The following is a 144,179-nucleotide window of genomic DNA, read 5'->3' as shown; positions in this document are numbered from 1 at the left end:
AATATTCATGCAGTTAAGCAACTATCAGTATCATGACTTTTGTAACACTTTCATCACCCCATAAAGAAATTTTGTGTCCATTAGCAGGTACTCTCCATTCCTTCCCACTCCTCCTAGCCAAGGCAACCTATAATCTACTATCTATCTCTATAGATTTCCCATCCTGGACATTTCATATAAATGGAATCACATGCTATTTGCTTTTTAATGTGTGGATTATTTCACTAAGCATGTTTTTGAGGTTCCTCTACACTTGATCTTAACCAAAAGGCCAAGAAGCAATACACTGAAGCATTTACCAATACTTCATTCATTTTTATGACTGCATTGTATTCTATTACAGAGATATACCACAATCTTTGTATCTATTTGTCAATTATCATTTAGATGTATATGGTTTTGGTTATGAATAATACTACAATGAATATGTGCAAATTTTATATAGGTGTATATTTTTATGTCTCTTTTTTAAGATTTATTTTATTTATTTGAAAGACCGAGTTACAGAGAGAGGCAGAGACAGAGAGAAAGGTCTTCCATCTACTGGTTCACTCCCCAGATGGCCGCAATGGCCAGAGGTGCGCTGATCTGAAGCCAGGAGACAGGAGCTTCCTCCAGGTCTCCCATGTGGATGCAGGGGCCCAAGGACTTGGGCCATCTCCTACTGCTATCCCAGGCCACAGAAGAGAGCTGGATTGGAAGAGGATCGGAAGTAGTATATGTGGATTCCAGTTTTCTACCTCTTTCCCAATACTTATTTTTATATTTTATTATTATTATTATTATTATTAGCATGCTACTGGATATAAAATAGTATCTCATTGTAGCTTTGATTTGCATTTCTCAAAATAAAAATGATGAGCAATTTTTCAGGTATTTGTTGCCCATTTGTATATTTTTTTGAGAAATGCCTATTCAAATCCTTTGCCCATGTTAAAAATGTTTTTTATCTTATGGGAGAGGGAGAATTTTACTTCTTTCTTTCTTGTTTGGATGGCCTGTATTTACTTTTCTTGTATAATTGCTTTGGCCAAAATCTCCAGCACCATGTTAACAGAATTGGTAAGAGCAGACATCCCTACCTTGTTTTTGATCTTAGGGGGAAAGCTTTCAGTCTTTCCTCATTAAGTATGAAGTTAGCTGTGGAATAATATACATAAATGTGTATATATACATTTTTATATTGAGAAAGTTATCTTCTATTCCTTGTTTGTTCATTGCTTTTTTAAAAAAATCATGGCAGGTTGGATTTTGTGAGACTGCTGCTATCAATTCTATTGTATCTCAAAAATTTTAAATAATATTTTAATTGGCATAAACATTTGTACATTTTCTAAGAAAAGGTATAATGTGATGCTTGTTTTGATTCATGCAAACACAATGATAATGATGTTTTGATTCATGTATACCTTGAGTAATTATTAGCATATCCATCACCTCAGATTTTCACCATTTATTTCTTTATGATGTGCATATTCAAAATTCTCTCTATCTGGAAATATATAATGCATTATGATTAACCACATTCATCCCACTGTGCCATGGAACAGCAGAATCTGTTCTTCCTTCCAACGGGAACATTATACCCAAAAAACCAACCTCTTCCTATCCCCATTTCCCATTATTCTCCCTAGTCTCTGGTAAATAGTGTTCTACTCTCAACTTCTATGAGATCAATTTTTTAGATTTCACATTTGAGTGAGATCATATGGTATTTGTCTTTCTATACCTTACCTACTTAACATAATATCCTCCAAGTGCATTCACTTTATGGCAAATGACAGGATTTCATGCTTTTTTTATGGGCAAATAATATTCCATTGTATATATGTAACACATTCCTCATTTGCCCACTGTTGGACATTTAGGTTGACTCGATAGCCTGGTTATTGTGAATAGTGCTGAATAGTGCTACAATAAACATAGGAGCACAGGTGTTGAATTTTCAACACGTTGATGTCATCTCCTTTGGGTATATACATAGTAGTGGGATTATTGAACTGTACAGTAGTTCTACTTTTATTTTTTTGAGAAACATTAATACATTTTGAAAATGGCTATACTAATTTACATTCCCACCAACAGTGAATAAGAGTTCCTCTTTCTCCACAGCCCCACTAGCATTTTTTCTTTGTTGTTGTTTTGATAATAGCCATTCTAATTGTGGTGCAGTGATATCTCATTGTAGTTTTGATCTGTATTTCCCTAGTTAGTGATGTTCATTTTCCCATATATTTGTTTGCCATGTGTATGTCTTGATAAATGTCTATTCATATTTTTAGCCCATTTTTTTGAAAAAATATTTGATTTAATTAGTTGAAAGGTAGAGTTACAGACGGAAGGATAGAGAGAGTAAAAGGTCTTCCATATGTTGGTTTACTCCTCAAATGGCTGCAATGGCCATAGCTGAGCATATCTGAAGCCAGGAGCCAGGAGCTTCTTCCAGGTCTTCCACATGGGTAAAGGAGCCTAAGCATTTGGGCCATCTTCTACTGCTTTCCCAGGTCATAGACAGCGAGTTGGATTGGAAAAGGAGCAACTGGGACACGAACCAGTGCCCTTATGGGATGCCAGCACTGCAGGTGGAGGCTAAACCCACTATGCCACAATGCCAGCCCCTAATTATTTATTTTCATTTTATTTAAAAGGCTGACAGAGATCTAGAGACAGATGGAGAGAGATCTTCCATCTGCTGGTTTACTCCCTAAATTCCTGCAATGGCCAGGGCTGGGCCAGGCCAAATCCAGGAACCCAGAACTTCATCCAGGTCTCCTATGTGGGTGGCAGGTCCCAAGTATATGGGCTGTCATTGGTTGCCTCCTATTACCAGGAAGCTAGAATGGAAGAAGTGTAATTGGAACTTGAACAAGGCACTCCTATATGGGATGCAGGCATTCCAAGTAACAACTTAACCACTATGCCAAATTAATAATATTAAACAAAGGATATCTTTCCATTTATTTGTATCCTTTTCCATTTCTTCCATTAATGCTTGGTAGTTTCATTGTAGAGATCTTTCGCCTCTTTAGTTAAATTTATTCCTAGGTGTTTTATTTATTTATTTTGTCACCTATTATAAATGGAATTGCTCTTTTGATTTCTTTTTCAGATAGTTTGCTATTGATGTATAGATATACTACTGACTTTTCTATTTTGATTTTGTATCCAGGAACTTCACTGAATTTGTTTCATTAGTTACAAGAGGTGTTTTTGGCAGCACACTTAGGGTTTTCTATGTACTAGATCATATTGTCTGCAAACAAGGAGAGTTTGACTTCCTCCTTTCCAATTTTGATGTCCTTAATTTCTTTCTCTTCCCAACAGATTGGATTTATGTCAAATACTTTTAGTATGTCTATTGAGACTTTCATGTGGCTTTTGTCCTTCATGCTGTTGATATGGTATGTTACATTAACTGATTTTGGGATATTGAATCAACATTCTAATCTTGGGATGAATCCCACTTGGGCATAGTGTATAGTCATTATATTGCTGGATCCATTTACTAGTATTTTTTTAAATATTTATTTATTTGGAAGTCAGAGTTACAGAGAGAGAGGGAGAGAGAGAGAAAAAGAGAAAGATATTCTCCCATCCTCTGGCACACTACCCAGATGGCCACAATGGCCAGTGATGGGCTAGGCCAAAGCCAGAAGCCAGGAGATTCTTCTGGGTCTCCCATGTTGGTGGCAGGGGCCCAAACACTTGTGCCATCTTCTGCAGCTTTTCTCAGGCCATTAGCAGGGAGCTGGATCAGAAGTGGAGCAGCTGGAACATGAAATGGTGCCCATATGGGATGCCTGGTATTGCTGCTACACCAAAATGACAGCCCCCATGAACTACTATTTTTAAAAGATGTTTACATCTATGTTCAAAGGAGAAAATGATCTGAGTTTTCTTGTGGAGTCTTTGTCAGGTTTAGGTATCAGGATAATGCTGTTCTCATAAATGATTTGGGAAGTTTCTTTCCTCTCTTATTTTGGAGGGACTTGAGAAGGATTTGGTATCAATTCTTTAATTAAAAAACTTTAAGAGGCAGAAAGATAAATAGAGATCAAGATCAAGCCGATCTATGGGTTCATTCCCCAAAAGCCTACAACAGCTGGTGGGCCAATACAAATATCTCAAGTGGGTATCAGGAACCCAATTTTTGTGCCATCACTGCTGCTTTCAAGGGTCTGGATAAGTAGGAAGCTAGAATCAAGAGCCAGAGCCAGTAATCAAGCCTAGGTATTCCGGTATGGGACATATACATCTTAACCACTAGGCTAAACATTTGCTTCTTAATTCTTCTTTAAATATATGGCAGGATTTACCAGTGAAGTCATCTGATCCTGAATTTTTCTTAGGAAGTTTTCTTTTTATTAATTGATGCTATCTCATTACTTATTAAAGGTCTATCAAAGATTCTTCTTCTTGAGTCAGTTTTGGTAGTGTATTTCTAAGCATTTGTCCATTTTGTCTATGTAGCCTAACTTATTGGTATATAATTGCTTCTAGTATTTTCTTATAATCCTTTTTATTTCTGTTAAATCTGTAGTAATGTCCCCTTTTTGATTTGCAATTTTAGTAATTTGAACCTTCTCTTTTTTTCTTGGTCAGTCTAACTAAAGACTTTCCAATTTTATTGTTCTTTTCAAAAAATCAGTTTTTTATTTCATTATTTTTCTCTATGGTTTTTCTATTCTGTATTTCACTTGTTTCCATTTAAATCTTTACTTCTTTCCTTATGTATGCTTTGTGTTTGTTTTGCCTTCTTGTTCTTGTTCCTTATGGTGGTAGTTTAGATCATTGATTGGAATTACTTATTCTTTTTAAATATAGGTGTTACAGCTGTAAATTTCCCTCTAACCATTGACTTAGCTGCATCCTATTAAGTTCTGGTATGTTGTAGCTTTGTTTTCATTCAATTCAAAGTGTTGATATTGTCAAAGATATTTTTGACCCATTGGTTATTTAGGACTGTGTTGTTCAATTTTCACAAATTGATAAATAGCCCAAATTTCCTTCTGTTATTTGTAATTCCATTCTATTGTGGTAGATAATTTTTAATCATTTAAATTCCTTTAAATGTTTTGAGGCTTGTTTTATAGTCCAGTATGTGGTCTGTCTTGGATATGTTCCATGTGCACTTGAAAAGATTTTGTATTCTGCAGTTATTCAGTGGAAGCTCTATAGATATATGTTAGGTCTAGTTGATGTATAATGTCTAGAATCTTCTGTTTCTTTATTGAGGTGCAAAAGTGGGTCATGCATAGACATGATAAAGAATTTAGATTTTATTCAAAGAGCAATGAGAAGACACTGAGAGGTTTAATAAGTTCAGTTTGGCAGCTATGCAGAGAATTAATGAAGAGTAAGGCAGAGGTAGGGAGAACAGTCAGAATAGACCTGGATAAAGGGGGTAAAAGTTAAGAATAAAAAGAAGGGAGAGGAGGCCGGCGCTGTGGCATAGCGGGTTAATCCACTGCCTGCATTCCATATGGGCACCAGTTCGAGACCCGTCTGCTCCACTTCTGATTCAGCTCTCTGCTATGGCCTTGGAAAGCAGTAGAAGATGGCTCAAGTCCTTGGCCCCTGCACCTGCATGAGAGACCTGGAGGAAGATCCTGGCTCCTGACTTCAGATCGGCACAGCTCCGGCTACTGCGGTCAACTGGGGAGTGAACCAGTGGATGGAAGACCTCTCTCTCTGCCTCTCCTCCTCTCTTGGTGTAACTCTGATTTTCAAATAAATAAATAAATCTTTAAAAAAAAAAGAAGAGAGAGATTCTTTGTGGTTTTTGGAGATAGATGCAACAAAATTTACTAGTAGATTCAGGAGGTCTTCAAAAAGTTCACAGAATTGTGTATTAAGAAAAAACTATGCATGGATTACAAAACATTTTTGTATGCAAATTAACTTATATTTTAACTCAATTTTCCATGAATTTTTTGAAGTATACTCATGTTGAGATGAGGAAAAAGGAGGAATTAATTATCATACTTAGATCTCTGGTTTAAGTAACTGAATAAGTGGTGATGACATTAAGAAGATAAGGACAGGAGTAGGTAGGGAGAATATCTAGAGTTCTTTTTTTTTTTTTTTAAGATTTTATTTATTTGTTTGAGAGGTAAAGTTACAGACAGTGTGGGGTAGAGACAGAGAGAAAGGTCTTCCGTCCGCTGGTTCACTCCCCAAATGGCTGCAGCGGCCGGAGCTGTGCCGATCCGAAGCCAGAGCCAGGAACTTCTTCCGGGTCTCCCAAGGGGGAGTGCAGGGGCCCAAGGACTTGGGCCATCTTCCACTGCTTTCCCTGGCCATAACAGAGGGCTGGACTGGAAGAGGAGCAGCCAGACTAGAACCGGCGCCCATATGGGATGCTGGTGCCGCAGGCAGAGGATTAACCTACTGTGCCACAGCGCTGGCTCCAAGAGTTCTTTTTTTTTTTAATATTTATTTATTTACTTGAAAGGCAGAGTTACAGAGAGGCAGAGGCAGAGAGAAGTCTTCCACCCACTGGTTCACTTCCCAGATGGCCACAACAGCTGGAGCTTTGCTGATATGAAGCCAGGAGCCAGGAGTCTTTTCCCAGTCTCCCACACAGGTGCTGGGGCCCAAGCACTTGGTCCATCTTCTACTGCTTTCCCAGGCCATAGCAGAGAGCTGGATCGGAATTGGAGCAGCCGGTGCCCATGTGGGATGCGGAACTGGAGAGAGTTCTTGACATAATAAGTTTAAAGTATCTGTTAGATATGCAAATAGAATAGTAGGTGGATAGATATGCATATTATGGGCTCAGATGAAAGGTATTGACTAGAGTTATCAGTATATAGATGGTATTAGAAATCATGGTCTTGATCCAGATAGATGAAGGATTTAAAGAAAAAAGAGAAGACTAGGAGTAAGTTCAAAGTTACCAGAATATTAGTATAAATCTACTCAGGAGACTAAGCAATAGTCAGTGAGGGAACCAGAGTAGCCAGAAGGAATACTAGCAGAGTATAATGTCACAACATCCAAAGCGGGGAAAAGTGTTTTAAGAGGGAGGGAATGATTAATGATATCAAATACTGCTGGGAGTTCAAATAAGATGAGGGTAGAGATGTGTCTATTAGATTTGACAATAAGGAGGTTGCTTGTTGAAAAAACACGAGTAGTTGTATTGGAATGGTGGGGACAGAATCCAGACTGTAGCGGGTTGAAAAGCAAATGAGAAAGAAAGGAACTCCTGATAGTTTCTAACGACAATTCTATCGAAACATTTGGCTCAAAGAGGAACAGGGAAATGAAAGGAACTTGTCCAAACTGGGGCTGTTATTTAATTAGGGATGGTTTCTAGAGCTATTATAAGTAGTTGTTATTATTTTGGTATTATTTCTTTGATAGTCACCATTATAGTCTTCAGTGAAGTATATCTACAAGCAATTTTTGGACAGGAACACTTCTATTCTGAAAGCACAAATGCTGAGATCTCTCAAAGCACTATTTTTCTCCTCTAGTCTACTAAATAGGGAGACCGACAGGCTAGGAACATCCAGAGAAGGAGGAGGACTGAGCTGGAAGGAAACAATACATACAGGAAGAATACAGGCGGCAAGATGCCTGGGTTTTGATGCTGTTTGCAGAATGATGGGGTGAGATCAGTAAATAAAGTTAAGAGAGCAAATAGGAAGGTTGTGAGTTTTATAAACCAGCCTTTGTGTTCCAGTGAAAATTTTGATGTCATGATGTTTTTACTGCTTCAGCAAACTTTTGCTCTCCGGAGTCAAAATAGGGTCTCATGACTGCTTCTGGCATGGCTTGGCTGGGGCTGTAGCAAATTTCTATTCTTAGGCGTTGAGCACATCACCTGTTCATTCATTGCACAATTTTGAGCAAGTTACTTAACCTCACTTTCCTTACCTCTTTAATTGCATATAAGTACATACCTCATGAAATGGTTGTAAGGCTTAGATAAAAGAATGTGTCCAAAGTGCTTAGCATAGTGCCTGTGTTAGTGAAGTAGACTAAGTGCTCTAGCAAATAGACGTAAAAATATAATGGTGCAAGAAAACAGAAGTCTATTTCTTACTCACCTAACAGTTCTAAGTGGATGTTCCACTCAGTCAGGTAGTTCTCTATGGGGTCACTCAAAGAGCCAGGCTAATTCCCTTTGACGACTGTCAGCCCATGAGCCTTGTTACCATCTAGCTGGCAAAAGGGAATGCTGAATATAGAGGCCTCGTTACTCTTTTAAAAGGCCTAACTGGAGTGGTACACATAACTTTTAAAAAAATATTTAATTTATTCATTTGAAAGGCAGAGTTACACAAAGAAGTAAAGACACAGATAGAGAGGTCTTCCATCTGCGGGTTCTCTCCCCAAATGGCCACAATGACCAGGGCTGGGCCAGGCCAAAGCCAGGAGCCAGAAGCTTCCTGTGGATCTCCCACATGGGTGCAGGGGTCCAAGCACTTGGGCTATCCTCTGCTGCTTTCCCAGGTGCACTAGCAGGTAGCTGGATCAGAAGTGAAGTAGCTGGGACTCGAACTGGCCCTTTTATTCACCTACATTTGTTAAAAGTTAGTTCTTTGGCTACCCTCAGCTAAAAAGAAGTCTAGGAAATTTTACCTAGCTATTTGTCTAGTCACAGACAGAGAAATTAAAATGTGGAGTAGGGAAGGGGAGATGTAGCAGTCTTGCAATATTCCTCAGGTTCCTTACCTATTAAATGGAAATAATGTTATTTTACTCACAGGGAAATAAGATAACGTGGACTAAATGACATACATATATCATCTTTGTCATAGTGTTTGACACAAAGTCATGTTAGCCATTACTATTATTACTGAAACCTTTCAGTGTGGACAACTTCCATGAGCAATGGAAGGTTTCCTAGGTGGCTTTTTCACAATTCAAAGGTAACTTTTACCAAGTGCTTACTATATACCAAGTTCTGTGCTGAGGATTTTTTGTGTAGAATATTATTTCATCCTTATAGTAGCTTCCTGAGATGGGTAAAGGTTGAGCATCTCTAATCTGAAACCCAAAATCTGAAGTGTTACAAAATCAAACTTTTTGAGCACTGATATGACCAGTGGAAAATTCCATACTTGACCTCATGTGACAAGTCTCAGTCAAAGTGCAGGCATACTGAAATATTGCATAAATTCGCCTGCAGGCTATGTGTATAAAGTAAAGATGTAACACAAACAAATTTTGCATTTAGACTTGGGTCACATTCCCAAGATATCTCATTATGTATATGTGCAAATATTCCCCCAAAACTCTTCTGGTCCCAAGCATTTCAGATAAGGGATACTCAACCTGCATCATTATCATCACCCCAGTTTTACAGATGAGTCAACCAAGACTGAGCAATTTAGCCAAGATCATACAGATAGTAAGTGGCAGAGCCACTAAGAAGACCTGTTCAGCCTGTTCTACAAAAGCTGTTCCTATCTTCCTCCTCTACTATCTTCTTGAAAACTGGTTCTCCCTTGACAACCCTGCTTCTCTCATGACCCTTCTACATGGAGGCTTCTTATAATCCCATTATCCCTATATCTTAGAGTGAGGTGACAGGGGCCATATTCTCCTGTCATCTCTGGACATCATCACAACTTGCTTTTGGAAATCTCTCCTGACCTGTAGACCCCTCTTTTCCTATTCACTAGATATCCATTCACCCAGCTTAGTCTTTAGCTCCTCTTACAAGCTTGAAGAACTCGATATCCATGTGGGTGATTCTTCTACATCCTGACTCCAGACTTCCTTGACTTACTCTTGCATCTTTAGGTTATGCAATTCAACAAGTATTTTCTTCATTTACAACTGTTTCATATCTAAAATATGTATTTTAAAAAAATGTATTTATTTATTTGAAAGTCAGAGTTACACAGAGAGAAGAGAGGCAGAGAGAGAGAGAGGTCTTCCATCTGCTGGTTCACTCCCCAGTTGGCTGCAATGGCCATAGCTGAGCATATCTGAAACCAGGAGCCAGGAGCATCTTCCAGGTCTCCCACATGGACTTGGGCCATCATGTACCGCCTTCCCAGGCCATAGTAGCAGAGAGTTGAATTGGAAGTGGAGCAGCCGGGTCTCGAACCAGTGCCCGTATGGGATGCCAGTGCTTCAGGCCAGGGTGTTAACCTGCTGCACCACAGCGCCAGCCCCTATAAACTCTTTTATTTAAAAATTTCATGCTTATCAAAAACTCCTATCCACCACTCACTACCTCACTTCCATTAAACAGCTATGTGATCTCATGTCTTTTTGAAGTCATACCCCTAGACCTATCCTTATTCCCCAGTTTCCTGATAGCTCCTCCTTATCTCCCCTGCCACTTCAATCCACTTTCCTGCTCGACCTGGTCCCCAGTTTCAATTATTTTGATCACACTTTCACTAGCTTCCTCAATTACCTCATACTTGTTATCAATCATCACATCTGCCCTGCCAATTCCTAAACCAAACCTGGATCAAATTCACCATATATTTTCTTTGTGTTTATTCTGTTGTTCTTTTTTTGTAGTGCCTTAATCTGCATGCCTACCTCTTTAATTTCCAACCTTTCTGTCTTTTCAAATATAAGCATTTCAGGCTATGGTTTTCCCTATAAGAACTGCTTTAGTTGCATCCCATAAATTTTGGTATGTAGCATTTTCATTTGAGTTCATTTCAAAAGCGCTTTTTTGAAAAAAAATTTCAATATGATTTCTTCTTTGACCCATGATTTATTTAGAAATACGTTTTACATTTAAAAAACTATGGTTTTCCAGTTTTCATATTGTTGATTTCTGGCTGAATTGCATTGTGATCATAGATTGTCATTTGTACTTTTCAGTCCTTTGCTTTATCACTCAGTGTGTGTTCAGTTTTGGTGAATGTTCTCTCCAGGTTTGAAAATAAGTATTCTGGAGTTGTTCTACTAGATCAATTTTGTTAATTGTGTTATTCAAATCTTGTATATACTTATTGACTTTTTGGGGTCATGTTGCTTTATCAATTTACTGAGATGCATTAAAGACTCTAATTATGATTATGGACTTGTCTATTTCTCTTTGTAGTTTGCTGATTTTGGCCGTATTTTGAGGTTATTAGGTTCATGAAAGTTAAACATCATTGTATCATCCTATTGGGTTGCATTTTTAAAAATGTTTATTTCTTTTAATCTACCTGAAAGGCAGAGAGAGAGAGAGAGAGAGAGGGAGAGAGAGAGAGAGAGAAATCTTCCATTCACTGCTTTACTCCCCAAATGCTGGCAACAGCCAGGGCTGGGCCAGGACAAAGCCAGAAGTCTGAAACACCATTTGGATCTCCCATGTGAGTGGCAGAGGCTCAAGAACTTGAGCCATCATCTGTTGCCTCCCAGGATGTATTAGCAGGAAGCTGTATTGGAACCAGAGTAGCCAGGACTTGAACCTGCACTCTGATGTGAGATCCAGGTGTCCCAAATGGTGGCTTAATCCACTGTGCCACAATGCCCATTCCTACATTGCATTTTTATAGAAAAAAAAATGAGACTTCATATCTTTAGTACTGCTCTTTTGCCTCAAAAATCTATTTTGCCTAATATTAAAATAGCAGTTGAAGCATTTTTGCATTAGTATTTGTGATGTTTTCTTCCATCCTCTTGCTGTCAATCGTTTTGTATCTTATGTTTCAAATGTAACTATTGTAAATAGCATATGGTTAGGTTTTTATAAATTAGTCTATCTTCTAACATTAGCATTTCAATCCATTTGCACTTGAATAAATATAATTACCTATATATTTGGAGTCAAAATGAACTTATTTGACTCACCTATGTCTTACATACAATGCCTTTTGTCACTGTCTGCTTAGTGATTCTTATTTAAGACTACTTCATTTTTTTAAAGATTTGTTTATTTATTTGCAAGTCAGAGTTACACAGAAAGAGGAGAGGCAGAAAGAGAGAGAGAGAGAGACAGAGAGACAGAGACAGAGACAGAGGGAGAGAGAGAGGTCTTCCTTTGGCTGGTTCACTCCCCAATTGGCCACAACATCCGGAGCTGTGCCGATCTGAAGCCAGGAGCCAGGAGCTTCTTCTGGTCTCCCATGAGGGTGCAGGGGCCCAAGGACTTGGGCCATCTTGTATTGCTTTCCCAGGCCATAGCAGAGAGCTGGATTGGAAGTGGAGCAGCCAGGTCTTGAACCGGCGCCCATATAGGATGCCGGTGCTTCAGGCTAGGGCGTTAACCCGCTGTGCCACGGTGCCGGCCCCAAGGCTATTTCATTTCTTTCTTTCCTTTTGTCCCCAGAAACATTTTCTTTTTCTTAAAACTTTTATTTAATAAATATAAACTTCAAAAGTACAACTTTTGGATTATAGAGACTTTCCCCCCAATAACTTCCCTCCCAACACACATCCATCCCATCTCCCACACCCTCTCCCATCCCATTCGTCATCAAGATTCATTTTCAATTATCTTTATATACAGAAGATCAACTTGGTATATACTAAGTAAAGATTTCAACAGTTTGCACCCACACAGACACACAAAGTATAGAGTACTGTTTGAGTAGGAGTTTTACTGTTAATTCACATAGTACAACACATTAAGGACAGAGATCCTACATGGGGAGCAAGGGTATAATGACGCCCATTGTTGATTTAACAATTGACACTCTTATTTATGATGTCAGTAATCACCCAAGGCTCTTGTCATGAGCTGCCAAGGCTATGGAAGCCTCTTGAGTTCACAAACTCTGACCTTGTTTAGACAAGGCCATATTCAAAGTGGAAGTTCTCTCCTCCCTTCAGAGAAAGGTACCTCCTTCTTCGATGGCCCGTTCTTTCCACTGGGATCTCACTCACAGAGATCTTTCATTTAGGTGATTTTTTTTGCCACAGTGTCTTGGCTTTCCATGCTTGAGAAACTCTAATGGGCTTTTTAGCCGGATCCAAATGCCTTAAGGGCTGATTCTGAGGCCAGACTGCTGTTTAGGGCATCTGCCATTCTATGAGTCTGCTGTGTATCCCACTTCCATGTTGGATCGTTCTCTCCTTTTTAATTCTATCAGTTAGTATTAGCAGACACTAGTCTTGTTTATGTGATCCCTTTGACACTTAATCCTATCATTATGATCTATTATGAACTGAAACTGATCACTTTGACTAGTAAGATGGCATTGGTACCTGCCACCTTGATGGGACTGAATTGGAATCCCCTGGCACATTTCTAGCTCTACCGTTAGGAATAAGTCTGAGTGAGCATGTGCCAAATTGTACATCTCCTCCCTCTCTTTTTCCCACTCTTATATTTAACAGGGATCACTTTTCAGTTAAATTTAAACACCTAAGAATAATTGTGTGTTAATTAAAGATTTCAATCAATAGTACTAAGTAGAACCAAAAAATACTAAAAGGAATAAAATAGTAAGTTGTTCCTCGACAGTCAGGACGAGGGCTGATCAAGTCGTTGTTTCTCATAGTGTCCATTTCACTTCAACAGGTTTCCTTTTAGGTGCTCAGTTAGTTGTCACAGATCAGGGAGAACATATGATATTTGTCCCTTTGGCTTATTTCACTCAGCATGATATTTTCTAGATTCCTCCATTTTGTTGCAAATGAGAGGATTTCATTTTTTTTCTACTGCTGTGTAGTATTCTATAGAGTACATATCCCATAATTTCTTTATCCAGTCTACTGTTGATGGGCATTTAGGTTGATTCCAGGTCTTAGCTGTTGTGAATTGAGCTGCAATAAACATTGAGGTGCAGACAGCTCTTTTATTTGCCAGTTTAATTTCCTTTGGGTAAATTCCAAGGAGTGGGATGGCTGGGTTGTGTGGTAAGGCTATATTCAGGTTTCTGAGGAATCTCCAAACTGTCTTCCATAGTGGCTTTACCAGTTTGCATTCCCACCAACAGTGGGATAGTGTCCCTTTTTCCCCACATCCTCTCCAGCATCTATTGTTGGTAGATTTCTATATGTGAGCCATTCTCACCAGGGTGAGGTGAAACCTCATTGTGGTTTTGATTTGCATTTCCCTGATGGCTAGTGATCCTGAACATTTTGTCATGTGTCTGTTGGCCATTTGGATTTCTTCTTTTGAAAAATATCTGTTGAGGTCCTTGGCCCATCTCTTAAGTGGGTTGTTTGTTTTGTTGTTGTGGAGTTTCTTGATCTCTTTGTAGATTCTGGTTATCAATCTTTTATCATTTGCATAATTTGCAAATATTTTTCCCATTCTGTCGGTTGCCTCTTCACTTTCCTGACTGCCAGAAACCTTTTCTTTAAGGTATATAAACTTCATGCATTTCATAAATACAACTTTAGGAACATAGTGATAGTGATTCTTCTACCAAGCCCCCTACTCCCACTTCTACCCTTCTTCCTCCCCCCTCTCCTATTCTCATTCTTATCTTTTACTACGATCTATTTTCATGACTCTATACTAAATAAAGATTTCAACAAATATTATTAAAAAAACTGTTCCTCAAAAGGTTTTTTATTTCTCCTTTGATATCTTCTATGACCCACTGTTCATTCAGGAGCATGTTGTTCAGTCTCCACATGTTTGCATATGTTCTAGAGATTCTTGAGTTGTTGATTTCCATCTTCATTACATCATAGTCAGAGAGGATGCATGGTATGATTTCAATTTTTTTTTTATTTTGCTGAGACTTGCTTAATGGCTTGGCCTGTGGTCTATCCTATAGAAAGTTCCATGGACTGATGAGAAGAATGTGTATTATGCAACTGTAGGATGAAAAGATCTGTAGATATCCAATAGGTTCATTTGACCTATTGAGTCAGTTAACTGTTGTTTCCTTGCTGATTTTCTGTCTGGTTGATCTGTCCATTGCTGAAAGTGGAGTATTGAAACCCCACATTACTATTTTATGGGAGTCTATGTCTTACTTTAGACCCATAACATTTTTTTTTAAGACTTATGAAAGACAGAGTTACAGAGAGAGGGAGAAACAGAGAAAGAGGTGTTCCATCCACTGGTTCATTCCCCAAATGGCTGCAACAGCCAGAGCTGAGCACATCTGAAGCCAGGAACCAGGAATTTCCTCCAGGTCTCAAACATGAGGTGCAGGGGCCCAAGGTCTTGGGCCTTCCTCTGCTGCTTTCCAAGGCACATAAGCAGGGAACTGGATTGGAAGTCAAGAAGCCGGGAATAGAACCAGCACCCATATGGTATGCTGGCACTACTGGCAGGGCTTTAACACACTGCACCACAGCACCAGCCCCAACATTTCTTTTAAATAGCCAGGTTCCCTATAATTAGGTGCATACACATTTATTATAGTTACATGTTCCTGTTGAATTGATCCCTTAATCATTAAATAGTGCCCTTCTTTGTCTCTTTTAACAGGTTTTTTTTTTGTTAAATCTATTTTGTCTGATATTAGAATGGCTATACCAACTCTTTTTTGGTTTCTGTTAGCATGGAATATCTTTTTCCACCTTTCCACTTTCACTCTGCGTGTATCTTTGATGGTGAGATGCGTTTCTTGTAGGCAGCAAATAGATGGGTTTGTTTTGATTTTTTTCCATTCAGCCAGTCTGTATTTTTTTTTTTGACAGGCAGAGTGGACAGTGAGAAAGAGAGAGAGAGACAGAGAGAAAGGTCTTTCTTCCGTTGGTTCACCCCCCAATGGCTGGTGCGGCCCGTGTGCTGATCCAAAGCCAAGAGCCAGGCGCTTCTCCTGGTCTCCCATGCGGGTGCAGAGCCCAAGGACTTGGGCCATCTTCCACTGCACTTCCGGGCCACAGCAGAGAGCTGGACTGGAAGAAGAGCAACCAGGACAGAATCCAGCTCCCCAACCGGGACTAGAACCCAGGGTGCCGGCACCGCAGGCGGAGGATTAGCCTATTGAGCTGTGGCGCCGGCCCCCAGTCTGTATCTTTTAACTGGAGAGCTGAGGCCATTTACATTCAAGGAGACTATTGATAAGTAACAACTTGTCCCTGCTGTTTTTCCATAAATATTCCTATTGTTTACTTTGAATTTCCTTTGGATTTTTACTGGAAGATTTTCTGCCTTCACTTTCTTTTATAGTGATGACTATATTTTTGTGTTTCTGTGTTGTAGCACATTCTTAAGCAGCTTTTGTAAGGCTGGACAAGTATAGACAAATTCTTTCAATTTCTGTTTGTTATGGAAGGTCTTTATTTCACCTTCATTCATAAATGAGAGCTTTGCATGGCACAGTATTCTGGGTTGACAGTTTTTTTTTTTTCTCTTAAGATCTCATCATTCTCTCCTAGTCTGTAGGGCTTTTGATGAGAAGTCAGCTGTGAGTCTAATTGGAGTTCCTCTGAAAGTAATCTGGCATTTCTCTCATGCACATTTTAGAATCTTTCTGTTTTACTGTGGAGTGTTTGACTACATGTGTCATGGTGAAGACTTTCTGGTTATGTCTATTAGGAGTTCTATGCGCTTCCTGTGCTTGGACATCTCTTTCTGCAAATTAGGGAAGTTTTCTGTAATTATTCCACTAAAAGAGCCTTCTAATCCATTCTCTCTTTCCATGCCTTCAGGAACCCTTAAGACCCATATGGTGAGTCATTTGATAGTATCCCATAGATCTCCAACACTTTTTTTTTTAGTTTTCTAATTCTTCTTCTTTTTTTGATCTGACTGTAAAGTTTCCAGAGGTTTGTCTTCTAACTTGTGTATCCTTTCTTCTGCCTCATCAATTCTGTTGTTAAGGCTTTCCACCACATCTTTTGCTTGTTCTATTGAATTTTTCATTTCCAATATTTGTTTTGATTTCTCTTTAAAATCTCAATTTCATGAGAAATATTTTCTTTCACGTCATGTATGGTTTTTTTTAGTTCATAGATTTGCTTCTGATTACTTCTAAGTAATCCTATGAACAATTTTTTGAATTCAATTTCTGGCATTTCTTCAATTTCTTCATTTTCACATTCTAGTATTGAAGTATTGTATTCCTTTGGGGATATCCTGTTGTCTTCTTTATTCTTCTTTCTTGAATTGCTGGTTTATTTTTAGGTATTTGTGGAGATACTTGTTGGGTTTTTCTTTTCCCTGTGATGGCTTTTATCTTTGCCCTATGCCTCTGCATTAATGGAGTGACTGCTCTTATGGTGAATGTCCTGAGGCATGTGCTGGGTGTGGCTAGGGAGCTCTGTTCAGTGCTTCAAGGTGAGGAGAGTGGCCAAGGTGACACCCAAATTGGGTGTGGTAAATCTCCTCTTTTTTTTTTTTTTAGCAGAGGGAAAGTTTGTTCCACTCTGTTGGCATAGTCTCACTCTCACCTCTTCTCCTCAAAGGAGACCAATGCCTGGGCGCTAGCCTTAGTGGGTACAATATTCGTCCATACTGCCACAAGAACCACACAAAGGATCCATGCAGTTCTTGGTGTGAGCACTGATCCTGCAGCAATGACCCTCACCAGAGAATCAGACTGCCCAAAGACCGAGCCACACCTTGCACCTTCCCACACATCCACAGTGTTTTCACAGTCCCAGCACACAAGGCTCCCACAGTCACGAGCACCCAGCACCCTGTCAATTCTCCCAGTCAGGCTCAGGCATCTCCACTTGGCTAGTTGCTGCACACACATACACAAGCTGGTGCAGCTGTAATGTAAGTCTAAAGTGGTGCCCACCTGCTCTCAGCTAGTTGCAGGACACCACTGCTGGGTGGTTAGGGAGAGAGAAAATTCCCCCCTTTCTCTCCTCTAGGTTGGCAGGTGTACTGTGCCCCACAGAGCTCCAAGCCAGACTCATGCTAGGCTCTTCCTGTAGCTTTATTGCCAGTGGCATAGGCTGCTGCAATCTGGTCTCACATCACTCTCCAAAGCTTCTGTTGAGGATCTTGGCTGCTGGGGTCCTGAGTTGTGTGCATTCACACCCTCCACGTAGATCCACAGTGTCTCTCTAATTTGCATGGAGTTTCCTCTGCCATTTTCTCCTTAACTCTTCCCTGAGACTGCAGTCTCTCTGCATTTTTTAAACTATCTTCCCCTAGACCAGAGCAGTAAGCTCCCTCCCTCCCTATTCCACCATCTTGGTGCCTCTTCCTGTGGTTCTCAAGACCTCTTCATCTCTTTGGAAAATTATTTGTGTGAATATTTTGAGGTCTTGAATAAGGATAGGTTTTAGGTTGTGGATTTGCATTTTTCCAGATGCCTGGTGACCCTACCAATCTGAGTTTACTTTAAAGTTCAGAGTTTGGGGTATTTGGGAGCACCTAGGTAATAAGCACCAAGTAATGTAAATTTAGGCTCCAATTATTTATTAAGTGAAATTGTGTTTATAATCTCTCAGGGCAGGTGCCTTCTCCCATCCACTCAGTACCAAGGCTGCTTTACTTTATGACTTGTTGTGGTGTGTGTGTGTGTGTGTGTGTGTGTGTATGGGGGTTATTTCACTAGTATGCTGATGTTTTAGCTTCTCATTGTTCCAGCCTTATCTGGGGAGGAACCTTATCAGACTCACTACTTTGAGCCCCTTGCTTTGACTTTTTTTTTTAAAGATTTTATTTATTTATTTGAGAGGTAGAGTTACAGACAGTGAGAGGAAGAGACAGAGAGAAAAGTCTTCCATCCACTGGTTCACTCCCCAAATGGCTGCAATGGCCGGAGCTGCGCCCATCCGAAGCCAGGAGCCAGGAGCTTCTTCTGGGTCTCTCATGTGGGTGCAGGGACCCAAGGACTTGGGCCATCTTCTACTGCTATCCCAGGCCATAGCAGAGAGCTGGACTGGAAGAAGACCAGTCAGGACTAGAACTGGCACCCAAATGGGATTCTGGCATAGCAGGCAGAGGATTAACCTGCACCATGGCGCCGGCCCCTTGCTTTGACTTTTGACATCCCTATGGTTTATTTCCTGAGGCTTAACTAGGGTCTGTGAATATTCTCAGATAAGAATTAACTTTATCTCTCAGCCTTCCCTTATATCTGGGCTTACGATTCCTTATGAATTCTCCAGATCTTTGCTACCTTTAAGAAGACACTTGTTGCATTTTACCTAGCACTTTTTGTTGTTTTCTGTGGAAGCTTCAATTTGCATACCCAAGCCTCTCTTTTACCAGAACCCCATCACAAGTTTGCTCCACCCTTGTTCCAAGGCTGCAAAAACTGCTAGGAAAGCAATCTCCAAAATTGAATCGATGGGCTCCATAACAAAGTTATGATTTCAAGCCTCAGCTGGGCCTTCTTGATTGTTTTTACAAGTCTTTTATTCATCTTTATTTAGTTCCATTTATCATTTCCCACAGGCACTGTTTCAACCCATTACTGCACTCTTCCAATCCTCCCACTACAGTCCCTTCATCCTTTACTTGTTTCAGAAAATCAAGCCTGCTACTTCACTAGAGGAAAATGACTTTCAGGTGGGAATTCCCTCAACTGTCCTTCATTCCACTCCAACATTCTGTCTCTAGTCTCTCATCCTTTTCTGCTTGCCTTCTCTTGAAAGGAAAGGTGTTCTTTCTTTCCACTTTTCTTGGTCCCTCTCCCTATAGGGTCTAGAATACTGTTATTCAAAGTATGCTCATGGACCCCTGCCAGTCCTCAAACTATGTGATACTTATCCACAATAACATAAGCACTACAGTTGAGAAAAAGAATGTAGAATCTTTTACAACAATTTAAATAAGTAATTTTATGTGCATTGGATCTCATCATGAGAACTTGGGCCTTATATTTTTAATGACTTTGTTTTTGCACTGCATTTTCTCTAGTAATTCATTTTATTATATTTTACCAAAGCACCAATCTGCAACAGATTGAAAATTTAAAAAGCCGATTCTTCAGTACAGAATAATGAAGGGCTGGATGAAAATCCATCCTCTGCTAATTTGCCTGAAACTTGAGTCCATGAATTTGCCCTCTCCTCTCCTTTTCTCCATTCTCACTCTAGACATTCTCCCATATTCAACAATCTTTCTTTTAACTTTGGCTACTGTACTGCTATCTCTCTCTCTCTCTCTTTTTTTTTTTTTTTGACAGGCAGAGTGGACAGTGAGGAAGAGAGAGAGACAGAGAGAGAAAGGTCTTCCTTTGCCATTGGTTCACCCTCCAATAGCCGCCGCGGCCGGCGCACTGCGGCCAGCGTACCGAGCTGATCCGAAGGCAGAAGCCAGGTGCTTCTCCTGGTCTCCCATGAGGTGCAAGGCCCAAGGACTTGGGCCATCCTCCACTGCACTCCCGGGCCACAGCAGAGAGCTCCCTGGAAGAAGGGCAACCGGGACAGAATCTGGCGCCCCGACCGGGACTAGAACCTGGTGTGCCGGCGCCGCAAGGCGGAGGGTTAGCCTAGTGAGCCGCGGCGCCAGCCTGTATGCTATCTTATTTCTCACCTTCTGTTTGGTGCCAGTATTACTGAAAGTATATTTTTCATAAACTATTCCCCTTCTGTAGCTCCTCTTGATTCCTCCAACCTCAGCATTTTGATATATGCCACCACTACTGCTCCCATAAAAGTCACCAGTGATATCCAAATTGCCCAATTCATAGTGACCTTTCCAGTCCTTTTTGTGTCTGACCTCTTTTCTGTATGTGATGCTCATGATCACTCCCTCCTTTTAGGATCTCCCTTCTCCTGTGTGCTTATTGCTTTCCCTTGTGCTGTCTTTTAGAGTCTTCAGTTACTGCATTCACCTGCTCACACTTCCATCCTCAGCCTTTTCTTTTTGCTCTGAATTTATTGCAATTGGTTTATTCAACACCTGTATACTAATAACTCCAAATCATTTAACTACAATACCAACTTCTCCACCACATGGCTGGCTGATTTTTTTTTCAGTTGGCAAAGACACCTGAAATTCAGCATACCCAAAACAGAAACTCATTTTACATAACCTTGGCCCTCTTGAGTATTGCTTATTTTGGATAATGCCATTACCATTTTCTGATCATTTAGGAGTCTTCTTTAACTTTTTTCTGTTACTTCTTGTACTTGTTTCATTAATGTGTATATTACCTCAAATCCATTCCATGTCCATTGCCTTCCTTCATCAACTCCTACCAGTAGCCACCTGACTACTCTATATCCAGTAGCACTTCTCCTTCAGTATGTCCTTGGCAGTTCTGTCAGGAGGAACGTTCAACAACACTGTTCTGATCTTGTCTTTTCCCTGCTTAAGAGCTTTGGCTAATGTCTCATGGACTATAATAAGAATCCCAAACTCTTTAGCACTGTAATGGGAGCATTTACAATCATACCCCCAGACTAGTTCTGTAGCCTTGATTTCCACATGTATCCCCCATGGACTTTGTACTCCTCAATTTATTGACAGTTCCTTAAGCATGCTATGGACTTTCACTTCCTTATTTTTATTTTTAGGGAATTTATTTCATTCACTTCTTTGCTCTTGCTGGTTCCACTTTCTGGAATGTTCCTCCTTCTTTTCTAGTAAAATCCAAGTCATCCTGTAAGTCCTAGATTAAATCTGGTTTCATCTATCAGAACACTCTGATACTATAGATCTATTCTCTTCCTCCACCTTCTTGCTACTTCTTGAGGGCAAGGCCAGTGACCTCGATCTTAATATCCCTGACCCCATGATTAGTCATAATATTTCTTGAGTGAATCCAAGAAACAGAAAGGGAAAAAAGGAAGATATGCTCCATAAAGGGAATTCTCTAAAGAAAACAATTTTATGAAAGAATTTCTTTCATATTCTAAAAGAAAGACCCTTAGGTTGTAGGATCTGAAAGTTAGCAGTAAAGATTATCAAAGAGAACATTGTGGATACATTTTTGTACATCTCAAAGACAAAAATCATACTTTTTCTTCTTATATATGCCATATAATGTGTAGTAAAGTAGTAGAAACATTGTGTCTGTTCAATAAGGACCTGCAGAATTGAAATCAAACTACAAAAATGTAGATCCATGGTTACTACTGATCTACAAGTAACATGTCTGAATTAAATAAGTGCCAATAAAATTGTAACAAAATTTGTAGTGGGATTATATAATGATATATTAACTTAATAATTTGTTCTTTTTGTTGTAGATCTTTTTCCTTCTCCCCAAATCAAAACGTAACCAAGACTTTGTGTCACCTTTCCTTAGGAGCTTTTGTTTTATGAGGTTAAAAGCAGATACCTAGAAGGTCACCTGAACACAGAGCTTTTGGTTCCAAAAGTGTAGGCTCATGGAGGGAAATTTTGCTGATTTGTTCCAGCAGACTAACAGGTGAGCATGTTCGAGTAGAGATGATAGAAGTTATATGACCTAGAAGTTGAGGTTCTCTAGGCCCAGAGAGGAGATGAGAGCAGTGACACATTCCCTTAGCATCAGGACTACCCTGCTCCCTTTTTGTTTCCCAAAGAAAAGGCAAGATCTCAAAAGAGAATGGAAGCATTGTATGCTTAAGGGAGGCTGGATACTAGAGACTGAGGCTTCCAACCTCAGCAAAAACATCCTACCATTACCACCAATATGCAAGGAGACCCAGAAACAGATAACCCATCTTCCTTCAAGGGGATTTGCATAACCAACATATCAGTAGTGATGTTTATGAACCAAAGGACAGTGGGCTTACCCTAAATTTCTAGTCCATGTAAGATTTGCTAAGGCCATCATACTACCTTGGAAGAAGGGCCTCTAAAAACCATGAGATAAAATTCTTAGTCAACTGGGAAGGCAAAAGGCTCAGAGCAGATTGAATTTGTTGTATGGATATAAAGAAATGTGACATTTTTGCACCCTGGTGGTGTGGACCACATTTTACTGCTACAATTACAATTTAGTGTTCTTGGTAGCTTACTTGCCCACTTTGTACCTTAAAGTTATGCTTCTATAAAACAAAAATACTACCTTCACTCCTCTACCTTACAAGATTTTTTATGAAGCTAAAATGAAATAAGGTAAGAAAAAGTGCTCTGGAAAGGCACAAAAATATTTCAGTAAAATGTGGAATCAGTGGTGTGAGAACAAAACATATTTTATATCTTTTAGATCTATATTGAACTTAAAGGATATATTATGGTAAACATGATAGCACAAATATATTTATTACCTTAATCTAGGTAGCTTGAATTGAGGTATGTTTTTAATATTTTCTCTACAAATGCACTAGCTGTTTTCCTCAGCTTTTCTTTAATTGTTTCTGTTTAATCATTTCCAAATGAAAGAAGTACAAATATATACCATTTTCCTCTTGAACTATATCTTCAATACAGTAGTCCCCCACCTGCCCCCATTCAAGGTTTCACTTTCCACAATCGACCATGTTCTGAAACGATTAATGGAAAATTCCAAAAATAATTCATACATTTTATTTTTGTGCATAGTTCTGAATAGTGTGATGAAATCTTGCACCATTCTACTCCAGTTCAGGATGTGAATCATCTCTTTGTTCAGCATATCCACACTGTATACATTACTTACCTAGTAGTCACCTAGTAGCCATCTCAGTTATCTGATCAACTGTCAGTTATTGTGGTACTTGTGTTCAAATAATCCTATTTTCCTTAATAGAGTAATTGTTCTATTTTCATAATAGTTGTTCTTGCTAATCTGTTACTTTGCCTAATTTATAAATTAAGCTTTATTGTAGGTATACACGTATAGGAAAAACAGTATATGTATGGTTTGGAACCATCTATGATTTCAAATAACCACTGGGATGTCCTGAAAGTATTTCCCACAGATAAGGGTGGAAATACTATAATTTGATTTTTACAGAGGACAGTGTTATTTCTAGAGCATAATGAACTGTACCACTGTACCAACTGCTCATTAACTTGTATATATGCACTGGTGCCTCATGTTTTGAACCACACAGGGTCAGATCTTGAAACAGTTCTGCCTACTTCATTACCAGTCAATGGGAAAATCCTATAATCTAAGAATGGGTTTCCAGAGTCTACAGAGTTATATTTCCCAAGTGAAGGAAGGCTATATGTTACATGTAAGAAATACCATTGCACAGTTATCATTAAGGACATGAATCTGGATGTTGACTGTATTATACAACTCTAGGGGATACCTGGCTCAGCTTTTAATCCATTCTACTACATACCATTAGACAAATAGTTAACTTGGCTACACTGGAAAATGAGAGTAATGATAGCACCTTCTTTGTGGGGTTATTGGGATGATTCAATCATATAATGCAGGTAAATCCTTCAGTAAAGTACCTGACATACAAGACCTACTGCATAAATGGGATCTGTTATCAATGCAAGAGCGTTGGGATGGAAGCAAAAACCTGGAAAGGCAAAGAACCATTAGCTAACATCATCTGAAAAAAAATAGCACATAAAGTTGGTTTGACCCTCACTAGACAGCAGCCAGGGATTTTGTTTTGCTTACTGCTGTATCCCAACATAGAACAGTGCTTGACATATGGCAATCATTCAAGAAACACGAGTTAAATGAATTGAAGTGGGAGTTACCAATGGCTTAGACCACAGAGCTCAGTAGCAGCCAGTCTACAATGCACAGCTTAGTACAATGCCCTGAACACAGTAAGTGCTCAAGAAGGAATGTGTGGTGGAACTACCTTTTACACCTTCCCAGATCAGTGCTCATTCTACCTGAGTTGAATAAGCTACATCAGACAAAGTTCAGCTTTCCTTGTGTTGCCTCTGATTCAACAGCTCCATAGCCCTGTCTCTACTCTGGAATCCCAGGTTCATCATGTGTATTCATTTGACAAATACACTTTGAGCACTTACTACATATCAGATATTATACTAGATTTAAGGAACTTCTTGGAGCTTATTATTTACTATAGAACCTGGCAGTATACAAAGCAACAAACAGATGAGATGATTCCAAATAGTGATAACTAAGTGCTATGAGCAAAACAACAGGATAACATTAGGGGGCATGATTTTAAATTGGGTGGTTGGAGAGAGCTTGCCTAGGGATGTAACACCCAAGGTGGAGGTTGAAGATCAGAAATTGTGAAAATAAAAACAGCTTGCTGTCTTCAAAATACCCAGTTTCTTCTGAAAAGCTGTGAAAAAAAAAGTCTTAAAAATTGAGAATAGTTAAGCAGTGACTGGAGACTGTAGAAAGGGAAAATGAGCAAGGATTGGCAAATTGCAATCCTAGTGAAACCAGTCAATCTTTTTTTAAACTATATTTATAGATTAAGTGTTTCATTGGATGTCAAGGTTAGAAACTTACAGGTCATTCAGATCAGAGCTTTCCTGTATATGGTCTATGTACTCCTAGTGCAATGTGGGATGCTTGTAGGTACTCAAAGATGAATATTATTTATTTGGATATTCATTTTAAAATACTTAGCATATCCAACTCGTGGTTTGATAATTATCATTGCTTAAGATGAAGTTAAACTAAGCAGAGCCTTGGGAGTTCACTTTCCAGAGAGCAACTTGACTTGCCAAGAACAGATCTTAGATAGGTTTATAGGATGAGCCTTAGTTGGGGAAGATTGTCATTCCCAGGGAATGAGCCAAGGTATGTTTCCAAATACTGTGCCTGTAATTTACATGGCTCTTGGGTATGACAAAAATTTCACTAGTCATACCCAGATTGAAATATAGATGTGGTCCCTACCAATGAATTACTCCCACAAAGAAATTATTTGGAGCCTTATAAACAACTATGGGAATGGCAGGCCCCTTGGTGGCTAATAAGACTTTCAGATTTAGTCAGAGTTGGATTTCAATCCCAGCTCTGCTATTTAATTGCTATGTGACCTTGGGCAAACAGTGTAGACTTTTTTTTTTTTTGACAGGCAGAGTTAGACAGTGAGAGAGAGAGACAGAGAGAAAGGTCTTCCTTCCATTGGTTCACCCCCAAATGGCCGCTATGGCCAGTGCGCTGTGCCAATCCAAAGCCAGGAGCCAGGTGCTTCTCCTGGTCTCCCATGCGGGTGCAGGGCCCAAGGACCCGGGACATCCTCCACTGCCCTCCTGGGCCACAGCAGAGAGCTGGACTGGAAGAGGAGCAGAATCCGGCACACCAACCGGGACTAGAACCCGGGGTGCCAGCGCTGCAGGCGGAGGATTAGCTAAGTGAGCCACGGCGCCTGCCAACAGTGTAAACTTTACTATACCTTCATTTCCTCATCAGTGGAGATGGGGATTCTAAGACCTGCTTGTTAGGGTTGTTGAAAGGATTAAATGAGATGATATACATGGGAAATACCTTTCCCAGTGCCTGTAACATAGAAAGTGCTCAAAATACATTATAGCTATAATTATCCAAGTTTTCTGGGGCAGTCTTGATTTCAAATATTCTGTTCCATTTTCATACATTTGTTCTCATTTGAAATTCCAAAATCATTGTGCATTTCTCTTCAGTGTTTGGAGGAGGCTTTGTTTTTCAGTTATCAAGACACAAAACTGCTTTCAGTCCCTCATTTGAATTGAAACCCTGAATCCTACTCATAGGCATCTTATTAAGACCCAAAGGATAGGATGGCTATTATCAATGAAGAGAAAATAACAAGTGTTGGCGAGGATGTGGAGAAATTGGAACCATTGTGCACTGCTGATGGAAAATTAAAATGGTACAGCTGCTGTGGGAAAGAGTATAGTGGTTTAAAATAGAATTGCCATATGATCTAGCAATTCCAACTCTGGGCATATACCAAAAAGAATTAGAATCAGGATTTTGAAGAGATATCTGCACTCTAATGTTCATAAAGGATTACTCACAATAGTTAAAATGTGAAAGCAATGGAAGTGTTTATCAACAAATGAAAGGATAAAGACAACGTACTGTATACCTACAATAGAATACCACTCAGATATTAAAAGAAGGTAATCCTGCAATACTCTACAACATAGAACCTTGAGGACATTATGCCAAGTGAAATACAAATACAGTAGGGCTCCACTGATGTGAGGTACTTGGAGTAGTCAAAATCACAGAACAGAAAGTAGAATGGTGGCTTCCAGGGCTAAGGGGAATGAAGAACGTCAAAGCTTTGTTTGGAGATTCTTAGTTTGACAAGTTGGAAAGAGTTATGGGCTTACATAAATGGGTGGTGGTGATGGTTGTACAACATTATAAATGTACTTAATATCGACAGAACTATATGCCTTAAGATGGTGAACATGAGACATGTTATGTTATGTGTGTTTTGATTCAGTTTTAAAATTGAGGACAAAAAGACCTAGAGAAGACTTGAACTCATGAAGAATGGGAAGAGGAAGAGGCATGATCTTGTACCCAGAAGTACTCAGCAGTAAAGTTTTGAGCTTTCCGCAGAAGTACACACAATGAGTGGACAGACTTGAAGCTGTAGGGGGAAATTTTTTCACTGGTGAGACCCTTCATTTCATTTCCAGATGTGCTTTGCTTTTAAGGTCTTGCTTTGACACGAAGGTGAAGCTCAGATCGTAGATGGCCTACCATTGCTCATATTTTTTCTAAATTATTCAAGCTTCATTATCATTATACACATTAAATGTCCTGTAATAAAATTGCATTGTAATTACACAGCAGTCCACATCAGTATTCAACCTGCAGGCTATTACTGCCCTCTGACATCAATTACAATCAGGCTTTACCTGCTTACACATGGCAGGATGGGGATTCTGATTCAATGAGCTTTGTTCTGGAATCTGTGTGCCCATCAGGGCCATATTGTTTTCAGATTTGAACCAATATGCAAACACTGAAACCACACTCTCCTTCTTGATCAACTTTTGAGTTCTGTGAACCGTTGTGAAAATGGGATTAGACCCAAGAATTCCTCCACAGACTCCTTTAGACAGAGATGAACATTCAGCAATGAGCCAGCTAAGGAATTGCCAGTGGTGCAAATTAAAATGGGTGTTTAAAAATCTCGGGAGTTGGGGCAGGCGTTTGGCACAGCGATCAAGAAGCTTCTTGGGCAACACCTACATCCTATATTGGAGCGCCCAGATTCAAATCCTGATTCTGCTCCTGATTCCACCTTCTGCAAATGTGTGCTGGGGAGGTAACAGGTGATGCTTCAAGTAGTTGGACCCCTGTCATTCACAATGGAGATGGAGTCCTAGGCTTCTGGCTTCGGCCTGCCCAGCCCTGGATTTTACAGGCATTTGGGGAATGAATCAGTGGATGGAAAATCTCTCTCTCTCTCTCTCTCTCTCTCTCTCTCTCTCTCTCTGTGTGTGTGTGTGATATGTCTGCCTTTCAAATAAGATGAAAATAAATAAATAAAAATTTCAAAATCTTGGAGATAAATCCTAAATATGGTGCCAGCTACTTTGAGTTTCTGCCAGTGCTTCCCAAAGTAATTGGTGAAGTGATAATTGGCCACTTTTCTGGCAAAGAAGGCTGCGGCCCTTCAGCCAAAACTCAAAAGCACAAGCAAGCCAGTTCTCCCTGGTGCCAACCACACCATTTTTGTGACAAACACGTGCAAGTGAAAGGGTGTGCCAGCAGCAGTGAGATTAGGAAACTGGGAGTTGTTTAAAGGAGGCAACTCTCCACTATCAGCTGAGATTGGGGGGGGTGGGAAACACTGCATGCTACAGTTCTGGTTATCCAGAATGAGGGGTTTGCTTTCTTATCTAAACTTGATATACTCTAGCATACCTCCCCAAAAGTTGCCTGGGTTGGAAAATTACAAAAAGAAACTAAAGACAAAACAAGAACTATAGAAAAGTAGAAAATAGTTTGCTGTCAAGAAAACAAAAATAAATAAATAAATGGGGAGGAGGGAATTCTACAATTTTTAAATGGGACTTTATAACTATATCCCTGTAAGTTACCTGATCTTATAATTATATTCCTGTAAGTCATTGCCATCATACTTAGTTTTAAGTAACAAAACAAAACAAACAGGAGTGATAAATCAGTAGGGTAAAATGCCAACTTGAGATTTTTGCTATAGTTGAGGGCAATAAAAACATGGTTAAACTCAGAAGCTTAAGCATCAGCCTACCTGAGCTTCAATGCTGGCTACTATATGTGACCTTGGCTAAGTCACTTAATATTTTGTGACTCACATATTAAATGGGAATGATTATGATGATGTTGCCAATCTCCTAGCATCAAATGAGATTATGCATGTAAAGGGGTTTGCATAGTTCCTGACATTTCTAAGCACTCAATAAATGGTAGCTGTTTTGGCAGTGTGTAATGAATTTTCTAATTGGAACATAAGGAAAGTTACACTTTCATTAATAGAAACTCAGTCTCTCCCTACTCCCATTAAATAAATGTGGAGCAAGTATTTTAAATATATTCACTTGAAGAGGCACCCAAACATTAGCCTACTTGAGGCATCCACATGTCTCATCCATCTTGCTGAGGGAAGTTATGACATAATCAAAAGAACATTAGAATTTTAGAGTTGGAAAATCTTTCTTCAAGTCTCATCTCTGCCATTTAGCAGCTACTAGTATGTCCAAGAACAAATCATATGTCTCTGAATTACAATTTCCTCAAATGGAAATGGGGAGTCCTATGTCAAAGACCAGTTGTGAAGACTGGAAGAAAGATATGTGATGGCGTCTGGACCATATTAGACACTTGGCAAATGTTTACTGACTCTGAATCACAGAGAGAAAACAATCCTATGGAGATTTTAATATTTATCCATCATTGAGATGGCTCAAGTTGTTGAGCAGCACTGAAAGTGCCTCAAATTAGCTCCTGCTATTTCTTGTGAAAAGGTCAATATGGTTGTCATAGCCACAAAGCTCTGGGACCTAATTGTGCATGCTTGCTCAGAATTGTTTTTTAAAGCATAGTGATAGAGTTTGGTTTACATGTCAGCACAGACCTTTCAAAATATATACACTATGGAAAAAGTGCTGACATATTGCAGAGATGGTACTGCTAATACTAACTTCAAGAATAATAAGGAAATTGAGTGTGGCAAGTATAGTCACACATTTTAGTGTTTTTTACATTTTTATTTGTTTTAAGTCACTGTCAAGATGATAGTACAGTTTGTTCTCTATTGGCTAGTAAATAATGTTGCTTGTTGAACACAACTAGAATCTTTTTAACCACAGCATAACCTGGTTTTGTGCATATAGTATTGATTTAATGCAGAAACGCTAGAGGTGAACAGCATCAAAATAATCCCAGGATACTCAGAGATCTTATAAAAATATTTGAGAACAGTAGCTCTCTTCTATGAAATTCACAGAGTAAATTTAGCTGTCTCTAGAAGCTCCTATTCAAATATAATAATGTCAGGTAGTTGGCACAACGATATATAAAGAACCTCTACAAATCAATAATGCACCAATAAAAGAATGGGCAAAGGATATGAGCAGATTATTTTAAAAATTACAAATGATTGTATAGTCAATAAACATACAAAAGTGTCCAATCTCACTAGTATTTAAAAAAATTATAAATCACAGTGTACCATTTTCCCTAATAAGATATTGTTGATGATATTTTCAAATATGCTATTAAAAGGTCTCAGGAAAACTTGCATTCTTATATGTTGCTTATACAAACTTTCTAGCATGTAATAAGTATATCAGTATCTAGCATATAGAATGTTCCAATAAATATTTGTTCCATGAATTAATAATTTTATTGCTGGAATTGGAATACATTTTAGTCATTCAGGAAGTTCTTAACACAAAAATTATCCAAAACTTGGAGACAAAATTCACATGGATTGCTATTTTTTTTTTTTGAGTGCCAACATTTGAAACACATGGAAACTCATGCATTTGATTATAACTGTTTTGATGACATGCCTTGGTACAATGCTCCGAATTCATAAAAACTGCCACTGAATCAGTATAGTGTACCAGTCTTATCATCATTAGCTCCCAACCTTGTGGGAGTTTATAATACCCTGCTATTATTAGTTCTTTCTATGGCATCTCTCCCTTTTCTTCAAAATGCTGTATGACATATTTTTTAAAAATTAAAGTGCCTCATATTTAATTTTGTTTTGAAAAGTTTTCCAAAAGCTCATGATGATCCACGGGATAATTGTAACCACCCTAAAAGGTACAAATTTAGGGCTGGGAATCACTGTTTTGCAGCCAACTGTAGGATGCTTTTCAATAGCTCTTCCCTAGTTCTGTAATATATTCCTCTCACAATGTGAACAGATCTTTTCTGTCAATAAGGAAAGCATAATTTTGTTAATGATAGGTAAGCACCTTATTATCTGTATTTGGCAGGCTTAGACACATTGCTGTCTTTTGGAGAAAAACAGCTGTTTCCAGATGTCATTAAAGCAAGCATTACCACTGACAAAGCTTCCTCACAGTATCTTACAACAGTGCTGTGTGTTGTCAGAGCTGCTTCTACCAAAAATTCTGTAGGAGTTAAGGTCCTGTGCTTTCTAATTGCTAACTACTTTGATTACAACCTTCTGCTCAGATATTACAGTGAGTGACATTTCCATCCATAGATTCCGTCGATACACAGTTTCTTCTCTTATAACCACATTGCTTCAGTGTTATGACACTTTTGAACTTGGTAAATACTTGCCTAGAATTCTGACACCGCTATCAGTAACACATAGACAGTTGGGGCCTGTTGGAAACTGGCACAATGTATGTTGCTATTTTGGAAGCAGTAATTTAAATTTTTCTTTGTGCACTTATTTGCATAAATTTGATCATTTTGAGGCCATGGTTATAATTTTTTGACATTTATCAATTATTTGGGCCAGTTTCATGTCCAAAAGAGTAATTACTATAGTAATCTCTCAGCATAAAGGATTATTATAGTAACATCTCACTATGAAAGATTAATCATTGTAGCAACTTCAGTATTTTTCTCCAAAAGATCAAAAATTACTTCTGTATTTAGTCAACTTCCCCAGGTCTAAATTGAACTTACTGATTTCCACTGCAGTATTCTTTTTCCTTTAGTCTTTCACATTAGAAACCATCAGGAAAACAAAATTCAAAAGCTGGTAATAATTTAGGTGACTTGTTTTTCCTTTCTGCTTGAGTACTTAGCTTTTCATTCCACCCCTACAGCCAAGATCTTAACAAAACACTCATGATCCATGCAAACTTTGACTTTGTTTTAAACTGTACATTTACATACTACATTTTTAAGCACAGGTGTTGAGAAAAAGTGACACTGCAACTGGAGATTCATGATACTATCCTAAGTGCAATAATTCATGATCTTTAGAAATCAAACTGCTGGTCTATCTAGCCTATGGATTACTGAATAGCCATTAAGAAGAAGAACTAGATCTCTGCATTCAAATGGAGAGATGTCAAAGACCTACTGTTTAGTAAAATCAGAAAATTATGGAATGATATATTTTGTAAGGTATAATTTATATAGAAATACATGTATATGTTCTTTTTTTAAAGACAGAATTACAAAAAGAGGTAGAGACAGAGAGAGAGGTCTTCCATACTCTGGTTCACTCCCCAGATGCCCGCAATGGCCAGAGCTGTGCTGATCCGAAGCCAGGAACCAGGAGCTTCTTCTGAGTCTCCCACGTGGGTGCAGGGGCCCAAGGACTTGGGCCATCCTCCACTGCCTTCCCAGGCCATAGCAGAGAGCTGAATCAGAAGAGGAGCAGCCGGGACTAGAACCAGCGCCCATAGGGGATGCCTGCGCTTCAGGCCAGGGCTTTAACCCGCTATACTATAGCGCTGGCCCCATGTATATCTTCTCTCCCCCCCCAGCTAATCTGCTTCTTTTTTATTTAATAAATATAAATTTACAAAGTATTCACATGTATGTATATTTATAAAAAAGGATCTGGATGGATGTAAACCAAATTGTTTCTTTTCAAAATATTTTATTTATTTGGAAGGCAGAGAGAGCAAGAGAGAGACAGGAGAGAGGGAGAGAGGGAGAGAGGGAGAGCGAGAGAGGGAGAGCGAGAGCGAGAGAGAGAGAGAATCTCCTACCTGCTGGTTCACTCCCCAAATGCCTGCACCAGCCGGGGCTAGGCCAGGCAGAAACTAAAAGCCTGGATCCCAATCTGGGTCTCCCATGTGGGTGATAGAGACCCAACCACTTGAGTCATCACCAGCTGCATCTCATTAGTAGGAAGCCAGAATCAGGAGTGGAGCCAGTACCTGAACCCAAATGCCTCCATATGGGGTGTGGGGATCCCAAGTGACATCTTGACTGCAGTGCCAAATACCAACCCCAAAACTGTTATTGTTGTTACTGTTATCCCTAGAAAGGAAAATAAAATGGGTGGGAGAATAGTCATGAAGATATACTTTCAGTTTTCAATTCAGAATCATAATTTTGTAAAATTTGAATATTGTTACAAGTTATGTCATTTTTATAATTTTAGAAATGATGATTTTAAACTAAAAAGCCTCTATGAAATTTGCTCTTACCAACTGCAGACCTAACCTTTTAAATGAGCATGAGAAGTTCACTGGTATGACCTTATTGCTCTCAAACAAAGAAAAAATAAGTGAATTACCACTTGTTTAACAATTATTTGTGTTGGGTTTTTCATAGAAGTTTTATATATATATAAATTATATATATATTTTTATATATATATATAAATTACTCCCTCAATAGCATTGTAATTCAAGTTCTATTTGCTATTTGGAATGGAAAAAACTCAAAGTCAAAATAAGTGAATTTGTCACAGGTTACATAGCTAGTCTCTTAGTTCATTCAGGCAACTCTAGCAAGTTTCCATAGACTCAGTGGCTTAATCAACAATCATATATTTCTCACAGAACTGGGAGCTGAGATCAAGGTGCTAGCATGTCAAGTTGAGGATTCCTCACGTGGCAAATGCCAAGTACTTCCCAAAGGCACCAACTCCACACACCACCGCATGGCATATTACAACCTCACTGTTTTAATACGGCAGTGGTGGTGGCATACGGGGACACACACATTCAGTATCTAACAGCTGGTGAAAGCAGTTGAGCAGCTGGCCTAGTGTGGTGGTGCAGCAGGTTAAGCCACCACCTGCTGTGCCAATTCTCTGGTTGCAGCTGCTCTGTTTCTGATCTAGCGCCCTGCTAATGTTAAATTTAAAAAAAGAAACAAACAAACAGAAGCTTGTAGTGTGGTAAAGGAGATTGTCATGTACATAAAAGACTATAAGAGGAATGTAGTAAGTACCACATTAGATGGAGAAGCAATGCAAAAACCCATTTGCAGACACATAAATAGAGTTTACTATGGTGCCAGGGAATGTTTTAAGCATTTTTAATACATTATGTATATATGTATATATATATATACACACACACATATATATATCTCACAACAGCCCTGTGAGTTAGACATCATTGTCATTTTTTTTTATTTTATTAACTTTTATTTCACAAAAATAAAGTTCTAAAGTACAGCTTATGTACTTCCCTCCCACTCGCACCCCTCCCATCTCCCACTCCCTCTCCCAACCCATTCACATCAAGATTCATTTTCAATTCTCTTTATATAAGATCAGTTATATATTAAGTAAAGATTTCATCAGTTTGCACCCACACAGAAACACAAAGTGTACAGTACTGTTTGAGTACTAGTTATAGCATTAATTCACATTAGACAACACATTAAGGACAGAGATCCTACATAAGGAGTAAGTGCACAGTGACTCCTGTTGTTGACTTAACAAATTGACACTCTTGTTTATGGTGTCAGTAACCACCCGAGGCTCTTGTCATGGGTTGCCAAGGCTATGGAAGCCTTTTGAGTTCGCCGACTTCGATCTTATTTAGACAAGGTCATAGTCAAAGTGGAAGTTCTCTCCTCCCTTCAGAGAAAGGTACCTCCTTCTTTGATGGCCCGTTCTTTCTACTGGGATCTCACTCGCAGAGATCTTTCATTTTCATTTAGGTGTTTTTTGGTTTTGTTTTGTTTTGTTTTTGTTTTTTTTTTTTTTGGCCAGAGCGTCTTGGCTTTCCATGCCTGAAATACTCTCATGGGCTCTTCAGCCAGTTCTGAATGCCTTAAGGGCTGATTCTCAGGCCAGAGTGCTGTTTAGGACATCTGCTATTCTATGAGTCAGCTGTATATCCCGCTTCCCATGTTAGATCGTTCTCTCCTTTTGAATTCTATCAGTTAGTATTAGCAGACACTAGTCTTGTTTATGAGATCCCTTTGACCCTTAATCCTTTCACTATGATCAATTGTGAACTGAAATTGATCACTTTGACTAGTGAGATGGCATTGGCACATGCCACCTTGATGGGATTTAATTGGATTCCCCTGACACGTTTCTAACTCTACCATTTGGGGCAAGTCTGATTGAGCATGTCCCAATTTGTACATCTCCTCCCTCTCTTATTCCCACTCTTATATTTAACAGGGATCACCTTTCAGTTAAATTTAAACACGTAAGAATAACTGTGTGTTAATTAAAGAGTTCAATCAATAGTATTAAGTAGAAAAAAATACTAAAAGGGATGAAATATTAAGTTGTTCATCAACAGTCAGGACAAGGGCTGATCAAGTCACTGTTTTTCATAGTGTCCATTTCACTTCAACAGGTTTCCTTTTTTGTGCTCAGTTAGTTGTCACAAATCAGGGAGAACATATGATATTTGTCCCTTTGGCTTATTTCACTCAGCAAGATGTTTTCTAGATTCCTCCATTTTGCTGCAATTGACCAGATTTCATTGTTGTTTTTTTTTTTACTGCTGTGTAGTATTCTATAGAGTACATATCCCATAATTTCTTTATCCAGTCTACTGTTGATGGGCATTTAGGTTGATTCCAGGTCTTAGCTGTTGTGAATTGAGCTGCAATAAACATTGAGGTGCAGACCACTTTTTTGTTTGCCAATTTAATTTCCTTTGGGTAAATTCCCAGGAGTGGGATGGCTGGGTTGTGTGGTAGGGTTATATTCAGGTTTCTGAGGAATGTCCAGACTGACTTCCATAGTGGCTTTACCAGTTTGCATTCCCACAGACAGTGGGTTAGTGGCCCTTTTCCCCCACATCCTCGCCAGCATCTATTGTTGGTAGATTTATGAATGTGAGCCATTCTAACCAGGGTGAGGTGAAACCTCATTGTGGTTTTGATTTGCATGTCCCTGACTGCTAGTGATCCTGAACATTTTTTCATGTGCTGTTGGCCATTTGGATTTCCTCTTTTGAAAAATATCTGTTGAGGTCCTTGGCCCATCTCTTTAAGTGGGTTGTTTGTTTTGTTGTTGTGGAGTTTCTTGATCTCTTTGTGGATTCTGGTTATTAATCCTTTATCTGTTGCATAGTTTGCAAATATTTTTTCCCATTCTGTTGGTTGTCTCTTCACTCTCCTGACTGTTTCTTTTGCAGTACAGAAACTTCTCAATTTGATGCAATCCCAGTTGTTAATTTTGGCTTTGACTGCCTATGCCTCCAGGGTCTTTTCCATGAAATCTTTGCCTGTGCATATATCTTGTAGGGTTTTTCTGATGTTCTCTAATAATTTGATAGTGTCGGGTCGTAGATTTAGATCTTTTTTCCACTTTGAGTTGATTTTTGTGTAAGGTGTAAGGTAGGGGTCTTGCTTCATGCTTCTGCATGTGAAATCTAGTTTTCCCAGCAACATTTATTGAATAGACTGTCCTTACTCCAGGGATTGGTTTTGGATCCTTGATCAAATCTGAGTTGGCTGTAGATGTTTGGATTGATTTCTGGTGTTTCTATTCTGTTCCGTTGGTCTATCCATCTGTTTTGATTACAACTGCCCTGTAGTGTGTCCTGAAATCTGGTATTGTGATGCCTCCGGCTTTGCTTTTGTTGTACAAGATTGCTTTAGCTATTCGAGGTCTCCTGTGTCTCCATATGAATTTCAGCATCATTTTTTCCAGATCTGAGAAGAAGGTCTTTGGTATTTTGATTGGTATCGCATTGAATCTATAAATTGCTTTTGGGAGAATGGACATTTTGATGATATTGATTCTTCCAATCCATGAGCATGGAAGATTTTTCCATTTTTTGGTATCCTCTTCTATTTCTTTAAGGTTTTGTAATTCTCATCGTAGAGATCTTTGAAGTCCTTGGTTAAGTTTATTCCAAGGTATTTGATTGTTTTTGTAGCTATTGTGAACAGGATTGATCTTAGATGTTCTTTCTCAGCCGTGGCATTGCCTGTGTATACATAGGCTGTTGATTTTTGTGCACTGATTTTATATCTTGCTACTTTGCCAAACTCTTCTATGAGTTCCAATAGTCTCTTGGTAGAGTTCTTTGGATCCCCTAAATAAAAAACATATCGTTTGCAAAGAGGGATATTTTGACTTCTTCCTTCCCAATTTGTATCCCTTTAATTCCTTTTTCTTGCCTAATGACTCTGGCTAAAACTTCCAGAACTATGTTGAATAGCAGTGGTGAGAGTGGGCATCCCTGTCTGGTACCAGATCTCAGTGGAAATGCTTCCAACTTTTTGCCATTCAATAGGATGTTGGTCATGGGTTTTTCACAAATTGCTTTGATTGTATTGAGGAACGTTCCTCCTATACCCAATTTGCTTAGAGTTTTCATTATGAAAGGGTATTGAATTTTATCAAATGCTTTCTCTGCATCTATTGAGATAATCATATGGTTTTTCTTCTGCAGTTTGTTAATGTGATGTATCACATTGAGTGATTTGCAAACACTGAAGCATCCCTGCATACCAGGGATAAATCCTACTTGGTCTGGGTGGCTGATCTTTCTGATGTGTTGTTGCATTCTATTGGCCAGAATTTTATTGAGGATTTTTGCATCTATGTTCATCAGGAATATTGGTCTGTAATTTTCTTTCAATGCTGCATCTTTTTCAGGCTTAGGAATTAAGGTGATGCTGGCTTCATAGAAAGAATTTGGGAGGATTTCCTCTTTTTCGATTGTTCTGAATAATTTGAGAAGAATTGGAGTTAGTTTTTCTTTAGATGTCTGGTAGAATTCAGCACTGAATCCATCCGGTCCTTGGCTTTTCTTTGTTGGGAGGGCTTTTATTACTCGTTCAATTTCTGTCTCAGTTATGGGTCTGTTTAGGTTTTCTATGTCTTCATGGTTCAATTTAGGTAGGTTGCATGTTTCTAGGAATCTATCCATTTCTGATAGATTTCCCTGTTTGCTGGCATACAACACTTTGTAGTAATTTCTGATGATTCTTTTTATTTCTGTGGTGTCTGTTGTTACATTCCCTTTTTCATCTCTGATTTTATTGATTTTTGTCTTTTCTCTTCTTTTTTTTAGAAAGTTGGGCCAATGGGGTGTCAGTTTTGTTTATTTTTTCAAAAAACTGGCTCTTCGTTTGGCTGATATTTTGTAATGTTTTTTGGATTCAATCCTGTTGATTTCTTCGCTGATTTTAATTATTTCTCTTCTCCTACTAGATTTGGGTCTGGTTTGCTGCAGTTTTTCTAGATCCTTGAGATGTGTTGAAAGCTCATTTATTTGGTGCCTTTCCAATTTCTTGATGTAGGCACCTATTGCCATAAACTTTCCTCTTAACACTGCTTTTGCTGTATCCCATAAGTTTTGATATGTTGTGCTGTTATCCTCCTTTACTTCCAGAAAGCTTTTGATTTCTCTTTTAATTTCTTCTATGGCCCAGTGTTCATTGAGGAGCATGTTGTTCTTTCTCCATGTGTTTGCATGTGTTCTAGGGATTCCTGAGTTGCTACTTTCCAACTTCATTCCGCTGTGGTCTGAGAAGCTGCATGGTATGATTCTAATTCTTTTGAATTTGCTGAGACTTGCTTTATGGCCTAGTATGTGGTCAATCCTAGAGTAGGTTCCATGCACTGCTGAGAAGAATGTAAATTCTTTAAATGTAGGATTGAAAGTTCTGTAGATATCTGTTAGATCCATTTGTTCTATAGTGTCGATTAAATCTGCTGTTTCCTTGTTGATCTTCTGTCCGGTTGATCTGTCTATTTCTGAGAGTGGAGTATTGAAGTCCCCCAATACTATTGTATTGGAGTCTAAATCTCCCTTTAAGTCCCTTAACATATCTTTTAAATAAACCTGTGCCCTGTAATTAGGTGCATATACATTTATAATGGTTACATCTTCCTGTTGAATTGAATCCTTAATTATTATATAGTGTCCCTCTTTGTCTCTCTTAACAGTTTTTGTGTTAAATTTTATTTTGTCTGATATTAATATGGCTTCACCAGATTTTTTTTTCATTTCTGTTGGCATGGAATATCTTTTTCCAACCTTTCACTTTCAGTCTGCATGCATCTTTGTTGGAAAGATCTATTTCTTGTAAGCAGCACATAGATGGGTTTTGTTCTTTAATCCATTCAGCTAGTCTGTGTCTTTTAACTGGAGAGTTGAGGCTGTTAATGTTCCAAGTGACTATTGATAAGTAGTAACTTTGACCTGGCATTTTCCCAAATATATTTCTAATATATGCTTTGAGCTTCCTGTGATCCTTTACTGGGAGGTTTTCTTCCTTTCCCTTCTTTCATAATGATGGCTTGTTTCTGTATTTCTGTGTGTAACACATCTTTAAGCATCTTTTGCAGGACTGGACGAGTGGTGACAAATTCAGTTTCTGTTTGCTGTGAAAGGTCTTTATTTCACCTTCATTCACAAATGAGAGCTTTGCAGGATATAATATTCTGGGCTGGCAGTTTTTTTCTCTTAGTACCTGGGCTATATCTTGCCATTCCCTCCTAGACTGTAGGGTTTCTGATGAGAAGTCTGATGTGAGTCTAATTGGAGATCCTCTGAGAGTAATCTGACGTTTCTCTCTTGCACATTTTAGGATTTTTTCTTTATGTTTTACTGTGGTGAGTTTGATTACAACGTGTGGTGGTGAGGATCTCTTTTGGTCATGTTTATTAGGGGTTCTATGAGCTTCCTGTACTTGGATGTTTCTGTCCTTCTCCAAACCCGAGAAGTTTTCTGCTAGTATCTCACTAAAAAAGGCCTTCTAATCCTTTCTCCCTCTCCATGCCTTCAGGAACTCCTAGAACCCAAATGTTGGGTTTTTTAATAGTATCCTGTAGATTCCCAACAATATTTTTAGATTTCTAATTTCCTCTTCTTTTCTTTGGTTTGACTGTATACTTTCTTGTGCTCCATCTTCTAAGTCCTATATTCTCTCTTCTGCTTCACTGATTCTGTTTTTAAAGCTTCTAATGCATTTGTCATTTGATCTATTGAATTCTTCATTTCATTTTGATTTCTCTTCACTATCACAATTTCATGTTCTACTAGTTTCTTCATTTCACTTTGATTCTTCCTTAAGATTTCATTTTCAGGAGAGAGATTTTCTATCCTGTCTAGTAAGGATTTCTGTAGTTCAAGAATTTGTTTTTGAGAACTTCTAAATGTTTTTATCATAAATTTTTTGAAATCCATATCTTGCATTTCTTCTATCTCATCATCTTCATAATCTTGAATTAGGGTGTCTTGTTCATTTGGAGGCATCATAATGTCTTCCTTGTTCTTATTTCCTCGGTTTCTGCATTTGTTGCTTGGCATTGTGGAGATATTCTTTGGTTTCTTCTTCTTTTTTTTTTCCTTTCTGTGTTGGTTTTTCTCGTTATACTATGACTCTAGATTAAGTGGACTGTCTGCTTTTGATGGATCCTTAGAGGCTTGTGATGGGTGTGGCCAGAGAGCTCTATTCAGTTCTTCAGGGTTAAGGGTGTGCCAAAGGTGACACACCCAGGTTAGGCATGGTAAATCAATCTCTCTCTCTCTCTCTTCAGAAGGGAAGTAATTCCACACAGCTGAGCGGAATTGAAGGCAGTCAGTGCCTGAGCTCTGTCCCCTGTGGGTATAATATTCATCTGCTCTGTCCCAAGGACCATACAAAGGATTTGTGCAGTCATCAGTGTAAGCTGAAATTCCCCTGTGATCTCCCACCAGGTTGCCAAGATTGCCGAGTTTGTGGTGTCTCAGCCAGTCCATGAGTTCTCTCCCACACCTTCAGATTTTTTTTTCACAGTCCTAGTTCATTAGCTCCACACATTCACTAGGTCTTAACCTGCTGTTATTTCTCCCCACCAGAGTCAGGTTTTTCCACTTGGCTGAGGGCAGGCGCAGCCCAGAGGTGGCGCAGCTTTTACGTATGTCCAAAATGACACCTGCTCTTTGTCTTTCTCGCCTTTGTGAGGTGAGTGGAGAGAGAGAATCTTGTCTGTACCGGTCCATTTATTATTTTTTTTCTCTCCTCTCCATGGGGCTTTGAACCTCGTTCCCTCTAGGCTCTTCCTGCTGCTTCCCTGCCAGTGTCTCGGGCTACTGAGGTTTTGCCTCACCTCCTTTTCCAGTGCTGATCTGTAGACTTGGCATCTGGGGTCCCGAGCCGTGGGCACCAGTGCCCTCCTCGTAGGTCCACCATGCCCCACTAGTTCCAGAAGAGTTTCCTCTGCAGTTTTTTCCCTAACTCTTCCCTGAAACTACAGGATCTCCACTTTATTAAACTATCCTTTCCCAGAATATCAGTGTGCCGACATTATTGTCATTATTTTCATCATTCCCATTTTTCAAATGAGGAAACTGAGACACATACATATTACAGTACTTGCTGAATGTGTAAGTGGCAGAGCAATGATTTGAACCCCAACAGTCTCAGCACACATTCCACTGCATCACCAGTATCATGAAAAATGAGTCCTCTGTGCTCTTCCCCCATTCCCATTTCCCCATCAAGGAGATTAAAGAAACGATGAGGTGTATTGACAAACACAGACTCAATCAAATAATAAAGTCATGGATCAAATAAAGTCTGCTATCTTATATATTTTAAAATTACTTCTTAGTTATCTGTACAATTCTCAGTAGGTTATATTGGAAACAGTTCCATTTGAAGTGAAATGTTCCCGATGTGAAATCTACAATGAGGTATGGGTCTGTCCCTTAAACTTTTCTTGCTGTTTTGAGAATATGAAGCAGAACTGAACCGTGCCAGAAGAGAGAAAATACAACTGGGCCTGAGGCTTTCTTTATTGGTGAAAGTCTTTTAATTCCAAATAAAGTTTGACTTATTCCTCGGCCTGTGATACCAACAAAACATCATCCTTAATGGGGCAAGAGTGGAAGTTCTTCTGCTAAGATCAGGAACAAGAGGAGGAGGTCCACTCTCCACACTTCTACCCAGAACTGTACTAGTAGTTCTCACTAAGGCAATTAGGCAAGAAAAATAAATAAAAGGTATTTGGATTAAAATGAAAAAGTAAAACTATCTCTATTCACAGATGCCTTGAGCTGATTAACAGAAAACCTTAAAGAATCCACAAAATAATTACTAGAGCTAATAAAGGAGTTTAGCAAAGTTTCAGGATCAATATACAAAAAGCAATTGTAATTCTGTACTCTAGCAACAAGCAATCTGAAAATGAAATCAGGAAAACATGTCTTTAATTCCAATAGCATGAAAAGATCATAAAATGTGGTAGATATTTGATGTAGCCGTTAAGTCCTCACTTGGGATGTTCATATCCCATGTCAAGTGCTGATTCAAGTCCCAGCTACTCCACTTCCAATCCAGCTTCCTGCTAATGCACACACTGGGAGGTAGCACATGATGGCTCAAGTAGGTGGGGGTTCTGCCACCCACATGAGAGACCAAAATAGGGTTCTAGGCTCCTGGCTTCAGCCTGGCCCTGCCTGGCTGCTGTGAGCATTTAGGGAGTAAACCAGAAGAAATCTCTCTCTTTCTCTGTGTATATCTCTATCTTTCAAATCAAATGAAAATACTTTGAAAAAAAAAAAAAGAAGAAGACATGTTTGTGACTTTCTTTTCCAAAACCATTGGAATGCCTGGTTTGAGTCCCAGCTATTCTACGTTTGGCATACCAGTTAAGTTGTTGCAGAGACATCCACATAAATGTATCCATAAAAAAGACTTGTACAATGAAAATTACTAAAAATTGTTGAAAGAAACCAAAGAAAACCTAAGTGAATGGAAAGGAATTCCATGTTCATGGCTCAGGAGACAATATTTTTAAGATCACATTACTTCTAAAACCGATCCATAGATTCACACGATCTTTATCAAAATCCCAGCTGTATTTTTTGCATAAATTGACATAACAATCCTAAAATTCGTATGGAAATGCAAGAGACCCAGAATAGCAGAAACAAGCTCAAAAAAGAACATAGTTGGAAGACACACACTTTCCTGTTTCAAAACTTACTACAAAACTACAGCAATCAGGGTGGTACTGGCACGAGAATAGACACATAGATCAGTGGGATAGCATGAAGGTTCCAGAAATAAATTCTTGAATTTATGTTTGATTGATGGTTAAAATGGCGCCAAGACTGGTTTAATGAGGAAAGGAGAGTATTTTCAACAAATAGTACTGAGAAAACTGGATGTTCTCATGCAAAAGAATGAGTTTAGAGCACTTCCTTACACTACGTACAAAAATTAACCAAAGATGTAAATGTAAAAACTAAGATTATAGAGCTAAAAGGAAGCATATATGTAAATCTTCATGACCTGGGTTTAAGTAATACTTTCGTAAATATGACACCAAAAGGAATGAGGAATAAAACAAAAATAGATAAATTGGCTATGTCAAAATTAAAAACCTTTATATGAATCAAAGGAAATGAAAAGACCACCCAAAGAATGGGATGGGGAGATATTTGCAATCCATATGTCTCATAAGTCCCTTGTATCTAGAAAACTAGAAAATATATATACATATACATGTTCCTTATAATTCAATAATAAGAGACAAATGCAACAGTTTTAAAATGGACAATGCAAAAGAGCTGAATGCACATTCTAAAGATATACAAATGGGCAACACATGAAAAGATCTCGACATAATTAGCCATCGATGAAATGCAAAAGAAAACCACACTGAGGGGCCAGCGCTGTGGCACAGAGGGTTAAAGTCCTGGCCTGAAGTGCAGGCATCCCATATGGGCACCGGTTTTAGTCCTGACTGCTCCTCTTCTGATCCAGCTCTCTGCTATGGCCTGGGAGAGCAGTAGAAGATGGCCCAAGTCCTTGGGTCCCTGCACCCGCGTGGGAGACCCGGAAGAAGCTCCTGGCTCCTGGCTTTGGATCGGCACAGCTCTGGCCGTTGCAGGCATCTGGGGAGTGAACCAGCAATGGAAGACCTCTCTCTATGTCTCTACCTCTCTCTGTAACTCTGTCTTACAAATAAATAAAATAAACCTTTGAAAAGAAAAAGAAAACCACAATGAGATACTACTCTAGAATGGATGGTGTAAAATAAAAATAAATAAATAGGGGCCGGCGCTGTGGCATAGTGGGTAAAGCCACTGCCTGCAGTGCCGGTATCCCATATGGGCACCAGTTCCAGTCCCGGTTGCTCCATTTCTGATCCAGCTCTCTGCTATGGCCTGGGAAAGCAGTAGAAGATGGCCCAAGTACTTGGGCCCCTGCACCCACGTGGGAGATCCAGAAGAACCTCCAGACTCCTGGGTTCAGGTCAGCGCAGCTCTGGCTGTTGCAGCCAATTGGAGAGTGAACCAGTGGATGGAAGACTTCTCTTCTTCTCTGCCTCTCCTTCCCTCTGTTACTCTGACTTTCAAATAAATACATAAATCTTTAAAATAAATAAATAAAATAAAAATTATTGGCCAGGACATGGGGGAAGGGAATCCTTGTACACTGTTGGTGGGAATGTAAATTAGCACAGCCATTTTGGAAAACAGTGTGGAGATTCCTCAAAAATTAAAAATAGAACTATTATATGATCCATCAATCACTACTGGCTATATATGCAAAAGAAATGAATTCAATATGTTGAAGATATACCTGCACTCCCAGATCATTGCAGCATTATTCACAGTAGCCAAGATATTGAACCAATCTATGCGGATGAATGGATAAACAAATGTGCATATACACACTGGAATACTATACGGCCTTAGAAAGAAGAAAATTCTGTCATTCACAATAACATGGATACGTCTGTGTTAAGTGAAATAAGCCAGGAACAGAAAGACAAATATAATAGAAACAAAGACTAGTTGGCAGACTATGGGAGAGGAGAGAGAAATTGGGAGAAGGAAGATGTTGATCAAAGGGTACAAAGTTTCGGTGAGAGTGAAGAAATAAGTTTTAGTAATGTACTGCATTATATGGTAACCACAATTAATAATAATAATTAGAGATATTTCAAAATTGTTAAAAGAGTAGATTTCTAATGTTCTTACCACAAAAAATTAAGTTAGTGAGATGATGGATACATTAATTAACTTGAATGGATTTTTCTATAACATATACACAGAGCAAAATATCACAGTGTACCTTATAAATCTATATAACTGTTTATTATAAATGAGTAAAAATATAAAGGCAGTGGACTTTTTATTATCTCAGTTAATCTTGCAATCAGCACTATGACATAGCAATTATGATCCTCACATTACTGATGAGGAAACTAAAACTGAGAGAAGTGAAACAGCATGCCCGAGTCACGTGGTTAACAAGCCATCTAAAGGAAAACTCAATCAATTCTCCTTGATTTTAAAGTGTGTTTGCCTAACTGTTAGTTCATAAACTCTGCATCCTTGTATGGGAATGTCGAAATGATTAGCTCAGTTAAGTATCTCTCTCTCTCTCTCTCTTTTTTTTTTTTTTTGACAAGCAGAGTGGACAGTGAGAGAGGGAGACAGAGAGAAAGGTCTTCCTTTTTTCCGTTGGTTCAGCCCCCAATGGCCACTGCGGCCGGCGCACCGCGCTGATCTGAAGGCAGGAGCCAGGTGCTTCTCCTGGTCTCCCATGGGGTGCAGGGCCCAAGCACTTGGGCCATCCTCCACTGCACTCCTGGGCCACAGCAGAGAGCTGGCCTGGAAGAGGGGCAACCGGGACAGAATCCGGTGCCCCAACCAGGACTAGAAGCCAGTGTGCCAGCACTGCAGGCAGAGGATTAGCCTAGTGAGCTGTGGCGCTGGCCAGTTTAGTATCTCTTTTTAAAGTATCATTTTTCAAAAGTCTTCATTTCTTTGGCTATAATTTATTAGTTAAAACAATAAAAATGTGAACTGGAAATTTACCCCTTCATACATGGTTGTTAGTATAGATCATACATGCATATGAAATTTATCATTATTTATTTTGAAAGGCTTAAATAAAACTTTATTAAAGATTCTTAAGCTATTATAGGGGGACATCTAAGTCTTTCCTGGACCTCCAAAATAATATAGATGTATCTAATATATTTTACAGCAGCTGTACACATATACACAGATGCACACACACACAATCTTCAAAACTTTTGTGGAAAATGCATATTATAAAAAAGCTATGTGTGGATTTCAACCTTTTAGTACCAAATAAACTTATCCTTTCTTCTCAGAGAATAAATACTTTATTAATTGATTACAGTGGAAAATCACAAACAAAAAAAGGAGTATATTAAGGCAGAACAGTGAATGTATGTGTAGACAAATCGAAAGACTATTACCTATTTATTTTTTCATAACCCTTGCATTTTTCTTTTACACATATTTTTTAAAAATTTACTGATTTATTTGAAAGACAGAGTTACAGAGAGACAGAGGCAGAGAGAGAGAGAGAGAGAGAGAGAGAGAGAGAGAGAGAAAGAGGTCTTCCATCTGCTGGTTTACTCCCCAAATGGCAGCAATGGCTGGAGCTGCACTGATCCGAAGTCAGGAGCCAGGAGCTTCTTCCAGGTCTCCCACATGGGTGCAGGGGCCTAAGGACTTGAGCCATCTTTTATTGCTTTCCCAGGCCAAAGCAGAGAGCTGGATCAGAAGTGGAATGGCCGGGTCTTGAACCGGCATGCATATGAGATGCCGGCACTGCAGGTGGCAGTTTTACCCACCATGCCACAACACTGGCCCCTCTTTTACACATTTAAATAGTGCCTTCTTTCCTTCTCAGTTAAAGAAACACCTTGGCCTATATTTGTACATCATATTTTGTTGACAACTTACAGAGTCACTGATTGAGACTATGACTAGTGTATCAAATGATATCTGATACTTTTCTTGGCATATTTCATAGATGGTGGTGTTTACCCTGGTGAGAAAAATCTGACAATCATTTTTTCTTTTTCAGAAAAAATATTTTTTAAAAAAATATAATTTTAATAATCTTAACTAAAATAAGCTTGGACTTCCAAATTCCATAATTTGCACCCTTCCCTAAACCCGCCTTATGTTTTTGATAGCCTTTAGGAAGTGATCACATGGTTGTGTTTCATATATATATTTGAGATTGTCAAAATCCAAAATTACATCCTTATGCAGAATGGCAATGCAAGTAGAAATTCCATATAATGCAGAATAATTTTCTTCATACAGACCCTTTTATAAAAATGAGCAACCACAAAAAAAAAAAAGACATAAATGTAGTCCATCTGAAAGAAGCACTCCAGCTCCCTAATTCCATTTTTGAAGGAAAAGGCAGAGGCCAGTTTAAGTTATCTCAGAAAACTCCAGAAATGGCTTTATTTGTTATTTTTGAGAAGCTGCTTCTTCCAGAGGAGATGTACATGTCAGAGGAAAAATTGAAACTGACTTTCATGTAATTCTGTCTAGTTCATTGTGAATGCCTGATAGGGCAGGCTTCTGCCCTGACTTTTTGAAGGATGGTGGTAAACCACTACTTCTACCTCCAGCCTCACTCCCAGGGATATCGCTACTAACATCAAGGCCTCCTGGAGAGCCAGTATTTTTACTCAATAGACCATTTTTTAAAATTGCCAGGAGACTTTCACTCATAATTCCAGATTTTATGTTTGCATCAATTTGTGTGTGTGTGTGTGTGTGCACATGCGCCATCAGGGATAGATGACATACTGGCAATGCTGGATGTCACAGACCGGTTTGGCATTCAAGGTGAGCCTCCTAGGATCCTTGGTGAAGCATCCATAGGTCTTCCAGCTGCAGCTGATAGTTGCTTTGCCAAGAAGAACTGTAGCTTCATAAGAAAAACTTCTGCCATACTTTCCTTCTCATGGCCAAACTTTCGGACAGGTGATTAGTTATGATGTGCATGTCAGTTATCCTCTGCTTTGAAAGCAATATTCCTATCTTCTTTTAATTGTCCCACCCTGCTGGGATAAATACTGCACCCTTTTCCACAACAACAGCAGGGATCTTATAGAGAAAGCCAGAGAGTTTCTGAATGATGTATTTACATACCCAATCTGTATTTTTGTTTTCTTTTACTGAAGTGTAATTAAGTGTTGTACCATACTGTAAACAAAACTCCTGGATATGTGACTGGATAAACGAAGATGTTCATCCCTGGTATGGTAAATTCCTAGTGCTGGAATGCCAAGTTAGTTGTAACTGTATCCACACCCAGAGATAGAACCTCACTGTCATCTTTCTGCTTCTGTGATGTCTCTTCTCTGAGGAGAAATTGGGATGTCTTCTCTTGGCTCTCCATATTCTTGGAAGTCTCTAATCGATTCTTATTGCATTTCTTTCACTTCTTCAGAAGGAATTTTCAATTTGTCAACATGTTCTCTTAACAACACTTGTCCATTTCTCTAAAGAATCCAAAGCAGCCCATGGCTTTGACATATCAACAACCAATGTAACCAGATTGTCCTTTAGAGAAATGGCATCCAGTGAAAATTTAAGGAGGACTTTGTGATACGGATTTCCATCTAAGATCCATGCATCACACCCCAGGTTGATCATCCCTGTCTTCGTTGTGCATATTCAAGTATAAATTCCATTTGTCTTCCTTCCTTGTACTCCTCTATTCCCTATTTCTTATTAAGCTTGTTTCCCACCTCCATCTTTACCCAGTCACCACATGTCCTTCCCAGCAGGGAGTTTGGAGTGCTAGCAGGTAGAGGCCTCACGGAAAATGTCAGGCCAACGGTTCTCTGCATCCTCATCTTTGCCTCCTGGGGCATTGTCCTTGTCCAATGGCACTTAGCTGGCTAAGGGCCAACGTTGCAAGTGGAAATTCCTAGCAGAGAGGAATGCAAAGAGAAACTTGCCCCATGGCCACCATCTTGATTTGGCATCCAAACTTATCTTTTAATTCCACAAACTCTTTGAAGTCCCTTCATATACAGTGGGAAAGAAAAGGTAGTAAGTTCATACATTTTAGGTTCCTACACTTCCCTTTTATTTTGTACTTTATGATTATTTAAGCTTTTATTATATTTGATTAGAAGCATTTGAAAGACTGACTCCTTAGTGTGAAATGCAAGCACATTCATTAATGATAACAATGAAGGCCAAACAGTTTTTGCTGGCAAACAATTAGTTTTGGGAACAGCCGTGTAAGCCAAAAATAATTAAATTAGCTGCTAATGATTCTTCCTTGCTTTACATATCAAATAGTGTTTGAACTTCAAGCAGGACATCTATTAATCCAGGTATTAAATGAAGTCACATTTTCAAAGCACAGGGCAAATCTTGTATTCTCACTGAGTACAATTCTGCAGTTGGGTGTCAAGGAAGAGAAGTCCTCTGTGATTAATGCATGGGGGAGGAAACACCACGCTCTCTGCCAGTGGATACAGGGCATGATACTATACGCCCACTTTGTGTGGGAGGCAGAGCAGTTATACCTGCCCTTCTTGGATTTCTTTTCAAGGCAAGGCTCCGACCTTTCCCTCCAAACTCCCTTTCCAGGCTGCCTCTCAATGCAGGGGTGCTTATCAGACTCATGTGGATAACTTTTGCAAAACACACTTTCTGGACCTCTGTCTCCTCACTGGAGATTTATTTCAATAAAAGGGCCATTTCTATGGTAAATGGAAATCTGAGCGTTTTGGGGAAAATCATGTGCTATTTTACAAGAAGAATTATATTTAAGGAAATTAAGTATAAAATAGGTGACTTTGATGTAGGATAAGAGTAGCCTACTGTCTCTAAGGCATTCACAGACACACTGACACACTGAAGTCTATGGTATACCTAGCGTTACTGGGCTTTTTTCTCTACAATTCTTTTGAACTGGACATAAACCTCAAATGGATTATAAAATACTGAGTGTTCTCAATGGAACCCAGTAACATTTTGTTATATCATTTTAGTTTGGAAAGGAAAATTGGGATGATAGAGGAATAGTGATAGGAGCTATAGGGCTTTTAATTTACATTATAGAGCTGAAAAAAAATCAAGACCCATAATCCTAGAAATTATCAAAAATAAGAACTAATGCCTTTTGAGTGTTTATCACATGCCAGTCTGTATACTGAATGTCTCATGTCCATGTTTCTCATTTGATCCTGACAACCAACTTGGAGGACTCATTTTACAGACAAGCAAGCTGAGGATGAGAGATTGTTTTGTTCAAGTCTATCCAGTTGGTCACTTGCAGAGTTCTGATTCAACCTCATTTTTGCTTTATTGTAAAGTTATTAGCTTTAAAGATCAGGCTACACTGCTTCCATATGCTTTTATGATATTATGGAATCTACTGCTATCTATACTCATGATTAACTATTGAGTTTGAGAAAGGCTGAAGACTTGGGAAGAAATATATAGGTTGGAAATTGAGCTTTTGAGAAATAAGATAAGGTAAACTAAGCTTAGAATACTAGGCTCTGGAATCTGGAAAGAGGACATACCCACTGGGGAGTATCTTGGAGTTTCTGTCGGCCCTGCTTCAGGCCTAAAAAGGAAGACCCAGTTGTGGGGATTGGAGTACTGCCTAGCAAGAAAGAGCAAGACCATTGTTTTTACCCAACACACATTTCTATATTGCTCTATCTGCCAGGTGCTAGTTTACACTTTTCCACACATGTTACAATCATTAATGTGTTCAAATATTACAGCTCTCTTAAAATAGGCACTACTATAATTCCCATAATACAGATGAATAAACAGAAGTTCAGAGATAGTAAGTAATCAAAGTCAAACTGCTGGTAAGTGCCAGACCCATGCTTTGACCTAGCGGCTATATTATGCTGCCTCTTGACACGGAAACTTGGTTCTTCTTTTACTTGTGCTTGCCACCCTTTTTCAAACACCACTGGGCAAGTGTACCATGCTAGCAAATTTCCTGACTCCACTGACTTTTTCTTCACCTGTGACTTCCCCAGTGTTTTTTGTAGTGTCTTTGAGCTCCCTCTTCATCCTCCACACTGGCTCCTTTGGCATTATTCATGAGCAAAATACTCCTTTAACATGCCAAATCATTTTTCCAAAAGCTGTCCCATCTTAACTTGGAAGTGAGGATGGAAAGAATTATTCTTATTTTATGAATGAGGGAACTAAGGCAAGCAACTTGCCTAACATCTCACAAAGTGCATTAGAACCCAGATTCTCTGACTCTTAATCCAATGTTCTTTTCTGTTGTGCCACATGATAGAATTTACAAGTTCATTTATTTAAGTATGTATTCTTTCATTAACACCATAACAATCTATTGAATGCCTGTCTTAGTTTATGTTAAGGCACTAAGTGGAAGGAAGGTAGCTATAACAATCCTTGCTCCCCATGCCCCCTTCCAGATTCCAGAACCTAGTATTTTAAGCTTGGTTTATGTTATCTCATTGCTCAAAAGCTCAATTTTCAGCCTACATGCTTCTCCAGTCTTCACCCTTTCTCAAAGCCCAACAGAGTTCATTGAATAAGGCCTCCTCATAAAATGTTGAATAACAGCACAAAGTCACAAATGCTAAATGGCCAAGTCAGGTGCTACAGGGAATTTGAGGCTGGATATGTATCATCAAAGATAGCTTTATCAAGAAGGTGAGACTTGAACTTGATGTAGAAATATGCTTAGAACTTAGAGAGGGGGGGTGGAGTGGCACTTTCCATGGTGTGGTAATGGTATCCACAAAGCCAGTCCTTGCCAGTTTTTACCATGTCATGATACACAAAGAAAAGCATAGTATTTGTAGAGCACAGTGGGGTGAATAGGAGGAAGCAGTTTGCTCAGAAGCAAGTGTCCTAAGGGTTTTAACTGCACTGTCCGTTAGCTCAGCTGAGGGCAGAGAGAAAATACAATAGTCTCAAACATTTTTAATATGCTTTGGAAAATCTACACCAAGGTATTGGGACAAACTGTGGTCATGGTGAGTCTAACCACCAGTGATAAGACACAGAGATGAAATGAAGGGAACTTCCAGAAGACCCATGGCAGATACCATTGAAAAGTTATGGCCAGATGATAAAGGGCCTTTGAGGTTTAATTTTTGAACCTACAAAATAGGTAGGCAAAATGTACATAACATGGTGTTATAAAGATCCTACTGGCATTGCTACAGAAGATAGGCTGGAGGGAAGGAAAGTAGCTGGGAATCTATTATCATTGCCCATGTGGGAAAGAATGGCATCTTGGAGTAGAATGATCGTCATAGAGACAGAGAAAGGTGGGTAGTATTGATTTATCATAATGGACTTTAAATGGAGAGTAGGAAAAAGGGAGGAGACAAGGAAGATTTCTAGGTTTCAAATTTGAGCAAATGGCTCTGAATGCTGATATCCTTCTCTAAGATGGAGAACACAGGAGAAGTAGAGCTATTTCTTTGGAGGGGAAAGACAGATGAGATGATGAATTTCAAGTCAACATTTAGAGGATATGGCAAAAGTCCAAGTATACAGATAGGATTAGACCCTGGACTAGGATAGTTGCAGTGGGAATAGAAAGAAATTGTTGAATTGAGAGACATTATAAAGGATTTTGTAATGAACTGAGTCTAGCATTGAAAGGGAAGGCTTGAAGCCTGAGATTTCTCCTGTTCTCTATCTTTGTGGTGGTGCTTTCATTCTCATGGTTTAAAATATTGTCTATATGCTGATGACTCCCAAATTTGTATATCCATCCTGGATTCCTACATACTTTTATGTCCCACTAACTAACTAATTGATGTATCAACTTGGAAGCCTAATAAGGTCTTAAACTTACCACATACAACACCATACTCATGATTCCATCTCCAGTCTGACACCAAAACCTGCTACACTTGCCAAACCTGCTTCTCACAGTAGTCCCCATCTCACTAAAGCTAACTGCATTCTTCCAGTTCATAAGGCAGAAGGCATTGGAATTATCCTTGACTCTTCTCACATCAGATCTTGTTGGTTTTACTTCCAGAACATATCTAGGAGCACTAAGACTTTTTGCTATAATATAAATTTAAAATATGTTATCTTAAAAACTAAAATCAGAAAGAAAGGGAGAAGGAAAGAAGGTGAGAGAGAGAGGGAAGAAGGGAATATAATTATGTTCTTAGAATTGTACCCACAAACCACAATGAACCTGTTTTAAAAAAAACTAGTTAATTAAAATTGAAATGTTTTTAAAAATAATCATTTTTATAAAGAATATATCTAGAATCAGATCACTTTTCATCTCCTCCATTGCTCCATTTCTGGTTTATGTCCCAGTGATCTATCTCCTGGAACATATTGCACTAGCCTCTCAATTGTTCTTCCTGCATCTGACCCAGCCACCCTCACTCAAGTCTATTATTCCTTCATTGTTTTTAGGTATTAGATGAATATTATTACATGAAAAGTATATCATGTTACTCTTCTCAAGATTTCTCCAATGGTTTCCCATCTCACACACAGTAATCACAAAACTCCTTGCAATAGCCCACAATGTTTTACACAGCTCAGATGTTAACACAACTCATGCATTCACCTCCTTCAGGTGTTGGATATAATGGCTCTGTTCCATGAGATCGCCTCTGGACTGCCATGTTTGAAATTGCAAGTGTCCTCTTCTCATTCCCTTACTGCTTTCCCTGACTTGTTTACACTTTGAAAACTACTTGACATTATATAGTCATCTATTTATCGGCTTATTATCTGTCTTCTGCTAGAACAGGGGTCAGCAAACTGCCTGTAAATGGCCAGGTAGCAAGTATTTTAAGTTGTGTGGGCCACACATTCTCTGACACAACTACCTAACCCTTTAATTAACACAAAAGGAATCATAATGATACAGAAAGAATGAGTTCGGCTGTGTTCCAAGAAAACTATTTGCCAAAACAAGTGGCAGGCCAGATTTGACCTGTGGGGCACAGTGTGCTGACCCTTATTAGAAAATAAGTTGGAGACCAAGGACCTTATCTATTGCTGAATCTTCAACACCTAGAGAACCCAATCTATTTTTATTGAATTAATGAACCAATCAGATGCTGGAGGGCAGTCAGAACAAGAGAATTGTAATAGAGCCATTGACAGCATAGAATCTTGAGCAAGAGCTGGCATTGGCTAGGTTTACAGCATGCCAATTCTCCCTCCTCTCTCATCCCTACACTACCACTTGGGCATGTCACATGAAGTAAAAGTTGCTTTCATTGTCTGTGCAACTTTCCTGATGTGTGAAATTTCATCTGACTTCCTCTAATGTTGTCATGTGTCTATTCAATCCTCCTGACTCAGAATCTCTCTAATAACAATAATAACTCAGATACTCTGTACTGAAACCAAGATACCAAAAATCAGTATTTTTAATTAATTTAAAACAATTTCTAGCAATAGCTTCAATTGATAACTCTATACCTTTCAACACTTCATCATATTTTGAAAGTACTCTCAGAAGTTAAGCCACTGTTACCATCATGAATTGAGACGTTGTTTTCCTTCCTTGTATTTGATGTCAATGGTTTGTTTTGATAAACTTCAACTTCCAAGTCCTCCCAATAGTAGGAAAAACATGGTAAGAAATATGATAAATGAAGTGTTCACCAGTTCTTTCTGACTCTTCTCTCATCCTTTCCTGGATCTCTTACAGGATCTAAAAATTTCCTGGGGTTATATGCCTTCTTGTTGAAAATGCACATTCACTCATTCACTGTATCCTGTAGCTTCTCACAATGCTTACATTTACCAAGCATTCACTACGTATGTGCATATAAACATTAGGAGGTAGGTACTATTATTACCATTCTACATTTGGAACTGAAAGCTGAAGTAATTTGTTCAAGGCCTCACAACCAGCAAACTAAGGAATTCTCTATTTACAAACAGGCTAGTGAGAAAGTGGATATAGCAATATGAATTCATGTAGTTTTGAGAAATAGAGCTCCAGACTGAAAGCAAATATGGCCTCTAACTCTAGAGTTAAGGTCAACAAATAAGAAGAAATGTCACTCTTAGGGAATTTAAGCTGACCCCAAAAAAAGGCCCACCATAGTAATAGGATTGACTCTCCACAGAAAAGTGTTTACTGATAAGGTAAGAGATCTCCCTATATATCATTCTGAATCAGTGTGCTAGTAGAAACTGCCATGGTAGCCTTGGAAAAGTCCATCATAACCAGTAGAGGGTTCATACTATCATGACATATACAAGCAAGTTACTTGAACTCTTTATTGAACCAAACCAGAAATAATTAGAAGGAAAAATTGTTTCTCTTACTCTGTGTCCTGAGTTTCTGATGTTTTTGTTGTCTTCTGATAAGAAGGTAGATAATTGCATCAGACTACATAATCTCCAGGACACTTTTTAGGCCAACCCACACCCTACACTACCTCTTTATTTACCAGTAACAACAGCCACCATTCGTGTATAACAAGCACCTACCCTGAGCCAAGAACTGTACATGAAGTATCTTATTTAATCCCATCAGCAACCTTATTATCTAATATGGTTATATTATTCTCCCCGTTTTCAGATGAGGGAATTGAGGCTCAGAGAGGTTATGTATATGACTTGCCCAAGCCTATCCACTGAAATGAGTAATATATTAATTTCCTGTGACTGCCATAACACATTACCACTTGGTGGCTTAAAATAACAGAAATGCATTCTCTCATAGTTCTGGAGGCCGGAAGTCAGAAATCAAGGTGTAATCAGGGTATACTCCCTCTCAAGGCTCTAGGGGCGATTCTTTATTGCCTTCTCTTTAACTTTGTGGTTCCAAATGCTGCTTGGTTTGTGGCAGCATCACTTTAATCCTTGCCTCTGTATTCATTTGGCCTTCACTCTTGGGTCTCTGTCCTCTCTGTCTCCTAGGACATTCGTTAAATTTAGGGATAATTCCAATCCAAGATGATCTCATGCAGAGATCCTTACTTTAATTACATCTGTAAAGACTCATATTCCAAATAAGGAATCTGAAGTTCTGGTTGGATATATCTTTTTTGTTCCCATTCAATCCACTATAAATAGTCCAGCTGGGACTCTATCCTAGAGTGATAGGACTCCAAAACCCTAGGTCTTCCCACTAAAGCAGGCTGCTTCCATCAAATAACCATTTGTCTTTGTTTGGTTTTCTTCATACTTTTACTACTGGGAAGAGGATGCACTGAATAACACAAGTTTGCTTTGTAGTTAATTATAAAGGCAAATTAATAATTAACATTTTTGGTTTCCAAAATATTGTCTCATGAGTTTAGATTGTGTAAAATTTGTCCCCCCAGAGCCTGGTCATGTCCTGATTAAATCTGACAAGCTGAAGATTGAATCCTGAATAAAGATCAAAATCCCTTCAAGGTACAGGCATCCCAGCATCTACCAGCCATGCCTATTTTACCATATAAGTGAGCATGTAATAATGGGAAACCACAAACTTCGGGGTGTACAGAAGAATTTCTAGTCACTTAAGAGCATTCAGGAGGAATTTGGTGTGTGCACCTCAGTGTTATATCCTAGAAACATTCTACATAGTGCTTAATATGCTTGCTCCTGAGCCCAGACCCACTTTAAAGTCATAAGGAAGGGACTGTCAGTAAGAGTTCATTATTACGTTGAGAAGTCTATAGAAAAATGGAAGTCCAAAAGCCATAGATACTTCCTTTGCCTCTAAATGCATGACTTTGCAGGGCAATTGTCAAAGCTGGCCAGTTGACACTGACTTGATCATACCTTGATCATAAAGAGAATATTCTTAGGGATGTGTTTTGCAGATGGTAGTCAGCTTGTGGACCATCCGTAGTGGTGATCCATGGAGTGCCACCCCAGGATCTTGATAAAAGGGCCAACTTCCTGGCCCTTTTACTAAGTTTACTGAATTAGTATTTCTAAAGATGGGATCCAGGAACCCATCTTTACAACATTCAAAATAGGTCCCCACAGTACTTCTGATACACATTCAAACTTAAGAACCACTGCGTTGTGGTGAAATCAGGCTTCTGCAACGTTGGAACACAGATTAAATTCCAAATGCTCAGTTGCACTTCTAGCCAATAACCAATTACAATATTGCATTCTTGCAGCATGATCTGTGTGCTTTAGTTCATGCGACAATATCATTTTATATGGTTTGATTTAAATCAAAGCAAAAACCGTTACAGCATGATTTCTTAATTCTGTTCTCCTGAGACAATTTACGTAATAACTTTTGGGGAGAATGCAATAATCTTTCCCTAATGTCTTACATTGATCTCTGAGGCCCCTTTCAGCTCCAACATTCTGATTCTATGAATGTTCTTAGGGCTTTAAATCTATTTGTGACAAACAGATTGCTTGTTATAAACTAGACCTATTTGCCTTCTTCTAGGCAACAAGTTTCCAAAGAACGCTGGTTGCTGCTGATCTTCTTGGATGTTTTTAATAACATATACCTCTCCCCAGTATTGTTGGCAAGAGTGAATGAGATAATACACGCAAGTGTGTGATGCAAGGAAGTGGTTAATAATTGGCCACGCTGCTCCCAGTGAATTGTTATAATAATATCTTTTGAATTATTGAAAATATAGCATCAGAGAGCTGCAGCTGAATGAAAACTAGGGAATCAGCTGCATTGATGATATTAAGTGTATTTGGATTTAGGGGAACTAGATAGAACTCAAATCTCTGTGGACTGGCTCAGCTGCAGAATAGTGAGATGGACTGGGGGAGGGTGTGGGTTCCCGCCACAGTTAGCTGCCTTGGAGAAAAGCTGTGATGACTCTGACCCTGTGAAGGTTTTGGCCTAAAATTCAGCTTCAAATCCCGATCATACTTCCTAAGTTAGAATTTCTCCTTACAAGGATGGTGGTGGAGGACTAGTGGTTCTGACAAATGCAATTATAAGGACACTCCACCAAATTAAATATTTTCTTCCTACTTGTCGACAGGAATGGACATTTTTCAGTCCTTGAAGCATAAAAGTTAAACAGAGAACTATTATGTGCTGAACTATAGACTACTGTCCCTCAGCCCACTGGTATCTTCTTGTTTCTCTGTTTTTTTTTTTTTTTTTTTTTTTTTTTTAAGATTTATTTTATTTATTTGAAAGAGTTACAGAGAGAGGTAGAGACAGAGAGAGAGAGGTCTTCCATCCACTGGTTCACTCCCCAGATGGCCGCAACGGCCGGAGCTGAGCCGATCTGAAGCCGGGAGCCAGGAGCCAGGAGCCAGGAACTTCTTCTGGGTCTCCCATGTGGGTGCAGGGGCCCAATGACTTGGGCCATCTTCTACTGCTTCCCCAGGCCATAGCAGAGAGCTGGATCAGAAGAGGAGCAGCCGGGACTTGAACTGGCGCCCATATGAGATGCCGGCACTTCAGGCCAGGGCTTTAACCCTCTGTGCCACAGCACCAGACCCTTCTTATTTCTCTTTGAACAGCTTAGACTCTATGTCCATCCTTATAAGCACTCCTATGCATTCACCCTAGTCTCCCTTATCCCCTGCTTCCATCATCATATGTGAATGATAGACCTCTAATCCTGGTTAAATCCAATTCTCTGTCTATGCCAAACCTGCCCTAGGAGCTGAGAGAGACTGAATAAAAGCTTATAACCATGTGGACAAATGTCACTTTAGATTTATGACTGCTAACCTCAAGCAGATCCTTAGTGCTGCCCTCTAACTTCAGTACAGTTGATTCATCTATTCATTCTCAGAAGCTCCTAGATGACTGTTTTATACCTTCCCTGTCCTTCGACTTCCCACACCTCTTCCCCATCCTCCCTCTCAGCTGCTGTTCTTGCTTTCTAATTCACTAGGAAAACAGAAACAGAAAAGTACTCCCACTGTCATATCCACCAACCTACTCATATCTGTACACACATACTCTGGCTTCCCTTGTGTCACTATGAATAAACTGTCTGTGATTCCATTGAATGCTAATCCCCCTACTTGTATGTTAAATCCTAACCTTTTTTTGCCAAATCAAAGTCATTGTGCTAGCCATTTTCCTTCACTCTATGATATCAGCAATTTTTCTCTCCCCAAATGAACATATCCAGTGTTTTAAAAGACTTTTCTCAACAGCAGATGGAAGATCTCTCCCTCCTTCAACTCTGCCTGTCAAGTAAATAAATAAATAAGCCTTTAAAAAAGCTATTCTCTTTACCTGAGCTCCAGCCTTATTTCTCTCCTCAGAGCCAAAAATCTGGAAAGAGTCGTTTCTGCTCCTTAATTCCAATTTCTCTCCTCTCGCTTTTTCTCAAACCCCCTTCCATCAGGCTTTTGCTACCAACATACCATGAAAACGATGCCTGGCAGGGTCAACAATGTTGACCTCTCAAGTGTTAAGTACAATGATCATTTTACTGTGTTCATTTTCTTTGACCCAGCAGTGGGGTTTAATACTGTTGATCACTCCCTTCTTGAGACACTTTTTTTCCTCTTGCCTTCTGGGGCACCACATATTCTTGACTCCCTCCTACTTGACTAGCTACTCTTAGTATTCTTCACAGGCTCTTCCTCATTTTCCTGGGACTAGGCTGTCTAACTGCCATTTCAACTTAAAATTCTTCAGCACCAAAGTCACTATTTTGCTTGTACCCACTTCTCCCACAGTCTGCTCTATTCATTCTTTTGATTATTCAGGTCAAAGGCTTCTTTCACATCCCACGTCTGATCTGTCAGCAATACTTCCAGATGAAGCTGGAAAAATATATTCAGAATACAGCCACTTCCCATATCTCCACTGCTACTACCTTAGTCCAAGTCAGCATCATTTCTTACCTGGATCACTGCGGAATTCACTAAACATGTCAATCAGATCATGTCAAAATCCTCCGTGGAGTTTGTTTTTGTTCACATTAAAAGCCAAAGTTCTTAGAAAGACCTATAAGTTGCTACATGATCTGCCTTTTTCCTCACTTATCTCGGCAATCTCATCAATTCCCCTCTTGCTTATTCAGCCCCAGCCACATGGCGTACTTGTTTCTCAGACACACCAACAAACCCCACAGCAGGCTTTTGCTGTTCCCTCTAACTGCAATGTCCTTTCCCCACAGAGGCAACATTTTACTTAATTGCTCCCTCAGAACGCTGTGCGAGACCTTATCATTGATATTTCCTTGACCGATATCTTTAAACATTGCCACTCTCTGCAAGCTTCTTATCACTTTACCCCACTCGATGTTTCCCCACAGTGCTTATTTTCTGACATATTAATTTTTTGATTCTTTACAATATTCACCACTAGAACATAAAATTTCAAGAAGAATTTCATTTTGTTACCTTCCATGTCCCCAGTACTTAACATGGTGCATGGCACACAATAGGTTCTCAATAAGTGTCTGTCAAGTTAATAAAGAATATTTGCAAACACAATAGGAGTGCTAAGATTCCTGGCATCTTCAGGTGGACGCAGCTGCCCCCATCATCTAAAGCAAGCCCCCTCCCAAAGTAGAACTCCTTAATACTACATTTCTGGTGGATGGATTTAGTCTTTACATGAGGACTTCCAGGAAGTCCCACACATTGTTAAGCAAAGCACTCCTTATCTGGAGTTATATAATTCTTAGAAAGATCTTTACCAATGGTCCTTTTTTTGATACATAATATTTTTGAAAATGTCTTAGTACACCTGATACAATATGCCACATGTTCAAAGGGCAACAAGTGAAAAATATATTCCACCACCTCCCAATACTACCAGCATATCCCAAGCCATCCTTACTTGTTTTTAACCAGCATCTTACAAGTCCAGAAACATAAGTCAGATTAAGTTACTCTTTTGAACAAATCAGCTTAAGGCATCTCATCTCAGTCAAGTGCGAAAGTCTCCCTCTGGACCCAGCCACAAAGTTTCCTTCGTGGAAACAACCATTTTTAGTAGCTTATTGCATATTTTAAAAGATAGCCTATGCATTATACACACATACACATTATGCACACACAAATGCACATTACTTTTTAACTATACACACAATTCTGTACTTTTCTTTTTTCCTCATTGAATTCCATTGTGTGACTGTGGTGTTCTCAAGGAATTCTTTGCTTGGTGTACACATATGGGCATCATTCTTAGCTTGGATTACTGATATAGATCCCCTGAAAGTACATGGTAATATTTGTGTGCATTCTACACAGTATTCTCTTGATATCTATGGGGCTTTGTTCCACGATGTGCATATGGAAACCAAAATCCACAGTCTTAAGTATCTTATAGAAAATGGTACTGTATTTGTATATAACCTATGCATATCATCTTGTGTACTTTAAGTCACCTCTAGATTACTTATAATGCTTAATACAATGTAAATGTTATATAAGCAATTATACTGTATCATTTAGGAAATAATGACAGGCAAAAAGTCTGTACATGCTCAGTACGGATGGATTTTTCCCAAGTATTTTAGAGCTGCAGATGGTCAAATCTCTGCATGTAGAATCCATGAACAGGGAGGGCTGGCTGTGGTTACACCTGTCCAAGAAAAGGTCCATACTTTCTATCAGGTTCTAGGTGAGCTGAGACCCAAAATGGTTAGTAATCACTCTACTGAGTCTGAATCTATCTGCCTTCTTGAAATTTCTACCCCTTGGCCTTAACTCTTCTATTTGGTGCAATATGTCAAAGCTGGTGCCTAGAAGACATACAACAGATATTTGTCCAATGAAGGAAGGAACAACACAAAGTGAATCTATTGCCTCTTTATATTTGCTTTTCATTAACTTGAAAAAAAATCATGTGCTTCTAAGTCATCTCTTTCCCTTAAATTTCTCTAATTTCGCATGTTTTTCAAATCCATAGGCTTTCTCCTCACTCGGACATGCTCTAATGTGGGTTTCCCCCTCACATGTATACAAGGGTAAGGTTGATAATTTAAAAAGGTCAGTGGAGCAGGTGTGAGACAACAGTAAGTGGCAGGACTGTAGAGTCTACACAATTGTCTAAAGAGACATTCAGATCCATAATAACACATACACATGCATGTATGAACAGATAAGATTTTTAAAAGATTTATTTATTTATTTGAAGGTCAGAATTACAGAAAGAGAAGAAGAGACAAAAAAAGGGAAGTCTTCCATCCACTTGTTTACTCCCCAAGTGACCCCAACAGCCAGGGCTGAGCCAGGCCAAAGCCAGGAGCCAGGAGCTTCATCCAGGTCTCCCACATGGATGCAGGGGCCCAAGCACTTGGGCCATCTTCTGCTGCTTTCCAAGATGCATGAGCAGGAAGCTGGATTGGAAGTGGAGCAGCCAGGACTCGAACCATGGCCCATATGGGAGGCTGGCATCACAGGTACATGTTTAACCTACTGTGCCACAATGCCAGCCCCCCAAAACATTTTCAGGTCAGTTTTGGCACATGGGCTGACATTTTGCAAATATAAAAATTTGGAGGGGCTGGCGCTGTGGCATAGCAGGTAAAGCCACTGCCTGCAGTGCTGGCATCCCATATGGGCACCGGTTCTAGTCCCAGCTGTTCCACTTCCAATCCAGCTCTCTGCTATGGCCTTGGGAAAGCAGTAAAAGATGGCCCAAGTCCTTGGGTCCCTGCACCCATATGGGAGACCTGGAAGAAACTCCAGGCTCCTGGCTTCAGATAGGCACAGCTCTGGCCATTGTGGCCATTAGGGGAATGAACCAGCAGATGGAAGACCTCTCTCTCCCTCTCTGCCTCTGCTTCTGTAACTCTGCCTTTCAAATAAATAAATAAATCTTTTTTAAAAATTTTGGAAATCATACAGCAATGCTCCTTCTGCATCTTCTGCAGTCCATCACCCCACTTTTGTATTCCCCATAAACCCAACAATTTAGTCACACTAAGCTCGTCACAGCTTCCCAAACACCCTTTATGATTCCTTGCTATTATGCCTTTGCCCATATGGCTCTTTCTACATAGAATGCATATGTGGAATAGTCTCTATGTTCCCCTCCAGATCCACTTTTTAAAAATAGGCTTTGTTTTTTAGAGCAGCTTTAGGTTTGCAGCAAAATTGGGAGAAATGTACAGAGAGTTCCCATATACCTCCCACAGAGCCACTTTTCACCTGTCTGCATCAGCCCCAGAGGCTGACCTTTCTGGACTGTATTAATTGGCTTCCTTGTCCTCCAGATTTGAGTTGAATATGGCCGGCAACAAGTACTAACAGAGCATTAGAGAATAGAGACAGATTAAAGTCTGGTTACAGCTTGATCATTTTATTCTAGAAGGATCTACCTCAGGCCCCATCTTCTATAGCTGTAGCTACTCTCTGGGTCTTAGTAATTGCTCCCTCCCCATGACTTTTCAGGTTTCCGGCTGGTAAGGGCTCTCTGGAGTGCTTCACAATCCTTTTTTTTTTTGTTTCTCTTAACCATACGCACACTGTGCTAAATGGTCTCTTAATTAAGCCCCCGCACTTATCCCATTGAATGTTCCACCAGTTTCTTACTGGATCATTCACGGCTACAATGCCCTCTCCTTCCCTGTCTACTTGGTGCACTCCACAGTGTTTGGGCTCCAGTTTCTCTGTGAATCTTCCCTGAACACCCTTCCACCAGAGAAAGTTAGCTACTTCCCCACCATCTTGAGGACATTTCTTAAGGTGCTCTGTGTTTAGACCGTCAGCTGCTTGTGGCAGAGACTGAAGCTTATTTATCATTATTTTCTCAGATCCTGACCATGGAGATGCTTGCTAAATGTTGGTTAGCTTTTCCTTTGGAGTAAGACTGATGTCGAGAAGTGAGAGTATTCTTTTTTCTTTTTATTTGAGATTATTTGATTTGTAAAATAAAGGCCCATACCTTATTGTTGTTAAATTAAAACTGACATAAAAAGAGTAAAGTAAGAGTGAAACTTAACCCCCTCCACATTCATGCTAAAGATAACCATGGTAATACTCTGTGCTGTGCATTCTTCCAGCACATTTTTATGTATAAAAAGGTCCAAATTTATGTGCACAAAATATAGATACACATTTCTCTGCTCATTGCTATTTTACTTAGCAAGATATCACATCTGCCTTTCTACATCAGTCCTTATACAGACCTACTTCTTGATATTTTGTGGCTGCATTGTATTCCATTTGATGAGTGTACCATAAGTTACTTAGCAAATTATCTATTACTAAAAGTTAGATTATCTAATATTTTTCACTATTACAGACAACACAACTCAAACCACAGAGAAACACTGGGTCAAACTTCACCACAAAAGTATGCAGCTGAACTCAAGAAATGAAAAGGGTAAATTTTCAGATTCCAGAAACAAAAGGGAACTCACAATCACAGTGATGAGCACGAAGTGAACTCTCACAACACACAGGGAAAATGGGACCCAATATATATCCTAGAGGCTGGAATTGGAAGACCTTTGCATTGAGTTATAACCGTACTTCCTACACAAGACAACGAGCAGAAGAGAGTTGTCTCATCTCTGAATTGAACCCATATTTGCCAAATATCCAGAGGGACAATAATAACAAATCTTATTTACCAAACGCAGTTCTGCATGTATGAATGTATTTAATCATCACAAAATCCTCCTGATACTATTATTATAACCCCCACTTTACAAATAGAGAGTAAAACATTTCAGCAACTTTAAAGTCACACAGCTAGGGGATGGCATGTCGAAGATTCAGGCCCAGGCATCCTGACTCCAGGGTCCACGCTCTTAACTATGCTGCTTCTCCACAAATAGCACGAAGGCCATGAAAATGAACCTGTAAGAGGTTTAAAGCTCTAAACCTGAGCCACACACCCTGAAGAGATACGAATTCATAGGATCCACATAATGCAGAAGCCACGAACTGAGAATATAACATAAAAACTGGCTCACAAGGAAAAAATTGCCACACAGCCACGTCTGCAACTTAGAGTCAAATTCTCACTAAAGGCTTCGCACAGAGACAGTTTCTGAGAAGGATATTTTACACACAAAAGTGGTGATGCACGTGAGGAAAGCCATTAGAATGGAAGTTAGTAAGTACAAGGAATGGAAAAATTCCATTCCAAGGAAACGTGATAATACAGAAATCTGAAAAGACTTCAAAATAGTATATGTTGAAAGGTCTAAAGATATAAAAGGGACCATAATGCGTAATGTAAGAGCACAAGGAGATGTTCTATAAATGAATAATAAAGACAGTATGTCGTGAGCATTGGGACTTTAGTTCTAGTTCCACTGAAATGTTTGAAAAAGTCAATTGTAGGCTAAGCTACAAGTAAGGCATGAGTGGAGAGAGCACAGTGAAACAACAAATAGAGCTGAGATAATACAATACAATTGCACGCCACTATAAAAATGTTAAGTAGCAAAGAGAAAATAGAAGACACACATCATAGAATAAGAAGTTCCACTTGCAGCTAACAAATGTTCCAGAAGCAAAAAATAGAGAAAGGTAACATCCAAAGCAAAATGGCTGAGAATTTCCCAGAACTGAGTAAGACACACGTCCTCGGGTAGAAATCATGTTCCCAGTCCTAAGGAGAATAAAGAAAGGTAAACTGATAACCTGTAGATACATCATGATGAAACTGCAGAACATCAAGAATAAAAATCTTGAGAATCTACCAGACACAAACATGCTGCAAAGTATTTCTGCAGGATAGCCCCATAAATGTGGAATTTCTGGGTTTTCAATGATGGAGTGAGTGCATTTAATCAGCCATGTAGTATTTCTCTCAATCTAGGCACATATTTCTTTTAGTACAGCCCGAGATTGCATCCCCTAGCTACCTATTTATTTATATATTTGCAACTTCATCACCACTATTGATTCATATTGAGCATGAAGCCAATTAAAATCCCCAGGACATTTTTCAAGTGAAGGGCTATCAAATGAGCTCATCTTTAGCGTGTACTTGGGCAGTTAAATTTTAGAACTCAGATGCAGGACAACTCAGAGATCATTGAGAGTGGGAGCTATTAAAGAAGGTTTCATAGGGGTACCTGTGTGGCACGCTGGTTAGATCTCTGCTTGGGATTCCCATATCCCATATTGGAGTACCTGGTTTAGGTCTTGGCTCCTCTGCTTCCAATCCAGCTACCTGCTAATGAACATCCTAGGAGGCAGCAGATGGTGACCCAAGGACTTGGGTCTTTGCCATCTACATGGGAGACTCAGATGCAGTTCTGGCCCCTGGCTTTGGCCTGACCCAGCCCTGGCTGTTGTGGGTATTTGAGGAGTGAACCAGTGGATGCAGGAATGAACCAGGAAAGGAAGCAGCTCTCTCTCTCTCTCTCTCTCTCTCTCTCTCTCTCTTTTCAAATAAAATGAAAATAAATAAAAATATTTGAAATAAGGCTTCATTGTGGAAGTAGGACTTAGACTGAGTAGGATTTACTTTAGATTGAGAGGACTATGGTGAGCTTCTAGGTTTGGAGGATGGAGGTAAGGAGAGTGACAAGTTGCATGAGCAGGTCATAGGATATGATGTGAGCTTGTGGTGAATAGGTGAGGGTTGGGGGACTAAGGAGGTTAGGTTCAATGGTAGGGGGAGACTAGATTATGGAGAGTTTATAAAACCAGGAAGAATGTTTGAGTTTGATCTCATATATGGTCAAATGGGAGCCCCTTCAGCCTTTTATAAAGGAGATTATGTTATCTGGCCAGCCAAAGTAACACAGAAACAAACAGGGAAACTGGAAGACATAATGCAGGTTCCTAGTTCTCCTACTTCTGGATTACTAGACAGGGTATATAAACAAGTAGCCAAGACCAGCAACCATCTCAGAGACACTAGGGTGACTTGATGTTGAACAATTTGACTAGTGGGAAGTATATATAATACAACTAGAATGGCAAGACTAAAGGTGATGTTTAGGTAGAACAATATACTAGCAAATTCAAGATATCCTAGAACTAAGTAGGATGTAATAAGAAAGAAAAACACTGGATGCAAGGGAATAAGTAACAAAAGGACAGTGGAATATATACTGAGATGAGCATCAGAGTGCCTCAGTTCTAATCCTGTGTTTACCTCCTACTAACCATGCAACCTTGAGCAAATTAAGGTTAATTTCTGCATGTGTAAACATACTAGAAAATAAATTCCGCATGGCTGCTATCAGGTCTGTTTTGCTCATCACTGCACCTCTGGTCCATTAGTGCAGGGCCTAGCACATAGTAGGGGCTCATTAAATATCAATTAAATAGATAAATGAATGGATGAACAAATGCCTGTCCTGCCTGCCTCACAGAGTTATTATGAACTTCAAAAGAGATCAGAGATGAGAAAATACTACACAAAATTAAAACCCTGAGCAATCTTAAGGTAAAATACTATAGCTATTACTAGCAATTATTTTTTTACAAATTAGAAAAAATATAATTTTTTTATAAATTAGAAAGCTATTTGCAGTTCTTCTAGGGTAAAATGATAAGTGGACTAATGATTTCACATTTTCTTAGCATGAAAAGTAAAAATAGCAAAAATATAAGACACTACAAGTGAGGGAGGAACACATCAGGATCTGTGTTCTGAAACCATGTTCTGTCATTTACTCTCAATGTGCTCATGGAAGGGGTAATAATGGTGCTGATCATAGATACTGTTAATGGACTACACACAATGTGCCATGTCCTATCTGCTCTCTCTCTCTCTCTCTCTTTTTTTTTTTAAAGATTTTTGTTGCTGTGGATTCATTCTGAGAGGAGGAGCATGGTCGGGGCAAGAGGCGTAGAGTCACCACACAGACCCTGGGAGTTGGGTGAAAGTGGGCTTGAGGCAAGCAGCCCACAGACTCATTTATTTCAGTTGGTACAGCAGCTTATTTAGCTGAGGCAGCCAATCCAGTTAAGGGGCAGTTTGTGCCCTAACCAATCACAGCCTATTGCCAGGTAGTTTCTGAAGCTATCCAATCACAGCCTGTTGCCAGGCAGGCTCCATTTCCAATCACAGCCTGTTGTCAGGTAGACTCTGTTGTCAGCGGCCATCTTGGCATGGCCTTCTCATTCCACCACAGATTTTATTTATTTTATTTGAGAATTAGAGTTACAGACAGTGAGAGGCAGAGAGAGAGAGAAAGAGAGGTCTTTTTTTTTTTTTTTGACAGGCAGAGTGGACAGTGAGAGAGAGACAGAGAGAAAGGTCTTCCTTTTGCCATTGGTTCACCCTCCAATGGCCGCTGTAGCCAGTGCACCACGCTGATCCGAAGGCAGGAGCCAGGTACTTATCCTGGTCTCCCATGGGGTGCAGGGTCCAAGCACTTGGGCCATCCTCCACTGCACTCCCTGGCCAGATCTCTGCTGTGGCTGGCCTGGAAGAGGGGCAACCGGGACAGAATCCGGTGCCTCGACCGGGACTAGAACCTGGTGTGCTGGCGCCGCAAGGCGGAGGATTAGCTTAGTGAGCCACGGCGCCAGCCGAGAGGTCTTCCTTCTGTTGGCTCACTCCCCAAATGGCCTCAACGGCCAGAGCTGCGCCGATCCAAAGCCAGGAGCCAGGAGCTTCTTCCTGGTCTCCCATGTGTGTGCATCTTCTACTGCTTTCCCAGGCCACAGCAGAGAGCTGGACTGGAAGAGGAGCAGCCGGGACTAGAATCGGCACCCATATGGGATGCCGGCTCTGCAGGCGGAGGATTAACCTACTGCACCATGGTGCCGGCCCCTATCTGCTCTGAAAAAAAAAAAAAAAAAAAAAAAAAAAAAACAACCTTTGCAAAGGAGCAGAGGTTCAGATAGGTTAGCTCATCTGCTTAAAACCATAGTAAGGAGATTGTAGAGCTAGAAATGTTATCCTAAGTCTGTCTCTCAAGCCAGTGGGGAGAAACTACAGATAAACAGATACAGCAAGGATACCCTTGCTAAGAGACAGAGCAAACCAAAGATGGAATAGGTTGCTTCCTGAGTTAATGAGTTTCTCATTACCAGAAACAGGATTGCTCCATGATTTGTAGAGCCCAGTGCAAAATGAAATGGTCTGGCCGACGCCACAACTCACTAGGCTAATCCTCCACCTAGCGGCGCTGGCACACTGGGTTCTAGTCCCGGTCGGGGCGCCGGATTCTGTCCCGGTTGCCCCTCTTCCAGGCCAGCTCTCTGCTGTGGCCCGGGAAGGCAGTGGAGGATGGCCCAAGTACTTGGGCCCTGCACCCACATGGGAGACCAGGAGAAGCACCTGGCTCTTGCCTTCGGATCAGCACCATGCGCCGGCCGCAGCGCGCCAGCCATGGCGGCCATTGGAGGGTGAACCAACGGCAAAAGGAAGACCTTTCTCTCTGTCTCTCTCTCTCTCACTGTCCACTCTGCCTGTCAAAAAAAAAAAAATGAAATGGTCTTATGCCCCTTGAATGCAGCCATGACTGGGAGTTTTCAAGCAGAAGTTACGCAGCCTCCAGACAGGGATGTTAGAGAAAGGATTCAACCTTAGTGGACACACACAGAACCAGGTGGCCTGAATCTGAGACTCTGGTATTACTTGATTAGCCCACTTGGCTAGGGAGCTTCCTAGGGTGACTGACATGACACCTCAGAAGGCTCCAGATGGGAGAGGATTTTAGAAGAGGACTCAGATCCTTGGTGCCATGATTACAGGGGCACTGAAAATATGCTCTGCTCTGTGAAGCAGCACTAAGCACTCAGGAAAAAAACACGAAAGAAACTCTTATAGTAGCAGAGAGGCATAATAGAAGGAGTCAGACATACGTGGGGTCAAAACTTTCCTCTGCCACTTACTAGCTAGTTGTGTAACTTTCAACAAAGTCACAACTCTCTCTGACGGTTCTCTAGAATCATCTGGAATATGATTATAGTACCTGCTTTGTCATGTTAAATGAAGGTTTCCCTGAGAAGATGCAAGTCAAGTGCATCTGGTACTTGGTAAACCCTCAATAAATGTTATCCATTAGTTGTTTTTTGTTTTTTAAATATTGTGAGGAAGGGAGGGTCATTTGACTCTCCTGGAGCTCTTAATGGCATTCTTTGTCTTCTCTTGCTATCATGGAATATCCAAGACTGGGTAATTTAAAAGAAAGAGGGTTATTTTGGCTCATGGTTCTGGAAGTTAGCAAGTCCAGGAGCATTCTACTGGCATCTTTTCAGCTTTGTGATGGTTTCATGCTGCTTCCTAGCATGGCAGAAATTGGAAGGGCAAGAGACAGCCTGAAGAAGAGAAGAAAGAGGGCAAATCTACATGCATAGCTAACTCATTGACAAACACTAGGCTCCACCTCTCAACACTGCTGCAATGCCAATCAAATGTGAACATCAGTTTCAGAGGGGACAATCCATTTTCAAACTACAGCAGTGGCCCAGTAGCCAAGTGTGCAGACACACTTTTAAGAACACAGAAATCCCTTCCCACTCCAGTCCTCCTAGCCACTGCATGGGGGTGGTGGCAGGTGGTGGGCCAAAGCGGAGTGGAAATGCTAGTAGATAGTAATAATAATGAATCTTCTTGGGGAACAAAATTCTCAGGTGTTCCCCTATTCTTGAAGACATTCCCTCATGGAATAAAAGGGTTTAAATGCAATCTTGGAGTCCTGCCAGAGGGAATGTTTTACCTGCACTGACTCTACAGGATCAGAAGTAAGAATAAAGTTCCCTCCTGCCCAGCAAAGCTGTATGAATTAGTAACTTGGAATACCAAGAAACTTAATGCCTCTGTTTTTGTCTGCAAGACCCCCCCCCACATTCCACCTCTTCACAATTATTTGAAATGGCCTGCGTACTGTGGCACAGATACCCACAGTTTTCCAGGAACTTCATTGTCCCTTATGCAGCACAGAAAGAATGGCATGAGAACTAAAGGAACAGAGCAGTAAATCACTGAATAGCTTGGCTTCTTATTTTTTCTTTTAATAATAAAAAACACCCAGATCAAACTATTAATTAACTAGGCAAAAGGCCGGGATTAGGAGGCATTAATCCCACTCCCCTGATTTCTGTGTGTTACACAGCATTTTCTTACTCAACATGGGAGGACCATTTATTTTGCTTTTGTTTAAAGAAAACCTACATTTTTATTTGGCCCTGGGCTAATCTCATAACTTCTCTTCGCACTAGATTGCATAAGCCATACATCTGCGCATATATTTTATTTGCACAGGAAGTCTGAATTTGAATATCTACCCCCATGTCCGATATCACTCCACTTTTGTCCTTTCCTTCCAGACCCTGATTTCCTTGTGGACATATTTCTTTTGCAATCTGATATACTTATTCTGCTCAAGTTTGTGGGCTACAAAGCCTAGCCTTGGAGCCATAAGCATGAAATATTTCCATCATAACCTATCTTGGTGGGGGGAAGAGGTCTTTAATGTTGGAGGGAAAAACGAACTAGGTGGAGGCAGTTCATCACATAATTTCTTATTTTAACAGATGTTCATTTCCACTCCCATCTCAGCCCCCTTCCCCATCCCTTGGCCTGCTACCCCAGTTGAGTTCTTCGTCCACTTTGTCCTAGACCTTTTGGACAGCTTCCTTCCTAACCAACTGCTCCATGTTAAGTCTCCGCCCCCTATCAACTTTCCTAACACAGCTACCAGTCATCTTTCCAAACTACAGCTCTTAGCTAAAGATACTTAATGGCTCCCCTTTGCCTAACAAGTAATGTATAAACTCCTCATCCTGACATCCAAGGCTCACCCTAGTTTTATGCTCCTCTATCTTTCTTTCCAAACTTCTCTCCCATCACTATTCCACATGTAGCTTGGGCTCCTGTTCCATAGCATACTTGTGCTTTCCTGCTTCTGTGTTTCTTCCACCTGGAATCAACTCTCCTCTACAGAGCTCTCTGTTCCCCAACTTAATCGTTCTTTTAATGCCCATATCAAGTGCTCCTGACTTCATAAAGATTCTCCATGACCCTTTGGCTGAATCGGAGCTTCTTTTATCTCAATTTTTGTGGCATTTAGCACTTTTTATGACATTTATCACACAATGCCTATTATGGTTATGAATATGTATACTAATAGTAATCAGATTATATTTCCTGAGCACTTGCCATGTGTTAGACACTGTGCTAAATGCTTTTCAGATACTATATGTATCACAGGCTCTCAAGGGTTTTGGCCTTGGGATCTTTACATACTTAAAAATTATTGAACATCCCAAAGAGTATTTGTATGTGTGGCCCATATATATCAGTATTTACTTTATTAGAAATTAAAACTGATAAACTTTTAAGATATTTATTAATGTAACAAAGTAACTATGTCATTAAACCTATTGCATATGCTAACAAAAAGTAGCTTCATTTGCCGAAATTAAAAAAAAATGGTGGAGAACAGCATTGTGTTCCATTTTTGTAAATTTTTTAAATATTTGAATTAACAGAAAATACGATCCCCCTAGCTGCTTCCACGTTCAATCTATTACAATGACACACACTAGGCAGCCTCAGGAAAGCTGCCATACACCTGTGCGAGAGGACGAGAACAAAATGAGCAAAATAGGACATAGGTCTTAGTATGTTTAGAAAGTAGTTTTGACTTCATAGGTCCTCGGAAGCCCAGGAACTACACTTTGGGGATTGCTAGCCCACACTGAAGAGCTGACATATTTGAAGTGATTCGAATAGTGTCTGACACATAATAAGTAGCATGTAAGTGTTTGCTATCATTATCTTTTTCAGTCTTCACAATCCTCTCCCATATAAAGCAGGTACTATGATCCCCGTTTTACAGGAGAGGAAATTAAGGCACAGAGAAGTTCAGAGACTTGCCCAAGGTTATGCAGGCAGTGAGAGACTGAGGAAGATCTGGGATTTGAAGTCACGTTATCTTCTCCCACCACCTGGGCTCAGCAGCACTGTGCTGGATTGCCTGTCTACTTACTCAGTGAAGGAGTTAAGGGCGAGGGCTAGGTCTTGTCATCTCTATATGCCCAGGGGCTGACTCTGAACCCATGGAACTTTGAATATTCCTGGCATTCATGAATAATCATTAGGCAGACCATCTCTAAAAGTTAAATCTAGAGAGTGTCAATGTTGACCCTAAGAGTCTGTGGAAGGTCAAAATATTACAGAGGAGAGATGCATAGGGTACCTGGCCTTTGGAATGAGATAGACAAGGATGTCTTCAAATGTCAGTTGTGCCTTGACCTCACTGTGTAACCTCAGTCTGGTTCTTAATCTCTCTGAACCTCAGTTTCCTCTTCTGTAAAATGGTGGCAATAATCTTTCTCATTTGCAGTTGTTGTGAGGATTAAATGTGATCAATTGTGTATGTAAAGTGCTTGATAGAGAGAAGAAATATCCCATAGCCATTTCTTATTTTTCTTAGACCTCATTAGTATGTAAAGTCCATGAGGATAGGGAATTTTGCTTGCATTGGTCACTACTATATCCCGGATCTACAATGCTACCTGGCACACAGTAAGTGTTTAATGACTGAATAAATGAGTAATCCTATACGGGCTAGCACAGTGCAGGATACATAGCAGGTGGCTTGGTATTATGTAGTGTTTATTTTGTTGAGTGCTGGCACCGATTAGAGCAATTTTGTTTTCCCCAGGTAACTCCACTCCTACCAATAAAAACTACTTATGAAGATGCCACAGCGGGTATGATTATGTCCACGACTTCCAGCTACCAGTTGAGCATGCACTGGGAGCTACCGAATTCCCTCCTGTGAATTGTCCTCTGAGAAGATTCATTTGCATTGTCCTTTGGGAAAGTGAAATGGCAGCTGCTGCCCCCCACCACTGGCTCTGCCAGTCTGGTGGAACAGGGACTTCTCCTAAGAGCGGGCACAGGCCGGCGCCGAGGCTCACTAGGCTAATCCTCTGCCTTGCGGCGCTGGCATACCGGGTTCTAGTCCCAGTCAGGGCGCCGGATTCTGTCCCGGTTGCCCCTCTTCCAGGCCAGCTCTCTGCTGTGGCCAGGGAGTGCAGTGGAGGATGGCCCAAGTACTTGGGCCCTGCACCCCATGGGAGACCAGGATAAGTACCTGGCTCCTGCCATCGGATCAGCGGGGTGCGCCGGCCGCAGCACGCCAGCTGTGGCGGCCATTGGAGGGTGAACCAACGGCAAAGGAAGACCTTTCTCTCTGTCTCTCTCTCTCTCACTGTCCTCTCTGCCTGTCAAAAAAAAAAAAAAAAAAAAAAAAAAAAAAAAAAAAAAAGCGGGCACAGCTTTTCCAGCTCTCTGTTCCAATCTTTTTGCTCATCACTTGGCAAAGTTTGAAGGCTCATCCCCAGTTTTCTTTGAACAGCAGGCTTGATCTTTCATGATATGCTGTAGCATACCACCCCCGTCCCTTTTTTACCGTACCTTTGAATTGCTCTCTAGTGCCTGTTCTTGATTGCTTTCCATTCCTCTGATAGCTGTTTTAGGAGGCCCTTTACTTGGCCTACTTTCTTAGTAAATGGTTTGGTGAGATTTTGATTTTCATCTGATTTTAATTCTTTCTCCATGAGGGACAGGAAGGAAAAAAAAAAAAGGAAGAAAGATCCTGCTTTCAGCTGTTCTTTTAGTATGCTTTTAAATTGTAAGTCGTGGCTTCTGTCAGGCTGCTGCCTTCATTTTTAGACTCCTCTCTCAGGGATGAAAAGTGACTTCGGAACTAGGAACACTGCTACCCCCACGGTGTTCTGCACAATCCTCTTTCCTCCTCTGGGTCCACTCTACGCATTCCTGAGAGTGACTTGACTCTCCGGACATCTGATTGCACCTGTTTTGAAAACCAGTCTTGTTTTTTCAACTGCATCTGAAATGTAGTCACCCAAGGAAGTACCCATCCTGCAATGTGCATGTACTGTCTTTCACATACCTATGCACAAAGAAATATACTCTTGAGGGAGGAGGCAAGCAGTGGTAAATGGGGCCACAAAGGGACTGCTGTTTTTCATTTTAATAGACTTCCCCATACTAATGAGTTAAAATTTACTTTTAACTCATTAGATTGTACTTTAGGGGTTTGTACTTTGTTATGCATAGCTGACCTCTGGGTGGTCTGTTAACCCCATGAAATTTATCTAGTTAATAATTTGATGAGCATCTACTATGTGATATGTGCTATGTAAGATGTATTTACATAAGTCATAAGATCTATTTCTTACCATCACTTTGGGAAGAGATTATGAGCGTCATTTTCTGATGAGGAAATTGAGTCTCAGCTAGAGAGAATGACTTCCTTAGATCGTTGACACAGCAAACGGTAACTGAGTTTGTGGTCCAAGTCTAAGTTGCTGTCACCAACAGGTCTCTGACGCACAAAGGAGCAGTTGGTATTTCAACACACAGGAATGGGGCAGGGTGGAAAAGATAGAATGGACGATATGAATAAGGTACAGACACAGGAAAATGTAGGTAAACATAGGAGAAGTAAGAGGAATTCAGGTTGCAAAATTGTGTTGGAGGAAGAGCATACAAGGTTTAGAAATTTGAACCTCTTTCCTTTGGCCTGAGCAAACAATGAAAGATTTCAAAGTAGAACAACAGACTCAAAGATGTGCTTTCAGAAGATTAATATGATTCAGATCCGAGCCCATGGTCCCTCTCTGCTGTTGATAATATTTTTTAAAAATTTGCTAAGAATCCTTTATTCATTCAGCCTAGTTTTGGTTAGGATTCTCTGTTTTGAAATACTGTCGTGAAAATTCAGAAGGCTATGTAGAAAAAGCATAGAAGACACAAACCACACACAAACACAAGATAATTATGTACAAGTCTGGAAAGAAAGAGCACAGTGGGTCATGATGAACTTTATTGAACAGAGTGTGAATAAGCAATGTCCCAGTTGTAAAGGGGAAAAAAAACAAGCAACAAAAACATTACCATCAATAACAAGAAACAAAGGCAGCCAAGATCTGGGAGACACGTGTGAAGGGTATGGAAATAGCACTTTCAGACTTTCTGATTGTCCTTCTTACAAACAAAACAAAACAAAAAAGTAGAAGGAAAACTTAAAGGGAGACAAAGAAGAATCATGAACTAAATTAGAATAAATGAGAAAGATAAAAAGGAAGCAGGAAGCTAGGGTATAACCCATAGATGGTTTTGAAACATCAACCCATTCAGACTAGCAAGACAAGCTCATTGGCATCAGAAGGCCACACTAAATGTAGACAAGGGTTGTAAGCAAACTTCCTAATGGCAGTTTGTCAAATGAGCCCTTTCTCCTTCTTTCTCCTCATAATACTATATTCTATTTGTCACCAAGCTCCTGTGAATCTACTCTGGAAGGGTCTCTCAAACCAAGACCATTCTCCCTACTCCACTGGCAGAGTCACTGTGTTAGCTACATTCTGTCTTTCTCATTGGGACCAGGCTTTCTGCCTTTAGTTAGTTTCTTTCTCCCTCTCTTTTGAGCTTCAATCCACCTCACTATTGACCCTCCCAGGGCTCCCTTGACCTATAAGCCTTCTTCTTTTAATTAATTTTTTAAATATTTATTTTATTTGTTTGAAAGACAGAGTTACAGAAAGAAGTAGAGACAGAAAGAAAGGTCTTCCATCTGCTGGTTCACTCCCCAGATGGCCTCAACGGCCAGAGCTGCACCAATCCAAAGCCAGGAGCCAGGAGCCTCTTCCAGGTCCTCCACATGGGTGCAGGGTCCCAAGGACTTGGGCCATCTTCCACTGTTATCCCAGGCCATAGCAAAGAGCTGGATCGGAAGAGGAGCTGCCGGGACTAGAACCGGCGCCCATATGGGATGCTGGCGCTTCAGGCCAGGGCTTTAACTTGCTGCGCGACAGCGTTGGCCCCAACCTTCTTTGGAGGTCTGTTGCCTATGGGATACAGTAAAATTCCTTTAGCTTTTGCACAACACAGTTGCAAAGGAATCTAAGGGTTCCCCTACATACAAGATAAGAGATTACTAAGGAACTAGGTCTGGGATGAGAGTATCTTGGAAGAATGCAATTAACAGCTTCTTTCTCCTGATCTCAGAACCATACCTCTTCACAGAGAGTGTGTACATTGGCAGTGAGTGGGTGTTGGGTAACTTATGCTTGCACCCAACCTAACTGTAGATTGGAGAGAGTTCTCTATCCCTCTTTGAAATGAATACGAGAGAGTCTTCCACTCATTACAGTCTTCCTTCCTATCATGGCCCATCTCCTCTCCAAATCCCTATATGGCAAAGAACTCTTACTCAAACTTGGAAAAAAGAAAGGGACCTTTTCAAAATCATAGGTAAATAAAAAGGGGTAGAATCTTAAAGGTAGATATTATATCTGAGCTTATGTTTTTAATTAATTCTTCACTCATTACCCAACCTACTACCCAGTCTAAACTTCCACTTTCACTGTTCCTCCCACCCCTTCACAATCTCAACATACCCTAGACTCCAGTCATACTGAACTTTTCAACATTCCTCAGATAAACAAGGCCTTTACAGAAATTCTTGCACATGCTGTTCCCTCTGCTTAGAACGTCCTTGCTCCTCTTATCTCACCAGCAAATTCCTACCTTCCTTTAAGGCCCTGAACAATTGTTGCTTCATCTGGAAACCTTTTGCAGATTACCTTAGATGGAATTAATGTCATCCTTCTTTGGGCTCATGTAGCATTTTCTTCATACCATTATTATAATATCATCCTTATCATGTGACAACTAAAAGGATGGGCTCTGGAGGCAGGCTTGAGTCCTGACAGCGACTTAAAAGCATATGATGTGGGGCCAATTATTTCACTTTGCTTTGGTTCCATTTCCTCACCTCTAAAATGGAGCAAATGAAATAGTAGTTGTGAACTCTTTAGAACAGTCTGCCACACTGTAAATATTAAATTTTTTAAAAGATTTATTTATTTATTTGAAAGAGTTACACAGAGGAGGAGAGGCAGAGAGAGAGAGAGAGAGAGAGTTAGCAAGCGAGCTCTTCAATCCACTGGTTCACTCCCCAATTGGCTGTGCCAATCCAAAGCCAGGAGGCAGGAGCTTCTTCCAGGTCTCCCAAGCAGGTGCAGGGGGATGCCAGTGTTGCAGGTGGTAGCCTAACCTGCAATGCCACAGTGTCAGCCCTGAGCACCTTTTCATGTACTTCTTAGCCATTCTTATGACTTCTTTGGAGAGATGTTTTTTCAAATCACTCGCCCATTTTTAAATTGAGTTATTTTTCTTTTTTTTTTTTTAAATTTTTTGACAGGCAGAGTGGACAGAGAAAGAGAGAGATACAGAGAGAAAGGTCTTCCCTTTTTGCTGTTGGTTCACCCTCCAATGGCCGCTGCGGCCGGCGCGCTACGGCCGGCTCATCGCGCTGATCTGAAGCCAGGAGCCAGGTGCTTTTCCCGGTCTCCCATGTTGGTGCAGGGTCCAAGCACTTGGGCCATCCTCCACTGCACTCCCGGGCCACAGCAGAGAGCTGGCCTGGAAAGGGGGCAACCGGGACAGAATCCGGCGCCCCGACCGGGACTAGAACCCGGTGTGCCGGCGCCGCAAGGTGGAGGATTAGCCTAGTGAGCCACGGCGCAGGCCGAGTTATTTTTCTTTTTATCACTGAATTGCAATATTCTTTATAAAGTCTGGGTACAAATTTCTCATCAGGTATATGTTCATGAATATTTTCCATCACTTTTTTTCATTTCACTTCTTGATACTTTTGTTATTAAAGAGAAATTTATATGTTCATGTGTGATAAAGAGGACAGACTGAATTGGAAAGGAGTTGCAATCAGCTGAGAGATACCCTTAGGTACACGACCCTGCTCTGCTTTGAAATTAAATTCAAAACAGATCAAGCTTCTACTCTGCGCCAGGCACTGTGGGGAATAAGATCTGGACTCTATCCTCAAAGAGCTTACTAACTCAGAGGGAAGAAAAGACACAAACATGTGGAAACCTAAACACAAAATAACATGTTTCAATAGCAGTTCAAGACCACAATAGAAAAGATGCCAAAAGGCACTGTGTGATTAATTGCCAAATGAATTGCACAGAAAATAATTGCTATGGGGACTCAAAAGAGGGAGAGAGCACTTGGGGGTAGGTGGTCAGGGAAAGCTTTAAGGAGGAGGGATCTAAGCAGCCCATAATTGACTGCAGCTATGTCTGTGTAATGCCAAACAAAGATGTGGAGAAAAAGGATATTGACTCTGTTTGAGGTGAGGCATCTTCATGATTCAACTTCAATCTCTGCCGAAATCCCCACAGTCCTACCTGCCCTATGAAGACTAATGTAGCCCCTGCCTAGTCTAGAGGTTACCAATTATCACTGTAGCAAGCTACCTCTGGACCACAGGCACATTTAGTTTGGCCCAATTAAAGGAATCAGAATTAGCTGCAAAAAAGTAATGGGCAGCTATCACATAAAATGGTTTTTCTGCAGATTCTTTAAAAAAGTCAGAAGACCTGGGCAACCCTGGCTGGAGTATGTACTCTCTAGGATTCCAGTTGGAGCATACGTTTTCTAGTGCTATGATACATTTCATTGCTTCCTGCACTTGCAGATTTTTCAGTTTCAGACTTCCTGGAGTCATAGATCTTAAACGGAAAGGTATCTTAAGAATTTCTCTGTTTCTATTCTCTGCCTTTTGGCACGTACAGCATTACTACCCTTAACTACAGAATGTCAACGAAGACCCATAGAGGCTGTGACTTTTCCAAGGTCACGAGGCACCTGGAAGAGGGAGGACTAAAGCTCATGCTTCCTGTTTTTCAACTCAATATTCTTTCACTAATATAGCTTTGCAGTCTAGATGCACATTGTTCAGAAGTCTTCTTCTGGCGCTTTCTTGTCACTTCTTAGTGTGGTTGAACAGCTTTTGACATGCAAGTTGTTTATCTAAAATGACATTGTAGCATCCCAGAATGCAGAGGCCCCCCGCATCATATTCTTCTATGAAAATCCATAGAATGGAACCCCCTGCTTTGTATGGAATAGGTATGCAGGAGATTTTTGTTGGATTACCGATTGATAAGCTTGTGAAGAACTCACTGGATAACTTTCCTTTGAACCCTGACTGTGTGGGAATGTGCTTGTTTAGAAACAAACATGTTTAGTAACTTTAAAATGTCTGAAGTTTGTAGTGCCTCGGTGGTGCAAACTGCTTGGTGTAGATGGGCTACCTAAAGGATAATTTTTTTACATATTTAATGCAATGCTTATCGTCCTAAATAGAGCATATCAAAGGAAGAATGAGTGATTTGTTTGCAAAAGGAGCCTTCTTTTAAACTAGGCTAGAGGCAGTGAGGAAACTATTATGCAGGCACATGTCCCTGGGACGCACCTTAATTTATTTAGGCTGCTTTGAGTGATAAAAGAAAAGATGAAATAATAGAAGGTGTAGGGAAAGTGATTTAAAGCCTTGCCTTGAGAATATCAGTGGTTCTCAAATCTGAGGGTGCATCCTAACCCCCTGGAAGGCTTGTTAAAACACAGAACACTGGTTTCATCCCAGAGTTTCTGAATCAGTGGGTCTGAAGGGAGTGCGGCATAAGAATTTGCTTTTCAGCAAGTTCCAGGTAATGTTGATGCTTCTTGTCTGGGAACTACACTTCCAAAACCATTGCCTCAGATGAATAAGGTAGCTGCCTCGATGGTAGCTGATTAGTGAAATCTGAGCATTACTCAGCAACTGGAATGATAAAAGACCATTAGGAATGCGTGTGCTGTGTGCAGAGGGGAGAGCGCAGACTGGCCAGCTAACCCATCCTACTTCACTTTCTTAAGCAATGTCCAAAGTAGAGTAAGTACAGTTTTATGCACATGTTCCTGATTCATTTTACTAATGTTTCCCAAATTACACACTGGGGAACTCTACAAGATGTTAATAGGCATTTAACGGGCTAAGAAAGGATGCCTAGTCGAAGAAATTGGAGTTACATAAAATTGAATGGTTTTCTTTACTACAAGACTTCTCAAGGCCTTTTAAGGCTAATAATGTACTGCAAATTTCCAAGGAAAGATACTAATACACCTGGGCTTCAGAATTTATTTGCACCAAAATAACCTTATCTTCTAACTCCAATTTCCATGAGCTTTTTGAAATACCATTATAGACTGGGGAGTATTTGCTTTATTTATTTATGCAAAATTTTCAGACTCAGTTCACCAAAGATTCTCTATGAAGACCTAGTTTTCTGTAGAACACAGTTTACATCCAGAATGCCTAAACATTTTATCAATAGGTGAGGCTGCAGGTCTCAATGGAAAGAGCACGGGACCGGGAGTCAAAAGGTCTGGGGTTTTGTCTTGTTTCTGCCACTTAGTTCTGCCACAAGTTGACTTGCTCCCATGAAGATGGGTGTGGGTGAAATTTATCAGTCCTTTGCAAATGGTGGCAGACAGGAGCTCCAGCCCCACCCACTGAAAGTCACAAACAGCTGCACAAGTTTCAAAATCTAGACTTCATCAAGTCCTCAGAGGTCTTCAATTTTCAAAGCCAGAAAGATGATGAGCCTTATGCTGAGATGTAAGGGCAGAAGAGAGGGAAGGAAGAGAGGCAGGAAAGAAAAGAGAGAAAAATAGGCCATTGCAGACCCTGGTTCCAACTGGAAAGAACAGGCTGAGAAGCAAAGACACATCCTGTGTTTATTTGATTCCTGGCCGTTAGAGAAAGTTTTGTTTCACCAAGGACGCTGAGTCAGTTTATTTGTTTATCACAGAATCCTGGAAGTGTGTCTGGCCTCCAATTAATCATTAGTTGTTTATTTTTCTCTTGAACAAAATACAAATTTCACCCAGTGGAGAAACATTAAAATGTAGCAGGATGCCACAAAATATCTACAATGATATACAGAGAAAAATGCATGCTCACATTAAACAATTTTTTGAAAAGGAATCAGTGGAATTATATGATTCAATGAATACTTACCAAATTCCTACAAGGTATATAAATACAGATGCTCCCTGACTTATGAACCCCTCATAAGTTGAAAATACTGTAAGTCCAAAATGCACTTCATATGCCTAACTTACCTAACATTCTAGCTTAGCAATACAGTATGCTGTAGAGCAACCATTGTTTCCCCGCTGTGGTCACAGGGCTGACTGGGAGCTGAGGCTGCTGCCGCTGCTGCTACCACGCGTTGTGAGAGGATCACATGTATATTGCTAGCCATGGAAAAGATCAAAACTGGAAGTATAGTTTCTACTGAATGATATCTCTTCCACACTATCATAAAATTGAAAAAATCCTTAAGTCCAAGCATCGGGCATCAGGGACCATCTGGATTCCAGTAACTCTGACTTACTTATTTTCCAAGTGGAATCACGATGAGAAGAGCAGCACTGCTTTAACTGAAATATTTAAGACCTAGCAACTCAGAAGCAGCATTTTAATTTTTTATCTGGAAATCAGATCTTGTGTATATCTTGAGGCCAGGTGAACCGAACATACCTGAAAGGTCTCCGAGGACCCCACTGGTATAGACCTCTCCCCTCAGGAAACCACTGAGCTAAATAGAAATCACATTTGCTGTCATCCAGCAAGATCAAGATGGCTCTGCTGAGTTCTTAGATCACATCTGGCTTCAGGAGGGGGTGGGTTCTATCCACGAAATTGTCTGGTCACTCCAGCCGAGCAGTCAGACAACTTCATGGGTAAGTCAAGAAGGTGAAATTGGTTTTACATCTACACTTTGACCATGAGTGCTTTCAAGGAAGAAGCTTCTTGAGGCTCCCTTGTAACCGCTTCCTGCTGTATACATCTCTTTCCCATGACTGTTGTAAATTAATTGCCCTTGGGTCAGCCTCAGCGGTGAACAGCAGCTGGTTGCCACTCTCTCATATCCACTTTTTGTCAACTGGAGCATGGTTATTCATAATAGCCTCGACTTCAAAAGGAGCCTGGATTACTCTGGGATGGGGAATAGAGAGAATCATTTGGAAGCTCTTTCTACTAGCCTTTTTCTTTCCTTCTACAATTTTGGGTTATTTTCTATTGATCTGCAATTTTAAAAGGTGTGTTGAAAGCTTTGCTCTTCCAGGCTGCTTTTTGGTGTGCCTATTGAGCTTTTCTGGGTTTGCTTTCACGGAGCAAAAATCCCCTAGTTTGGTTTTTCCCATATTCACACTGAGGCTCTGAGTGTCCACTAACCCAATTCAGAGCTACAACTGAATAGCGTATTAAGAGTACATGTGACTGCCTCGTGGGTTCTGAACTGCTGAATTCAGGGGCAAGTCATTGTTTCCCAACCATCATGCTCAGTGGCACTACATCAGCCTAAGGTGAACACGGATTAATAAGTGCTGACTTGGACTAAATAGGCTTCTGGTAAGTAGTGCCTGAGCAAAAGCCAGAGGCAGCACTTCTCAAGATTTCTAATTAAAGCAGAACTCAGAGGCCAAAATAACGATGCAGACAACTGTGGATACTATAAGAAAACATAGAAAGGGGGGAAGAAATCACCGATATAATGCAGCATCTTATCATCTGTCGTGATTTTCCCTTCATTGCACCATTTCCACTTTAAACTTGTGGTTGTGTCTATAGATTCCCTCATAAAAGAGGCATCCAAGTTGTTTGTCTGCAGTTGGGAAGCCATCTCCAAATACATACCCAAAGCCTTAACATGTAGATGAAGAGGAAATGCTGTCAACCTTCTCAGGTCAAATACCCAGATGTTGACAAGCAGTTCTTGGACCAAACAGCCTAGTCATTGAACAATATAATCTCCCCCTTCCATTGTTCATCCAGATGTTTGGCATCATGCAGACATGACTAGTTTTTACATGTGGCTTTGTCAAAAAAAGTGAAAAATATGTTTCTATCCTCTAATCAACATTTACCAATGAAGTCTCTGTTCAGAAGAGAAAGCAGATAATGTTTCATGTAAAAAGACCAATAATATTATTGAATTAAAAAAATGCCCATGAGAGTATATTTTGCAGTCTCATGAATCACAGATGAGTTTGTTATGATCCCTGCTTGTAGGGGAGAATGACAAATGAATTCATATTGATTAGACCTTTAAAACAACATGTCTAAAAATGACAGTGTCACATTAAGTATCAGGCAATTATTCATCTATCAGCTTTAACTGGATGTGGAAGGAAATAGGCCCAAAGCCCAAATTGTAGTGATAGAGTTAAGTGTTTGACTTTCTACCACAAATTTTTACAAAGCTAAACTTATGTTAATCCACTCATAAGGACTCCCCCAAGAGTGCCCTTTGAACCTACATTTCATTAGAAATTTTGTCAGTTCATTGTGTCTGCAGTATATAGAAGGTACCACATGATATAGCAAAGAGATTGATCTCTTCAACCCTCAGAGTGACTGAGAGGGGTCTGGTGCAGTAAGGGCCCTTGGGTCTTAAAAATATACTTTTTAATGTATGCTATGAAATTAAAAAGGCTGAGAAACTCTAAAAAGGCATCAGTATAAAAATATTTGATGGTGTGAGTTGGGGTATGTTAGCTGGGGTTGGAGGATTGTGGGTAGATTAAGAAGCATATGTCTGGAGATGTGCAAAAAATTACAAGGGCCTGGGCTTTGGTCTTCTCTCCGAAACTTCTGTGCAAGCATATGTACTCCATGAGCCTTGCCTCCTGGATTAAGATCACCTTCGACTGTTCACGCATTGCCCTATTCCTGGGCCTGCCTCCCAACAGAGACCACATCTCCCTTGAAAACAGGGAGGTAGCAGAGAACTTAAGAGCTCTGGTTGCTCTGCTTAGGGAATCTCTCTTCCTGGTATCATCACTAACTAGCTGAGTAATCTTGGGTCAGTTAACTCCCATGAACCTGGCTTTCCTCACCTATCCAAAGGGGCTAGTAACAGTTCTTACCTCATGTTGTTTAAAGGAATAAATGAATTGCGGCATGTAGAGTACTTAACCCAGCACCTGGTGTAGAGCAGGCACCCATTGACCATTATGTTTCTTGAGCAATTACTATGTGCCTCGTGTTTTATCTTCATTCCTGATCCTCACAGCAACTTATGAGGCAGATACTATTATTCCTCATCTCCATTTCTAGGTGAGGAGGCCCAGGAGCACAGGACTAGGAAGAGCAGAAGCCAGGCTTCAAGCCCCTCCCTCTCTCACTTAATCTCAAGGCCCATGTCCTTTTGCATATCAACACCCCACCCACACATTCAAAGTTTCCTCTGCCTCATGAAAAGCAGATGCCATGTCCCATGACTTTTGAAAAGGGGAGTTCTTCTAGGAATCATCCCTTTTCTCTCTTCAACCTGTCCTTGGCCTATGCTGGCCTGCAAACTGCTAGGCGCAAATTTGTTCTCAGAGACAGCAGAAAGCAAAGGGCCAGAGGGCTGCTGGGAGGAGGAAGAGGTTTCAGTCCCTTGCCAGCTCTTGCGCATGCCTCAGATCCTGGTGGATGACCCACTTAACCTCTCCCTGCTTCTGTCTCTTCAGCTGGAAAATGGAACCTGTAAACTGCGACACCAGGGCTGCTGCTGTGACATTTTCCTTGGTCTTCAGGGAGGGCAGGCCATCTCTGCATATGTCCAGTCAGCATATGTGGAGCCGGTAGGGGCTGCAAGCGATGCAGCTCATTGCGTGCGAGTCTTGAGCTGTCGCAGGCTTATTCTCCCAGATCCTGAGCGTGAGGCTGGCGCCTTTGCATCTAGAGCAGTTTCAGGGTCAACGAACCTGCTGAGTTCAAGGGCTACTTCTGAGTAATGGGCAGAGGTAGGTAAAACGTTTGGCACGGAAAGCAAGCAGTGTGCATGGGTCACTTCCGAGGCTGTTTGATTGGAATCAGCCTGAAGCCTTTGGTATGGACTCAGAATTGGCTTTCCTTATTGGGTCTCCTAAATCCTAGGGTGCTCCCCACACCACAACATCTTTACTTCTGTGCCATCCCCTAGCCTAGTGGAGAGGTGAATCAGGTCTTTTGCCACAAAGCTCACATCAAAAAGGACCCCCATGGCTGGTGTTGGGTGCCCACATCCCATATTGGAGTGCCGGTTCCAGTTCCTGCTACTCTGCTTCTGATCCAGCTCCCTGCTAATGCACCTAGGAGGCAGCAGACAATGGTCCGAGTACCTGAATTCCTGAAACTCATGTGGGAGACCCAGATTGAGTTCCTGGACCCTGCCTTTGGCCTAGCCCAGCCTCTGCTGTTGCAGGCACTTGGGAAGTGAACCAGTGAATGGAAGATCTCTCTCTCTCTCTCTCTCTCTCTCTCTCTCTCTCTCTTTCTCTATCTTTCAAATAAATGCACTTAACAAACAAGGCTCCTGCCCTCTGGATCACTGGGCTGTAACTCAGGGACAAGGTGTATTTTCTCTTCTGTGCCAGGGTGGAAGATGGGCCATCTCTTCCCCTCTCGCACATCAATGGCAGTGTCCAGTGTTTGGCAGACACCACTTGTACCTGGACTCTATCTGCATTGTCTCATGAGTCCCCACACAACCACATGAGGGAAGGACCATTTTGTCCTGAGTTTAAAGAAGAGGACACGGGAGCTCAGAGTCACCTTGATAAGAAGCAGGAGAGGGGCCGGCACTGTGGTGCAACGGGTTAAAGCCCTGGCCTGAAGCACTGGCATCCCATATGGGTGCCGGTTCAAGTCTCGGCTGCTCCACTTCCCACCCAGCTCTCTGCTGTGGCCTGGGAAAGCAGTGGAAGATGGCCCAAGTCCTTGGGCCCCTGCACCCGTGTGGGAGACCTGGAGGAAGCTCCTGGCTCCTGGCTTCGGATTGGCGCAGCTACGGCACTTGCGGGTTTACGCCCTGGTCTGAAGCGCCAGCATCCTATATGGGCACCAGTTTGAGACCCAGCTGCTCCACTTCCGATCCAGCTCTCTGCTATGGCCTGGGAAAGCAGTAGAAGATGGCCCAAGTCCTTGGGCCCCTGCACCCGCGTGGGAGACCCAGAAGCTCCTGCTCCTGGCTTCAGATTAGCGCAGTTCTGGCCATTGTGGCCAATTGGAGAGTAAACCTGTGAATGGAAGACTTTCTCTCTCTCTCTCTCTCTCTCTCTCTCTCTGTAACTCTTTCAAATAAATCTTTAAAAAAAAAAAAAAAAAGAAAAAGCAACAGGAGAGCTAGTCTTCTGACTCACTTTTGAGCTGGGCCCTTTCCCTGCTTGATTTTGATGACACAATCCTTTGCAGGTTTGAGGGCGAGGGACAGGGAAGAGAGACAAAGGGCAATTTGCTGGTGGCTTAAGGAGGCCGGGGAATAAGGATTGGGTGGGCCGAGGTGAGTTTTTCAGGGCACTGGAACTGCATTGGACACCCTGCAGAGGGCCATAACAGCACAGCCCGCAAGACGAGCGCTTCAATGTCCTTCTAGGTTGGGGTAGCTTCTGCCTGCAGGGCTAATGGGAGAATTCATCAGCGCACTGTGGCCTTTCAAGCAGAAAAGTACTTTAGCAAAAGCACACAGAGGGGAAGTGGACACTTGTATCTAAATGCCTTTCTTACACTTACAGATCCTGACCTGTTGTGTTTGGGGCTCCCTCTGCCCGGAGCTTTGTTGCCCGAATGAATGTGGTCAAACCTTGGTCTGACTCTAAAATGCATGTTTAGAATTTTTATTTTGGAAATTTTCAGGTGCTCTCACATACAGACACAAAAGTATGGAGACTAACATAATGAACTTTTATGTATCTACTACCCGTGCCCACTAGCTATCAATAGTTTTCACATTAGCTTTCTTTTTCTTTTATTTTTTTTTAAGATTTTATTTGTTGGGGCTGGCACTGTGGCATAGCATTAGTAAAGCCGCTGCCTGCAGTGCCCGTATCCCATATGGGTGCCGGTTCAATACTGGCTGCTCCACTTCCCATCCAGCTCTCTGTTGTGGCCTGGGGAAGCAGTAGAAGATGGCCCAAGTCCTTGGGTCCCTGTACCTGCGTGGCAGACTTGGAAGAAGCTCCTGGTTTCAGATTGGCACAGCTCCGGCCACTGCGGCCAACTGGGGAGTGAACCAGTAGATGGAAGATCTCTCTCTCTCTGCCTCTCCTTCTCTGTGTAACTCTGACTTTCAAATAAATAAATAAATAAATATTTTAAAATGCTTATAAAATATTTTATTTATTTGAGAGGTAGATTTACAGATAGACAGGGAGAGACAGAGATGAAGGTCTTGCATCAGCTGGTTCACTCCCCAGATGGTTGCAATGATCAGAGCTGGGCTGATCCCAACCTAGGAGCCAGGAGTTTCTTCCTGGTCTCCCACATGGGTGCAGGGGCCCAAGGACTTGTGCCATCTTCCACTGTTTTCCCAGGCCACAGGACAAGCCAGGCCATAAACTGGAACCCATATGGGATTCCAGTGCCACAGGTGGAGGCTTAGCCTACTACACCACAGTGCTGGCCTCCTTTCTTATTATTTTTGAAAAAAAAATGTATTTGAAAGACAGAGTTATAGAGATATCAAGGAGAGACACACACACAGAGAGGAAGAGGGATTTGGAGGGGGAGGAGGAAGGGAGAGAGGAAGGGTGAGGGTGAGGGAGAAGGATCTTCCAACCACTGGTTCACTCCCAGATGGCTGCAGTGGCTGGGGCTGGGCCAGCCCAAAGCCAGGAGCCAGGAACTCCATCTAGGTCTCTCACATGGGTGCAGAACCCCAAGCACTTGGGCCATCCTCCACTATTTTCCGAGGTGCATCAGCAAGGACCTGGATCAGAAGTGGAGCAGCTGGGATGCAAACCAGTGCCCATATGGGGTGCTGGCACTGCAGTCTGTGCCTTTACCCATTATACCACCGTGTCGACCCCCTCTTTTTATGCTTTGTCCTAATATTTTGACGGAAATCCTGGCCATTGTCACTTAGCCCTACATGCCTTAGTGAAGCATCTAAAAATAGCGGGGAGATTCTCATCTGCAATGATGATATCCCTAAGCCAACAATAATTTGTTGCAAACCATGCTCTTGAGCACTGCTCTGTAATTCCTGCATTCTACTGTCTCTCCCAGCCACCAGTGGGAAGCATTACTCAAGCCTCTGCTCCCGCGCCCCCTCAGTGCTGCTCCTCCGCACGCGGAGGAGCCGCACCGGACCGGGCGCTTGTTGTTCCCTTTTTTTACAAGTCCTTTCTATAGTAAAGTAAGAATAAGTAAACAGCAAACTCCCAAAGCAAGAATGAGTAGAGAGAAATGAGAAAGAACGAAGTAACGAACTTCCCCGCGAACTCTCCAACGCACTCTCCAACCAACCCACACCACCATGCCGTCTCTCTCCTCCTATATAGTCCTCTCCACCAATCCCAACTCGGCTGCCCACACGCCGAGCACGCCGCTCTCCTCCAATCAGGAGCAGCTCCTGCAGCTTGTCAAGTTGGTGAGAGGCAGCTGGGTAGAAGCTGATTACTTCTCTCCCAGCGCCATATTGTGGGAGAGCAGATGCATAGAATAAATCTTAATTCCAGTAACAGTATAGTCCGAATTGCTCCCCACAGATCCCCCTTTCTTTTTATTTTTTGGCGTTGATACGCGCCTGTGTAAAGTTCAGTGTGATCTTCATGCTATTGACTCTTGTTTGTCGTGCTACTTCAGAGTTTGTTGAAAAATGTCCCGTATTCCAAAGATCCCAGGGATTGGTTATTCATTGTTTTCTTCCTCAAATGGAGTTTTCTTCTTCTAGATCTTCTGCTGGCAGGTTTATCAACCGAATTCTTCTCTCAGGGGTCCATATTGGTTGTGCCGCACCCTGTGGAAAAAAACAAACGGCGCCTCGTACTCTTCTGAGTAAGGGGAACGGGCCTTTCCATTGGTTGTCCTGTAAATCCTTCCACATTACCCACTGTATTGATTCCTTATCAACTGATTGAGTATGCATTTCTGCAGGTGTTTTACCGTTCTTTTTCTTGTTCAAAAAGTTAATTGTATAAAGAGCTAGGGCCAAGACATCCTTGTTGGATGTGGCCATTTCCCCTATTCCCCCTTTTTGTTTAATTATTAAATTTTTTAAATATAAGTGAGCGCGTTCTACCACAGCTTGCCCTTGTGGATTGTATGGAATACCGGTAATATGGGAGATTCCGAATTCTTTCAAAAATGCAGCAAAACGCTTTGATGTATACGCTGGGCCGTTATCCGTTTTGATCACATGAGGAACTCCCCAGGCTGCAAAAGCCTGCAAGCAGTGTTGGATTACTTGTTGTACTCCTTCTTTATTCATGGCTGTGGCCATAATTACACCTGAGTATGTATCTACAGTGACGTGAACACAGCTTTGTCGCCCGAAAGAGGGGATATGTGTAACGTCCATCTGCCAGATATGTCCTGGTTTAAGGCCACGGGGATTGGCTCCCGCAGGAATCTTTGGAACTATGGTAACAACGCACTTTTCACAGGATCTAATGATATCTTCTGCTTGCTTGCGGGGAATATTAAATTTAAAACTTAAAGTGTGGGTGTTAACATGCCATTTAGAGTGATATTCTTTAGCTTGTTCCAAAGCGGTGCATGCAAGCAAGAATCTTGAATAGTGATCTGCCATCATGTTTCCTCGAGTGAGTGGGCCAGGTAAATTAGAATGAGCTCTTATGTGGCCTATGTAAATAGCATGCTCTCTTTGATTTAATAACCCCTGAATTTCACTTAGATAAGAATAGACTGAGGAGGATTTAAGAATAAGGCACTGTGTAGCGAGCATCTGAACTGCATTCACCACATATGCACTATCAGACAAAATATTCATAGGTGCGCTCTCTCTGCGTAATACTGTTGCGATAATAGCCAATTCTGCATGTTGTGGAGAAGGGGATGCTGTTAAAACAAAATATCGTTGATTGTTAAATATAGCTGCTCCTGTTCCGCCTTTAGCTCCATCCGTAAATACGGTAACTGCCCCTTGAATTGGATCCCTTCGCACCTTCTGCACCCGTTTTATTGAAACCTGTGTGCAGAAGTTAACAAATGGATGGCGAGGGTAGTGATTGTCAATCTCTATTTGTAGAATGAGAACTATGTATGCCCATTGCCAGCATTCCCTTGTAAAGGCTTCTACTGCCTCTTGAGCAAAGGGAACTACACATCGCTTTGGAGTCTTCCCCGCCATTTCTGTCGCCTTTTTTATTGCTGTTAATATTAAATCAGCCACCGCAATGCCTTGGGTGTATAGTACACGCGGTGCATGTGAATGTGGGTATACAAACAACAAGGGTCCTCCTTGCCAAATGACTGCGAAGGGATACAGCTGTTCCATAAAAATTAATATTTCTAGGGCTTGTTGTGGATCACATCTTTCCATCTGCATTGCTTTAATTTGTTTTTCAATTTTCTGTAACGCCAAGCGGGCTTCTATTGTCAATCTACGAGGGGAATCAAGCTGGGCATCTCCTTCTAAAATATTGAATAATGGCATCATATCTTCGGTAGTTAATTTACAATAGGGCCTCAACCAATTTAAATTGCCACATAATTTTTGGAAGTCATTAAGGGTCTGTAACCCATCTATTGCAATTTCAAATTCTAATGGGGTTACCTTTTCAGAAGTTACTTTAAGTCCTAAGTACTGTACTACTTCCCCTTTTTGTATTTTCTCTGGCGCTACTTGTAACCCAACTTTTTCCAAATATAATAGCAGCAGCTTATATGCTTCCATTAGGTGACTTTCACTTTCAGTCGTTATTAACAAGTCATCCATGTAGTGTAAAATTTGTACCTTTGGGCACTGTTGTCGAACCGGCTCTACTGCCTGGTCAACATATAGCTGGCATATGGCAGGACTGTTGGTCATTCCTTGGGGAAGCACCTTCCATTCATATCTTTTGTCGGGACCTTGATGATTAATGGAAGGTACGGTGAAAGCAAACCTCTGAGTGTCTTGTTCATGTAGAGGTATGCTAAAAAAGCAGTCCTTCAGATCGAGTACTATTAGTGGCCAATGCTTTGGGATCATAGTAGGAACCGGGAGTCCGGGTTGCAATGCCCCCATGGGTTGCATCTGCTGATTAACAGCCCGTAAATCATGCAACAACCGGTATTTCCCTGATTTTTTCTTTATCACGAATATTGGCGTATTCCATGGGGAGGTTGATGGTTGCAAATGGCCTGCCTCTAATTGTTGTGATACTATATCATTTACCGCAGCCAACTTTTCCTGGGTAAGGGGCCACTGTGGTATCCACTTTGGCTTGTTGTCCAGCCATGACAATGGCAGCGGCTGCATCTCAGTGGCCCCCACGAAAAACCCGTGTCCTGTCTTTTAAAATCGCCTATGGGCTGGGCTAGGTCCCTTCTGCCTTCTCTGGAGCCTAATCCTCTCTCCTGATATCCCTTTTTATACATAATACGCCGTCCTGTAGAACTCTCCAATTGATCCTCATTTGTTAACGTCAGTCCCAATTGTTCTAAAATGTCTCTTCCCCATAATGTGATGGGGAGTGCACTAACATAAGGTTGCACATTTCCCTTGTTCCCTTCTTGATCCTGCCAATGAAGCACCTGAGCACTCCTTGATGGTGTCATGGCCGCACCTAGGCCTACTAAAGTATTATCTCCTGGCTGAAGGGGCCATGACTTCGGCCAATCATTTTCCGAAATTATACTTACATCCGCACCTGTGTCTAGCAGGCCCTGAATTGACTTTCCTCTAATGGTTAAGGTCCACAGAGGTCGATCTGCTAGAGATAGGGACAAGGCTGCAAATTTCTCCCCTTGGGGTCCATTAACATCCTGCGCTCCAATCATGATCAGTATTTGAGCCACAGGTTCTTCTGGTTTGATTTGAATAATACCCTTTGTAGATTGTATTAGCACTTTTAGCTTATCAAAAGGTAATTGAATGACTCCGGTGATGACCATTAGGCCTCTCAAAGCATTTGTTTCTTTTCCTACGATTATTCCAAGTCCGTTATGCTCCGCTGAAATTGTTTCTGCCCTCACCTCTATGGCTTGTGGCCCCATTTGAGGTGTCAGTACCGAATATTCGGTGGCTCGTAACTCTGCGCGGTAAATATTTGGTTTTGGGACCGTGGCACCCACCGATTGTTTTGGCCCCGGGGTGCAGGGGCCCACATTCCGTTTTTTTGCTGTTGACCATATACACCTGATCTTCTTATGGGGCCCGGCTCATTTGGCATCCTCTGGGGATTGCCTGCGCTGTTTATTTTAAAGTAACATTCACTGACCCAATGATTTCCTCTTCTACAGCGTGGGCAGAGGCCTGGTCTTCTCGAGTTCTCTACGCCCTGCCGATCTCGGGCTGGAAATCTGGCCCTACATTCCCTCATTAGATGCCCTTCTCGACCACATCTAAAGCATATACGTCCCCTCATGTTCTGTCTAAATTGTCGGGTTACTGCTACTGCAGCATGTGATCCAGAAACTACATCATCCATGACATCCCTACAGATTTTCAAAAAGGTAGGGATGTCCTTATGCTGCCATGGTCTAAGAGCTTCCCGACATGTTTTATTGGCCTGTTCATACGCCAATCTTTTGACTAAGGGCATTGCTTCTTCCACGGTTTCGAAAATGTTTCCTGCTGCTTCCATTAATCGGTTCACGAAATCAGCGTAAGGTTCGGTAGGGCCCTGTACTATCTTAGTTAGGCTGTGTCTTACTTCTCCTTTTCTGGGTATCACCTTCCAGGCTCTTCTTGCTATCTCTCTCACCTGTAAGAGGACAGCTGTTGGTAATCGGGCCTGCTCATCGGGACAGGCAAATCGCCCTTCTCCATTTAACATTTCCTCATCCCATGCTTGATTCCCTGTTTGATAGTTCTGCTTTGAATATTCTCGCGCAAATTCTTTATAGGCAGCTAGCCACAAGAGGAAGTCACCCCCGCCTAATACCGCCTTTACTAAGTTTCTCCAATCCTCAGGTATTAGGCCTTGCTGCCCGATGTTATCAAGGATTGCCTGAGTGTAACTTGCATGGGGCCCATACAATTGTACTGATTGCTGCAACTCTTTAAGTAATTTATGGTCAAGAGGCGTCCATCCCCTGTTTCCCTGTGGATCCTGAATTACAGGAAACACCTGGCCTGGTTCCTGGTACTGCTCCCAAGCAGGTTTTCTATAAACAGCTCCCCTTTGCTTGTTTTCGGTTCTTGGCCTTTCTAGCTCCTCCTGCATACCTACTCCCTCCATCACTCCTTCTTCCTCCCACTCTTCTTCAATCTCATGGGGAAAAAAGGGGCTTTTCTTTACAGGAGGAAACTTTGGTAGTACCAATGGGCGATACCGGGGTGGTGATTCATCCTTTATGGTTGAATTTGCCAGCCTTGTATGGCCAGGCATTTCTCTCGGGGGCGAGGTTCCCTCCTCAGCTTCCTTCTCCCCCCCATAAGCTTCCTGGCTCTCTAAATCCTTCTTTGATTTTCTTCTCACTTGTTCGTTACAATAGTTGCTCGCCTGGCTGCCCTGCCATAATTCTTCCTGCATTTCACTCCCCTCATTAAGCAACAACTCGATCCCTTCCGTGGGGTTCTGAAGCACCTGATCAACGAGTTGCCACAGCTTCAGCACTTCTATCGGTTCCCCAGCCTCGCGCATTTTCCGTCCCACCTGCCTCCACTGCTGTGGAAACCAGGGGGACGTCTCTACGATTGCTCTTACGAATGCATGAATTTTCCTCCCCCCTCGTTTCCCTTGCTTAGAGGAAAAGCTGCGACGAGGTGGGGAGTAGGAAGAGAGAGAGAGAGAAACCATATTTAGCCCATAGATGATCTTTAGGGAGAAACAGAGGATGGTGCCCAGGAGGAGGAAGAGGTAGCCAGTGGGCAAAGAGTAGCCAAAGAACTCCATTGTCTGTACCGTCTGTGACATGTTGGAGCAGTGAGCGTAATGGAAGACTGAGTCTCCCAGACGTTCCCAGTTAATACCTCCTTCCTAGCTTCTAATTTTCTTCCCCCGCGGCTTTTTTCCTAGGTTCTGACTAGCTTTTCACCGGCACTCTTTCCGTCCGGCCTTCCCCTAGGCTCTTTGCTAGTCTCTCTCTCCAGTAATTTCCCACTTCTTCCCGGTCTTTCCCTCCTAGGTTTCCTATCCGAGTCACGGCACCACTTGCTGCTCCTCCGCACGCGGAGGAGCCGCACCGGACCGGGCGCTTGTTGTTCCCTTTTTTTACAAGTCCTTTCTATAGTAAAGTAAGAATAAGTAAACAGCAAACTCCCAAAGCAAGAATGAGTAGAGAGAAATGAGAAAGAACGAAGTAACGAACTTCCCCGCGAACTCTCCAACGCACTCTCCAACCAACCCACACCACCATGCCGTCTCTCTCCTCCTATATAGTCCTCTCCACCAATCCCAACTCGGCTGCCCACACGCCGAGCACGCCGCTCTCCTCCAATCAGGAGCAGCTCCTGCAGCTTGTCAAGTTGGTGAGAGGCAGCTGGGTAGAAGCTGATTACTTCTCTCCCAGCGCCATATTGTGGGAGAGCAGATGCATAGAATAAATCTTAATTCCAGTAACAGTATAGTCCGAATTGCTCCCCACACCTCAGAGCTGGAATTACAGTTGATGTGGACTGGGTACTCACAATGTGCCCTTTTAGGTAAGCGCCGGACCACACTCCCTTCTCCTTCTTTTACAAAGACGCATGGAGACACAGAGCTATGAAGTGCCTTGCACAAGATCGCACAGTCAATTAGAGGCTGATGAATGGGACTCAAGCACTGTGGCTGGGTCTATACAACCTCAAACACTGTTTGCAAGGAAATTAAGTGAAGGGACTCCTGTCCTGGAGACAGTACCGCGTGGTTTCTGTTGCTGTGGAAGTCATTGCTATTTAGCCTCAAGAAAATCCTTTCTCTGGGACACTTTGATAATGGCCCATTAAGGACAGCCTGATTGGACTCCTGATTGTTTGCCTCCATCTGATTCAATTGCAGCTGCCACCTACAGGCAGACCAGCAAGACACTCCCGGAGCTTTTCTCTTCTTTCCATGTTCCTGGAGCTGGGTCTGTGGCCCTCGTCTTGTCTTGTCTCTTGGTAGGCTTCGATTTGCTCTCTGCCAAAGCAGAAGACCTGCCAGAGCAGCCACAGGCCAGGAAAGGACAAACACAAGAAGCAGCAGGACTGGCTTGGCTGCTTTTCTGCTTTTGCTGCCTTCTCATGCCCAGGACTTGTCTTTAGGTGCCAGCTTCTCCTAAGCCTGCCCTCCACATCGCGTTCCCCAGACCACATCTATTTCCCTGAATGCCCACCTGAGTCTCCCGGATAAGGCTCTCAGAGCCTTCCATTCCCAAATGAAAAGGGACTGTTGGAAGGAAGGGGTCGTTGCTGTCAGCAAACGGAGGGCTGAGCGGCAGGTGCCAGTGCAGGGAACTGGTGACACAGGTGATCAGGGGAGTGTGCTACAAGCAGAGGACAGTGAAGCCACCTGTAGATGAGGCACAGCAGGGAGCCGCAACTGCCCCTGCACTAGAATCTCCTAGATTCCTTGGTGGAAGCTACAAACAACAGTAACCTGGTCAGTATTGCCACAGCCACAAAGGGACACAGTGATGCACACATCACATGATATGGGACTAGTGAATTCCCTGGCTACTCTATTTTTTTAAAGATTTATTTATTTATTTAAAAAGCAGAGTTACAGAGAAAAGAGGGAGGGAGAGAGAGGGAGGGAAGGGGAGAGAGAGAGAGAGAGAGAGAGAGAGAGATGGAGAATATCTTCCATCTGCTGGCTCACTCTCCAAATGGCTGCAATGGCTGGGGCTATGCCAAGCCAAAGCCAGGAGCCTGGAACACTATCCGAGTCCCCCACGTGAGTACATGGGCCCAAGCACTTAGGCCATCTTCCACTACCTTCCCAGGCATGTTAGTAGGGGGGCTGTATTGGAATTGGAGCAGCCAGGACTCAAACTGGCACTCATGTGGGACGCTGTTTACTCTTTGCTTCCTGCTTTCCAGTTACCCCCCCCCCCCCAGTGTCTACCATGAACCAAACCCACCAGAGCCTAGGAAATGGCCTGTGGGTGTCAACTCACCTGATTGTTCCCTGCTACAATACAGAGCAGGGAATGGATTTGGGGGGGGGGGGGCGCAGCACAGGATTTCTGTTGCCTCTACTTCAACTGGTTTATTTGGATTTATCAGGCTCTATCTGGAACAGTGCTTACATCTGAAAGAATTATTGTAAAGGCCAACAGCCAACAACAACAACAAAAAAGAGTTATAGGTATGGTGACAGGGAGTGGAGTGTGAACCTTCTTCCTTGACTATCTATCTGCAAATCTTATCATCCTGATTCTACCCCAGTTCTCTTATTTCATCCTCCCCCCTCACCCCACGTGCTCCATCCTCCCTGCCCCCATGCACAAGCAGAGGCCAACAAAGACACTCAGGCCACTCTGCTGTCTGGGAACATGTGATGCATCCATCCATTGGCTCCTGGGACTGCATAAACCCAGCCTTCTTGCCTGCAGGGCTTCGCCTTGGCAGCAAGATTCTGAACAGCAATGCTGTCCGGCAGGTGCACCTGCTGGCTCCACAGTGCAGAAAACACACCTCCTGATTCCTCGGATGTTCTAGCAGTTTGAATATGTATGTGAAGGGAGATGCCTGGGAGGGGGGAAATAAAGGCTCCAAGCCACATGCTTCTGCACACCTTATTTACTCTCTACAGCTCCTCAGGGCAGTTGCCTGTCTTGCTCACTTAAAAATGATAAACTTTTCAAATTGTGGAATAATTTTAGATTTACAAAATAGTTGCCAAGACAATGCACAGAATTCCTACATATCCTTCCCTCGGATTCCTTGCATGTTAACATCTTACGTAACCATCTTAATATCCAGTTTTATGAGTAAACTAGGTCTCAGAGAGGTTAAGTGACTTTCCAAAGGTTGCAGAGCTAGGACACGGCAGAACAAACTGTCATACATCCAGGTAGATCATGTTGAATCACACAGAAGTTGAATGATTTGTTTCCATCTCATTCTACGGGATGTCACTCTCTGAACTTGGAACCCTTCACTTCATAGCTGGGTTGCAAACATGAACAGAGAGTACCTCTTACACAAAGCCATAGAATGCTTGCATTAAAAGGTACGTCTGAGACCATTTAGTCCAGGGGAGATAAATAGGCTCCATTTTATTCACCAACTTCAGTTGAGCAATAGAGGCTATTCGGAATCCAGCGTGAAAATGATTCTAAGCCTATGTCTTTGCTCGTTAGGAAAGAAGGTGACTGATTATCGATGCTTGTTGATATTGAAGAGAAGAGTGGCGAACTCATGTTATCCACTAACTGTCCCTCAGAGAATCTCCTTATTTTATAGACAGGGCTTCTCAGTCCAGAGAGGGGACAGTGTCTCTGTCTCGGGGGTGTTGCAACTGAAAGCAGAACCTGGGCTCCTGGCTCATGCTCCTGTGTTCTTTTTGTTTTAGAATGGACTCACAAAGGCCGGCGCCGCGGCTCACTAGGCTAATCCTCCACCTTGCGGCGCCGGCACACCTGGTTCTAGTCCCGGTCAGGGCGCCGGATTCTGTCCCGGTTGCCCCTCTTCCAGGCCAGCTCTCTGCTATGGCCCAGGAGTGCAGTGGAGGATGGCCCAAGCGCTTGGGCCCTGCACCCCGTGGGAGACCAGGAGAAGTACCTGGCTCCTGCCATCGGATCAGCGCGGTGCACCAGCCGTGGTGGCCATTGGAGGGTGAACCAACGGCAAAGGAAGACCTTTCTCTCTGTCTCTCTCTCTCACTGTCCACTCTGCCTGTAAAAAAAAAAAATGGACTCACAAAGATAATACGAATAAATACCACTTAGTATATACTGGCTGCCACAGAATGTGTTAAGCACTTTCCACTTCTGGGCCTTACCTTTAGTCCTTGCAACAATCTTGCATGGTAAATATTTTTATCCCCCAACTTACAAATGCAGAAATGTAGGCCCAGTGCAGTTACAAAATTTACCTAAGGCTCACAGTGAGCCAGTGGTAAAGCTGGAAATTAAACTGAGGTTCACTTGGCTCCAAAGTCTAAAGCCTGGGCTCTCACTTCCTACAAATACAAGCTTGAATTTGCCCTCATGGCCTGTGTCAGGAAGAGATGACGCTAATCTCATTGATTTGATTAGGACTAAACCGAAATTTTAAAAATCATTTTTGTTATTACTAATTTTCTATAACAAGATTTGCTTGCAGGTCCTTACCTAGGTAGAACTGATTTCTTTGGGGTGTTTCATATTAGATGTGTTAAAAATTGACATGCTAGGTGAGCTGACGTGAAAGGTGACCTGGTTCACTTACAAATAAATGATTAATATAACTCTATTGTGTGGCTAGTCTGCTTACTGATTCTCTCACTTGGGAGGCTCAGAAAAACAACAGGTCAGACAATAAAATCCTTACTAGCATGAGACCATAGTGTGGGATGACCATGGATGAGTCAGGGAGAATCATAAGATAATTAACTAACAGGGAGTTTTGTAGAGCCCAAGGATAATTTTAAAATGTTCCCACTCTCACCTAAGAACATCTGATATGATTAGCAAAGGTGATGGAGAGGATAAGGGAAATTATCAGATGCAACATTTTCAAGAAATTGACAGGGATCAAGTTTCAAAGGGAAGCCATTAAATTCAATCAACTTCATTACAGCAAAGCAACATTGATTGAGAAAATGTAATATGTGTGATTATGGCTTGTGTGATTAGAGGAGCTATTAAGATGCCATACACTTCCCTCTTGGCAATTTACTGAATAGATATCTAAGTTTTGGGAGAGCAATGAAGAATCTCTTATATACAAAAAAATTGCTATAGCTATATCCACATATATCTCTCCATCTATCTTATATCTTATATGCCAGAAACTACTGTCACTGTCAGGTTAAATATTCAAACAATGTGGGATTCTCAGTAAAACAGCAAATTTATTAGTCATCTACCTATGCTTACTTCAGTTGCCAAACCATCCTAAATATAAGAAATTCTTCCTGCAGAGCCCCAGTAAGGCCTTCCTCACTGTTCTGGGTTCTTTATAACTAGCTGAAGCCCGGGTAATACTAGCTATTCTAATTTTTGAGTATCATATCTCTACTCATAGACATTGCTCAATAATACCCTAACCCTCTGAGTTCCCCCACTACAACCTCTCACTGATCCTCACATGTCCTGAACTTGATGTTCAACTCCATCTAAACCTGCAGTGTTTTGTTCCTCAACAGATGCTATTCCCTTTACCTTTTCCATATTCTTTCCTTGCCTGCCTAACAATTGCTACTTTTCCCTCATGTTCTATCCCAAATACTTTCTTTGTGCAGCTTTCTCAATGCCCTTAGGTGCCTGTATAGTCCTCCTCCATCTGCCTTGGTTATAATGTATTATATTGTGTGGGAAGAGATGGATAGACTGTTGCCCACTTGAGGGTGAGCTCCTTGAGAACAGGGATTGTTTTATTCCTGTCTGACTCTTTAGGGCACAAAGAAGGAATTCAGGGCTCATGTGGTGCTATGGTATGAATATGTCTCCCAAAGTTCGCATGTTGGAGACAGTCCTCAATGGGACAGTGTTGACAGGTGGGATCTTTAAGAGATTTCTATCTGCATGTTTCAGATGGGGGAATGGAAATTAATGCTCACTGTCATGAGAGTGGCCTGCTGTAAAAGCAAGGGCTGCCCCCTCTTACGTCTTGTGTTCTGCCCTTTGGCCTTCCACCATGGGGTGACAGAGCAAGAAAGACCTTGCCAGATGCTAGTGCCTTGAGAACCATGAGCCAATACATTTCTCTTTGTTTTAAGATTTAATTATTGGGGGGGGGGCCAGCACGGTGGCATAGCCGGGAAAGCTGTTACCTGCAGTGCTGGTATCCCATATGGGTGCCGGTCTGAGTCCCGGCTGCTCTACTTCTAATCCAGCTCTCTGCTATGGCCTGGGAAAACAGTAGAATATGGGCCAAGTGCTTGGGCTCCTGCACCCATGTGGGAAACCTGGAAGAAACTCCTGGCTCCTGGCTTCAGATCGGCACAGCTCCTGCCATTGCGGCAATCTTGGGAGTGAGCCAGCAGATGGAAGACCTCTTTCTCTGTCTCTCCCTCTCTCTCTGTGTAACTCCGACTCTCAAATAAATAAATAATTAAATCTTAAAAGATCTTCCATCTACTGGTTCACTCCCCAGATGGCCACAATGGCTAGAGCTGGGCTGATCTGAAGCTAGGAGCTTAGATCTTCTCCTGGGTCTCCCACATGGGTTCAGGGGCCCAAGCACTTGGGCCATCTTTCACTGCTTTCCCAGGCCATAGCAGAGAGCTGGATCAGAAGTGGAGCAGCTGGGACACAAACCAGCGCCCATATGGGATGCTGGTGACACAGTGGAGGCCTAGCGCACTATGCCACACTGCTGGCCCTGAGCCAATACATTTCTATTCAGGATAATTTTCCCAGTCTGTGTTATTCTTGTTATAGCAGCACAAAATGAACTAAGACCTGTGTGGATGAATCAGTGAATACTCCTAGCTTTTAGTCATCTTCAGAGGCAGTTTCCAGGGCTTTTAAATTTGGCCTCTCTTTTCTTCCAAGACGTGATGGGAACAGGGCAAATAGACCTGATATTTAATGAGCTTCTAGTAAAAGCTCCAGGCATTACCTTGAATAATTGGTCTCATGTTTGAAGTACGTGTTTTTATTTCCATCTGGATTTTATACATGGGGACTGTAAAGAGTGTCCAAAGATTTATAGCTAGGAGGTTGCAAAGCTAGGATTTGAACCTAGGTTCTTTGCCACCACTGCCTACATTAGTACCCATGCACCCTTCTCTCTCTCTCTCTCTCTCTCTCTCTCTCTCTCTCTCCCTCTGTGTGTGTGTGTGTGTGTGTGTGTGTGTGTATAAGGCAGAGTCAGCTCTGGGCAAAACCATGAAGTCAGACAAATGTGCCTTTGTGTCTTCAGACTCCTAGTGTATTTCAGGGCCTCAGTGGCATAGTGCCACCTGCCTCCAGCCCCTGCAACCCTGCTATAGGCTGTCCATCCTGCTGGGAGCCTCTCCTTCCCAGCTCCTCTATGACCTTTGCAACAGCTAAGACTTCCTCCCTGACCTCGGGGCTGTACTTTCTGGAGGTAAACCTCTTTGACCAAAGCTCCAAAGCACACATTTACACTTAGTGGTGTGCTCCCCAAAATCAATCCTATCCGTCTCCACCCCTGGGGAGGCGATCTCCATAGGAGGGCTGGAGGTGTTTCAGTGTTGTCATGAAGGGAATGGGTTGCCTGGGGACCCTGCTTAAGGGACATGAAGAAGGTGCCTCCTACAACCAACAGGTGTGTGGCCCCTTCTTGAGATGCACAACCCTTAAGTGTTTGAATCTCAGCTCCACCAGCCACTTCTATGATTTCTTAGAAATTACTTCCCCTCACTGGCCCCGTTTCCTCTCCTGGAAAATGAATCTAGGGGCTGGCGCTGTGGCGCAGCAGGTTAAAGCCCTGGTCTGAGGCGCTGGCATTCCATATAGGGGCCGGTTCGAGTCCCGGCTGCTCCTCTTCTGATCCAGCTCTCTGCTATGGCTTGGGAAAGCAGTGGAAGATGGCCCAAGTCCTTGGGCCCCTGCACCCATGTGGGAGACCCAGAAGAAGCTCCTGGATCCTGGCTTCAGATCGGCGCAGCTCCAGCTGTTGCGGCCATCTGGGGAGTGAACCAGCAGATGGAAGACCTCTCTCTCTCTTTCTCTGTCTCTGTCTCTACCTCTCTCTGTAACTCTTTCAAATAAATAAAATAAATCTTTTAAAAAAAGAAAATGAATCACATGTCTAGGTTTTTTTAAATAAGGATGGCATGAGAGAAGCATGATACTGTAAGCAGTATAAATTAAGCATGTAAAAGCTGTCAATGGGCCCCTTAAATCTGGGTTTGCGGGTTCTCCAACTCCCCTCTTCTGCCATCCAGTTTCTTCTCTCCATCACTGCTGCTTCCTCCGCTTCTCTTTTTCTCTCCTTGCCAACAATTCTCCTTTTACAGTCTCCACTTCCTTTCCCAACTCCCTTGCTCCAGCACACTCAACCTTTGGCAACCTCACATCCCAGACTTTCCAGGTCAATTCCAATTCCAGATAATCTCCCCTGATGTCCATCCAATTGCATGACCTGATTTGAATTCAAAAAACAGTCTATTCCATGGAGGAGTGTGCTCATAGTCCGTCTCAGATCCAGAAGGCAGGAGCTGACTTGGTGGCCCCACTTCATCACCTCATGGGTGCAGGGAAAGCCAACTTGCCCATAGACAGCTGCTTGCTTGCTTTTTTTGGCCTATGAGCGGTGGCAGAAGCCCCTTGGTCAGGGTACCGTTCCTCTGAGTCCCCTTGGTAGGGGTGGCTCAGTAAGGCGGGATTATTCTTTATAACCCAAGTGCAAACTCCTTTATCAGAGCCTTTCCTGTTAGGGGGAGGAGGGTGAAGGCTTCCAGGGAGCTGGCTCCCCAAGGAAGAGGAAGGCTGTGCTAGCAGGGGCAGGCGTGGGGGTGTGGGAAACCAGCAGACTGAAGGCTGTGGCCCTGGCTCAGTTTTGCCTAGGGTGGGCCCTTGTGTTGCAACAGATGTGTGCCTTGGAATCGCTGGGGCTGGGAAGCCAGGCCTCAGAGGGAGTGGCTATTGGCTGAGCTCATCCTGAAATGCTGAGGGTTTGCATTCCCTGAGGACAGGGAGGAGGACCAGGCCAGAGAGGAGGATGTGCCTGGGGTGGGTGGTGGGGGGAGATCTAAAGATGAAAAGAGGGCCTTTCATTTCTTAGGGCTTAGGTGTAGGCGATGCCTGCGGGCAGGTGCTAGACGGAAATGGCTCCTGCAGTGGTTCTTTTTTTTTCTGGTGGGGAACAGAGGACAAGTTCAAGGACCAAATTTCTAAGGGTGTGGCAGGGTTCACTGGGTGTTCCCCCTCAAGGGAGGTTGTCGCCCCTAAGTGTAACTGCTTGGCCCGGAAAGGGGCATTGTGTGTTCCCCCAATGCAGATAAGCAGAAGCCCAGCGGCCCCTCCTTGCAGTCTTTTCAGCTTGCTTTGTCAGTTGCCAGGCCCTGCGTTCCAATGGAGTCAGTGCGAGAGAGGAAGCAGGGTGCACCTGCTCTTCACAGAACACAGTTTAAAAGGGCAGGCCAGAGATGTAACTCCTGCCCCCACCCCCAATACACACAGTGACTCTACTGTACTTGGCAAACCCCTCATGAGGACTCTTGTTCTGGAAATTCATGGATGCACTCACAAGGATGATGGGGCCAAGTATTTGAGATAATTATAATGAGAGCAAAACCCACTTACAGGCCATTTAGCTAATAAAGGCCCAATTCCTTCCAGGCATGTTGTGCCATCCACTTTATATGTAGGTCCTGAAAGTGAACTTGACCTGAGGAGCAAAGAGGACCTTCCCTCTACTTTACACACACACACACACACACACACACACACACACACACTGCCATCCTCCTAAGAACACAGCAGCAGAGTTGGCGCACTGTGCTCCGCCCACAGTCTGAAGCTGCCCTTCATCCGCAGGTCCTGGTGCTGAGCCAGCCCCTCGTGACACGGGTACACTGGCCCTAGTTATCTGTCATTCGAATACCCCCCGAAAGTTCTGCAAACTGAGAGCCTTTGTACGTGCACAGAAAGCTGGTTTGGTAGCAGAGCTCGCACCCGTATAAGGCTGTTGCGGTGTTGATCATACCCTGTGTGAACATTTGCGGGTTTCTGCTGCAGAACTCTCAATCAAGTATGATGACTGGCCGCTGGTTCAGAGCCCACTGGAGGTGATAGATAACAGGCTGCGTACACCCTCTTGCCTTTCAAAACTCTTAGACATTTTGAATTCCTTCTGATTTAGTACACATGCCACTACCTTGTAATGACTGGTTTCTTTGTAATGATCTCCGTTATCCATCTAGAAACTTCTCTGGTGCCGCACACACTGTCCAACGTGGGGTTGTGCCTCTACCAACACTCTAGGAATGAAGAATGAACAGTCTCACATGATTAATGAGACTCATTGTCATAAAGTTCTTTCTTACAGCTAACCTGAAGCGTCTCCTGCTGCCATTCATTTCTTTTATGCCATCAATAGTGAGGGCAAATACCTGGTCAGCTGCCTTCATTTTTTCTTTTCCTTTTGAGGCTAAATCGTCCTTGTAATCCTAATACCTTTAACCTTTTCCCCTAGATCCTCTTTCCAATCCCTTAATCGTCTTCACTGCTGTCTTCTGAAACCTTTACAGGTTCTTTCATTGTGAAATTGCGGCCTACTGCTTACGACAGGGTTGCAAAGAGTGCAGCTATTACACGTAATAGGCCCCTCGTTTCTATGGTGCTTTTCCAATCAGTTTCATTTGGCTGGACTAAGAAGCTTTGCCTTTTAAAATACACTCTTACAGGGCAAACTCGAGGGGCTGTGAATGACTTTCTCCGGAGCTTGCTGGCTGGTAATAGGAAGGGAAATCAGTGCTGTCTGATCACAAGAAACCGTAATTACAGAAAGCTGAAAGCAACAGGTAACACATGCAATAGGAACCTGCACGCGAAAAACCATCGTGGATAATGGCTACACCTCAGCCTGTTATTTTTACTGCAGGAGAGTCAGCCTTGTTTGTGTGCAGTATGTGCCTTTTCTCTAATAAGGTTGCTAAAGGCCATTTCTGACCACTTACTTCCCATTAAATGCAAGGAATGAGCCCGACTCTGTCAGGGCTGTTGCAAAACCACTGGATTAAGTTAAACTCCTCACTAATTAAGCCTGTTAGACTTCCTGTAACTCACCATTTCTCTTGGCATATGTAAAAACATTCGACTCTGGGGCAAAATGTATTGTAGAAATAACCAAGAAACAACAGAAATACACATGGTAGCATTTTAAGGAAGCAAATTCTGTCATCCACAGTCGGTCAGAACTGCCATGACGGTTTCGCCTAATGGCTCAGTCTTTGCTTTTCTGGGGAGAAACTATACACACTGTGCTGGGGGTTTCAAGATGCATTTTTGTCAGTTAGAAAAAAATCTATTCACATGTGCTTGTCGCTTTTCCCAGCCATGAGTCAGAGCCTTTTGTGGGGTTTTGTGGACATGTATTTTCTAAGCGCCATGGCTGGAGTTTTACCTACAGGTCATTCTTTTTGAAAAGGTCACATGACAATTTTTCTATCCGTTCTTGTGGTGTTGTTCCTCGAGGTAGAAGACGTAGGATGCCGACTTGCAAGGGGAAGCTGTAAGGAGAAGAATATTGAAATGGGAGGGCCCAAGAGCTCCCAGAGAGGGGCTTCAAGGGCCAAGGGGAGGCCCTTCTGGGAAAGTAGATGGCAGCACAAAAGGCAAAGTAACGTGTGGGGAGGACATGTGCAACGGCTGCAGGAATACTCTCTTCACCCCGCCACCTCGGCGCGCCTGGCTGGGCTGGCTCTTCTCCAAGAGCGCAGGTGCTCAAGAAGCGGCTGGTGCGGGTAAACCCGCCCCCACGGCTAATAGGACAGGTGGGAATTTGAAGAGTTTCTACATGTCTTTGGCCAACAAGTGTGATGGTCATTTTTAATGATCACAGTGAGCCTTTTCAAAGAACATTAAGTGGGCGGAAGGCTCCATGCCAAGTGTGCCAGTCCTCACAACAGTCCTTCACAGATACACACACAAGGGGAGACTGGCTCAGAGACACACTCGGCCCCCTGGGCAAGGCTGTCCAGCTGCTAAGTGGTATAGCCAGAACGTAAACTCCGATTGGATGGATGCCGAAACCTTGTTCTGAACTCCTCGGCTTGTTAGGCCAGGCAGCCACCTTCACAAGCTCGATTGCATTTTCTATCTTACCACATCGCAGAAGGCCTAGTCTGCTCAGTTTTATGAGACTGTAATTATAGCCACAAAAATGAGATTAGCCTACTCTCGAAACCCTCCAGCTGAAGGGTTTTCTATTGCTTTGTGTAGGGATTTCTTCTTCCCTCCCTGCCCCTTCCCTCTCCCACTGCCCCCCCAATTGGGACAGCAAGTTCTTTAATGGAAGGTTCTGGGCAGTCTTCTACTCCTCTGCTTCTAGAGCCCTCGTGCTGCCAAGTACAGAGTATGCGTTTGATAAATAGAGTCTGATTGATGAATGTGTGGGTGTTCCAGTCGACACTCTCTGCATCGTTCACGACCCTTTCTGAATGCTAAGAAGACAAATTAGAACCTTCAAGAAGACTGTCGCCCTCATCTAGCTGCTTCTGCGGAGATGCCGTTTGACGGTCATCACTGCCCAGGTGCTGCACGCTTTCTTTAGCCCTTGGAGGGTGGATCGTGGTCTTCCCTTTTCCTCCAGAGGCTCCGGCAGGGTGCAGACACTGCTCTCGGAGGTGAACAAAGCAGCCACTTCTTCAGGCAGCTTTAAAATTGCATAGGAAAGCAGGCATTTTATTTAACGATTTTTAAGAGGTTCCTAAGTACTTTATTTATTTGAGGGGCTAGTTAATTCTGTTTCCCAATCTTGATCTACTCCATGGGCTTTATCTCAGCTTTCCTTTGAGGAATGAGATAGGATAGAAAAAAAAATTTTTTTAAACACCTGTTCTTGATAGCTGGATGAAGAGAGTCCTTCGTTGTTTCTGTTTGTGTTTCTCATTGGATGGGACTTCAACCCAGGAACCCAAGGTGTACACCCATCCTAGTCAGCCCCCAAGGAACCTCTGCTTTGGTTTAGAAGATAAAGTGGAACTGGGCAGGACCTGACAAGCCAACTAGCAGAAGGCAATTTTCAGCACACGTCATGTGCTTGCCAGCACAATCATCGTCATCATTTGGAGCAGGATTCCTTTGTGCCAGGCACCATGCTGGCCATCGGACAGGCACGCATTATTGTCGCCATTTTTTTTTTCAGATTGAACTTGCTAAATCCATAAGCAGCATGAGGCAGACCCTGGACTCGAACCCAGGTCTCACTTATTCCAGAGACATATTCGTGGCTATGGTGCTGGTGCTTGGCAAGGAGCTGAGCCTGCTTCTCAAATGGCATGGGACGATCTCATAGGATGCTACTCAGAAGGCTCTTTAAAGGCTGCAAGAAGAGACCCTCAAGGGTGGCCAACTCTACGTCTTCCTATGTGCAGAACGGAATTCTTTCTTGTTTCCATCTCCTAATACCAGCAACGGTGATGAATGTCTGACCTGAGGAATCATTTGGTCTGGCCCTGCCAAGGCAACCATAGGCGGCACTTGAAATTCAACCAATCTATAGCAGGCTGATTTTTAAGATGATAATTTTGCATGGCCTCCAATGCTGTCATAAATATCCAAATGTACCCTGACAGGCAAAAGGTTCCTCACCCCTGATAAAGGAATCTGGTGGCAGGCAGAAGACCACAGTGATCTAGTGAGGCCCACGTTCAAACCTTGCTGTAGTTAGACCAGTTCTACTATCAACAACCTGGGACTAGGGGTGGTGGGTGTCGGGTGGGGGGCTGGGGCGTAGAATGGAAGGGCTGGCATCTTGAAGGAGGTGCACTCCTTGGGATGGGGTGGGAGATTCAGCTGCAGGACCTCAGTTCAGGAGGGCATCCAAAGAGAGTGGCAACAACAGGTTGTCAACAAGAGAAGCAGCTGACTTTGGTGGAAAGCGGTCCTGCCCAGCCTAGCTGAACTGATGAGGAGGCAGTGAAGCTTAGGGGTGAAGCAGTGACGCTTAGCACCCCAGTTCTTGAAGGCAGGGGTGAAGGGGATGCTTAGACCCTGGGAAGAACCAGACAAAGCCCGAATCCTACAGGAACTGAGCAACAAGACTGGTGGCTCGCAACTGAGACAATACTGCCCCCTAGGGGAATTTTAGTAAATGTGTGAGGGCTTTAGTGGATTAGAATTAGGGATGCGGGGTCTCCTGCATGATCCAGACTACCCTGCAAAATGAGGAATACTAGTCCAGCATCCTGCATGATTTTTGAATGTTTTGTTGACATCCATGGAAGTGAAAACCACATTTATAATGATCTGAACTTACATTATAAATGTTTTACATATATGTACAAAGGATTTTGCTCCAATCTCCATCTCCACCCTGTTTTAATGCAACTATTGGATAAAAAAAAAAAAAAAAATGGAAGGTTGTATTTTAAACCCCCGACTCCCTCCAGAGCTTTAACTAGAGGCATTTTCCATTTCTGAAAATCAACAGTTGAGGTGTTAGTTTTGGAATTAGAGCATTCAATACAATACGCCTACATGGGTTTGTGTTGGTAGCTGGTGCATTCATGGGGATTATATAAGAAGGCACAAGCCCCTGCCCACTTCATTTAGTCTATCAGGGTAGGGTAGTCTTGTCCAAGCCTTCCCATAGTGAAATACATGGCACTCTACTTTATTATGAATCATGTTCATTTCCTCTATGTGGCAGGGCATTTACTCATCTTTTTGAGCTTGCCTATATACTTAGGCGGTGGTATCTATTGATTTCATTTCAGGATAGCAAAGGGCTGAAACAGACATAGATTTACTACAAAAAAAGGAGGGGTATTGACTTTGGTAAGGTGGATAACAACTGTGCCAGCCTGCTGGCTTCTGGAGAGCTGGGTCTGTATTAGTCTTTTTTTTTTTTTTTTTTTTTTTTTTGACAGGCAGAGTGGACAGTGAGAGAGAGAGAAAGTTCTTCCTTTACTGCTGATTCACCCTCCAATGGCCGCCGTGGCTGGCACACCGCGCTGATCTGAAGCCAGGAGCCAGGTGCTTCTCCTGGTCTCCCATGTGGGTGCAGGGCCCAAGCACTTGGGCCATCCTCCACTGCCCTCCCGGGCCACAGCAGAGAGCTGGCCTGGAAGAGGAGTGACCAGGGCAGAATCTGGCGCCCCGACCGGGACTAGAACCCGGTGTGCCGGCGCTGCAAGGTGGAGGATTAGCCTATTGAGCCGCGGCGCCGGCCCTTTATTAGTCTTAACCACCATGTGGCTTAATTACCCAAGTGTCAGGTTGGAGGAGGTACTTAATAGATAGTAGGCAAAGGGGTAAGGTATGTGGACTCAAGCACAGAGCCAGAGTTAGGGATCTATGCTGGCACAGTGCGGGTATGCACAGTTAGCAGGAGGTAGGGGTTCCTGCTGGCCCAAAGAGGGCAGGGTCCCTGTTAGCAGAAGATCAGCCCTAGTTCACAGCTTCCCCAGAAGACGTCAAGACCAGAACTTCTTCTGGTCCCTCTTGTCTCAAGGTACGCTAGGACCAAAAGACTGAGGTCAGATGGCCTGCCAGTGGTGGGGAGATGTGTTCACACCCTCACTTGCTGGTGTGAAGGCCAGGAGCCCTAAGACCTGGCTAACTCAAAGGTGGGCTGCCTCCCAGCTTCAATGTATGTCTCTGCACTGTTTTCTCTGAGCCAAGATAAGGGCTGTCTGGGAAAACGAGCCTCAGGGATGGGCCCTGGGATTCGCCCATGCTCTCCCTGGCGCCCAGCAGTGCCTCTGGCTGCCTGCCTCATTTCTCTGTTGTGGCTCCTGCTGTTTTGCCACTCTCTTGCCTCCTTTCTCCCTCCCTCAGTGATGTGTATATCGCTTTGCGGAACTAGGACCCAGATATCTTCCCACGGTCTTGGTGATGGGACAATCTAACATCATTAGTGTGGGAGGAAGGACCTTGCATTTTCCTGTAGAAAGCCACTGCCCACTCTGCCCGTAGGTAGGGGACACAGGCAATGTTAAAAGGTTGTTCTACCTTATTATAAGCAGTAAATTTACTTTGTCGGTTTGGGAGAGAAGCAACAAAATACTCACCAAGGTGAGTCTAACAAGAATTCTCTGGTGTCTTCAGCTATGTCCACCCATGGAAAGTCAAGTGAAAAAATGGAGGCAATTATCCACCTATTTTGTTCTAACACTTTGACCGAAAAAAAAAAAAATCTCCTGGTAATGGAGGGAAAATTGGAGATTTTTTTTTTAAAGTGTCTTCTCCAGTAGGCTGAGTAACTTCAGCTCCCACTTCATTTTTCTTTGTCCCCAGACATTCTGATGCCTGCCTCCGGGGGGTGTGGAGTGTCCACAGCTCAGGAGATGTGGAGGGAGGAGAAGGCCTGCCAAGGACACAGCAAAGGACAACATGCCGGGCTGGCGCCTTGGCTCACTTGGTTAATCCTCCTCCTGTGGTGCTGGTATCCCACATGGGCGCTGGGTTCTGGTCCCGGTTGCCCCTCTTCCAGTCCAGCTCTCTGCTGTGGCCCGGGAGTGCAGTGGAGGATGGCCCAAGTGCCTGGGCCCTGGACCCCATGGGAGACCAGGAGGAAGCACCTGGCTCCTGGCTTCGGATCGGTGCAGCGCCAGCCGTAGTGGCCATTTCGGGGATGAACCAATGGAAGGAAGACCTTTCTCTCTGTCTCTCTCCTTCTCACTGTCTATAACTCTGTCAAGTAAAAAAAATTAAAAAATTTTTTTTGAAAAAAAGGACAACATGCCCTGGAGGTGGTGCCAGTCCTTGTCTTTTCAAGACCCCGTTTGGGTCCTAGCTCTGATGCAGTTGGGGCCTGGAGACAAGTCCCGGCAGCCTCCGTGCCAGTGGCTTATGGCTTTGGGATAATTTGAGGCTGCTCCCCCCCACCCCCTCGGAAGGCTCTCAGGAGGGCAGCTGCTCTGATAGCAACTGAATGGAAACCATGCCACATTTCTTTATTTAGCTGAACACTTCCTATTTTGGTTATCAAAGGGCAAACTCTCTCTGCCCTCTGCCCCCAGCCCTCTTTGGCCAAAGCCGCCTCAATGTAAAGTATTTCAATAGAGATCCGGAGGTATTGGCCCAAGCTTCCGGGGGTCGCCACACTCCCATCTCTGAGCACGAAAGGTCAAGGGGTTTATTGGAAAGGGAAGATCCTGTTGCTATAAGATAGTGAGCCTTGGCATGGGCCCGCCAAGGCAAAGTCAAGTGCGTCAAGGGATGGAGTTGTGATAAGCTCAGTTGTGTACTGCCACCATAGCAGCCAGCAACCTCAGAATCTAGAGCAGTTTGGGCAGCACTAATTTGCTACCTAACTCTGGGGCACAATTTCCCCTTCTCTGGGTGTCAGCTTCACCATTCCCAGGTGTGTGTGTGGGGGAGGATGTACCCTTCACTACACAGTGCGGTTACTGTGACAACTGGTCTCCTGTGCAAAAAAAAAAAAAAATTAATAATAATATAGAAGAGTCTGTATCTACTCCTTATTCCAAAAATACACTCCAGCTAAGTCAAATATTTAGATGTTAAAGAGAGAAACCATTAAAAAGCTACAAGAATGCACAGGAGAATATCTTTAAAATATTGAGGTAGAGCGTCTCTGCAAAGCAAGAAACTGGAGGAGCTGCATAGAAAAAGGATGGATACACAGGGCTAGGCGACCATTCGAGTACTTCAGTATGGCGAAATGTATCTAATGTGAAGTTGAAAGACAAAGGGCAAACCAGCATAAAGTTACAATGTAGAACTCAGATAAAGGTTGATAAGGCTTCTGCACATGTGGTGGACCCACATCCTGATACATCCGCTGTACATTGAAACTATGCTCCATGGAAAATGCATTTCATACACTGAATCTACTGACCACCTTAGCTTAGCAACACGGCACCCTGCAGAGTCTTGGGGGTTTCTTCTCGTGACTATGTGGCTCTCTGGGAGCTGCGGTTGGCTGCCACTGGCCAGCATTATAAGAGATATCACCAGCCCAGGAAAAAGCCAAAATTCAAACTTCAATGTACAGTTGCTACTGAATGTGTATCCCTTTTGCACCATCTTAAAGTTGCAAAATCATCACTCAAACCATCATTGCTGTATTGTTCATCGTGTACCAACAGCTCCATGATAAGTGCAATGTTTTCTTTATAGCCGTTCTAGAGGTCTGTGATTACATTGGTCAGCTATCTGCTCATTCATGGTCTATTGCTTCTTCTTACATGTCAGCTTCACGAAGGCTGAGGGTTTGCATATTCACCACTGCATTCCTAGAACAGTGCCTGGTGCACAGTAGGTGCTCGATGAATACTTGAGGAAATTAGCGAGCGAGCTCTGATAGAACAGCAACGAGATGACGAACAATCTACTGGGAAAATGCTCAAAGATTAATGAGCAGGAAATTCACAGGGACTATGCCATCTAAAAAGGGGCACAAATCAGTGATAACTAAGAGATGCCAATTAAACAGCCCTGAGATGTCATTTTCACCTCTCAGATTGGGAAAAATGAAAAAGGTCACTAAAACCCGAGTTTTGTGAGGACATGGCAAAACAGGCTTACTCATTCACCCTTGATGCACATCTAAATGAGCACAACTTCTGGGGAGCAACTGGAAATGTCGTTTGATCCTGCGAGTCCTCTCTTAGGAGTTTACCCTTTCAAAATGCGCCATGTAGAAGATCCCTTTAAACGCTCAGTTGAAGCTAGCCACACATTGGAAATAACCTAAATGACTTCAGGCAAGGACTAATTCAAACATGTCTGATACATCCAAACAGCCACACACTAAGCTTTACTATGCTAATGATTACAAATGTGGGCTCTGTGCTCAGACTCCCTAGCTTTGACTTTCTCCAGCAACCTTTATGAGCTGTGTGACCTTGACCAAGTTTCTGAACCTCTCTGTGCCGTAAATAATACCTCCTTCATGACATTCTGAACTGTAAATGAGGTAATCCATATGAATTAGTGAGCAGATCCCTGGAACAGCATATTCAGTAATTGCCACCTGGAATCATTCCTACTCCTACTATAAGGATGACAATAACAGCGTAGCACAGATAAGGACAATGATATCTCCCCGACAGGACTGTGATGAAAGCAAGCTGCAAGAGTCCCTTCAGTGGGCTGTGATTTGGATTGCGGGTATTGTGTGTTACACATAGCAACCAAAGCAATCAACAGCGGCTCCTTCCGGGGGAATGAGACGCGGGAGGAGGGTTTGCCTTCAGTGGTGATTAGAGATGCTTGAAACAAGCATGTGCTACTTTTATAATAAACAAAAGATGTAAAGGGGAAAAAAAGCTCCATTTGTAACTCCGAGGACAGTTAATCCCACCAGGCCTCACATCCCCCTGTCCTTGGCCACAACCCAACCGTGAAGCCTGGCTGTCTTTTCATCCGTCCTCTCCTATCCCATCCCTATATCGTTCTCTGTGTCCATCCCCACCAGCCCCGACTTTTGCATCCCTCCACGAGCGCCCTCTTGCATCCTTAGCAGCACCCTGTGGGGGCCCCACCATAGGGTAAACCATTCCCCCTACACTCTGGGTGAAGTTCTTCGCTGAACACTGTTGACTTACCTCCGCGCCTGGAAACGCTGAAACCTGAGTCTCCCAGGAGGCGCTCACGGCTTGGCCCGCAGCGCCCTCTGGTGGACACTGTCCACACTCCGCACAGCACAGCCCCCCTAGGGCTGGGAGGTGGGGTCTGTGCTCTAGCTTCCCCTGCCGGCTTCCAGATCGTTAGTCCTCCGTCCTCGGCCAACAACTCCTCCTCCTCATGCCATCTGGCCACAGCACCCTCTCCTCTCCACCTCGACTCTTCTTTTTTAATCACCCCTCCTGGCCAACCCTCCCCACCCCCACATGCAACGAAGAGTTCGACATCTGGCTCACTGTCTTCTTCTCCACCCCAAGTCCTGACATCATTCTGGGTGAGTTCGCCATCCATGATCCATGTGCAGGACACAGCCCCGACCCAGCCTTGCCATGCTTCAATGCTTCATCATCAGGCAGAACCTCCCCCCTCCCCACCCCCGCCGCCACCTGCACCCTTCCTGCTGACCCCAGTGTCCCTCTCCGTACCTGGAGAGAATCTTCCCTTCCATCCACTGCCCCACCCCATGGGCTCCTCGCACCTTCCTTCCTTCCCTCTTCATCCTTGCAAATGCTGACGAGGAGAAGAATATCAGTGACCACGTATGTGCCCAGCACATACTAAGGGCCACACAATTGGCAGCATTTCCATAATGGCATGCCCTCCTCACAGTGAACTCTGTGCGGCAGGTAACTTGTCTTTGATTGAAGTGCGGGGACTGAGGATCAGAGAGGCTGAGTGACTTTCCCAGAGTCCCACAGCTAGTAGCAGGAAGAGATGGGGCTTGAAGCCAGGCCAGTTTGCCCAACTCGTGGAACACAGGCCTCGGGATCTTGCCCGGATCCCCAACTCCCCTGCCCTGTGTCTTGCTGCCACATCCAGGAGGCACGATGCCAAGTCTGGATAAATTTAACTCGGGCTCCTCCTCTGCGCTTACACCCAGATGGAGGCACAGTGCTGGAGACAATCCCATCACTTTGTTGATTAGTCCCACTGGAAAGTCAAAGTTTCCAACCTCAGTGGGGCCCTCGGCTCGGCCAAACCATCCCCCAGGGACTGTCCTGACGACAGCCCCGGCAAGCCTTGCTCCACCACCCTGTGCAGGCAGACTGTCTGGCTTAGAGTGCTGCCTCGGCCACTTCCCCGCTCCATAGCATGCCGGCCTTTAAGGAAGGGTGAGGCGGAGCCGGGCTGAGGGGAAGGGGCAGTTACACGGTTGAACGAGCGGAGGGTCTTCTGGGTAGCAGCCTCTGTGCCAGGTGCTTTGCATGCACCAGCTCCTTACCCCTTCCCAGCAGTGCTGCAAGACATGCCACTATCGCTTTGTTTCACACTTGTGCTTTGCCAAAAGGCCCAGGAGTGATCTATTCTTTACCATAGGAGGAGACCGAGGCATGGCGAGGTTGCGTCACGCCCTAAGTGGACAGAGGTTGTCAGTGGAGAAGCCATCTCCTCCTGTAGACAGCCTTTTTGCTCTACATGGCTTCCTGCGACACAGTGCTGAGGGGTCTCCCTGTGCCTGCCTCCTGCCCTCCACTCTACCTTCCCTTCCGTTCCTGGGGCAGTCTTCTGAGAATGCTCACCCCTCCCCCTGCTGCGCCCCTGCTCAGTGTTCAGAATGAAAGAGAGAGCTCTTGGTGGGGGGGGGTGGTCCTGAGTTGGCCCCTCCTCCCTTCCTCACTGCATGCACCGCTCCCTGTCTGTGATCCAGCTCCATGCCACAAGCTTTGGGCTGGGGGATGACACCTTGCTTTCCTGGGGCTCCATGCCTGTGGCAGTATCCCACTCCCTCTTCTGTGCTTTGGCGCTTCCACAGCATGAGGGCGTGGATTCCAGTTTCCCACTAATTCATCTGGTTCCCCCCCCCCCGCCGCCCCCTTCAACAGGGAGCTGCTTGAGGGCAGGGGACGCTTCCTTAGTCATCTCCATCTTCTGCAGGGCATGGCAGGAGCACTTGCTCACATCCGTGTTTGTTGAATGACTGACTGACGGCATGAATGGGGTGAAAGAGGGAAGGAAAAGTCCTCCCTTGGAAAGTTTAGTGACATGAGCTGTATGGTATCTGGTTCTTGGCCGAAGCTGCTGCAGTTTTTCCCTATGACTACAGTGCTGTAAAAAATGTCTGCACGTGGAGAAAGACTGGAAGAGAACTTTCCACACAAAATTAAGAGTTGTGTTAGAGTGGTGAGTTGATGGATGCTTTTTTTCCCCCTGTTTGCAAAATGTTCTTTCGTGCTGCTTTCCGAATGTTTTGGCAACGTAGCAGACGCTGTGGAAGTGCAATGTGGGGCTCCCTGGGAGGAATCGACAGCCAGTGTGTATTGATGCCCAGTGTACCCTGCTGGGTTCTGGGTGCTGTGGGCACAGGGATGGGCAGAGGCGGGTCCTTCTGACTCAGGTTCACACGGCCAGGCATCTGGCCAATTTGGTTAGATTTGCTGGAATAAAATGAGAACTTTCAAGAATTTTCCAAACTCCTGGATTGAGGTGTTTTTTTTTTTTCTCTCTCTCTCTCTCCTAAAGCTGGGCAGCAAACAAAGATGGCTTTTGTTTGCAGTAAAATACTCCTTCCTTCCATTTCGTCCTGTACAGTGACTTCTGCTGCGTGGGGGAAGGGGCGAGAGGCAGTCAGGTTTGCTGAGTGGGGAAACTGATCGCCTGGGCTTGGTTGGTTCCACAGTGACCAAAAAATGTTTCCGTTCTCTGGCTCCAGAATCCAATGTTTAGGAATTACATTGGCAAAACGCTGAAATTGTTCTTTTACTGTGGCAGAATTGCCAAAACTATACCTTGTGTGATAACTTAGCCCAGAAGAAGCCGGGGTGGGGGGGAGGGGGAAGCAGCAGTGCTCTCCAAGGTTCAGAGGATGACTCTTCTGTTGGAGATGCTGAAATTGACGTTTCGAAAGGGTCACTTCCAGTCATGAGCGTGGGATTCAAATCCAAGTTCAGCTGGCTCCTCAGGCAAGCTCTAACCACTTGCCAGCCCTGCCTCTAGGCTAGTCTGGCTGTGGTGGGAGAGAGGTTGATGTGTACTTTATGTAACAGGTACTTGGTGTTTAGCATGCATCAGGCACAGGATACATGCTTTGCAAACATAAGGTCATTTAATTCTCGCAGACAACCCTGCGAGGAGGTTCTAGCGTTAATAGCAGGCAACAGTTGCACAGGAAGGTGGAGGCACAGGAAAGGGTCGGTGAGTTACTCAGCGGCAGGCAGGCTAGCATATGGTGGAGCCAGAGTTGTAATCTGGTGGTTGTGTTCTGGTGTCTACACAGCTCTGGCCAAGAAACGCTGACGACATGGACCTCGCTTTTGTAATTTTCTAACGGATATGTTGTCTGGGGAGTATTTGCTATGTTTTGCTCCCAGGCATCATGCGGGCTGGAGAAGAGGGAGGGTCACATCCAGACCTCTGCCCGTGTCTAGCAAGAGCTGCCTAGAAGCAGGGGTGCCCCGTGATTTGCTCTTGGCCGTACAGCCCCTGAGTTCGAATCCTGGCCTGATGCTTTCCGAGCTGAACCTCCAAATCAGCATCCTCGATAAAGGAGAAGAGAGCTTTCTTCTAGTGCTCTCCTTTAACTTCCGGTGTTCAGTGTTCGGGGCTTCCCCTGTGCCTAGGCGCTGGGGTGGGGAAGTGAAGAAGGAAGGGCTTTTGGCATGTCACCTCCATTCAGGCACCAGCGCCTTTGGGATCACGTCTTTCAAAGGCAATTTGCTTGAGGTTACCAGGAACACAAAGAGTGCTCTTCCCTAGCCCACTCATCTACCTATCCCCCCGCCCCGCCCCCACCGACTCCCAGCACCCTGTCATATTCCCCAGAGCCAGGCCTAGACAATGGCGGCCGCTCAGCGTGGAGGGAGGGGGAGCGAAGAGGCGGTAGGCCCAACCCACCAGCTTGAAAGCTTCATTTGACAGAGGAGGAGGCACACATCTGGTTTGGGTTTTCAATTCAATTCAACAATGATTTATTGTAGGCCTGCCAGCTGCAGAGGTCCTGGGCTAGACTAGGCAGCGGGAGATGCGAAGCTAAGTCACACAGTGTCTGTGCCCGGAAAGGAGTTTACTAGGTTGTAGGGTGTGTAGACCTCGACAGGGCACTTTCTGTTTTTCCTGTGATAAGCCTGCTACTGAGTAGTTTACCTTGTGTGTCTGATGCCTCTGAGCTTTCCCTACAGATTCTGTGATGGGCAGAGGGAAACGCTCATAACCTCATTGTGTATACCAGGAAACTGGACCTCAGAGAGGAAGTGAGTGGCCCAAGGTCACATAGTTAGGAAGTGACCAAGCCATGTCGGCAACCTGCATGCATCTGGTTCCCGAGTCCCGGCTCAGAACCGGTGCGTTCCCCTGCTTCCCAGAGACATTGCCGACCCTGTTGGCAGGTAACTCCCCCTGAGCCCTGGAAGCCCAGTCTTGTGCTGAGGGTACTGCAAGAGATTGTCTCATGGGCAACTCCCAGCATCCCACCGAGGCTAGTTGTTGCTATCCACTTTTCCACAAGAGATGACTGAGGTCGCCTCTGGGGACCAGTGGAAGTGGGCTTGGAAAGGGGCTTATTGCAGCCCACCAGCCTATCACATGGAGGAGGCAGACCCGGGGTGCCATAAGGGCTCAGGGGGCAAAAGCAATGGGTTGTGCCTAGTCAGGCTTCATGGCACACGTGGCATTTTGATGGGCGTTTTGCCAGGTAGAGTGGGGAGACAGCACTCCTCAGTTAGAAGGGGGTGCTATGAGCAAAGAGATGACTTGTGGGGCACTTTGAGTGAAAGGTGGCAGAGGGCTCTGGGGGTAGGGGAATGAGGCTAAGGGAACTGGATACCCTTGAGGGTTTTCCACATTTTTGTCAAGTTGAACTTCTTGTTTTCCAAGTAACGATCAGACGCTCCACCCAAAAAGCTTTTCAAACTGATACTGTCATGCAACCCATGAGCAAATGTGCACCGGGACTCTCCCTGGTGTCCCTACGGCTGTGCTTTGAGATCCGTGGGGGGAACCCGAAAGGATACTTAATTGCTCCCGGGTGTGGCTGGGGGAGACAAAGCTCCACCGGAAAGAGCAGCAGCCAAGCCCGGACAGTTTGTGATCAGGGGCCAGAGGAGTTTTCCTGACTGTCAGATTTCAAGGAACAGGAAGATGAGGGCGGGTTGGCAGGGGCTGCAGAACAGAGGCTTCTCCTACAGGGTGCCTTTGCACTTTGACGCACAGGGGGCAAGGAAGACAGGTGAGCTTACGGCGACAACCGGGTAGGGCTACGGGCAAGTCTGGTGCCAGTGGCTCTGGCGAGGCCCCCCTTTCCCCTCCTCCATCCCCTAACCCATCCCATCCCTCCCACCCCCCCCCCCCCGACAGCTACTGTGGTCATCCGTGGCTTGACCTCTGGGACTTTCTTAGGGAAGATGAGCCGGTATGGGATCAGGCACAGCTCATGGGATCTGGGAAACAGAGCTAGGTACCTACCATTCCTGAGCCTCCCATGTTGTACACTTCGCATCAATTCCTGGCAGCTCCCCCAGCTGCTGAATTGTATGTGTACGGGTGAGCAGTATTTTAAATTAAGCAGTGAGTGCGCTCAGCTCATCATAAACATGCTAAAAAGCCTGAGCCACGGCCTGAGCCCACCCCCGCCCCTTACACACAGGCAGCAGCTGGGGCCGCTGGACCCCACACTCTAATGCACGTTGCCTGTGACTCACCAACCAAAAAGACTCTATGTTTCAGTCTCCCTGGGTAGCTGACTCCTAGTTGTGGTGGGAAATCTCAGTCCGAATTTGGAAGGCAAAGGACCTCAGCCCCACCCTGCTGGCTGAGCATACAACATATGGAGCACCTACTGTGTGTAAGGCATTGTGGGTAAGTCTGTGACTCTCTGGGCTTTCTAATTTCCTCAGCTTCAGTAGGCATGCGACAATCTTGCCTGCTTTTCTTGCCTACCAAGGATGTATGTCTCGGCCATACCGGTCTTTCAATTTCTAGAATATTCTCAAAGTCTTTTTCCTGCCCCAGGGCCTTTGTGTGTGCTGCTCCTTCTGCCTGAATTGCCTTTGCTCTTACTTTTGGCACAGGAAGCCTCTCCTTAATCTTTCCATCTCAGTGTCAATGTTGTCTCCTGAGATGAACTTTCCTGGGCCACCTACAGGTTGTTGTTTGCCCCCCCCCCCCCCGCCGTTATTCTGTTTGTGGGCAGTGTTTCCTCCATTGCACTCACTGCCCTGAGTGACTATGTCTCTTCATGATTGTGTGCTTATGGCGTGTCTCTCCCGGTGCAAATGCAGGCTCCAGGAGGACAGGGACCTCATCTGCGTTGTTAAGCAATGTGTCCCTCTAATCTGAAGCGCCGGATGGCACATAGTAGGCTGACATAAGCAAAACCAGCTGGGAAATATTTTCCTCCCTGTACTTCTTGCCAGACATATGGTTGCTGAGGGAAAAATCATGGCAGATCTGTGTCATTCCATAGGAGAGGAAAAAAATCAGGCTAAAAGGGAGGCGTTTGTTGAGAACAGTTCTGTTTTAGAAACCAATCCTTGGAGTCTCATCACCAGACACAGCTTTATGAAATTAAACAAAAGGAATAGAAAGCACAAAAAGCTGACTTTTTATTGGGCGCTTCCTATGTGCCAGGAAGAGTTCTACACAGATTCTTTCACTTAATAACTCAATGACGTCAATTCTAAAATTAGCCCCATTTAACAGATGAGGGGATTGAGGCTCTGAGATGTTAAGCAAAGTGCCCACAATCGCACTGCTAGGGAGACATAGACGCCAAAGCAGAAGCCAAGGTGGTCTGAGTCTGAGCCTGTGAACCAAATTCTTTGGTCATCTGAAGTCCCCTCGCCACCCCCTGGGGTGCTTCCACCTCAGCACCGGTCAGGGTCACAGCATGGTTCGGGGGCGGGGCTCCTCCCCTTGTCTGTTCTTGCCACTGTGCTGAAAGCTCTTCAAGCAGGGAGCCAGGCTGTTCAGTTTTGCTTTCCCTGTGCCTGGCACAGAGCTCGTTCCAGCATAGGTACCGATCACTGTTTGTTGAGTGAATGACAAGGGAGGAGGTAGGGGAGGGAGGGCGTCCAAGTGCATCAAAGTCCCTTAATCTTAGGGCGCTCCAGGCTTTTGGGCTCCTGTGTATCTCCCTGGTAAAGTGTAGCACTAGGGGCCAAGGGTGTTCTGGTACAAGAGGCCCCTCTCACCACAGGGGCGAGGAGGACTACCCTGGACTGGGAAAAGCAAAACCATGTTCTAGACAGCCAGTTGCTGAGTCTGAGCGGTTTCATTTTGTGGTCAATCTACAGAGTAGCTGGACCTGTTTAGGACTTAAACAAACTTTCAGTGTTCAAATCCCATCTCAAATCCTTTGCAGAATGAGGCAGGGTGTGGGGAGGCAGAGCGGGGGGAGGGGGGAGTTATAAATAAACAAATACCCACAAACCGGCTGGGTTTTTAAACAGAATTTGCTTCAATCAGCGCTGAGCCACATTTTCCCCACTGGCCTCCGTCATGAGAACAAGTGGGAACTTTCATACTGAATGGCTCTATTTTTTTTTTTCCGACCAGATGAATGGCAGGAGTTTTGGCTCGGGAGCCAGGTTTCCAGTCCTCAGTGCACAGTTTGCTGCCCTACTGTGCCCCGTCCATCACACACACTGCCCCGCGCAACATACCCAGTCATCACATCTGCTGTGGCGGCCCTTGCAAAGAATTGGGTCATTGTTTCTTTACGCCAGCGAGAGGGCTGCCAGCCTGCTAGGATTATGTCATTGATATTTGCGTGAAAAAGCAATCATGATATGCTGGTCATTTAACACAGCTGGGAATGCCACTGTGTTGTCACTGTTTGCGACTGTAGGTTGGCCCCTCTGACTTCGGTTCCCAGCCCCGTGAGTGTGCATGCATCGCTCTGATGTATGTCATCATTAAAATGTTTTCCAACCCCTTCAAAGGACCAAGCAGGATCTAACTCTTTCCATGCACTTGGACTTCTCTGCTTGTAGGCACAGCAGTCTGGCGAGGGATGCTTGCTTTTCATGCGTGTGGGAGTTGCACACCCTAGTGGCAGGATGCTGTAATGCAATGGCATTTGTTCCCTAACTGCTGATCAGAGCCAAGGATGGTTTTGGCACATCCGGCTAATCTTGTGTGTGGAGAAGCACTCTGTGGACAAGTCATGCATCGGGGTTCCCTTGGGATTTCTATCATGTGCTACTCTCAGTAGCAGCCTGGCTTTCGTGGCAGCTGTCAGTGTGCTTAAGCAGAAGTCACTACTAATGCAATTCCAGCATATTTGCACTTATTAACAGGTTTTAACGTTGCGGGTCATCTTCATTCCGAAGACCCGAAATGATTGATATTGATTATAGAAGTATAAGCAGAGCTCAAATTCATGTGCCGGTTTTTCTATCCCAACTCACTGATCCTCTTCTCTCACCGTTGCAGTTATGTGGGATGTGGCCATTAAGGTACTCTTCCAGGCACCATATCCAGCCCTCTTCTGGTCCCAGTCCTTGCCAATCCAGTTCTGTGCCCTTGCCCTTTACCTTCAGCTGCAACAGGCAGAGCGGCCTGTTAAGGGAGTCAGCTGAAAGGCTGGAGTAGCTCAGGTGTGAATCCTTAATCTCAATCGCCCTGCCCATAAAGAACTCAAGTTCTGGAATTTTCCTTGGCAACTGACCCTGACCAACTGCTTCGTCTTCTGGGTGCTTTGGTACTTGTGTCATTTCTAGTTCCTGGTTTCGATCTGTCTTTCCTCCTGGCTGCATACTCCCTTCCTGTATAAAGGGGCTCTTGCTGGGATCAAATGAGAGGACACACCCAGACCTGGTCTAATCGCCTGGCACAGAGGAAGTGTTCTGCCAAGGGTAGCTGTCGCCTCCTTTTCCCTGTTCTGGTTCTGGTTCTGTTCTCTGCACCTCCAGTACCGTCCATGAACCACAGTCTGTCCCCTCCCCTGACTGGCGGACCAAGTCACCTGCCCGTCAGACAGACAGACGGGGCTGCCTTCTCTGGCAGCTTGCTGCTGACCTTACCTATCGCCGTGTAGCAGAGGCCCACCTGTGACATTTAACCATTCAGCTTCTGGCCAGAGAGGAGTAGATTTGCAGACAGGAATTTGCATGTCTGGGCCAGATACAAGACCAGGAGGCAAAGCCGTATGTATTTACTTGCCTTCCTGCATGCTGAGCAAGTCACTCACATTCTGGTTAAAACCAGATGCTTTGCACACCCGTGACTGTGATGCCACACATCAAACAGTTGCTTACAAGGAACACACATTGATTTTCACATCAGAAATGCAACCTACAAGTCACTTCTCAAATTTCCCAAAAGTAGCAGCCACACCTTGGCATTTTTTTTTCCTTGAAAATGACAATGCTATGTGGTGTCTTGTAGGGACTTCCATTTGGTAGCCCTGGGAGCACTTCTCTCTTCTTTCCAAGGTGGGGGGGTGATCTTTGGCTAGTCTAATGTGCAGGGAGTTAATATTACTGGAGAAGATAAGAGAATTTCCCTAAACTCACATGCTTTTTGAACATGCTACTTAGTTGCCCTGGCAAACAGCCAATCCAAATGCTAAAGAGAGAGATTGCAGGAATCCTAAATGCCATACTCAGTGCATGTCCAAACAAGAATGGTGTGTGTTGGGGGAGAGGTGGGGGGGTGAGAGGGGGAGGGAACAGAAGGAGAGAAAAGATAGTTTCTGCAACCTAGGCTGCTGGTTGATCCTACCTTGTCATACTCACCACCACACACACACACACACACACACACACAATGAGGAGAAAGGACAGCTGGTGACATTGTGACAGCAGACTTCCTGCCAGGGTCAACTGCACAGTCTAGGAGGCTTTCCAGGCTGGTGGGCCACATGCAGGTCAAAAGCAAAGAGTCCAGTTCAGTTGAGGTCATGGTCATAGTTGGGTCTCAATCATTTCAACTTAGTTTTTCTGTTTCGGGGTTTGTTGGTTATTGGTGCATTGTTGGTACCTCTTGGGAAGAGAGTAGGAAAGGAGCTAATGTGATAGATTATCCTATATGTGGCAGGCACTGTGTTCATCCTTTCCAATACTTAATCACATTCTGAGAGGCTCTCTGGCCCAGCAACTGTGTGGTTATGATGGGAAACAGTGCCTTCTTTCTATGTTTTCCCTGGGAATGGTTTGTTTTGATAACACTCATTTCCCAGTGTTTTCAATGGTAGACATTACACGATAAAAGACAGGTGGTTAAATGCTGAACCAGTTCTTACTGGGAATTATCTCTTCCTCCTTCAGATCTCATACAGATGCTAACGGGTGTCTGGAGTTTCTTTTGTGCCATTTCAGTGAAAATACACATTAATTCATCAAATAGCTTTTTTGAGTCCTTGTTATGGGTGAGGTGCTGTGCTATGGTATGCTTTATATGCTGTATCTTATTTAATCCTCACCACAAAGCTGTGAGGTAGGCACTGTCATTATCTTAATTTTATGAGACTGAGGCTCAGGGAGGGTTATTCAGGATCACGGAGCCAATAAGTGGGGAACTGGGACTCACAGCCAGAATTATCTGATTCAATCACACCATGCTTCCTCCTCATAGCATATCATGGGCCCCTCACAGCATGAGAGAATAGAATTCATCTGTAGGAAATTTGCCTTCTTCACTGTTTTCTGATAGTTACTACTGCTGCTGCTGTTGTAACTGCTCCTCCCCCTCCTCTTCCTTTTTATGTAGCACTGCACTTTCCCAGAACTGGGAGGTGCTTCACACTGAGCTACCTACCAATTGCAGGGTTCAAACCCTTGAATTGTAACGCAGGAGATATGGGACATACACCACTTGAGTAGGTTATTGACTGCTAGGTCAATGTTTGCCACACACTTAACTGAGCACATATTAGATGAGCAAGGTACAGCTTCTGCCCTCAAGAAGACCTTCCAGGCAAAAACAGAAGTGAGAAGCATACATTTCAATGTGTTTAATTTCCCTGATATAAAAAAATGAATGACTTAGTATTTAGTATATCAAAATATGAATAAATAGAGGGGCTGGAAAGGGCTTTAAGGAAGCAGGCTGGGGCCAGCGCTGTGGTGCAGCGGGTTAAAGCCCTGGCCTGAAGCTCCAGCATCCCACATGGGCTGGTTCGAGTCCCGGCTGCTCCTCTTCCTATCCAGCACTCTGCTATGGCCTGGGAAAGCAGTAGAAGATGGCCCAAATCCTTGGGCCCCTGTACCCATGTGGGAGACCCGGAAGAAGCTCCTGGCTTCAGATTGGCACAGCTCCAGCTGTTGTGGCCATCTGGAGAGTGAACCAGTGGATGGAAGGCCTCTCTCTCTGTCTCTACCTCCCTCTGTAACTCTGTCTTTTAAATAAATAAAATAAATCTTTTTTTTTTTTTAAAAAGGAAGCAGGCCAAGTTTAGTTAAGAAGGCAAACATGATGGGTCTTCAGTAATTTTGTGGAAAATGTGTATTATGAAAAAAGACTAAGCATGCATTTCAATTTTTTTTTGCACCAAGTGAACTTTTCATTCCATTTTGCCATGAACTTTTTGAAGTACCTTCCTAGCTACATGAGTGTTGAGCCTACGATCTCCCTGGGCTTCTGTTGGCACATCTGGGACCTCTGAATCATATTCACAGTCACCATTCAGTGAGCATGCTACTGTGAATCAGGTATTATGCGAGGTGGTTTCCACTGATTTTGTCTTGACAACCATTGTTCTAGCTTTCGAATTCCTAGAGCTGAGGCTCAGAGACATCAGGTCACATGGCCTACGTCATGTAACTTAGTGGCTATGAGAGGATCTCAGAGGCTGAAACAACTGGATGTTGCCTTAATATGAAAATCAAGGACACTCTTGTTCAACTCAGCCAAGAGAATAGAGATTAGAACCAGCGATTAGTAGGTAGACCTGTTGCCAGGAAGGGCTGTACGAAAGCACAGGCAGGCACCCAAGGTAGTTAATAATGACGGGGGCCACCTTGATGGCTCATGGATCACTGACAGCTCTTCCCTTCCTCCTTCACCTCCCTGCTCTACGATTTCTCAGGCTTCTCTAGAGAGCACAACCCACCTAAGAGACAGCTCCAGCTGCCACAGGAGGGCACCCGGCCAGGAATGGCAGGCCTAGGGCAGTGGGGCTGTGGGCTGGGAACCAGAAATAACCACGTTAATGAAAACCAGCTTTGGCCAAAAGCCTCCTTGTAATTTCTTAAGAGATTCTGTGCTTCTTATAATGACCTAGTTACTCCAGAAAGGCTGGGCCTAGCAGATGCAACAACAGTAACTGCCACCCTTTAGTGAGCACTTATTATGGCCCAGGGCCGATCTTAAACACTAGCTCGTTTAGTCATCACGCAAGCCTGTCCGAGAAAGTACATTTATTTCTCCCACTTTGCACGGAGAGTATCAGATTCAGAGAGGCTAAGTCATTTGCCCAAGTCCATACAGCTGGTTGGATGGGGAATTCGATGCCTGAAGCATCTAGTTCCAGGCCAGAGCCCTTAATTCCTATGTTTAATGAATGTCTGTTGAAGGAATAAACAGATGAATGAATGGACCAATGTATTAATTCATTTCATTTTCCTTTAACAAACATTTATTGAGTGTTCTGTATGTATCAGCCCCTGTGCTAGGTACTGGGGAGTCAAAGATTAAAATGCACACATCCGCGCGCACACATACCCTACACTCTCTATTGTGGCACGATTGCTTCTGAGGAGAAGTCATTTGACTTTCTTGAACAGCAGTTTTTAATGATGCTATTAAATTTAACCCAAAGCGGGAGTTGTTGTGCGCCGGCGAGCAGGGAGTTTTCAAATGAGAACGTGTCTTTGATTAATCATTGATTCAGCCAGAAAACAGTTACTACCAGAAACGGAGCTGCAACTCCTATCACATTAGCTAACTCTTCATCCATCTATCATGCCTCTCTCCTATCGAACCTCCCATGGTACCAAAGTTCTCTGTACCCTAATGGACAATATCCCATCCATCATTCCTACTGGTCTTGCTGATAGCTGCCAGGCTACTTGCCTCCAGAGGACACTTGCAAATAGTCACGACTGACCAATGATGCACTGGACAATTGTTCATTTTTATACATTTGAATTCTATGCATTCCATGCAGAACGAATTCCTTGGCAGGAATTCTTTGAAGGTGCAGTTGTTCTGGTGGTTCCATAAGAGCATTTCACCTGCATGTGGAACATGGGGCCTCTGTGACTATTTCAGAACCCTCTAGGCAGTAGTCCTGCACATACAGTATTTGTTGGGATGATGAGTGGATGAAATAAACATACTGACATAATAGCAGAGGAGCAGGCCTCCTACCTGTGGCTCGGGTGCTTGGTCATCATGCCAGGGTGATCGCCATCTTCCTTTTCCTTTTCAAGTATTTTGAAGAGAATCCCAAGTCCATTAGGGTCGATGTGAAAATTCATGGTGCTGAAAATAGGGATTGAGCAGACAGTAAGAGATGTCTGTTGAATTCCCTGGGATTACTGCCATGAGATTCTGAAGGCAGAAATGTCCCTCTCCCCTATGTCCTGCATGTTTAACTTTTGATTACAGCACTAACCAATGTGCCCTTAAAATTGGAGTCACCAGTTACCCAAGGCAAAAACTCAAGAGCTGTCTTACACCCATCTTTATTCTCCACGAAGCCCTATCGAGCGTACTTCCAGAGCATTCCTTGAATCTGGCCCATTTTCTCCATTCCTGCTGCGGCTCCATGGCTATCCCTCGCCCCCAGTCATCTCATGCCTTGAGTGCTACAAGAGTCTTTTGTTTTCCCAGCTTCTCTCCCCTCCACTCCCTGCCCAGCCCCACCCTGCCCCCCTCCTCTCTAAAGTGGACTGAATGATCTTTTAAAGATGCCAATAAAACAATTGCACTCCTGCCCCTCTTGAACCTAACACTTGTAAATAGCTTCACAATGCCTGAAACCACAGGCTCTCCAAGTGCAGTCCTGGGAACAGAATCACCAACCTGGACGCCAACTTGTTAGGCTAAGTACTCATTGGTAGTACCTACTGAATCAGGCGAGTGCCCATACTATCTGTGTTTAACAAGCCATTCAGGTGATTCTGACAAACGCTCAAATATGAGTGACTACCACCACCCTGCCCCCGCCCTGCCCCTCCACCACATACCCAGCCATGCTTCTCAGCCTCGCTACACATTAAAATAAAATAGGAGAGCTTTAAAAAATTCCAATGCCTCCCCTGCAGAACAATTAAATCAGAGTCCTTGGAGGTGGGATCCAGTGCTCAGGAGTTTCTCAGGCTCGCTAGGTGTTAGGACCAGCATTGTGGTGCAGTAAGTAAGCTGCTGTCTGTGACATTGGTATCCCATGTGAGTGCTGCTTCGCTTCCAGGCTCCTGGCTTTGACCTGGCCCAGCTCTGGCTGTTGTGAACATGCAGGGAGTGAATCAGTGATGGAAGAGATGGAATTTCTCTCTCTCTCTCTCTCCTTCCCTCCCTCCCTCCCTCCCCCTCCTTCCTGTGTAATTCTGCATTTCAAATAAATAAAGTAAATCTTTAATGGAGAAAAAGAGAAAAGTCCTTTAAAAAAAAACCCTGCCTATGTGTTTCTAATGTGTAGTCAATGCTGAGAACTATGGCTCCACAGGATGAAGTCCAAACGCCTTAGCTTGGCATTTAAATTCTCTTTAGTCATCTCCCCCCATGAGCCACTCACTTGCTCATTCTAGAATGGAGTCATAGGGAGTAATTTGGCATTCTCTCAGAGCCACATAATTTCTTACCTCTGTACATTTGCATGCATCACACCCACTGTCTTCCCTTCCGTTTTCTCCCTCCCTTCACCTAGCTAACACTTGTGTATCTGTAGCACCTAGCTCAGAAGACACTTCGCATGAAAGAGACTCCCCCACCATGCCAATCCAGGTTATATGCCACTCTTCTCACAGTGTCCGCATTACAGCACAGCACTTAATGCGTTCCTTTGTTACTCCCAGGTTACTCGTCTGCTTCCCTACCCAGCCCGAGAGCAAGGACTCTCAGCCTTTAAGTGCTGTGCCTGGCACACGGCAGATGTTCCATGATTCTGCACACACGCTCTGTTCCCTCTTCCTGGAGTGCTATTCTGTGCTTCAGCCATGGTACGAGCTTCTACTTTCTTTCCAAAAAATCATGAAAACATACTTAAGGATGTCAATACTGTGGCAGAGCACAGTGCGAGGCCCTTCTAAGTGAACGGCCCTACTTGGTGGCGCAAACCTGCCCCTACATATATCTAATCTGCTGGCCAAAATGCACTCACTCTTCCCTTAGCTGTTCCGGGGGTTCAATTCCTCCATGAGTTTTATCTGGCTGCTCCCAGCCACTTATCCCTCACTGGCCAGTTCAAAGCTTCTCTTCCCCATAGATCCACCCTGTACTTCAAGGTCCTACACAGGCCTCACCTCCTACCACTCCAGGCCATAGTAGTTTCTCTATAGAGGCTGCAATTAATAGGGTTCTTTTTCCCTATACTATTTTATTTATTTATTTGAGAGGCAGAGAGCAAGAGCATGCCCACACAATGAGCTGTGCAACATTGAGGGAGCACTTCCCTTCCCTGAGTCCTCGCCTTGCCACCTATTAGACTTCGATATTTAGAAAAAGTCATTATTTTCTCCTACTATCTTGTTCTTGGCTAATGTTTTTGAAATCTTTTGTTGCTTAATGCACATACAACTTATTTTCTATTTTCTATCACATAATTGCAATACCTGAGGTCTTTGAGGATCTAATTCTGTTTTTGTTGTTTCTGGCTGCATTGTGTGCTTTGTGATTTTGGATTATGAGTTCATGTTCAGCCAGACTTTATCCTTGGTAATCCTATGAAAACTGGGTTGAGGGTGTGTTCCTCTAGGGAGGATTTGTGTTTGCTTCTTCCAGGTGCTTCAGGGCACTATTAATCCAGGATTGCTTTAAGTGAATTCTTTTGTCCCAAAGGCATAGGCCAGGTCTTCTTTGTCTATGTGACCCCAGGGCTTAGCTCAGGGACTTGTAGACATTCAATGTGCATTTGTTGATTGAGTGGATAAATAAATAAGACAGTCTATGAGTTTCTCTTGGAGGCCCAGTAAGAATTGTAAACTGTAGTGTTAACAAAGGCCAGTAAGGGCATCAGGAAAATAACAATTACTAACATTGAGCAAGCGCTAATTGCAGACCAGGTGTCACTCAAAGTGCTTTGTGTGTATTAGCTCATTTAATTCTCACTATAACTCCGTGAGGTGGACACTATTCTTGTCCACAATTTATGGAAGAGGGACCAAACTCAGAGAGGTGGAGTAACTTGGCTATGGTCTCACAGCTAGTGAATAACAGAATTCAGATATGAGCGCTGGCATTTAGAGCCATATCTAATCACCACCCTCTGCTTGGGAAGAGAGCAACAGTCATGACAAAAACAATCTAGTGGAAAATTTCAGCATTGCTGCGGGGACTCTGAAAGCCACAAAGGCCATACCAAGTGTGAGAAAGTACTTGGCATTGTCTTGTGTTGTCAATTCACCCCTGAATGTAGGGATTTCCCCAAGTATAAAAGGATCAGATTGAAGGCAAGAACCATGGATTATTACTTTTTGAAATGCTCCATATAGACTTACTGAATAAATAAATTAATGTTTTGGGATAAAAAATCATGAATGCTTTGAATGAGCTGCTTCATGTTTTGGGTGTCAGGCTGCAATTTTAACCATTTGGCGTTAAATCTGAAAATGCCTAGATGCAACCATAATATGGCTGGGTAGAATGACACTTTGCATTTGTACTGGTGTATGGTACTCAGGACCTCCTGGGAATAGATAGGAAGAAATTTGGATTTTGCCTACATAGTCCCCAAGTTTCTCAGGAACCAAAGGCCACTGTGTTTGTGACCCATTCCTTTGGCTGCTATTCAAGTGCAGGAGGGCCCAGAGGAGTAGGTGACTTTATTTGCTCTTATCCTTGCCAAGGCCGGGAAAGAATCTGAGTGTGGGCTCTCAGTAAATATTCCGAGTCTTCCTTCCAGGTCAGCTCTGGTGGAATGAAATACCCAGTGTGCCCTGACATGGATGCAGTGGTTGCCTGGGGTTTTAGTGAGTTTGGGGAGCGGGGCTCCAGAGCGAATCCAAGTGGAGGTAGGCAGGGAGTGCAGGGGTGAAGGGGTGATGGCAGGGAGTGCAGGGGTGAAGGGGCGATGATGATCATGAAGCAGTGAGAGTGGGGTTCACAGGGAGGGTTTTGGAGATGAAATATCCCAGCACTTCCTGTTGGTGCCTGTTCCAAGGCCTTTGTGTGAAACAAACAAACAAACAAAAAAACCCTGCTTGGTTGCAGCTTTAGAAGCCCAGATTGAACGGTTAGCTCCAATTTGGCATTGAGTTCCTCGCTTGGTTTTTCTTCCTGAGTCGAGGTGGCGATGAAGAGGGTGAAGGCCAGGGCTTGGTTAGGCCCTGGGATCTGGACTTTGCCCTGACTACTGTGCTAATGCGCTCATTGCCCCTGCCTGACTGAGGGGCAGGGGTGGGGGGTGGTGGCAGGTCCTCTCCTCTCCACAGACCAAGACTTGGGGCTAGAAAACCCTTAGGGGAAGTCCGTGCTGAAGCCATTAACATGGGGCCTCATGCTGGATGTGAGGGGTGGGGGGAGCATTCAGGCGGCTGGCAAGGCCTGGGCTGCAAGGGGAGATTTGGGAGCTAGGCAGATCTAGGTGACAGTTGAAACTGTCTAAAGGGAGGGTATAGAAAGCAAAGCAGAGGAAAGGGCTTGGGGAGTTATTACGGTCTGTGAGATGGGAACAGGGCTTGGGAGTGCTTCGGGGTTGAGGAGGGTGTGTTCATTCATGGAACCCTTCTGGAGCGTTCTGCCAGGTCCAGAGCTGAAGAGGAAGTTGGGGATTTAAGAGGGAGAAGGGTTAAGAGGGGATCCCTGGGTGGATCCAGATGAAGGAGCAGGGAGGGGTTCAAGGGCCTGGGCTCCCTCTTGCCGGGAGAGCACATCTGTTAACACAAAGCTGCATCTGTATCCCAGCCAGCTCTCTCCCTCTTCAGCCCCTCCTCTTTACCCACCCCCAGAAGACGGGGAACCACACGCCGGCTTCGTACTCCCCTGCATTGCCCCCCCCCACCACCAATGTTCTTCCTAGGCACTTAGCTGCGGCGCCAGCACCACCCCTTCCGAGAGCTCAGGCAATCCCCAGGGGCCGGTGATGGGGTGGGGGCGGCTGACAGTTTTGAGAGAAGAGCTGGAGAAGGCGCTGTCTGTAATTCGCTGCAGCTGCTGCGGTGAGACAGCGCTGGGGGCCTCGGGAGTGTGAATGCGAGCCTATGAACCTGTGTGCGTGGCGACTCATCGCTATCACTCTATTTTCCCTTGTATTGTGCGCTGGCTGCAGCCTGGCTGTTCTGCTACCTCTCCTGTCCCTAAGGATCCCAGAAGACAAAGTGTTCCACAGGCAGCACCAGCTTGAATGGCTAATGCTGCTAAGCACAAGGACAATAAATATAGGCCCCCCGTATGTCCAGGATACACAAGCCCCTGCTCCCTCCGCGCCCCCTCTTCCTGAATGCCTCCCAGTGAGTGAATCGCCGGCACTTGAAATTAACAAGCCCTCCACAGGGGTGGGGTGGGGGGGCGCAAAACCTCCTGGCAGAGAGCTTTCCCAGCTGCCATGCGGCCATTCACAGATAGCCCCCAGGCACGGCGTTGTACAGGTGGGGACCCTGGGGGCCAGGGAAGTGGAGAGATTCTCACGGGGTGACCTGAAAAAGGAAGTGGCAAAGTGGCATCTGGATGCAGGTCCTCAGCCTCCTGGCCTTGTGGTCTGTCCCCACAGAGCACTGTCAAAAGAGCTGCTTCGGGTGGCTTCAGTGCTGCATCTTCCATGTTCATGAGACCCTGTGAGCCACAGCTGTAGAACCTTCTTGGCAGTCACTAAAAACGCTACTGGTAATGAGAAGCGGGGCCCCCGAAGTCAAGCTCAGCTTAAAAGAGTTTATCTGGTGCCTGCCACGCACCCACACGGTGCCAGTGTTTATGGGGGTCACCAACAAGGGTACAACATAGCGCCTGTCCTCAAAGAAATGACAAGCTGAAAAAGCGGTAACCCTTAGACATCATCTCCAAAGGCATTCCAAGGACTTCTCTCCCTGCTACCCATCAAATCAGCAACAATGACACAGAGACCCTTCCGTGTTGTCTCCAGGGTACCCCAGTCCTGGGGCGTGGAATAAGGGCTGAGAGGGAGAGTGACTAAGGGGGTGTCATGACGAAGGCTATGGTAAGGTAAAGTGAAGGAAAGAAACCTAGGGTGCAGACTAAATGCCAACTCAGTGGGAAATAGTGATATCATTCACATGTCATCTCCTTTGTGTTTATATTACGCACATGTACGGATATATACACACAGGCACATATAAGGGGGGGCTTCAAAACGTTTGCAGAAAATTGAATCAAAAGATAAGCTTTTTTGGAACAAAAACTTTGGAGACCCATGCATGTGCGAGGTCTTCAGAAAGTTTATGGATAATGCATATTCTCAAAACACTATGCACGGACTACAGAATTTTTTGGCGCCCAAGTAAACTTATCCTTTAAGTCTAGTTTTCCACAGAGTTTTGGAAGTGCTCTTGTGTATACATACTCAGTGTCTACAGATGAACTCATCTATTTAGTTCACTCTCATCCGTGTAGAGAGCTTACAACAGTGTCTGGCTCTCAGAAAGCTCTGAGTGGACGCTAATGATTTTGCTTCCTATCATTGTCATCTTCACTCATATCTACGCGCATAGTGTGTATACATTATGTCCTTTATTCCTTCTAACTCCATGAGGTAGCAACGGTTACTGTCACCCCCAGTTTACAAATGCAGAAATGAATGCTTTACTGTGTCTAAGCCTGCAGGTACAGAACCCCGAGGGGAACTGCACACAGGCAGTCCTTGAGGGGGGGGCTCCCCATCTATCTAGTGGGAGGGACCGAGGCCCATGTCAGCCCTCACTGGACAGTGGCTGCTGTGGTGTGGAGCCAGGCTGGGGAGGCTTTGTGGATGGCTGAGGTCTGAGTTGGGGCTTGGGGGGGGGGTAGAGGTTTTGCCAAGAGAAGCCGTGGAGAGAGGGAGGGACATGGGAAGCCACGCGTGCCCGAAAGCGCAGGCTGTGTGTTCCAGGAGGGAGGGTGCCGTGGGTGGCAGGTGCCAGTGGTGGCAGCAGAGGGCATGCGGATGGGGTGGATGCGGTCAACTGTTCAGGGCTTCGCTGGCCTCGCTGAGCGGTCAGGTCAGTGCGTGATGGGGAGCCATGGAAGGTTTTCATCAGGCAGAGGAGTGACAGACCGGGGAGACAATTCTTATGGCCCCAGAGCAGAGAAGGAATGGAGAGGAGAGAGACAAAAAGCAGGTGGAGCAATTGGAAGGCCAGCTCAAGGCCCAGGCCAGAAGTGGAAAGTGCTCTGACCCAGGAGCAAGGAGCTGCGTGTGCAGGGGTGGTGCTCACAGCCCAGGCCAGGAGGGGGAGGGAGGAGCTGTGTGTGCAGGGGTGGTGCTCACAGCCCAGGCCAGGAGGGGGAGGGAGGAGCTGTGTGTGCAGGGGTGGTGCTCACAGCCCAGGCCAGGAGGGGGAGGGAGGAGCTGTGTGTGCAGAGCTGTGCTCACAGCGCAGGAAGGTGGGGGAGGGAGGAGCTGTGTGTGCAGGGGTGGTGCTCACAGCCCAGGCCAGGAGGGGGAGGGAGGAGCTGTGTGTGCAGGGGTGGTGCTCACAGCCCAGGACAGGAGGGGGAGGGAGGAGCTGTGTGTGCAGGGGTGGTGCTCACAGCCCAGGACAGGAGGGGGAGGGAGGAGCTGTGTGTGCAGGGGTGGTGCTCACAGCCCAGGACAGGAGGGGGAGGGAGGAGCTGTGTGTGCAGAGCTGTGCTCACAGCGCAGGAAGGTGGGGGAGGGAGGAGCTGTGTGTGCAGAGCTGTGCTCACAGCGCAGGAAGGAGGGGGAGGGAGGAGCTGTGTGTGCAGGGGTGGTGCTCACAGCCCAGGCCAGGAGGGGGAGGAAGGAGCTGTGTGTGCAGGGGTGGTGCTCACAGCGCAGGCCAGGAGGACATGGTCACTTCTGGTCTTGGGCTCTTTAGCGGAGGAGTCTGGGTGAGATGCAGCCAGTTATCTGCTGGGTATTTGTGGTAGAAGGGACAAATCCCACAGCTGTAGGATGGCCTAGTGTGGTGTCCTCAGCGCTGTGGGGGCAGGGTGGTCAGTCACCTCCCCCACCCCCCTTCTAGATCCAGGCTGTGCAAACCGCAGCCCGTCTCCTAGGAGTCCTCAGACTTTAATTAGACCTGGCAGGTCCCAGAACCAAATCCCATAATCCCATAATCCAGTGCAGCGAGGTAGTCATGAGAGTTTTAGTCTCCCTCTGAGTGCAAGAGGCCCCAAACTATCATCTTCTTTCTGAACCTCAGAGTGACCCCTGACCAGTTCCTCCACAAGAAAGACTTATCTGGGGTGGTCTTAGTCTCTCCTGAAACCCCAAAGACTTCTATTGCTGTCTCTGTGAAATCCTTGGGACCACACCACTAACAGTTGTGAACACTTCATTCGCGTCACCTCATTTATTCCTCCTAAGTATTATTGACCTTGGTTATACATGTAATGATAGTTATGGTAACAAGAATAACAGCTGATGTTTGCTGAGTGCTTCATGTAGGCTAGGCATGGATCTAGACAGGTGACATGAAATAATGCACACTTGCACATGAACAACACTGTGAGATGGGTGTTATCATCATCCCCATTTTATAGTTGAAGGGCAAATCACAGACAGACTGAGTTGCTCAAGGTCATCCAGCTGATAAGAGGCCTGCACTGAGAGTCAAAGCCTGCCAGTTTGACTTCAGTGTGCTCTTAGGCAGCAAGGTCTTCTCTAGCTCCCTCTAGCTCAAAACAGCTGTGGGGAGGGCATGTCACCATCCGATTGTGCCTGTGCTTTGGCTGTGCAGTCCGGGATGCTGAAACCACCCAGTTCTTTGCGAAGCAGCCTGGGAGCTGCTGCTTGGACAAGACAGGGTGAAGACTCAGCAGGCGTTTCCTCCATGCTCTGCAACAGCCAAGGGGTGGGCCCGGTATAGGAATCCAGGCCACGCAATTTTCCTCCCCACCTCCTGCCCCTATTCCACAATATGGAAATGCACTGTTTCTTGACATGTGGCCCGATGGGAGCTTCTTAAACATGCAGATAGCAGGGATGTAGCACAAACACAGACCCCGTATCTCTCTGGAGATATTGCTAGTGTATGCCTTTTAGCAGACTTGAATAGTTCAAGAACCAGTCTTGGAGAGGATGCAGGCCTAACTCCTGATCCTGGAAGTCCCCTGAGTCCGCCTAGGGCTTGCTTCCGCCACCCCTTCCTCTGCCTGGCAGAACAGAGAAGCATGGGGAGCTAGATTGCAGACAGCATGCTGAGGGCATGCCTGCACAGAAAGCGCCAACTCCCTTCTGCCACCGCTACAAGTGGGATGTCTGTATCCTCAGGGAGGGCTGGAGGGACAAAGAGAAGGCTAAGGACAGCTTCCAGAAAGCCTCAGAACCCTGGGGCTCAGATGAGGGAGGACCCTGAGGAAGGGAGAGAGAGATACGCACAGGGTGCTCTAGGAGGAAGTCTTCAGGGGCTAGCGAGCACAGGGTCAGGGTCAGGGTCAGGGTCATGCCGGGAGTGGTCAAGGCTAGGCATTGCCATATTGACGTGGCGACGCCACAGCTGCAGTGAATAGTACAGGACTCAGAGAGGCTGCGTTTTACACGCAACTCCTTTCCTTGCATTAGTGCTTCGACAGGGGCTTCTTTCTGAATATCACCCTCCCAAAAAGGATTCCATTTTGTCCCCGGGGCATGGGTAGCAAAGCTCAGTCTGTAGTGGAGGCGAGCAAAGGAAAGGACTTTGGGAACCTTTAGTGGTGACTCCTTCTGTTAATTGAGCTGAGGCCTGGAGCGGATGTAGAACTAGTGAGAGCCAAGGCGTGGGACCACTCTCCTCTGGTAAGGTTGGGAGGAAAAGGTGATGAGGGATGCTTTACATAAGATGGAGAGCCCCCCAAATCCTGCTAGTGTTAGACCTGCACTGAGAAGAAACCCCCTTGCCACCATAAGCCATTCTCAGAGAGCCAGGAACTACTGGCTTTTGGTAAGCACTTACTGGGCACTGGGCACAGAGCTATGCTGCATGTGTGTCATCTCATCTAATCGTCACAGCACTGTATGACAGACCCTACTATTGTTCTACTATTACTAGTGCATCGAAGCTCACAGAGGTTCTGCGACTTGCCCAAGGCCACATGGATAGTAAGTTGCAGAGTCAGGATTTGAACCCAGGTGGTCTTAATCCCAAATCCTGTCCTCTAGGTCCTAGGAAGGAACCCACACAGAGATGTCGCTCAGCCTGGACCACTCCTCTTCTCACCTTAAATTAGCTCTTGGTAAACAAGGAGTGCTGCTATACCTACCATGAACCTATTTGGGAATGAATTCAATGCTGGTTCCAAAGGAAGGAAAAGTGGGAACAGGGTCTCAAAGTCTAAGGCCCTGTGTGTTTCTACCCTTCCTGGTCTCAAGGGAGGTTGAAGGGGGACAGAGAATTAGATCTCTTTGATTCCTTGTACTGACTGACGCATCTTAACATTTTGGGGAGTCCTAGTTCAGTGGTGCAGGTCATGCAGCCTGGGGGTACCCTTGCAGGAAATTTTCCTATGGTCATGCATCTCTAGCACATAGATTCTTCCTCCTTCTTGTACCCCAGTTTCATGAAGCAGGTCTTTGTCTTACTCCCCATATCCTGAGTCTGCCTTGATAAGTCAGTTTGTAGCCCATTTTAGACAGAATGGAAACTTCCCTTTCTGTCAGCAGAGCTTTCTGGTACTTCTGGCCTTGACCTGGGTCCTGCTTCCAGATTCCTGTTCTAACGCTCCTATTTGCATCTGCAATGATCTCATGTTCCTTCTCCTCTGTCTTCACCCATCTTTCAGACTCTGCTGTCAGGATGGGAAGGGTCTAGATGAGGCTTAACAGATTGACAGCTCCCTCCCCCAACCCAAACCTGGCATTTTAACTGATGCCAAAGCCCTCAGTAAAGGAAATTATGTACTTAAGAATTTTCAAACCCACGGGTATGGATAGAGAGAGATTTGGAAGGCCAAGGGCTCATTCTTAATTCTCTTGGAATGCTACAAGGTAGTTATAAAACTCAGACTAACACCAAGCCAGAACCTGGATTCTTTTGCTTATAATCAGAATCCATAACACAGGGCAGTCTCCCCCCTCCCACCCTAGGCACCCAAGGATTTGACAAAAAGTCTTCCAGACAGAGAACCTCTGTGATCAAGGCATACTTTTTCTCAGAGTTCTCTGAAGAAGGAGGGCTGAGAACCTTGGTGAGTTACCAACGACCATGACGAAAGGGCAATAGTTACAACAAAATCAGATTTCTCCCAACACAAGTTTGATACTATAGCCTGAGAACTAATCAAATCTCTGCCAAGACACAAGGTGAACATCCCTTCTGGATTTCTCCAGCATGGATATTAACATTGTCCCCCACAAAGTCCTCTTCAGAGGACTTAGTAGATTACATATAAGAAGCTGCTCATTTTGCCAACCAGAGACTGAAGGTAGCCAGTTTTGGCCTAATGAACATAATACTTCTTTGGTGAGGGCCATGTTTGCCTTGACCTGTTTTTATTTAGCATGAGGCAGTCATTCTGAAAGCCCCAAAGGATACTGTTCAGTAAGGGTCACGACAGGTTTTCCAAGCAGCTACCTAACAAGGATATTTCTCACCCTCCCCTCCAGACTCATTGTCTGCCTAAAAATGCTTTGGTCTCAGTATGGGGGAGGAGGGTAGACAGCAGAGTGTGGATATTTTTGAGGGAACTTGAGCAGTCCCCCAAAGCAGGAAGAGAATAAGGGCTCACTCTCCCCTTCAGAGCAGTCATTGGAACCTCTTCGGGGACTAACAAGCCTGGCTAGAGACAAAGTCCAGTCTCTCAATAAAGTGGTAAAAGCATTTGAAATACTCCTTTCCTGGGGAGCCAGCAGCTATTTTGGCCTTTCTTTCCATTAAAATAGGAAGACATTGAAAAGGATCATCTCGCTGCATAGCAGGAAGCCTCCCCATTGTGGCAGCATTTCTAACTGCGTGGAGAATCAACCACATTGCTCCTCTTTTTTTTTTTTTCCACCATGGAGGAGTTTCTCCTTTCTCACTTAGACCCTCGTGCTTACAACAGCCTTCACTGTTTCAGCAAATTGCCGCATAAAAGATGGAGAAGCCAGCAGGGGCTGTGCCCACAATAGGAACTATGGTTGCATTTAAGAAATTCAGATGCCAAGGGTGCGCATCTCCCATTATGTCCAACATGAGAAATCAGGTGTGTACAGCACTGATGAACAGAAGACCCCAAGGGAAAGGTGGCACTTCTGGTATGCCGTGGGAGCTTCAGAAAGAACAAAGAGGCATTTCCATTTTCCAAACTAAGAAGTAGTTTGGTGTGTGTATGTGTGTGTGTGTGTGGGGGGGGGTTGGGGGGGTGAGGGATGGGGGATGTCAGAAATTCTAAGGCTATGGACCTGCTTACACCTGAGTCAAATCATGATGACCTTCTCCAGGCCCTGCCCTCCTCCCCCCTCCCCAAAAGACAGTATGAGCATCAGTGAGCCCCGGTACTTACAGGTGCAGAGGATTTTAGAACAGGAAAATGGAGCTCACCAGCTCCTGAATGCCTGCCGAGTCAGTTGCATCAGACTAGGAAGTGATGATCTTAAGAATAAGATGTTTGGAAAATCTTGTCTCCCCTTCCCCCACCCCTCCCCAGTTTGTCTTCTCAGCCCGAATCCAAGCTCAGACCACCCCCTTGGACTTCTTCCATCCTGCCAAGCTGTCTGGTGCCTCCATGCCCCTTACCGTGAGGGTGCTGGCAGCCACATTGCCTCTTTGAGTCTGTGGCCCGGCAAGGTAGTCAGACTCCTGGGATTCGGTTGGCAGGAGCGACTGTTCTCCAAAAGATCGGCCCACAGAGAGAGAGAGAGAGCGGAGAGAGCGAGAGAGAGAGCAAGCAAACCCAAAAAACGGGTCCAGGATAGAGCGCTCCAGGTCCTTAGCATGTTCCTGGCGTATTCCGAAAGTGGCATCCACAGCAGAGAAAGTGTCCCAAAATAGCTCAGGCTGCCAATGCCTCGCTGAAACCTGAGAAAGAATTGCTGAATTCAAAGATCTGGGTCGCTGTGGGTGTGTGATCAAAGTACGGATTTGTTGGTAGCAGGAACTCATGCCATGAGCTTAGGAGCGCCATGAGGTCACCTGGATCACGGGCTGCCTTCTCGTTTCCAACTTACTAAGTTGGTGGCAGTGTCAGCAAGCTCCCTGTGACGAAGCAGGGGGCTGGAGTGAGCTCCTAAGGATGCTGTTTTCATGCCCAAGTGTCTGATGTGCTTACAATCTGCAATAGCAATGCTCTGTTTTCTGCATTTCAAACAAATGAACTGACACTGGGTAGAGGTTTCTTTAAGATATTGCTTCATGACTGATGAAATTCCCTTTCCAGTAGATTTTTCATTTCTTTTGGCCTTTGGCATAAGTAAATGTCAGCTTCTTAAAAATCAACAGAAAAGAGTAAACAGTAGGGTCTCTGTAATTTTCTTGGGATTTGAGAAATCTCCCCTCCCTGGCTTCTGACTGGATGGTGTCTGTACATTGCTTCCTATGGTACAGGGAAGGGTGAGGTCCACCCAGACATGCTGTCTCATTTTTATATTTGCTGAGATCTTGGAACACTCTCCTTTCATCAGGTACGTTGAAAATTTTAGGACTGTCTGCAGAGAGTGAGGGTCAGTACGTGGAAAGGTTAGCACATGCAGTTCTTGGACTGACCCTGGGGTTTAAGAAGAATTTTTTTTTTTTGGTACTAGTTTCAGCTCTGCCTGTCTTTTATTGTGTGAATTTGGGCAAGTCACTTCTCTTCTCTGGAACTCAGTTTCTGCTTTTGTAAACTGAAGACAGTAATCCTTGTCCTAGTTCTTACCCAATGCTGTAGAGTGAAGATTAAGGCAAAGAGTTGAGAGAATGCTGGCGAGGGAAGGGCTTGCTACTGTCAGTAAATGGTGACGTTCTTCAGGGCACCAGGACTGGCAGCCGTTACCCATCCCAACATGTGACTAGAGAGCCCAATGCATACCACGGCACCAGGCATCATAGACTTCATGTCTTAGGGCTCAAACTATTTCTGCTTACAAGTTGTGGGACTTTGGGCAAGGGGCTCAATGCTCAGTAGCTCAGCTTTCCCGTCTCTCAAGTGGGTATCCAGAGTAATTATATCAATCCAGGTCTAGAGTGCCTTATCCGAAACTGTTGAAGCTACACAGGTTTTGGAGTTTAGAATTTTTGGATTTAGAGAAGCTATGTGGAGCATATGACGTTTATTATTATAAGACCCCTTAATGGGACTGGGGTAGTAGTACACTGTGCTCAAACATGTTAGTATTTTCTAAATGGAATAAATAAATAGCCACATGTCAATTCAGGTCCAATTTTGCAAGGAAATGGGTTTATCTCCCCCCTCACCGAGTAATTTCAGCTCTCAGAAACTTTGGAACATCAGAGAAGCATGTGTGGCATTGTGACAGCGGAAAATAGAGTGTTTTATTTATTTCGTGCTTGTGATGTGCCAGGAATTGTACCAGGTATGCAATAGCTCATTTACTTGGCTGAATGGGCCTATGAGGTAGGTAGGTAGTATTATTATCATCTCCATTTTACAGCTGAGGAAACTGAAATTCACAAATGGTTAAATCACTCGCTCAGGGTCTCAAAGCCAGTAAGGACCAGAGCTAGGACTCCGATCCAGATGATCTGGCTGTAGACTCTGTGCTCTAACCATCCTCTCTGCCTAGTCTGTAGGGTTAAAAATGAGGCTGTGATTGCCTACAGGAGCCAAGCAGGTCGCTGTGAAACATCAAGATGCCTGGGCGGGTACTGTGAGCACATGTGCCATCCACAGGGAGTGCGCCACTCAGCTCTCCTTGGCTTTTTCACGTTGGAGAGAAAATCCAACTCTCAGCTTTTCCCAGAGAAGCCCGAAATCCAGCCTTTTGTGTGAAATCGCCTGACTTTGACATGTTGGCAACTAATTAAAAATGTTAAAAAACATTGTATGGGTCAAATAAAATCTGTCTGCAGTCTGGCTCTAGTCTGTGGCTGCCAGTTTGCGAGTTCTGCAATGAGGAAATAGTTGTGAAAGTGCTTTGGAGACTTAAAAACGTGTTCTAGAAACAGAAGGTCTCATTTTAGGGTGAAGTCTTTTTTTTTTTTCTTCCTTGACTGTGGTCTCGTTTTTTGAAAACTGAGTTCCTGGCCTGATGGGAGATGAAAAGTAGGAATTAAATAGAGACTTCAGTGAACTCGAATGCTTCATTCCTTTGGCAGGCTGGATAAATGAGAAGCCTAGGTGTACTGGACGGGCTAAGCCTCAGAATTCCTGCCACACCCACGGGCCCCTTCTAAGGAGTTTCCATCCACAGACCCTAGCCAAGGGAACTAGCAGTTTCTTATGAATAGGTGGCTATGTTTGGTACCACGTGATCCTGCTTACCCTGGCAATAGCTGATTGAGCCAGGAGAGGGCGTCTGATCCACGGGCAGTCACTGGCAAGCAGTCTATGAAGGAACCCGGCATGAGAACTTTGCCCAACAAATAGAATGATGACTGAATTTGGACCAGTGAGAGTCTCTCTCTTGGGGAGTTTGAATCCCAGACCTAGGGAGGGCGAGCAGTTGGCCACAGGGGCAGAAGTTGAACACAGAGAAGGCAGGCAGCGGGGTCCATGCATAAGCAGGACCAAGAGAGAGTGCTCTGAGTCTCAGCTGTGTGCCAGAGACTTTACACGTGTTTTCTTTACTACAGTCAAAGAGTCTGCAAGGTAGCTACTATTATGACCCCTGTTTTACAGATGAGGAAACTGAGGCAAAGCAACGTGAAGTGCTGGGAGTTGAGCACAGGCCTGTTTGATGTTAAAATCGGGGCATATGAACTCCTGAATCAGGGTGTGTAGAATTGAGAGCATTTCAGAATCACTTAGGTTAAAGTGCAGCTTCCTTGGCTTCACTTTAAACCTGTTGAAGGTGACTCTTTGAAAGGGGAGCCCCAACCCCCAAATGTGCATTTTAGCAATCCTTCTAGGGGACAATTAATTCAGGGCTTCCCCACCACGCTTTTATTCCAAGAAACCAGTTTTTTTTTTTTTTTTTAAGATTTAGTTATTTGAGAGGCAGAGTTACAGACAGAGAAAGGGACAGACACAGAGAGAGGTCTTCCATCTGCTGGGTCACACCCTAAATGACCGCAGTGGCCAGAACTGGGCTGATCTGAAGCCTGGAACCTGGAGATTTTCTGTGTTTCCCACACGGGTGCAGGGGTCCAAGCACTTGGGCCATCTTCTACTGCTTTCCCAGGGCATTGGCAGGGAGCTGGATCAGAATTGGAGCACCAGGACATGAACCGGTGCCCCTCTGGGATGCTGGTGCTGCAGGCAGAGGCTTGGCCTACTATGCCATAGCACTGGCCCCTAGAAACTAGTTTTAGAGGGTATGGCAAGTACTGTGTGCCACATTACCATCACCTGCAGAAACAAAGTCAGTGTCCCCAGCTTTGGTCCAATTCCAATATAAGGTCTTTTGAAAAAGGGGCCAGTTCTGCAAAGATGAAGACAATAGTTTATCTTCTTTTCTCATTAAGGAAGTACAGGCTAACGCCGGTTATCAGAAAGAAGATGACAGGCTTGAGATGATAACTCAGCAGTTGTATGGAAGACCTGGTCTACTCTTGAGAGTGCATAGCTCCTAGTGAGCATATGTTCACTGAGCAGTTTCCACAAGGAGCATGCATTTCAGGAACTTGATGCCCCGGCAACAACGAATATGAGAGGAAGTGACCAAATGCAGACATACTGTAAACCGTGCAACTGAATATGTAAAACCTCCTCACTGGGCTGGTCAGAGCAGTTCTCTTCTCAGCCGCGGAGAAGTTGTGTGGGGATCCCAGCCATGCCCTTATTTACAGCACTGATGAGAATGCTGAAGAGCAGGGGTTCAGAACTGGAGCCGTCCTTCCAAGTGCCTGCAGAATCCCAGCTTTGGCAATGGAGTTCAGCACCCCTTGGATTCTCCTGCCATTAGGAATGCCCCCCCTGCCACCCCCAGCCAGGCAAGTAATAGCCCGATGGCTCTTTGGAGAGTCTCAGTCCAAATGCTTAATGACATCAGGCGCTTATTCCTACACAAGAGCTGTGTGGTCCAAGGGGTGGCACAGGTCAAGTGTGTTGGCCAAGTCCCGCTTCAGCAGGGCTTGAATTCCCACTTGGCAACTTTTCTCCCTCTCCCTCTGTTCCTGCGTACACTGTTCTTTATCTAAGTTAAATGTCCTCGCTTAGGTTAAGGTCAAACTCTGTTCCTCTCTCTTTTGGCCAGCAAGACTTCCTGTCTTACAGGTATCTGATCTTATCTGTGTTGATATTGTAACTCTCAGTGATTCCCTAAAGCAGGTCCTTGGACAAATGCCCATCCTCCAGGAAAATTGCAGCCATCCACGGTACAATGAGAAAGCCTGAGGACTATGTAGCGAATGGTTTGTAGAGAGATGAGAAATTCATTT

General features: G+C 43.6%; 1 pseudogene; it reads right to left on the bottom strand.

Annotated features, from left to right (window-relative positions):
• Positions 1 to 47,197: 47,197 nt before the first annotated feature.
• LOC100341212 (cytoplasmic dynein 1 light intermediate chain 1 pseudogene) lies at positions 47,198 to 113,886 on the bottom strand (annotated as a pseudogene).
• Between the last annotated feature and the right edge of the window lie 30,293 nt (positions 113,887 to 144,179).

The sequence above is a fragment of the Oryctolagus cuniculus genome, chromosome X (assembly GCF_051225735.1).
Source record: "Oryctolagus cuniculus isolate XC-2025 breed Fujian yellow rabbit chromosome X, ASM5122573v1, whole genome shotgun sequence".
Classification (NCBI taxonomy): Eukaryota; Metazoa; Chordata; class Mammalia; order Lagomorpha; family Leporidae; genus Oryctolagus; species Oryctolagus cuniculus.
Note: the sequence above shows the minus strand (reverse complement) of the source record. Positions and strands in the feature narration are given on the sequence as shown.